The sequence below is a fragment of the Clarias gariepinus genome, chromosome 11 (genome assembly GCF_024256425.1).
Source record: "Clarias gariepinus isolate MV-2021 ecotype Netherlands chromosome 11, CGAR_prim_01v2, whole genome shotgun sequence".
Lineage (NCBI taxonomy): Eukaryota > Metazoa > Chordata > Actinopteri > Siluriformes > Clariidae > Clarias > Clarias gariepinus.
The window spans coordinates 28,821,124-28,955,481 of NC_071110.1; the positions used below are offsets into that span (position 1 = coordinate 28,821,124).

The following is a 134,358-nucleotide window of genomic DNA, read 5'->3' on the forward strand; positions in this document are numbered from 1 at the left end:
GTTTCTTTAACATATTTCTTCAATCACATCATTCACAAATGAGCAGTTCCAAACATATTCAAACATGTCAGAGTCTACTTAATTGTACTGCATCGCGTCTAGTGTGAGCCAGACCAGTATAGAGGAGTAACTTGCACTTTAAAACATGGACAATAACACTGCTACTGACACACACATCATTCTATTCCATACCTTATGTTTTACTCATACAGCTTCTGTCATACCTACACATCATATCTTTATCCTAACTCGCTGCCGCTCCTCACACTGCTCCAATGTTTCATCGGCCCTTAATTCTGCCTGTCGTATTCAGTGAGGAACGCCTGTGACGTCTTTACAATATGACATAAAAGTTGATGTTGACGCTGCCTACAGTTACATTATATGAGAAACTACCTGAACCAGCACCACAAATAGGTGTTTGTGGTGTTTGTACAGGTATTTATTTGTATACTTTTTAGTTTAATTACACTTTGCACATTCTGTGTAATTTATATTGTAACTTTTGTAAATTTGTAGATTTTTTCATTAATTGTTTTACATATTTCTTAGTGCTATTTTTCTTTTATCACAGTAAAATCTTTCTGTCTTCCTATTCTATCCTATATCATACTGTGTATGGTTGTGTATGTGACGAATAAAATTTTAATTTGATATAAATATTCCCTCACTCATTCTCATACCACTTTATCCCATATACGGGGTATATAGTCTACCAGTGCCAATCCTTCACAGGGTACACACAAACTCACACAGTCATTCACACACTACAGGCAAATAAATGCATGAATATATTATATTAAAAAATAATAATAATAATAATTATTATTATTATTATTATTATTATTATTATTATTATTATAACTATAATTATTGGTATTAACAGCAACAATAACAACAACAACAATAATAATAATTATAATAATTATTATTATTCAATAATTCATAAACATTAAACTGTTTAAAAAATGATGAACACTTTCACCACTAGGTGGCGGTAATTAACCACCCGGTTGTTTGGAAGCCGCTGTTCAGCTGAAGAGGAAGAAGACAAACGCACGAGCGAGGCCTCGGATGCGGAAGTGTTTGTTCTGAAGTCTGTTTACAAACGCACCGTCACTGGCACCCCGCCGCCTGTGTAATTTGTCATGGTTGAAATTCTGCAATAATGTCGGAGATGTTACTGAAAGAGATGGAAGAAGTGTCTCTTAGTCAGTCGAAGGAGGAGGAGGAGGAGAGCGGACGGAGTTTCCTGCTGATCGATGAGAACGAGAGCCTGCAGGTAAACACTGTCCTGTGCGCAGAAGTTAGCATTAAAGCTAGGTCGTAGTAAACAAGGTTTAATGTTTAATCCAAAATATCTTAAAGAACCAAGCACAGTCTGAAAAACTGACTGGTTCAGGGAGTGTTAGTTAGACGTGTGTGTCTGAATCTAACAAGCTGGTAAACAAAAGTTGTGTTGATTAAATTCCTTAACTAAAGAATGTTTCATGAATACAGAAACCAAAAATAAGTTACTGATGTCTGTACTGTTTCATCAAGATAGAAATAACAGCTGGAATTTCTGGCACGTGATCACAAACATGTTCTGAGCCATACATGTATTGTAGTCATGTAGCCACTCAAGGGCATGCAGCTACAGGAACATCATCAACAACAACAACAATAGAGATCACAGTTACTGATCCAAGACTGAAGCTGATTATTTTGTTAGATGAGAAGAGTTCGTAGAAATACTTAAAAGGTTAATGTTGAGCGTTAATGTAATCAGCGATATTATTATTTCAGGTTGAAGCCCACGTACATGTTTGTCTGTTTTTCTGTATGGCAGAACTCTCTGTCTAACTTATTAATACAAAATAAATCACATTCTGTAAGGTTGAGTATCTTACACTTTGTTGTACAAAGTTGTACTTCTTTCGATGTTAACCTAATACACTCCCTGTTCGGTAAATACAGATGAGAAATCCATGAACAATGAAGTTTTGTCTTAAAGCGACTCCAGAGTGTTAAAATTCACTTATTCCTGTTATTACACCGAAACTGAAAATATGAAGTAATCCCAGTAATAATATTTAGTTTACTTTTTCTGATTAATATCTGTTGGTGCAGGTGTTTGTTTTTCCACTTATTGTTAGGTTTTTTTTTTTGTAAGTAGATTAAATCCTACACATAATTGTTCATAACATCGCTTTTACTTAACAGTTTGATTTCACTTATGGTGCAAGTTAAACATCAGCCAGATATCGGAGTACCATAGAACCTCGGATTACGAGTAACATGGTTTGCGAGTGTTCCGCAAGACAAGATTTTTAATAAATTTTTACTTGAAAAATGAGCATTGCCTTGGTTTACGAGCACCGAGTATCATGGTGAATACTCAAGAAGCATGCGCTTCCTGTTTTGACATCGAGCGTCACGTGATCACAACTGAGCCAACAATTTTTCTCTCTCTTGTGCTGCGGAATTGTGGGTAATCATCTCCCCTGCTGGGTCTTAGTGCCCGTCTCTCACTGTCATAATCAACATCTGTATACTGTTTACTATAACACTGTGACCACGTGTGTGTGTAAAACATATTTTATTTTATGTTTGTATGCGTGTGTGTACAGTTGTTTCTTGAAACACACGTGTGTGCGCGCTAATAAAGCAAAAGAAAGTCTCATTAGAGGTTAAAAATCAATTTTCTTCTTCAGCTCATTGCTGTGTGTGTGCGCGTAATTTGACGCTGTGCCTGTTCACACACTCTCTCTCGCTTTAATGTTTGTGCATGTTTGTGTGTTTGTGAAGCAGAGTGTGTGAACCGGCACAGTGTCAAATTACGCGCACACACACTCTACTCTACACAAAAATCTGCTCTGTCGTGATTGTAGTGCAGGTTCATTTGTTTGTTTGTTTTACTTCACAGCAGTGATTCCGTTATTATGCGCTCACACGAGTTTCATTAGCAATGTTCCTACAACACAGTGTTGCGGGAGAGAGCGGTTGATTTATGACAGCTGTTTACGGAAGTGTAGTTCAGTGCGGGAGATGCATTGTGTGTAATGCAGTCCGGTGTGTGTGAACGCAAATGCGAGATGTAACCTAGGATATAGAGCCTGAGTTTTGTTCTTCAGTAATTTTTTTTAGTTGGATTTAAGTGCAGGATCCACCCAAAAGTTTGTACTATAGCCCGACAACACAGCAAATAAAAGAACGGGCATGCATCGGCCAGTTTGTCCATCTCATCATTACACGAGCATGAATTAATGGGCTGTTACGCTGTCGCAAGCAACATTAAAAATAAAGCGGAGAGGCTAACAACAGTCTTTCCATTAATGTGTGTGTGTGTGTTTAATTAAAACGAGAGGAGAAAGTTTTACTGTGTAGGACGAGAAGGGGGCAACTGGAGGGGCTGAAAGCTAGAGTCTCCACGTACTCTAGCCTCACACACAAACACACACACACGCACGCACAGCGCCCACGCGCACAAATGGAAACACTTATCCGTCGGGATCTATATTACTTATTTTTTTTAAAGGTATAATTCATTTTAATTTGTTTTATTTTTACTTTATATTTTGTATGAATAATTTGTTTGTATTAATTTTTTTGGGCAGTGGAACGAATAATTTAAGTTTCCATTATTTCTTATGGGAAAATTTTATTTGGTTTACGAGTGTTTTGGAATACAACCCCACTTCCTGAATGAATTATGCTCGTAATCCGAGGTTCCACTGTACTGCAAAAGTTTTCTTAAAATCTGTCCAGCTCGTTTTGTGTGATGCTGTGACAGACAGACAGAAATTTTTTTTAAATTGTGTTCTGGTCCTCCAATGTATGAAACATAAGGATATTATTAAAAAAATGAGTTCTGCCCAAATTTACAGGCAAAACCTTTCTTTTATTTATATAGATAACTTTACATCCTGAAGTATTTTATTTCTTTCATAACTCTGCAGTACCTTTTTTTTTTTTTTTTTTTTTACAGTTGTGATAAAAAATCTGTGATACTTACAGAATCGCAGTATCAATCGAATCGGCACCGAGGTATGGTGATAATATTGTACCGGGAGGTGACTGGTGATTCCCATCCCCATTGTCCAGGTTGTCCCCCTCCTTGTGCACAAAGCCTCCTGGGATAGCCTTCACCCCTACTCCGTGACCTCGTACACAGCATAAGCGGTATAAGTAGATGAGATAATAAGTAGAGTAGATTCATGATATCAAGAAAACAAACTTCCTCCCACACTGGAAAACTTACTGATTTTTACTAATTACATTCTTGTTATTGTTACTATTTCAACAATTCAATTCACAGGGATCACGACATACGACAGCCTTCTTCAAGTCTATGTTAATAATTTAATAGTTTTTTGGTACTCATAAAGTTTTATAAATACTGTAAGTATGAGGTAACAACAAAGAAAACTCAGGACAGTTTTCAGTACAAGTATATACATTATTTTTCCTAGAAAGTGATCAGACCTCCAGCGTGTGTTTGGTTTCCTGACTTGCAAAAGACTTCAGTACTTCGCACTTTGTACTTTCTTGATAAAATATCAACTTTCTTTTTTTTTTTTTTTTTTGTGAAACAAACTAAGATTGTGACTGAATGTTAACAGCTACTGGAACATGATGAGGTCTTATAGACGTTCACAGAATATTTATGTAATGACAATAGACGTTCAAATCAATCCAGGACTTTTGATTGTGCAGAATAACAGAACACAGCTATAAGAGATTAAAAACTCCCTGTATTTCTCTGTATAATCCCCTGTTACACTAATCCTCTTATCTAGTGTTTCACTAGTGCTTGGATACCAACAAGGTAGAAAGTTTTCTCAGTTCTCAGAGCTATGACCGGACTGCCTGCTTCACATCTGAAACCCTGGCCTCCTTTAATGGCCCAAACATGTGGAAATGGCTTGAAACGAGGTCAGGGCTGTAGGGGTGTGTGGCAATAACTTGTATGCAAGTGGTGTTTGTGAATGATTGTACAGACGTTCCATTCAATGAATCTTTAGGTGAACGACTGCAGTGAGCTTCGAGTCATCTCCGTCTGGATCGTCACATCATTCTTTAAAACGTTTGCACCATTCTAATGTTTTCTAGAAATCTCCTCATTGTACTGTGCTTGATTTATATATAGGGGGGGGAAAAAAAGTATATAAATTTTTTTTCCTTTTTCTTTTAATGTCAACTCATTTTAATGCCTTCACTAAATGTCATCAGAGGTCCCGGTTTAACTTGAACGACTCTTGCATGAAACTTTAAAAGCATTACAGGTCATTGATTTACAATTCCAAAACCCAGACTATGCGGTATAGACAAATCAAATAGCGCTGTTGTTGGAATAACTTCCAGCATGGCTTTACACTGTTGCATCACATATAATTTATTTTTTTTAGCATAAATATATAACATGTTTATATCTATATGATCTATACCAAAACCATTTCATCATCATTTTTAAGCATTTGCGCAATGAAACTCTATGTGTGGAATAGCTCATGTTCGTACTGAGCTCATATTGCACTTCACCGTCTGACACCGAGACGCCAGACGTCTAACGTCTCCTGCCTCAGTAAACACGATATCCAGAGCTAGTGGTATTGTAGGTCATTTTGCCTTTGGCTATCTAAGAAGTTTAATGTTTGTCAGACAAGTCTAATAATTACCTACAGCACAGGTTCTCAACCTCTCACCCTTCACATTTAGTGTTTTTTTTTCCCAGCTCTCAACACACTTGATTTTAATGATTTAGCTAATTAACATTTTTTCTCTGAATGGAAGTGAGTGTGATGGAACTGTAAGATGGTGCAGGACCACCACCTCAAGGATGATACAGAAAGTAAAGAGCCCTTAATATTAAAATTTTCAATTTCATCAGCTGGCCAGCACTGCTTGTGTTGCGATTGTGTTGGAGTTAAAGCTGAAGAGGAGATGAGGAGGTTCAATGAGCTGGATGTATTAGCTAAAGCGTCGCTGCATTAGCTCAGAATGAAGTGGCAGCTAAATCCCTATGCAAACTGCAAAAATCTTTCTTTCTAGCTGTTGTGTGCTGGTGAAAAGTCCTGCAAGGTTTGTAAATGCAGGTTGGCCCCGACTTATGAACATTTAAGTTACAGATTTTCCGCAAATACGAACGGAACGCGGTTCTATTTCCGGTTCAATCACGGAAGTAGCCCACGTGTATTGTACAAAAGATAGACACTGCAGTGCACCAGATACCAATATTTACAATTATATACAATATTCTCAGTGTGTAAGTGAATGTAAAAAAAATGTCTAAAGTCCGGTATATTGTATGTGTGTGTGGCGGCGTGCAGGAGAAATGAGTCGGCCTCACGGGTTTCAATGAATCAGTCCTGGAGCACGATGATAGAAAATGTCTGTCCTTTAAAGCTGTCCTGATGGAGAATAATCCTAATTTTGGGAAATCCTCGACAAAAGGTTTACAGTCTAATACAGTGGAAAACAGCTCTGAACCTAAATTGCGTCCAGGATTCCCCTCGCGATTAAAAGGCACAGAGACAACACTTACATTTGTGTGAAATTCATTTCCTTAGGCGTGGTTACGGTTTTTGGCCACATGATGGCAGTGTGGGAAAAGGGGGGCAGATTTAGTCAAGTAAATGGGTATGGTTTACATTGTATATTTGTGTCACAAGCATATAGGACTTACTTTGTCTGACTTAAAGGGGTCATACAGCACTACATGCACTATTTTAAGCTGTTTGGACTAAACTGTGTGTTAGGAGAGTGCGTACACAACCACTCTACGATGATAAAGAGCCGCCCAGTGGTTTTCTTTTCGTTTATTACAGTAACATCCCCCTTCTGAAATCAGGCCAATCGCAAAAGCCTGTCGATGTGACGCCAAACCGACAGAGGCCGCTCCTACACAAGTTGATTGACACTGGCGTTTTAGCAAAGACCCGCCCCGAGTGAGAAGACGCTGTCGGCCATTGTTTTTTCGCCGCTGGAGCAAAATGGCGCCTAAGCGAGTGTTGTGTACAGTTGTTGGGTGTAATAGCGAACACAGCAGTCGTCATTCACTACCTAGGGTTAGTGACCTAGGGTACCTACCTAGGGTTAGGTATCTGAGCCACTGAGGACGCAGTGGCTGAATTTAGTTTTTAAAGCTAACGTCTCCACTGATTTACCTAAATGCGTTCATGTTTGCACTAATCATTTTTCACCAGACTGCTTTATAAACGCGGGTCAATATAAAGCAGGTTTTACTAGGAAGCTGCTCCTAAATAATGGATCTGTACTAACGCTTCGTGTTCCTGCCTTATCTTCACCAGGCTCGGTGAGTGTTATTCCTTTTACTATGACTCTTTGCAGATCGCCTTTTCTAATAATCACGATGAATGCGGAGTGTTAGTTAACTTATACTCTCATAGAACATGGTTATGGCTTCTTCTCTATGTACATCCGTCTCTATATAATCCCTAATCGCCCGTTTATAATAAACAATGGATTAAGGTGATTGTCTAGTTGCAAACTGTGTACGTAGTCGGAAAACTATATTATGCTTACCTTTGTTACGTTAGATGGTTTATAACGATGTCTGTCGAAGATTAAGAAGTCATGTAAACACATCAGTAAACACATCGCGTCCGTATCTCTCGGTTAGCTTCTCCGCTTTTGTTGTTGTTGCTCGCGGCAGCGCAACAGCCCGTTAATTCATGCACATGCAGTGATGAGAAAGACAAACGGGTCGATGCATGTCCATTCTTTGAATTTCTGCGTTGTCAGGCGATATTACAAACTTCCGCGTAGGTTCCGTACTTAAATCAAACCAAAAACGACTGAAGAAAACAGGCTCGGGCTCTATAATCCATAGTTTTCCAGTTTGGACTGCGTTACCCACAAAGCACTGCGTTGTGGCAATGCTTTGTGGGTAATGCAGTCCAAAGCATTGCCCGCACTGGACTACACTTCCGTCGCTATACCCGACGTGTCACGCCCCACAGAACGGGGGGGGGGGGGGCGGGGCTCAGCAGAGGTCATGAGCATTTAAATTAGCATGTACTGAAACAGGTTGCTGAGAACAGAGCTAGTTTTTACCAGGTAAAAGTAGTGTTTTTTTTACACAATCCTTTTGAATTTTTAATTAACGTATAATACAAACTTTTCATTAGGACCCTAAAGATCATATTAAAATTTAATGAAAAATATAATGTGTAGGACCTTTAAGAACAAATCGGACTTATAAACGTGCTCCTGGAACGAAACTCAAGGACTACCTGTAGTTGTTTGCCCCACCTCAGGGATAACGTCCTCTTAGCCACAACTTTATATGCCGTCAAAATGTTGCATGAACTTAGGTTGTAGCTATAATACATTAAGAATAATGTCATCATGTTATACTAGCTGGACTTCTACTAGCTGGCTAAAATCGCAGCACTCTGACCCATCACTTTGCCTCTGTGTCATTTCTCAGGTCGAAAATGAAAGGCACTTCCTCAGGAAACTCGGCTGCAACGCGGCAAAAGGAGTTAAGGTGCTCTCGATCTTCGGCAACACCGGCGACGGCAAATCGCACACGCTTAACCACATGCTGTTCGACGGCGAAGATGTGTTCGCCACGTCCCCCTCTCCGGCTTCATGCACCATCGGCGTCTGGGCCGCGTATGAGCCTCATCTCAACCTGATCGTGCTGGATACGGAAGGCCTCCTCGGCGCATCCGCCAATCAGAACCAGAGAATGCGTCTGCTGTTAAAAGTGCTGGCCGTGTCCGACGTAGTCGTGTACCGCACACGGGCCGAGCGTCTGCACAACGACATGTTCCATTTCTTAGGAAGTGCTTCAGCTGCATATATGAAGTACTTCACTCCTCAGCTGCGTGCCCTGTCCAACCGGTGTGGCCTTGATGTACCGCTCTCGAATCTCGGGCCGTCGGTGGTGGTGTTCCAGGAGACCTCGCGCACTCAGCTGTTGGGTGACGGTAAGTCAGAGTCCCAAAGTCTGTGACTTGCACCCAAAGTCTTCTAAAGATTTATGTTTGTCTGAAGCTTTGTAACAAATTCGAGACCCACCATCCAAGCATGTGTCAAATTTTATTGATGCCTATTGTATGTGTAGTGAGAGAGAAAATGTACGTTTGTTTATACCATGAGAGTTCATACTGTGAGAGTAGTTAACATGAAAATTAAGTAATCATAAAATTAAGTTAACAGAAGCTTTAATAATGCGTCGCTTTACATTAAGAAGCCAGGTTTTTATCCTGATCAATAAACATCTGCCTGTTTTGAGCTCCCAATTGATTTAAAATCGATTCACACACCACAGACACCACAGTGCCGGCAGACATCGTTCTTCAGAAGCGCTTCCATGACCTGGACCTGAGCACCGAAGCCTTCAGCGCCGTGCAGTACGTAGGAACGCAGACCGTCATACCTCCGACAGACTTCTCCCAGTTAAGGGAGACAGTCACTAAGCAGGTGAAGAGCACAGCGTCGCGCGCCCCTCGCCAACCTGACATCGTCTTCAGCGCCCTGCAGGTATACCAGAATAAACCTTTACTGCATGATAATTCAAAATATATATTTTTATTTAAGGTTATGATCTTTCACTATAAACATCAGGTTGATTGACTGCCGTTGCTAGGTAACGAACTTACATAGGAAGTGAAGATGGAGAATAGGAGATGGATCTGTAGTCTCGAGTTCTTTTAATGAATTACACTCATTCTTGTTTTTTTTTCTCCTCAAGGCTTTAAGTGATCGGTTCTCTGGTGAAATCCCAGATGACAAAATCATTATGTACTCCTTCTTCCCTGACGAGTATTTCACCTGCCCTTCTGTCTGCCTCAGCTGCAAGTAAGTGCACCCTGTTTTAATCCCCGAGGTTGAAGAACATGCAGAATTTCAGGATGCGTGTCGCCAAAAATATCCGCGCCGTAGCTTAATTTCACGGTGCCGGTTTCCTGAGCTTACATCATGAACTATTTTTAATCAGCTCTTGGACTTTTTTTTTAATGACTCATGAGGTTTTAAGGTCTGTAAGTTAGCAGAGATAAAGTGGAAATGTAAAATTAAATGTTTTTAAATAAAAAAAAGCTTATTTTTTAAATTCTCCTCAGAACATAACAGTATGTTATACAGAATAAGTTGATTAAAATGGTGACTTTCTGTCGTTGTGTCTTTAGCATTCGTTGCAAGAATGGCATGAATCACCAGAAGGACAGAATGCCGCATATGGCAGATAAGTTGTGCCAGTACGCTCATCAGTACAACAACAAGGTTCTCATATGCAAGGTGAGGTCATACCTAACAACCAGAATTACTCCTTGATTTCTTGCTAAACTCTTTTTAAAAAAAAAAAGTTGTTTTCCAGAAATGCTATGAGGGGGGAAGGGAAGTGATAGTCATCCCCAAAACCTCAGCTTCTACTGATAACCCGTGGTTTGGTCTGGCGAAGTATGCCTGGTCCGGGTAAGTCCGAGATCGCTCTGAAATCCTAAACAGATCATTAATTAGGAGGGATTAGTTCTGTGGCACCTGTGGAGAAATTGTAAAAACCCTGCAAATTAGCATTGGTATACAGTGAAATTATTTATTGCTAATAATTGGTAGTATTTATTAAAACAAAAACAGGTGTTTTCCCGACTTACGAGCATTTAAGTTACGAATGTCCACAGATACGAACGTAACACGGTTCTACAAACATTTGTAGATGTGAATAAATCACGGAAGTAGCTCATGTGTAATGTACAAAAAGACACTGCAGTGCACCATGCACACGTTTGTACAAGTCCTGCACAATAAACCCCCCCACTCCTCTTTCTCTCTCGCTCACACTTTTTAAAGGTAAAGTGCAGGTTAATTAGTTTTATTTTTACTTCATATTTCCTATTCATCTTTTTTTATATGAATATTTTTGGTATGTGGAACGAATGATCAGAGTTTCTATTATTTCTTATGGGGAAATTTGCTCTAAGACAAAATGGCGCCCGGGATCCCCCTTGCGATTTAAAGGCGCAGAGACAACACTGTTTCGTTTCACTGTTCATTTCAAAATTTATTTCCTTAGGCGCATTAAAAATGCACGTTTCGAGAAAAGGGATCTCGCGACTTGCTGCGGCTGGGCACGGCAAGGTGTGAAAATGCCCTTCATTACCTGTAGGGGGCAGTCGAGTTTCAGTCTGCAGTATTGTGTGTCTACTGAGCCGAAAATGTGTTATCTTTCTTAGGCGCCCATTTACAGCAAACGACAGAGCTCATAAACGTGTCGAGCTCAAACTCTAAATACTGATATGTACTTATTTTTCATGTTCTTCTCTCCTTCAGTCATGATACTTATTTGACTGCACTTTCTCCATTCAGTATTATTATTATTATTAGTAGTAGTGCTCCGAATTGATTATTGTTATTATTCTTATTATTACTGTAACGCACCCGTGCGTGTGTGCAAAAAGACGAAGTACAACTAATAATGCAAAAATGTATGATATGTTAGCCTAAAACAATACTGTTTTATTGTGTTTATGCGCTTTAAATATACACTAAACAATAAACACTGCCTTTTGCAAAGTAAAAGTGAGTTACACGTGCGACTTTTTGATCAAAAAGCTGATAAAAGCGTGCACAGATATGACCAGATTTATCGATAAAACTACAGACATGTAGTGAAACAAACAAAAATATATGCTACTCGCTGAATACAACGCGACAGCACGCAGAATCCCTACACTTAAAAATGCTGGGTTTCTGTAACCCAATCGTGGGTTGTTTATGCTGGGTCAAAATTCTGTGTTATTTCGGTACTTTAATCACACTGTTGGGTTGCTTTTGCTATAAAGTGCTGCATGATTAAACTCAATGCAAAAAAACAGAAAAAGAAAAAGTACAATTGCAAGTAAATTAGAAACTGCATGCATGTAAAATATGAATAAAACAGTATTAGACACAAATATATGATATGGTAGTAAATGCATGAAAAAGCTATGTACACGAGTGCTCAAATGTAAAGCAAACGCAATTATTAATTTATTGTGTATATTTAACTTCATTCAGCTGTTTAAGTTATATGGAAAATAATGTGCCAACCAGCCCAATATTATTTTCTGTTCAAATTTAAAGATGGCTGCGCGTGTGCAAAAAGACGAAGTACGAAGAATGCAAAAGTGTATAATCTTTAATAAAGTTAGCCTAATACAATATTGTTTCCAATGCTGAAGCGAACATGATTTTGTTCTAGTCTATTCACTAAATACAACGCAACTGCGCGCTTGGAGGTGACACCAACAGAACCCCCAGTTACTGTAATTCCTCTTCTCACCTTAAATTCACGATAGGTGTGAAGTTATCAAACGGTTTTGCTGATGGGGGAATTCGCAGAATTGAGGGGTTTAAAACGATTTACCAAGACCGAGCAGACCTACATGAAAGGTGAGAAGTGGGATTACAGTAACTGAGCGCGCTGTCGCGTTGTATATATTGTACAATACGTGTTTATCAGCCTTTTGATAAAAATGCTGCCTTTTGTAAAGTGAAAGTAGTTTACAAAAGATGTAAAGCTTTATTTCAGTCATAAATTCAGAAGCACATCACATTCCAGCTATTATTTCCAGCCATGGTTAAATAAAGAATGAAATAATTATTCAATGATGGACACCATTATTTTAACAGCAAAAAACATGATTATTATAAAAAGCCCAAAGCACTTCATGTTCATAAAATAATATTTACTTAATATGATAATATATATAAATATATATATATATATATATATATATATATATATATTGTTCATTCATGTCTTCTGATGACGGCGACACATTTCTACGTTTTAAATAAGATATGTTGGCATATTCACAAATCAGGACATTCGCATAGTTAACACTATCCGAGAGCCTACTATCAGGAAACTAAATTAATTTCAAGACCATTTAAACCGAGGCATTGTCATGTCTTTCATTGTTTTGTCTCTGTTAAGACATTACAATATGAGGGGCAGTGGTGGCTCAGTCGGTTAAGGCTTTGGGTTACTGATCGGAAGGTCGGGGGTTCGAGCATCGCCAAATTGCCACTGTTGAGCCCTTGAGCAAGGCCCTTAACCCTATCTGCTCCAGGCGCGCTGTAAGATGGCTGACCCTGCGCTCTGACCCCAGTTTCTTAATTGGGATATGCGAAGAAGACATTTCACTGTGCTGTAAAGTACATGTGACAAATAATTGAATATTTACATTTGGGCATTTGGCAGACGCTCTTATCCAGAGCAACTTACATTTTTATCTCATTATACATCTGAGCAGTTGAGGATTAAGGGCCTTGCTCAAGGCCCAACTTGCTTGAGTGGCAACTTGGAACAAATTCGACTTACGAACGTGTTCGCGAAATAGACCTCGTTCATAAGTAGGGGACAACCTGTTGATAATAAGACCAGTCTACTTGACAGTTTTGCAAACCGACGTCCTGGATGCCACGCCCTTTCTCCCTATCTCTTGTCTCGTGTTATTAGAAATACTGTAGCGACTTAGACACTCTTTCTGCAGGTATGTGTTGGAGTGTCCCTACTGTGGGATCATCTACCGAAGCAGGCAGTACTGGACGGGGAACCAAGACCCAGAGAGCACCGTGGTGCGCAGTGAAGTCAAGCACGTCTGGCAGGGGGTTAGTCTTATTATATTCTATTGGTCACCTGAGACAGCTCGCAAATGTGTGATAGTCATCGGCCCTCCCTGATTGAGTAGTAGCTTTGATGTGGGAGCCCCCTAGTGATGGGTGGGAATTGGATGCGACTAAATTAGGGGAGAAAATCAGAAAAAGAAAAGCTCATGTTCTGTCTGAACTCTCTGTCTAGTCGGAAGCTTTCCAGACGGACCATCAGAACGCAGCTCAGCGAATGCTAGACGGGGTTAATTACGTTGTTCAGTCTGTATCCGAGTACAGCTCCGGTCCCACCAAAGCGGTGACGGCCTGGATCACGGATCAAGTGGCTCCGCCGTACTGGAGACCTAACGCTGAAATTACAGTAAGTGAAATAAATATTTACAACCTAATTCGAGAGGTTACCTGACCTTGTAGTGTGTGTGATTTAAATTTGACTGATGATGCGCCTGATATCCCAATTTGAGTGTATTTCTATACATCGCACCCTTACACACTTAAACCTTACTTACTTAATGTGCAATAAAAGCTGCATTTAAAGTTAACCAGCAAATGCATCCATTGACCCCAATTGCAATTTAGTCCATACCTATAAACTTTTCATCTTATCTTTTCATCTTTGTGTCACAAGTGTTCAGTTCTATGTTTGAAAAATCAGCTCTGAGAAAGTGTTTGTGGGACGACCGAGTTATAGATCTTAACATTTCCTCTCTGAAGAAATGCCACGGCTGTAACCGGGATTTCGAGGAGGCGGAGACGAAGCACCACTGCCGTGCTTGCGGCGAGGGTTTTTGTCAGGCGTGCTCCACCCGCAGCATGCCTGTGCCCGAGAGAGGCTGGGGCATGAACCCGGTGCGAGTTTGTGACGCCTGTCACCAGCAAGGAGAAGATCGGCAAACCATCCAGGGTCAGAACACGAGCTTCGTCTAGCAAAATCCAAAATACAACACTATTAATATTAGATGATACACTGCAGCAGATTTTCCTTATTTTTTACTGTACATGATTTTGCGTATATTCAACGGCCAGCTCAGCTAATTCTTGTTTTGTTTCCTGCAGTGGCGCAGATGGAACCCAAGGCACTTGTGGCACGCAGGATGACTGAGATGGCACAGACTACACTAAACATGGTCTCCACGGCAGTGGACTACCCGCTCTGTGAGTCTGATTAATGCAGCGAAAACAAGATACTCGAGATGAAACAGTTATTGTGCTGCATCCTCTTAATTTATATATTTATTCATTTTCATTGGAATTCCAGAGTATTCATTTGCTTTACGGCTGTGCACTTTAACACCTTACTTTTTTAAGTTTGGTTTTACAGTTGAATTATACTTATAAAGAGAGAGCTCTGTGGTGTTGTTTTTTCCTGCATCTCCTGTAAATCAAAATATGTGCTAAATCAAGTTGGCACCTTTATTAATTGTTGAACTTTGGAATGCATGTTGGCACGGGACAAGGGTTGTGGATTTTTTAAAACCCGATCACTTATATTGTACTCATGTTCTGGGTGACAAAGTTCATGTTGAAAAAATAAATTGAGAAAAAAAAAATCTATGGGACCCAAGATCTCGCAAAACCTGACTCTTCACTGCCACCTGCTGATTTAGTTCAGCAGGTGGCAGTAATACCAAACTGGATCCTTGACTGGAAAGGGACGTGTTACCAAGCCAGTCAAGTGAGTGTCAGTAATGAACATAAAAGTTGGCTGCCAGGCGCTAAAAAATGAAGGAAGAAGAAGCAGCAAATAATACTCGGATTAGAGTTACATGTGCGTTGTTAAACAGGCATGGAATTACTGAGTTTTACTTTCAGCTTGGCCTGAAATATAAAAACATTGAGTTTGTACTCTGAGCTTGCCCTTTCTGTATTTTTACACTGGAAGATTAAAATGAAAGTTTGAGTCATGTGTCTCAATTTTTTGCCCCTTTTACGTCCCATTTGGGGTTTTTTTTGTTTGTTTTTGTTTTTTGTTATTTTTTCCTGAATAATTTTTTTTCTTAAATTTTTTCCCCTTACCCATATGTCCCTTTAGGGGCTCCGTAGATTTTAGAAAGGTTTAAAAAATATATACAGTATACTGTAATCGTTTTAAATATTTATGATTGTCCAAAATAAACACAATTATGATTTTTTTTTTTTTTGCCATATTAACCACGCCTTAGTTGAATTCCAAGCTTTTTGTGATTTTTATTTATTTTTATTTTTTTTAAATGCCAAAAATAAGAAAACCAAGAGCTGAAATTTGGAGTATTGTGCTAGAAGATGACATGCAGATATCACGCATCACCTGTAAATGCCCTTGGTTTATATAACTGTAAACTGTTATATTGATGTTAATTTAAAACAATAACTTATTGTGTTTAGAATTCATCCAGGCCCCTATAAAGTTATATAAGAGCACTTCAGTGCGCTTGTTAGGATTATTTTACGCCAGAAAAGAGAAAGCAAAGATTAACTGTCATAAAATAAACTTCTGTCCTTTTGTTGTCTTGTCATCACTGCAGGTTTCATAAAGGGAGTGGCGAGACCTGACTACTGGGTTCCAGACCACGAGATCACTCAGTGCCACCAGTGTACCAAGGCATTTAGCTCAAGCGTGCCCAAGCACCACTGCCGCGCATGTGGTCAGGGGGTGTGTGGTGATTGCTCAGCTCAGTGCCGCACTGTGCCCGCTCGTGGCTGGGACCATCCGGTGAGGGTGTGCGATGCCTGCGTCACTCAGTTAGACTCCCAGTGACCTCCAGAAATAATGCAAAACTCAAAGCCAGTGGCTTGAAAGCAAACAGGGGCGACAGTTTGTGCTCTCAGAATTCCGGCATTTTTCAGGATAGTATTTTTACAGTTTCTCATTCAGTCCAAAGATGTACATGGATGCCACTGTGAGAGGCTGAACTAATCAGCAGCATTTAAACGACTGTGGTAAACTATACAGGACGGGACAGATTTATTTCCTGAACTTTTCAATACTTCCTCTGGTGTATCGTCCTGCAGCGTGGGCTCTGATGTTTATTTCTCTCTACACACTACAATGTTTAAGGAAAGTTTTAGCTGAATTTATTGGAGAAAAGTTACCACTGTGAACATGTAATAATGTTTATTACATTGTGGGTGTAGCGCTTTATAGAAAAGTGTCATATAGAGACTCAAATATCAGGTACTAACCTTTTTATTAAGATAATTAATCTGCTAGTTTTTACACAACGCAACAATTATTAAGCAAAAATAAATGAATCGCACAGAGTACAAACATAACAGCCTTTTTTATGCATTTCTACGTGGCTGCTCTTACTCTTACTGTCAGAGAACATCGCTACAAGTTCTTACACAAAACTAAACAAAGGACTCAAAATCGCCAAGTTGGTGATTCGTAATATGGATCCGGTGGGATGGGTAGGTGCAGTGGTGGTGTAAACGTTTGCATTATTAGAAGCCCCGCCCCCAAGGGACCCTTGCTTAAAATAAAATTTTAGGTGGACAAAAGTACACAAAAAGTAAAGATTCCCTTTAACTCAAGTAAAAGTTTTCCATTTACTTTATGTTCCTGAGTAAAAATACAAAACTACTTACCTTCATATAACGTATTGAAAGTTTTTTAGCATTGCTTTAGCTTGCAATAGTCTTTTTCATAATAAAAAACTGTTACTTTGCTAGTAGCATCTCTAAGGAAAGTCGCGCAATTACACATAATACTCAGTAGGTGGTGAAATTCCTGCTTGAAATACGATATACCACTTCAGTCAGGTAACGCAACACCCCACAGAAATGTAGTTGAGTAAAAGTACTGATAGTTGCTGTACATTTAAATAGAGTAAAAGTTATAAAAGTATCCTATAATGTAGACACATTGTTATACTTTATTCCACATCGCTGTTGGTAAGTCTACTCAAAATAATTATAAAATAATTTTTTTTACTTAAATCCTTAAGCTAGATTAGGTAATAGGATTTAATCATTTCAGCAAAGTTTATATAGTGTTTTTTAATTTCTTTTCTTGCTGTTGTGGATTACACTTTACTAAATATTACTATTCCGACGTTTTATCTGATCTAGAGTGGAGAAAGTCAGAGGCCTTTGTGTGTTCAAATCGGCGTGCTTAATTACTACAGAAAAAAAGGTCTCATTTTATTATCTGTGTTTAAATGTGTGCGATACAACAGCGCTGTCACTAGACTCACATTCAGCACAGTACTGAATTATGATTATGCAATGATTACTATAAGTACAATTAACTGGAGCTGCCTTGGCTTGTTTTCTTTTCTTTATGTAAAATATCTGAGGATTATGAGATCTGAGGTCTGTTCCATCAGTCACCTGTGTAGATTATTGTCTCTACGTTGCTGCGTCTCAGTAAACAAAAAAATCAGCTTCTGACTTCATACTGCTTAATGGATATTCAGTCAGCTTCAGAATTATTGGCACCATTGGGAAGGATTAGTTATGGAAAATGCCTTTGGTGGGTTAATTAGCTTGATGTCACCCTGGATGTACCTGTATTAAAGCAATAACCCACGAGCAAGAGTGTTGAATATGGGTTCAATAATTGTGAAATGTGCTTTTATGTACTAAAAAAGTAAATAAGGATTTAATTGTCTTTAAATAAAAAAAATTTATTAAAGGTTGCATTTCTTTCACATTCCCATGTTAGAATAGGAGGAATCATCACAAACAGTTTTTTCTCCTACACGTACATAATTTTATCCCTCTTTAACAAAGGTGCCAATAATTTTTCAGCAGATATTATTAATTAGTAGGCAGCTGCCGACATGGAAACCAGTTTAAATGGACCTAAAGCTCAGTAGAGAGAGAGAGAGAGAGAGAGAGTGTGTGTGTGTGTGTGTGTGTGTGTGTGTGTGGAGAGAGAGAGAGAGAGAGAACTATGTAAATAGAGATTCAAGCTCAGGAGCCAATCACAATGGAGGAAGGTGTTGCGACGGGAACATACCACGGAACATAGACTGGTTTTTAATAAGGCTGTGTGTGTGTGTTTTTTGTGTTTGTGTGTGCATGCGTGCGTGCTTGCGTGCGTCAAGAAATAAAATTTTCTTTAGATTTGCTGATCATTTTGGAAAAGCAGGAGCATTCTCATTCTGAGATGCCACGGCGTTATATTGCCCTGTGTAAGTGTATGGGGAATTTAGTTTAGATGTTCAAATTGAATCGTCTATAATGTCTTGATTACAGGATCAGCAGCTTGACAGGCAATCTGCGTTAACCTTTTAATGCAGAGAATTAATTAATTGTATCATCTAGAGTCTCAATCTCTATATTGCACTTTAGCTCGTTATTTAATCTTTTATGTTTAGTAGAATATACACATATATATCATAACCGTAAATGTGTTGCACACAGTATACAGCAATCCTATAAGAAATATAATAAAATAAAGTTATTCATATAGGCATTAAGTGTGGGACCAATCATTCTCCCTGTTAACTAGTTTATTAAGTGTCTGTATATAGTCTGTTTTTTTTTTTGTTTTTTTTTTAGATTCTCATAGACTTGCACAAAAAACTGCACCAAAGTGACCGTATTGTTTAAACGAAACAGTGCAAGTTCAGGAGAAGACTGATTTCATAACCTTTGTTCGACCTCGCCTTGTAAGATGCATACAGTTTGAAAGGATCTTCAGCATATGAATTATTTGTAGCACTTTACTTGTTGAAGTACTTTAAATGGAAATATAACTAATATTTTAACTTTTTTTTTTTTTTTTTTTTACTGGAACAAATCCTCCTGAGGTTTATTAAGTGACTTTAACCAAAGTATTTACATTGGTCATATATTCCTTTTTATAGTCATGTTTGAACTTTTCTAAATATTAAAGAATATTATTAAACTGAATAAGATGACGTTTAAAGTGTGTCTTTATTCATTCTTGGTATGATTTATGTATGTATCATGTTTTGGATGTAAAATGGTTTTATTCCTCTAATATTGTGCCAGTTTAACAACTTTTAATTTATTAAGAAATAATTACAATTAAAGGAGTTGAACACGCATTTTAAGAAATTAGTTCATGGCAGTTACTTACATTATAGCTTTAAGTTGACATTACATACAACTTGACAGTTTCCATAGAAACATGTTATAGGGAAGAACCTCAGTATGCTTTAAATATAGAAATGATAATGTGATTGGTGTTCAAGTCAAGCCGAGACTTTTGATTGTGCAGATTTACAAAAAAAAACAATTATCAGAATAAAAACTTGTTTTAGTGATCGGATACAATTAAGGTAGGAAGTTTTCTTAGTACACCCGAGCCATGATTGGACTGGCTGCTTCATGTCTGAAACACTGGCCTCCCAGGAACTTCTTTCATGGCCCAAGCATTTGGATAAGGCTTAGAGAAGCAATGGGAATTTTTCCTCTCATAACTGTGTTTTGCTATTCTGCACAATCCTGGTTTGACTTGAAATAGTATTAGAAACAGCACCTTAAAATAAACTTTTAATTTGAATTACATCTGGAACTCCTGTCAGAAATGCCCTTATATATAAACATCAAAAGTATAATACATGTCTATGTGTAGAACAGCCCCCATCCAAAAGTTTTGGAACAGCAAGGCAGTGAATGGATTTGGACTTGAGCTCAAAAGATGAATATCAGACAATAGAGCAGAGCTTCAGCTTTATTTCAGCCATTAAGGTTGCACAAGCCAGTGTAGTCTTGGTGTCTAATAATAAAGGCCGAATAAATGAGGAGGGTTGCGTCAGGAAGGGCATCCGGCGAAAAACACAAATCAATATGCGGATCATGAGGAGCTACCAGGCAGGAGGAATAAAAGGAAGGCCCAAGAGACGGTTTATGGATGTGGTGAGTGAGGACATGCAGGAGGTTGGAGTGACATGAGAAGATGTGTGGGGACAAATGGTCCGCTGTGGCGACACCTAATGGGAGCAACCGACAGAAGATCATCAGAATTTCAGCTTTAATTTCCTAACAGTTACAGTTATGGAAAAGGAAAAAAAACCCTTCTGCAATTCTATGATTTTATTTGGAGAGACCTAAATAACAATTGTGTAGTCCCTGACTTCTGTAAATAAGCCAATAAAGACATGTGACAACAATGTAGTGAATAAGTGATGAGTGATTTTTATGTATTTTTTTATTATGTAATATAAGGTTTTTTTTTTCTATTTGGTTTATTATGGACCTGGACTTTAACACCTTCAGTGGAGTAGTTGGCACATTAGCAGTTTTCAGACTTGGATATCATTGCATGTTGTTTGAGATTGTTATACCTATACTGCTCAAAAAAAAGAATTTAGGAACACATGGTCCTGGTTTGACTTGAACATCCCATATATATACAGTGAGGTCAATAAGTATTTGATCACCCTGTGATTTTGCATGTTCTCTTACTTAGACATCATGCAGGGGTCTACAATTTTCAGCATAGGTGCATTTACACTGTGAGAGACAGAATCTAAAAAGAAAAATCCGGAAATCACATTGTATGATTTTTTAACAATTTATTTGTGAATTACTGTGTCAAATAAGTATTTGATCACTTCCTTATCAGTCAGATTTCTGACCCTCAAAGACCTGTTATTTTGCTTTTAAATAGTCCAGCTACACTCCGCTCATGATTCTAAATTAGTAGCACCTGTTTGAGGTCGTTAGCTGTCATAAAGACACCTGTGCACCCCACAATCAGCCAAAGTCTAAGTAGATACATGGGGTATCAATGATGCTAAGAATGGTGAAGAATCAGCCCAGAACTACACAGGAGGAGCTGGTCAATGCCGTGAAGAGAGCTGGGACCATCGTTTCCAAGGCTACCATCAGTAATACACTAAGACGTCATGGTTTAAAATCTTGCATTGCACGGAAGGTTCCCCTGCTTAACTCAGCCCATGTCCAGGCCCGTCTGAAGTTTGCCAGGGACCATCTGGATGATCCAGAGAAGTCATGGGAGAAAGTCCTGTGGTCAGATGAGACCAAAGTAGACCTTTTTAGTCTCAACTCCATTCACCGTGTTTGGAGGAAGAAGAATGATGAGCATCATCCCAATAATACCTACAGTGAAGCATGGGGCTGGAAGCATGATGCTCTGGGGGTGTTTATCTGCACAGGGGACAGGACGACTGCACTGTATTAAAGAGAGGATGAACGGGGCCATGTATTGTGACATTGGGCAAAAACCTCCTTCCCTCAGTCAGAGCATTAAAGATGGGTCGTGGCTGGGTCTACCAACATGACAATGACCCAAAGCACACAGCCAGGAAAACCAAGGAGTGGCTCCGTAAAAAGCATATGGACTATTTAAAAGCAAAATAACTGGTCTTTGAGGGTCAGAAATCTGGCTGATAAGCAAGTGATCAAATACTTATTTGACACAGTAATTCACAAATAAATTGTTAAAAAATCATACAATGTAATTCCGGATTTTTCTTTTTAGATTCTGTCTCTCACAGTGGAAATGCACCTATGCTGAAAATTGTAGACCCCTCCATGATTTCTAAGTAAGAGAACTTGCAAAATCACAGGGTGATCAAATACTTATTGACCTCACTGTGTGTGTGTGTGTGTATGTGTATATATATATATATATATATATATATATGTATATGTATATGTGTGTGTGTGTGTGTGTGTGTGTGTGTATTAGGGGTGTTCAAGTCAAACCAAGACTAAGCGTTCCTTTGGGGGTTTTTTTGGTGCAGTGTATATATTTCCTATTGAAACAAAAACCCTTTAAATGTACTAATCCTCCTCTCATGTTTGGAGCTGAATTACTGAAGCTACAGTAATTCTTACTTTATGATCAAATCTCTGGCTTACGGCTGTTACAGTTACATGAATCAGACACAGATTTGGTTTAACTCTGCTTTCGTTCCTAGGCAACTTTGATGAATGGGGGCAATTACAGACACCAGCGAGCAGTAATTACTTGTAATTATATGTGTCTCTGCAAATCAAGTCACAGAAGGAGTTTTGCAGGTCACACTGGACTCTGATATGCTCTCATTCACATCTAGAAATGCAAATGTGTACCTCTTATGGTTTATGCACGAAATAAAAAAAAACATGAAATGTTATGTTTGGAAGTATTTGTTCCAGTTTAGTATTAAAGTGATAAAGATCAGTTATCAGAAATGTAATCAGTGTAATCAGAAAGTCATTACATTTATTAAGCATGAATTTATTACATTTCAATTGTATAGCACTTTTAACAATGGTTATTCTCGCAAAGCAGCTTCACAGGATCAAAAGAAAATTAGGGAAATAAGTATAAATTTTTATAATGAAAATGATCCGATTGTCCCTGAGAAAGCTCATCACAAGTCCCGGTTTGACTTGAACGCTCTTTCCTATGTCAAAAGTGCTATATCTATACGTTTTCTATTTATTTATTCTCCACACATACCTTTCACCACTGGGTCAGAACTGTGATGACACAGAATAACCACTAGAGGTCTCCAAAATACAACTCCAAAATATTGTTTTATCTAGGAAACAGACCTTGTGTGTAAAATGCAAAGGTTGTCATTTGTATTTGCTGGTTGTTCATGATATCTGTGCAAAACTAATTTGTGTGGAATAAAACATGCTCATATACGGCAAAGTTAACCAGTGGGTTTCATTATTAGTTATTATGTTCCCATGATAGCTTGGCCCCTACAGCAGGTGTTTTATTCCCTTTATACCACCAACATTACTGGTAGAGCCATGAGTTTACAAACTAATGATTAATCAGCTTTGTGTGCAACCAAATTTAAGAATTTAACAGTGTAGAGTAGAATAAATAAAAGAAATGCTTTAAATTATTATTAAAAATATATATATAATAATAATAATAATAATAATAATAATAATAATAATAATAATAGAGAGCCCAGTGTTAGTTGCTCTGGTATTACAGCTAGAAATCATCAGCAACACCAAAGTCTGAATGAAGTCAGGCAAAAAATTTATACACACTTCAAGAAAATAAAAATTGTATGATGTATATTATATTAATAACATTATCATATTATCATATAACATCTAGTATTAAAAGATTTATACAAGTTTTTCTTTTCCTGATAAGAGTATACATTTTTTGGCTCGTTTTGCGTAAGGACTTGTATTATATAATAACTGATGTATTATAACCTCCCGTGTCTCTCTTTTAGCACTTATAAGGAATATTCCAATGCATTAGAGCTGTCCGGCTACAGGAACTCGCTTCTCCACCACGAGGAGCTCCATATTTCAGCCTATACTGTACTTATTATTCATTTATTGTGGATAGGTGGTACTATGCAGAAAACTCAAAGATGGTGGTGAAGGTAATTTTATTTTGGTTACCCTAGTCTAGAGGAAAAATTGCTAAGAACTGTTTATACTCAAGTCTCCATCAATAAACAGTTGATGCCCTCAGTTTGGGCAGTTACAGGAACTTTCCAGTGACGCTCATACTCAATTTAGCACTGCTTGAATTTATGTTGTAGAAGTGGAATGATTTATAGTCACTCTCACCCTGACGAATATGGGTTCAAAGAATGAGATTAATCACAAGATTCTCCAATCATGTACTCTAGAAGCATGTATAGGCATCTTTACACCAAGTACATATTTGATCAATGGATAACAAATACTTAGCAATCACTAAGTGATCAACATGATACTGTTTAGCAAAATCTCGTCCATACCGCACACACACTCCCCATGCTTGGTGAGTTTCCTCTGAGTACTCCGGTTTCCTCCCACAGGCTAAAGACATGCAGATTAGGCTAAATGGCATGTTGACCAGATGTCCTACCATAATTGCACAATGGGAATAAATATAGTAGTGATCACTAATAGTCTCCATGGTACCTAGTTGGACTGCAGAGTTTCCTGGATGGACGGAAGGAAACACTGGTATAGAGAAATAAAGGTAGATGTGATTCTCATACTGTAACTGTGTTCTGTTTTTCTGCACAATCAAAAGTCCCGGTTTGACTTGAACACGCATTGTAGTTTCTTTATGCAGTGGAGTGCGCTGTACATCTGGTAGCAGAACGACTTTTTGTATGGCATGTTGTGGTCTTTAAGTAATGACGAAACTTGCCTGCAAACGTATCACAATCTGAAATGGCCCGTAATATACAGTACAGCACCAGCACACACACCAACTGCAAAGAGAATGTAAACAAGTCTGATTCATATAAAAAAAAAACTTCAAAGAGGAATGCTTGTAATGCTATTAAAATTACTACCAGGATCTGCCTCTGGCGGTATAATGGGATCAACATGCATATTAACAATACAGTAATCCACTGTAAGAAGCCACGACCCCCAAAACTCTCCTCATAGCAAGAAGCCCAAATGCAGTCTGAGTTGTTCCATGCCAGCAAACGTTGTTATAATGAAATCAGTGTTCCAGCATCTGAGGATCACTGTTTTTTCTCATGCTAGGTCTGAAACAGTTTTTTGAAACATGGTCAGATGCTGACTCCACTGTTAAGAAGCTAATAAACACCTCTTCTCGCCAGAAGTGTGATAATTAGCATTGCAGAACAAGCCCTTGGGCCCGCTGCCAAAGAAGCCTTGGACAGGAAGGTGGATAAAATACCTGAAAGACATAAACAAGCAGTGCTGCATCCTACAAACCGAGGAAGCTATTTTTAGTTGTCGGTGTAGGATGCAACTTTGCTCTATTCCATCTTTTAAGTGACTTGGAAAAAGTATTTGAGTTCCCCTGTTTCTTCTACTTCAAATGGAGAGAGCTAGACATTGGCACATACAGTACCCAGGCACAGACTACATCAGATCTGATGGCAATGCTGCAGGCATGCAAACTATAGTTCCAGTCTTTTAACACCCAACACAGTCATTGCAAAGTTTCTTACCTCTTGGATAAAGGTTCTAGAAGCTTAAAACTGTGGGTCCTGTCCAACCTTTTCCAGCATTGAATCACTCTCACTCACATCATCCTTAACGCTTTATCCTGTGTACAGGGTTGTGTATAGGGTACGAGGCGGGGTATACCTTGGACAGGGTGCCAATCCATCGTAGAGCACGCACACACACACGCACTCACACAATCATTCACACACTATGGGCTATTTGGGAATGGCAATTAGTCTAATCTGCATGTCTTTAGAGTGTGGGAGGAAACCGGAGCACCCGGAGGAAACCCAGTTTTTGTCTTATACAGGATTTGCGTGGTTCCTAAAGACTTGTTACAAATTGCAGAGATCTTGTTTGGTTCATATCTGTAGCCTTCCATTAGGCTTACTCTTACATTCTTCCTAGAATGCTGGTATTTCCTAAGGGGTACGGGATGTTTACTTTTCTGAAACTTTTCAAGAACGCATCAGCTTCTTGATTACGCAGTTTACCAAGATGAACTCACAGGGGTGAAAGAATGCAAGTCACCCCTTTATAGGTGGACATCAGCACACTGGCTGGTGGAACTGGATTTCAAGAATGCTTGAGCTGATCACGGCAATTGGCATCTACATCAGTAATTCCCCTCGGCTTGTCGGAACGGCAGGCGTTCTCGAAGCGCTGGCTGCAACTGAGGTGCTGTATATTAACTAGCTGGAGCTGTAGGAGGTCCATCTGGCCATGAATTCCTTCCTTCATCTTCTCTAGAAAGCCTGTTCTGTGACAGACAGTTATATCAACATTATATGATGTGACATTGGACAGAAGAGTCATGAATGTACTGTATCTCTGCTCAGATGCAGGTTTACGATAAAATCCTTGTTCTGATCGACTGTCCACAGCAAGTTCATTTAGTTTTAGACCTTGGACATACAGGTATGTAGGTAGAAATGAATGACATGGCACTGTGTGCATCACTTCATGCGCTTCCCTTCTTACCCTGACACGCCCGGTGCTATGAATGTAGGCTCAATCTGAAGCGCATGACTCCAAAATCAAAACTTAATGCTCTCTAGTAAACTTTTTTCCCTGATTAGTTTAACTAACAGGTGGTTTTCTTATAGCTACGAGGCTGTTTAGTCCCAGTCCTGTGATTTTTCGTCCCGGAGGGGCCTGTGCTTGCCCTATCTTCTGGAGATCGCAAGTTCGATTCCCGGGTGATGCTGTAACCTCTCGCAGCTGGAGGTCTAGAGAGAGCTGATTGGCTGAGCTCTCTCAGAGGAGAGGGATGAGAGGTACTCAGTGCTCCCACATTAATCCCACACGGCTCTATAGCCTTAATGTGGGAGCCCCCTAGTGATGGGGAGGAATTGGACACGACTCAATTAGGGAGAAAATCTGGGGGAAAAATATATATATAGCTGTGATTTTTACTGTCCGTTTTTTTACAATGCAACTTCAACAAGAGTTTAAATCATCTCTGATCGTGGTTATTTATGTTTTTTTTTTCCAACCACATTTCTTTTTTGAAGTTGATGGTTCAACAACATCATTCCTTATTTAGTAAAGCGTTGCACAGTTCTTAATAAATTAATTCCAGTAATTCCAGTAAAACAAATGACGAAAGAGTAATTTTTTGCCCCATGTTTCTCCATTCTGACACTTCTGACAAAGAGGTATTCCTTTAAAAACTACACGGTTTTCTTTGGATGTTTGGAAAATAAGTGAACCAGAATGCAAATCAGGCATGCAAGAACTCGTGATCTGAGTTCTAATACAGAGTCGCAGGGGTCCAGGAGACTTAGGGCACAGGGCAGGGTACACCCTGGACAGGGTGCAATTAATTATAGGGCACACAGACATACACACACTCAGTCCCACACTACAGGCAATTTGGGAATGCCAATTAGACTAAGCTGCATGTCTTTGGACTGTAGGAGAAAACTGGAGTACCTGGAGGAAACCCACCAAGCAAAGACGCAACACACAAACTCCATGCACACAGAGACGGGAATCGAACCCGAACCCTGGAGCTGCAGGGCGACAGTGACAACCACTACACCACCGTCCCATGTGTTCTGTTGTTCTGCACAATCAAAAGTCCCGGTTTGACTTGAACACCCATTATGTAACAAGTCATTAATTTAATACGATACAAATTGCAATCATTGCCAAATGGTATGCAGGGAAAAAACAACAATTGTTGATTATTTTCCTATAACAACATTCACTACTTATTATTACTTGTCAAAATTAAGTATTGCTCTGGATTTCCCACAATGCAATCTTTCATTGTTTGATACACTTTCCATCATTTATTCTTCCTTTAAAGACCTTTATTTAACGCATTATTTTATCAATCATAAAATGTATAATTATACACAGGAGGCAAACCAATAGCTCTTAATATTATATTATTTATTTGTCTTTGTACAATGTAATTACAATACAAATATGCAGGTTTAAATACAAAACTCTGTAAATAAAGATTAAAAATAAACTCCACTGTTTCTCTCTCTCTCTCTCTCTCTCTCTCTCGCTCGCTAGATTACAGTTTACAATCAAGTTTATGAGGTCATTTAGTTTTGTTTTCAAAAGAGATCTACATTTATTTTTTTTGTTTTTGTTTTTGTGGGGACGAGTGCATGGACTGGATCAATTCATCCTGGCATCTTTACGTACTGTATAAGACACAGAGCGCGGATCACAGATAAGCTTATTTAATACAAACACGTGCGCTTTAGGAAAAAATTGAGATAGAGTCCATTGTGCAGCCTCGACAGGCTCTGTGTTAACCCTGTGTATCAGCGGTGATTAACAAACTGAATGGAAATTTGTGCAAACTGTCTGGTTTTAGTGACTCAATTGAATGTACATACATTGTGCCTGTGCATTAGTATTATTGTTGTTATTATTGTTATTGTTATTATTGTTATAAACGTTTGTGTTCTGTAAAGCACAGTGTGCAGTCTGGCTTTGAATATCTAGCTCACTGAGAAACTCTAAACGCCGGAGTCAGATCGAATCCAATCGCTCAGCACGTCCTTATTGAACTCGCCGAGATCCGTGTTTGTTTAAATCACTTCCGAACAACGAAACTACTGGAAAGCATGGAGAATTATTGCAGAGTGAGAACTGCATCGGTATATAAAAAATACACAAAATGTACGGGAGCGAAGGACTGATAAGTGGCTAGGGCGGTTATCGGCGTCGGAAATGCGTATCGTTCCGAGCATGTACATTGCAGAATATGCTTTAAGCTTTTGATATATGATTATTAGTATGTTTATTCTCCAGGATGAACAAAGAGTTAAGGACAAAAAAAAAAAGTTAAAAAGCCAGGAAAGGTATACACTGGTATGCGTGTGTGATAAGATGCGATACGAAAACTTGACGCTTTTCATGACTTCAGGGGTCCAGATCTTCCTTCCTTCAAGGCTTATTTTAAACACATCTTTTGAACCTTTTTTTTTTTTCAGCTCGATCCATCACGAGTGCTACTCATTCTCACTGCACCTTCCTCAGAAATTATTCTCACTTACGCTTTTACATCAGGTTTCCTTTCTCGCTTTACATCTCACATTTTCTCTCCCTGTTCACCTTCTTCAATCGGCCAAAACACAGTACTGGTGCCGAGTTTATTTTTTTATGTCATACATATAATACAGAAAATGTGTGTGCTTCTGTGTGAAGCTACTTCTGAGTGGCCATGTTTCAGCGTTATACTGTCTCGCTTCAAATTATCATAATTTTAAATGCCAATAATTCATATTTCTTATCTCGTATGAGTATTGATACTAAAATTAGTGTACGCTTCTAGAAGCATATGACCTGTAAAAACTGTTGCTTAAATTGTTTTTTGGTAAAAGCTTAAAAACAAAAAAGTCTGTAGTGTCCGTAACCAGGTCAAATTCATGTTGCAATATCTTAACAATTTTGCATTTTAGAATAACACACTTTTTCAGGTTTATGTCTTTTCATGTGAAATCTAAATTGGCCAAGTTTTGTCTGAATGACAATTCAGATCATTGAAAGATTTTAATTCAAAAAAGTTACGGACACTACAGACATAAAAGAGCATGAAATTATTTTTAGCAAATGTGTTTCTTTTAAACTGCTAAAAATATTCATGTGTCTGCATATTTACAAAATAACAAAGAATGGACCGGGAGATGAAAATTATTTATGAGTATTATGAAAAATGGTGTTATATGATCCAATCTGAAAATTCACTTGTTTCACACTTTTAAGCACCGATACCGTGTTTTGGCCGAAAACGAGCTCCACCAAATCCAATTATAAATATAAAAGCAACATTTCATTCACCTTTAATTTTCAACTGTTTAAGCACGTACCAGCATGAACTTTTTCACATATTTTCACAAATCATACGTTCTGTTTTTTTGTCCTCCTTTTCGCATAGCTTTTACCGTTAGAACATCGCCAGGGCACTGATCAGGGGCGACTTAAAATGAGCTCTGTGGAGCCCTTTGTGCTAAGCGATTTATCAGCATAATCAGCCCCTCAGTTTGATGTCCATGTGTTGCTGGAAAGGTGCCGATATGATGCTTCAGCTGTGACTCACAGGGCTTGAATAATAATTAGCATCCACAAACAGGGTGATAAATAAGAGGTGAGGGGAAAAGGAAAAAAAAAAAACATGCTATTTACACTCTCATTTACTAGCAGGTCCATTAGTACGTCTCCGGTCATGCAGCCTTTGTTCTCGTCTGGAGAGTCATCTTCATATCTTTATATTCCCCACAATTTACTGTGTGTGTGATCTTCTGCCACAGAGGGTTAATGTCAAATAAATACAGAGAAACAACACATTCAATGAGTACGAATTCGATTTAAAATTGATTTTCACAATCAAATGAAGTAATAAATACATTTTGGCCGCATCTTAATCAGTCATTTGTTCCCTTTGCAGGTTCTGTCGAAGGTCTTGTGATCCACTCGACAGCAACCTCAAACCCAGAGGTTTTTACATATCTTTTTAATTATGTGACCACATTCGATGGGCTCTAGGATACTGTCATGTTCCCAGATCAAGAGGTTTACACCTGCGTTTGGAATGAGACGAAACGCAAATCTGATCTCGAAGAGCAGGTGCAAATGTTACACACACACACAAAAAAAAGAAGCTGAAAGCAACAGGATGTAAGATTTCGTTTCTCGTTTAAGAGTCTGTGCTCATATAGGTGTCCGATTATAGCTCAATTTCAAAGGTTTTTTGTAAATCGTTGGAGAAAGGGTTGGGCGCCTTGGCTTGTGATTTGGACTCTAGGGCCGCCCACTTCGCCTCAAAGCCCTCTGCTTCCTGGGCGTCGACTGGCAAACTGGGTTGCTGCAGACTCTCCATTGGCCAGTTGTTGGTACCCGCACTCGTCATGGTGCCATTCTGTGTAATGCTGCTGGAAGCCACATTGGTGCTAGTGGTGGGGGTGATGGCTGACGAGGGTGAGTTTTGCACAAGCCCATGAGAACCTGGATGGTTGCTGAGTGCAGCCAGGCTGGGAAAAGCCGAAGAACCGCCACCAAGCGTGCCGGTCTTGGGCCCCATACCGACCCCCATGGTGCCTCCGCTTGTGGAACCAGTGGCGCTGCAGAAGACATTTGCCACCATTTGCGAGGGTGTGATACCCACCACAGGCATGCTGGCGTTGGGGTACGTCATGCTGTTGGCCACGGCGGGCATATAGGGCGGCATGGGTACGTAGGCCGGCTGCAGTGGTGGCTGGCCGTATATGCCCACAGGCGCTGGAGTGGTATCAAAAGCCATAGGGAAAGGCTGCATGGAGGTGGGCAGAGAACCTGGAGCTATGGGTACAGTGGGGACTGGTGGGGGCTGCTGGGTAGGTGGAGGTGGCAGCGTAGGGGGAGTCTGCTGCTGGGCTTTCACAGCCTTGGAGACTTCCTCCAGCCAACGTTCAGCTTCAGAGGGTGTTCGTCTATGGCCAGTGGAAGGTGGAGACTGGACAGGTGGATCTGCCTGGACCCATGAGCTGGTAACTGCAAAATACATCATGAAGAACTCGATAAGTATTTATACACAGGTTAGTTGTGCTTTGATTCTTTAACCTCAATTCCTAATGGTGTGGCTCCTTTTGCAAGCAAATATAATATAATGGATAACAATCCATTCCCTATTTAATGTTTCTACCCAAGTCAGTCTTTACTGTTCATTTCCCATGTCAGCTACTGGTTCGGTCTCTGGCTCATTACCAGCACTGCTCATTTCCCTGGACCCAGGTACAGTCTTTGCACCAGCCCTAGTAATTGCTCCAGGCAATGTTCCAGCCCCTGATTCTGTCATAGCCAATTCCATTTTCTGCCTGTCCTAGATGCTGAATCTCAGATCCTATTAGAGTTCTAATCTATGTACTTGATCAGGTCCAGTTTCTATACCAACAACCGATCCCATCTTAGCACTTGATTTACATATTACATTTACTTTGAACCATGTGTTTTATAACACTCCAAAACCATAGTCTAATGCCTCAACCACTGAGCTACCCCTGACCCAATTTTAACCCAAGTTTATCTAACCTACTATAGATTACGTATTATTAGTCCTACTTAGATTATGATTTTTCATTTTATTTACCTTGAGGCACGGGTGGAGGAGGGATGGCAGGAGGAATGCTGCACGCTGGCATGCCATTGCTGGTGGCTTGGCCACTGAGGTCTTCCGAGGGTTTGGTGAACGAGCTGTTGATTTGGCTGCACAGCGCATTGATGCCGTCTGCTTCAGCAGCCACCGACAGGTCCATCTCAGGAACTGGGGGAGAGGATCAATGGACCGGGTCAATGACACAAAGCAAACGTCATGCAAAGGCACCACATAGAGCGCTTACATGCCAGAGCGTAACAAAATGATCTGTGTCTAATGGAGCTTGTGGAACTGGTCTGGGACGCTCAGCTGGGTGCTTAAATCGAACTTTATTTTGAATCGATACAGAACGCCCTGCCTCACACTTCTGAACATACTGTATAATGAGAGAATTATTTAAGCCTTTATAAACCATATAACATTTTTAAATGTTTATAATATCCTAGATCCCGTGTAAAGCATGGCTCCTTTATTCATCGGCATTATTATATACACAGCAATGTTACCGTCCAAATTCCAAGTAACGCACTTGGAAGTTACAGTAATAAGCCACCATTATGCATGGAAATCCTTGACCCGTCTTGACGCTACAAATAGCACACCATCCATAATTCTCTTATCGGTGACAAATCTGACCCGAGGGATTAAAGCAGAGAACAAGAAGAGCTGCCTATCTCTCTCTTTTTCTCTCTTTCTCTCTTTCTCACACACACATACACACAGATTCTCTAGAAATAGAGTTTTGGTAAAAATATATTTAACTCCGGGAAAACACAACACAAGACTCAGCAGGGTCACACCAGCAAACTCTACAACAGCTTTCTATAAATACAAAAAAAGGGCCTGGGAATACAAAAAAAAAACATATATTACATACCAAAGTAGTAACATGTAGGAGGGGATATATACAAGAAATGTTTGTTTTATTGTACAGGGGTGTGTGCCCTCTTCTTATTTATTGGTATTTTTTTGCATATTGGGCACACTTACTGTAAATAATCACCATCATCAAACTTATTTTAATATTACACAAAGCTATGCCGAGTAAATACAAAATGCTTTTTTTTAAATGATGATTTCATTTATCATGTGAAAAAAGATGTCCAAAAAAAGTAACGCCCCCAGGGCCCCATTAAATTATGAATAAACTATGATTAACCACATTTTCTGGAAAGCTGAGTTAAATTTCACTTGCCACACGCAGGCCTGATCACTGACAGACCTGTTGAATCAAGAAATCACTTAAATAGAACCTGTCTGACAAAGTGAAGCACGATAAAAGATCTCAAAAAGCACCAAATTCCTGTCTTAAGAAATGACAAGCCTCAGTCTGGAAAGGGTTACCAAGCCATTTCTAAGGCTTCGGGACTCCAGTGAACCATGATGAGAGCCATTATCCACAAACGAAAAAAACTTGGACCAGTGGGGAACCTTCCCAGAATTGGCCAGCCGACCAAAATTACTCCGTAAGCACAACACAGACTCATTTGGGAGCTCATAAAAACAAAAAAAACCCAGAATGACATATAAAGTACTTCAGGCCTCACTTGCTTCAGTTAAGATTCATCATTTAGCAATAAGAGACTAAACGTTACATCTGCCATAAAACATAACACAGCATTTTTGTAAAAAGAACATCATACCAACAGTTAAACATGGTGGTGGTAGTATGGTGGTCTGAGGCTGTTTCTGCAGCTTAAGGATCTGGACGACTTGCCATAACTGATGGAACAATGAATTCTGCGCTCTACAAGAAATTCCTGAAAGACTATTAGTTTGTGACCTCAAGCTCAAGTGCACTTGAGTTACGTAGCAGGACAATGATCCCAAACACACTACCTCTAAATGGTCTAAATAAATAAATAAATAAATAAATAATAAAGATTTTGAAGCACCCTAGTCAAAGTCAAATCAGACTAAGATGCTGTGGCATGACCCAATGTAATGAAACCCTCCGATGTACCTGAATTAACTGCAAAGAATAAATTCTGCAAAGAAGGGCGGTCCAAAATTCCTCCACGGCCATGTGAAAGACTCATTGTTAGTTATCACAAATGCTGAATTGCTGTTGTTGATGACAAGTAATTGCACAACCAGTTATTAGGCTTAGGGGTAACAATTTTTGTCCCATAGGGTCAGGTAGGTTTGGACAGCTTTGTTCAATTAAGTTCAATTAAGTGGGACAAAATATGGCATACATATATCTTTTATCTACAAAACTATCTAAGATTTAAGGTTTTGACTATTTTTTAATCAACACCATAGAACTTGTACCTCTTAATAGAAATACTCACTATTAAGCACTGCCTCTATAAGAAGAAAGAAAATATATAGCTTATATAACTACAATTATTCTATTATCAGTATAGTATTATTAGTATCTAAACATCAGTGCTTAAGTATTCATCCACTTAGTGATGAAGACACAAATGTGCAAAAGTCTTGACCAAGCCACATAGTGATCTATGTATCATTCAAGCATAAAACATATCTAACTTTAGGCCTGAACCAATGAGAAACAGGTGCAGATGATGACAGATGATCAGGCCGGTGATTAATGTACTGGTGATGCTGAATTCTGAGTGGTTGGAACAGACCAGTTGTTACATAAACAACTTGTTTTAAAATCGTATCTTTATGCACTTTACAGTAAAATATTTGTTAATGTCTGTTGGTTCAATTAAATTTACATAATCAAGTTGAAATGACCAGGCAGAAATGAGGGTGGATTGTCTAAGAAAAACGTATAAAATATAAAGACTACTGACCAGGGTTCTTGCTCTGGAAGTCAGTTTTGCGCTGCAGAGTTGACGGCAGCTCGTTCAGGCGCAAAGACAGCTGGCGTTTAAAAGGCGAGTTTTTCTGACTGAGCGCAGGGAAACCGCGGAACGAGCCCTGGCGGACGAGCTGCTCGAGGGGCGCGTGACGCCGCGGGATGACGTGTGGCCCGCCTCCCTCGGCTCGGTCTACCTGTGTGGCGGCACCTTCCGGAGGAGAGGCGTTACCCGGCGGCACCGCAGGGATGGCGCAGACTTCTGCAGAGAGGACATGAAATACAGAATTCAATAACAGTAATGTTTATCTAATTTCTAATTATATCAGATTTGACATGTACAGCTAATATATTTTCCATTTTAGCTCTCTTTCCATGTACAGGTTTTCTAGCCTGAATAAAATTGTACCTGTAATAATTTTTTCAACAGTGCCACCTGCCTCTCTGTGCATGCACTAAATAAATGCTAGTGTTGTTTGTGTGCTGCCTAGGCCGTTCTACTCATGAGAGGTTTTGAAAGACACTGGAGTCTGCAGTCGGTGTTGGTTAAATTACCTTTCTTTTTGTCCTGCAGCTGCTTCATGATGTCCTCCCTCTCGCTCTGCTGACCGGCCGAGGAGACGCGGAACGAGCCTTCGCGGACAAACGACGTACGAGTGGCATCGAACGAAGCTGTGACGCCGCACTCCTTCTCCCGCCGCTGCTTTCGCTCCAGACATGCAGCGAATGCACATCCCACTGCGTGACTCAGACGCTCACCCTGCCAGGAAGAAAACAATCATGGTTCTTGTAATGTGCATGCTTTTATTAACTGGAAACAGCACAGGCTAGACATTTAACTGTATTCCAGTAGCCTTCGGATTCTATTTTATTAAGCATTATCCAAGTCCTTCAGGAGCATCCGAATATGTCTGGCACTAGCACTAAAATCTTTCTTAAACCTTATATAAAACCTAAAAATAATTATTAGAGATAATTATTAAACATCTCCAAGTCATCACAAATTCTTCGCAGGGTTTAACGTCGTTAAGAGAACGCTTATACGTTTTTTTTAAGTCAAATTCGACTCAAACATCGTAACTCATTTCCTCTAGCGCCTTAAGTACAGCGGCATGCTGCAGGCAGCTGTTCCAGTTCAGAGCACATTCCTTATCCCATTCCCGCCTCACAGGAATTAAACGATGTGTGTGACGTGCAATTCGCACTCACCGAGTCCTTCAGAGCCATGAAGCAGTGGCACATCCAGCGGCGAGTGGTTCCATCCCGGCAGATATAAGAGAAGGCCTTGTCGTAGTTACGGTCCGGCGCACAGAACGACACTTTCTCAATGGTCTGATCTACGATGAGGTCCTACAGACGGAATAAAATGATGAAAACACTTTTAAAGCTTAGGGGAAAAAAAATAATAAGCCAAGCATTACCATTTCCCCATGGTCTTTAGTGTGTTCAGTCACTTTGTAACCCTGTTATATGACTAAATATGGAACCACAAATATGTGGAAGATTTAAAAAGGAAATATCATGCAAAATTCCCTTTGACATTTTTTAGCACTTTAATGGGCGTAAAGACATTCCATGCTGTTTTTGCATCAAACAAGCAAAACAGATTTTCCCCCTATTGTGACCTCATATACCAAGAGACCGTCCCCGGGGGGTTGAGCTCCGCCCAACCCTGCCATTCTCCTCCCATTTTAGGAGCTACTGTAAATAAGGTTACGTCATGTTAGGTTAGGTGGCACTGTAGCATAGCGGTTAGCACTGTCGACTTGCGCCTCCAGGGTCCGTGTTCCATTCCCACCTCAGAGTTTGTGTGCACGGGCTTTGCTTGGTGGGCTTCTTTCAGGCACTCTGGTTTTTGCCGGTAAGGGGTTGCTCAGTGGTTAAGGCATGGGACAATGTTTCAGAAGGTCCCAAGTTGGCCCCTTAACAGGACCGTCAACAGATGTACTGTATAACAAGATAAAAATGTAAGTTGCTCTGGATAAGGGCGTCTGCCAAATGCCATAAATGTAATGTTGATGTATAGATCCTCCCACAGTCAGTATAGGCTAATTGGCATTTCCAAATATATACTCGTAGTGTATGAACGTGGACAGTTCCTACCATGGTCACAAAAATGGGAATAAATACAATGGTCACCATTGGCCTCCATGGTCGCTAGTTGGACTACAGAGGTTCCTAGATGGATTAAAGTTAGGGTAAGTCTTCTTTAGCTCCTAGTTGTGTTTTAACGTTTCTATCAATATCTACTGATGCAAGAGAGCATGTTGAAAAACTGTCGGTCCTGAGGGCACTTCAGTTCAGCAAGCACTGAGCAACCGAGACATGCACTCTGTAGATAAGACACCATGTCCACTGCTCAGATTTTTCACTCTCAACAAACCCTCTTACTTCTGGAAATGTTGACCTTGGTCTCCTTCCCAGGATGGCCAGGACAAAAAAAAGGAGAATCACGTCAACTCCGATAAAGATACTGTTTACAGCCGATGCACAACGACTGTGTAGCAACTAAGCCAGGAAGGGCAGAAGTGTTCACTTCTCACAAAGTGTGTGTCAGGTGAGAAGCCCATTCATCTCAAGCCTCTTGAATGGTTAGAGAGGGTCAGCGCAGCTCTGAGAGGCAGCTCAATGGCCGATTGTATTCTGGGGAGAAAAAGCCGGAAGACAGGAGCGGTCAGGAAGGAGGGGCTGCTGACTCACTTCGCACTTCTGGGAAAAGAGGAGGCTGTGGCCAGACTTGTTAAATGTCAGGGCGAGACCCCCAGACATGCAAGTTCAGAGTGTTATGCAGCAGGGTGTCCTGGAGCCATATGGACAGTAGTAAAAGGGGATTAGGTCTCTGTGCTGATTCATAGCAAAGCAGAGGGATTAGCAGAAGGCCAGGGAGGAAGGGAGAGGAGTGGGAAGGAGGGAGGCGATGGACGGCTGGGTGATTTGGTGTTGGGGGTAGGGTTCACAGGGAACAAAAAAAAACAGGGTTCTTTGTGCCTTCCACTCCATTTTCACAGCCTGGAAGAGAACAGGATGACTGTACTGAGGGGAGCCTGTTTACCTTTTCAATACCATTCGTATATGTGTGTGTGTGTGTATGAATGAGTTCGTTTTTATATCCTGGTAAGGATCGAATGTCACGACAAAGACAAAACAAGGAGCAACACTGGTTTCTAAGGGTTTGATTTAGGTGTATGCATAGCATTATTATTTCATTTGAAGTTTATAATCATTGGGGAAACATTTTCTCATGGCAAACGTTTTTTTTTTTTTTTCAATGCTCAAAAATCAGTGATGACGAGCAACCCTCAAACCTACAGTATGTGTGGCTCCACTCACGGCTTCAGTAGCTGGACATAAAGTCAAGTTATTTGGGATTTAGCTTTTGGAGCCCTGCCAACAACCCCTGCTGTGCTTTTTTTTTTCCAGTTTCCCTCTTGTTCAAAGGCTAACCCATGAGCTAAGGCTAAGACATAACACTGTCGGTAACTACCATTCAAGTGATACATTTTCAAAAGCTCACTGTTTTCCTGTCGACGTTCTGTTCTTGCATCTCGCGCACATCGAATACGTGCACGGACTACGACGTGTCCTTACCTTGGTTTTGTCGTCCACCACCCTCAGACCGTCGGCCGAGACCCACAGCATGGCTTTTACCGTCTTTTTTCCGCTCTGAGAGGAAATCAACAACAGCATTAGACTTCCGAGTGGTTCTTTAGTGTGACATCAGTCTTGTGCTGTGTACGACTGGGTTTATGCATGACTTGTGCAAAAAAAAAAAAATGAATTTCAGGTAAGGACGCTGGTTCTGATTTGTACAGTCAAATGTTAGACAATGTTAAAAATTGAGATCGCAAAACCTAGTGAGGCCAGTATGGGGCAGCAGTAGCTCTGTAGAGCTAGAAAGAGAAACCGTATGTAAATCAAGAGAAGCAGAGTGCAAATGAGGTTTACAAAGAAACACAGACAGGAAAGAAGGACCTGGTGGAATTCTAGCCAGTTTTCAAATCGGTTTTCAGCATATAACCTGATCACGTTGAAATGGTTCCTAATCAAGGGGTGACTTTCCACTCACACAAACCACACTATCCATCTAAGTACGCAGCTCTAACTCCTCAGATACCTGGGAACTGATCAGATTTTCCTCCGTGCTGCTTTATTTTTTCAGAATGCATTTAGACTTTTGAAGCCTGTACCATTACCTTTTGATCAACTTCTTTACATTATTTTATTTCAGGTGGAACGCGAATGAACGTCTCAAATAGTATGCAGTTGATATGACAATGCTGATCATAATGTAAAGGAGGAAAGGAGAAAATACTCACCACTTTCAGTTTCTTTACAGCATCCTCACAAACATGCATCCCTCTGGACTCCTCGACCTCCACCAACCCCAGATACTGCAGAGGAGAGAACGAGCGTGAGAACGAGAGCAAGACGTTCAATATCATCTCAAGTGTTTAGTCTGATATATGAAATGAACGTTCAAGTAAAACCGGGACTTTTGCTTGCACAGAAAAACAGTTATGAAGGAAAAACTCCCTTTATTCCTCTATATACCCCCCTGCTACACTAATGCACTTATCCCAGGGTTTCATTAACGCTTGGATAACATCAGAGTAGAACGTTTTTCAAGTACACCAGAGCCATGATCAGACTACCTGCTTCACGCATGAAAACCTGGCATCCCAGGAACTCCTTCAATGAATCAAACATGTGGAAATGGCCTCCTCGGCCAGGATCATCATTCACAGATTTACAGCCTTCTTTAAAAATATTTGCACCATTCAAATGTTTTACTGTTAGAGATGGACGCCCCTCGTATATAAATGCTTGACAACAGGTTTTATGAGGTGGACAAATGAACCGAACGCTGGCAGTGAAGACATAGCACCATGAGTCAGAATGTTTCGATTGTTTTAACATGTAAAAATATGGTTATAGAAATTGGAAATTGTTAATATTAGTAATATTTCTTGGGGTGGCTGGAACAGATTATCTGCATTTACATTATTTCCTATGGGAAAATGCGTTTCACAATACGGAATTTTACCTTAAGGATGGATTAAATTTGTATGCTGAGGTTCTGCTGTAGATACGCTATTAGGATCTAATCAGTCATCTAATAAATTAGCTATATTTTACGGTCCTATATTATACACAGGCCAGAGAGATCCTCCAAAGTGTGTCTGTTAATGCTTGACAGATAATATATATATTTTTTATTATCATATCTCTGTTTCTCTCCTCGTCCAACATGCTGTTTCAGTGTCTATGTAAATGATCTAGAGCTGAGTCACTCCGCCCAAAATCTGATTTGCTTGTTCAAGCCTAGGTTTTTGTTTTCTTGCGTTTACCCAAGACTGTGTTAAATGTTCCAGGTTTTCAGCTCTCATCGTACCCCAAGTGCTCCTTAATTCCTTATATGGAAATACTTCCTACTGTATAGTCTGTGTTCAGGTGGACATTCATGCAACTCAACTCAATTCAATTTTAATTGAAATATAGCACTTTTAGCAGTGGTCACTATCGCGAACAGTTTTATAGAATTAGAAATTAGTGGAAATTAATTAGAAAATTTATGGAAATTAGTATTGTATGACTCTATAACTATCAGATCGTTCCCGATGAGCAAGACGAGGGCGACGGTGGCAAGGTGTCAACCCCCTGACATGACAATAAGAAGAACCCTTGAGAGAAACCAGACTCAACAGGAAACCCATCCTCTTTGTTAATGGCGCATGTCCTTTGATGTAACAGATGTACGCAATGCAAGGCGTTTGGACACAATCTTATTACCCATCTTTGCATTTAATAAAGGGAGAACATCGACCGTCATCATGCATGCTCTGTGTGTGTATGTGTGTTTGCTGTTTCTTCAAGTGTGTCAGAGCTAACCGGTAATCTTAACGAGGAGCGGCGGACACTTCAAGCAATTCAGCAACCTAGAGGCTCAATCCTGTCTCCTCATTTTTAAACTTTACATAGGTCCAATAAAAAAAAAAGGACAAAAGCAGGGATATTTTTCTCCCCTCACATTTGTTCTTTGTATATGCAGTGGAGACGAATCTAAATGTCTAAAAATGTCTGAAAGGTCAACTTTGCATAATAGGGCCCCTTTAAAGGTGTCACAGCACATCCTTCCCAGTAATCTCTCAGCTACTATTTATATGATCCCTTATGGACTGGACCAGATCTCTTCCTGCTTGGTTGCCACATCAATGCTCCGGCTTGCGTTCCCAGTTCATTAATGCGCAAGGAGGACTTTAGTGCGGCGTAAGCTGGGAGTCTAGACGTTAGAATTTAATCATTTCATTTTGTGAGAACTTTGCATATTTCTTCGTATGTCTTCTGCAGAAACGATGATCATATAACATCCCGCCTCGCTCTATAAAATGAACGGCTCTAACATCTACACGCTCGCGTATAGACAGCGAAAACGACGCGTGTAACCCGAGAGAAGATCGAAAGCATCTTTGTGGTGACACAATTAATTTCGAAAAGCTCTGTTTTATATTACGTGATGATGTGAGCACTGAGGAGAGGGTCCATTAGAGAATTACATCCTCGTCTCACTGAGACTCCAGTTGCCTCGGGCTACCAATGAAAACGAGGCTGAATTTAATTATGTTTATCTCTCTGCAACAAGACCTTCATTAATGCCACAGAAGCTCAGCGTCTATTTTTGGAACAAGTCATTTTTTAATTCTGTTTGATGCATACCACGTTCACACTAAGTGTCAGACTGCGTCCTAAATATTGGCACCTGTCTAAAATCTAAACCCGGTTGTTAACATGATTACTTGCTATTATTTCTAAGCTGGACGTGTGTAACCTTTTTTTATGGCACCCGTCCAAGCACTGCAAGCACGTTATTGACTTTTAAAGCTTTTACCGCACACACTGTATCTGACCTATTTCAGTGCAAGCCCATTTAACCGTACGGTCATTCCCAGTAAATTATCACTCTCCTGTGCTCATTCCTATTGCATTACACTCCTCCAATGAGCCAATTCGAGCAGCATAAGCTAAATAACAATAAGCCATGTCAGCACATGTTTGTATCTGTCAGCACGTAGTTTCAGTTTCCTACCCGGACGGCGAAGCTGCATTTGCCCTTGCGCACTGCTTCTTCGTCGGCCTGCCACTGGTGTGGTCGGCTGGCCTCGGGCACGTAGGTTGGCTTCTTTCTGCGCAAACTCTGACGCAGCTTATTCATCTCCAAACTCTCAGGCTCCCAGCTGCTGTGGAGGGAAACAAAAAAGAGCGTAAGGTTTATCGCTAGGTCAAAAGTTATACTTCATATACTGTATATATTGTGTACAATGGCTTGAATTGAAAATATTTTTGTTCACAGTTCATGCACAAAACAGGGTGGGATTTGTTCATAAATTCTTCAGCATACGTGTTTTTTTTTTTTTTTTTTATGTCATTATTAATCCTACTCATCGCCTTCTATAACAGAACAACTTGCTGTTAAGCAATGTAAATTTTTTTTTTTCTGTTGAAAGTAACTTCTGGTAAGTTCAAGTGCCACATAATAAAACCTGACATCATCCAATCATTGCTGATAACATATAACAGCTTCCACTCTTCTTGGAAAGCCGTCCACAAGATTTCGGAGTGTTTCTGTGGGAATTCGTGCCGGACCATTCTGTAGAGCATTTATGACGTCAGGCAATGATGTTGGACAAGGAGACCTGGCTCAGAATCTCCGTTCCAGTTCATCCCAAAGGTGTTGAGGTCAGAGATCTGTGTGCGGGCCGGTCAAGTTCTTCCACACTGAACTCATTAAACCATGCCTTTATAGTCCTGGCTTTGTGCACTGGGGCACGGTAATGTTGGAATAGAAAAGGGCCTTCCCCAAACTGTTGCCACAAAGTTGGAAGCATAGTATTGTCCAAGATGTCTTGGTATGCTGAAACATTAAGATCCCCTGGGGATAAGGGGCCTGACTAAAAATAATTAACTGGCTTGGGAAAATACTTTTGTCCATACAGTGGAGTTTGGGATTTCTGCCCGTGTCCTTCCATGCTGCCGACTAGTCACAATTTTTTTAATTGTATTGCAGCAGTGGACAAATCAGTAGCAGCAGTTTTTGTGTCCAGGCTTTTAGTTTTTAATTCGTAGATGTCTAATAGAGAAGTCATTTCAACAACAAGTAAAACGGAAATGAAATCCTGCTCCTTTTTAATGCTTGCATTTTGTTTCTACTTGCAGAGTATGGCATGTGTATATACAGTACCAAATGGTGCAATGCACCTTAAAGCAGCATGATTCTGCATCCCACTTGCTGCATTACATACATGCTGAAGCAGCTTTTACCACATAAGTTCAGAACTCAGAATTAAGACACTTTTGGCTTCTATGCATTCAAGTTACATCATAGATCAAAATACCTTTGAAGCTTAAAACTGTGAGCCGCCTTGTCGATTTAACATCACATGCTGGATAAGGGGATATTTTCTTAGTTTAATGGCATGGTTGCAAATTTTGCACATTTTTCTAAACTGATACTATTAACTATACTTAACAATCAATAATCATTTATTAAATATACGATACATTTTTACTTGGGCTTAGTTTTAGGGTGCTTTCACACAATTCCGGCACAATTAGATCACCTTATGTCTGGGGATGATTGCTCCCCCTCCCCCACTGTCAAGAGTTCACATTACTAACGTTGTTCCGTACCTGAGTACACTTGCGTATTTACACTCTCCTAAACAGCAGATGGCAGGATGAACCTAGTTGGTTTGCAAGCCACCAATAAACCCAAATGGAGAAGGTCAACCTTCACACTTCTGCACAAGCTGCACACGTACGTAGACATTGGTGGAGACAGGCAGCATTGATGACGATACGTTCTAAACAGTAGTCCAGGCTCAGACAGAGTACGGAAGTGTTCGCATTGCACAAATGTACCGGATCTGTGCCTTAGTCCCTAATTATTAAAAGCGTCTAATTTAGACAGTTCTAGTGACACAATCCCAACAAATAAGTATGCAAAACCATAAAGCTGTCAGATATACCGCTCTTGTCTCCCTGAACACATTCAAAAATAAGCCTACAAAAAATACAACATCAAATATTGCGTGTGAACTGCGAATTTGCTCTCTTGTAGTAGCCAATTAATTAGGTATGTGAGCTACGGAGAAATATTATGCAAAACAACATGGGTTGACACATTTTAAGGTTCAATTATTAAAAGCAATTAATTATTAATTATTAGTCGACGGGAAAGCTTTTTTCGGAATTAGGCACATGCAAATATTTTTAAATGTTGATGAGACTGAGCATGCAATTAGCAACCATATTTTTCGCTTGGTCCAACAAAACATGGGACAGTGCAGCAGTAAATTGGAGTTTCCCTGAAGTCTCATAGCAAGGCCATGCCATACAACCTTTTCATGTCCAGGCTGCTACTTGACAAACAAATAAAGGGTGGTACTCTGATCTCATCTGATTGAGGTCACTTCTGTAATGCGCGGCTGGCTCTCAGCGGCGGTGCCGGACACTCACAAACGGCATGCGAACCACTGCCACATGCCGCTAGATCCCAACCTGCAGGGTGCAGGATCGAACAAAATCACAAATCAGCGGAACCAACTACACACACCGAATCCCATCGAAAAATTTGGCGATTGATTGTGATTTGTATTGAGTCGCTGAGAAGAAAAATTCTCTGAAACATGTTTCTGCACTCGGCAGCGCCGCCCGAAGATGTGAGCTCAGTACCAAATGGGAACCAGCTGGAGTCTGGTAAGGATCGCAAAACAACAGATGAAGGAACGAGAGTTGGCAAACGCAGAACTTTACATCTCTCACACACAGACAGCACACGACTTTAGTGAGAGCCAACACGTTTTACACAATTCTTTGGTAAACGAATATAAAAACTTAATTATAACAGATTGTAGTAATCATAACTATCAAAGTTCATACATTCTACATTTTAAGTTTGGTTCCTTTTCTAGCTTACTTACTCCAAATTTTATGAATCTATTTAAACCTCTCTGTGAACACACTCACATCCACCGTTATAAAACGCTGAAACAGTCATGAATGAGGAAATACACACAACAAGCCGCCCCCCCCCAAAAAAAATATTTTGTTGGTGTTTTTAAACTATTTCTAAATATTAAATATAACTACATTAGACTAGACCCATATGCTGTGTCATATCCTTACAAAATCTATAAAATTCTGAGGTAAAGTTTTTGTTATTTGTGATTTTTTTTTTGTGTGAATATCGATTGAATTTGATTAAATATCACTTGTGTTTTTTCTTCGTTTTGACACAAGCAGTTTATATTCTTACTTCTAAAAAACTGCTAAAAGTATCAAATATACACTACAATACTGTGTAACTTGTGTTATTAATTTTGCTAAATGTCAAGTCTGGTACAAAGCGCTAATATTTTTATGCCACATTTTCTGCGGCACATGCCAGTCCAGTAGGTGGCAGCATTACACCCATCATCTATAAACATAAAAGTAGAAGAAGCAGCGACGCTTGTGCAAAACATGGAAAACGGAAGCTCTTTGCATTTTCTGCAGAGAACGTGGTATTTTAAAGACTTCGTCAATTTTATTTAACAACCTGTTAAATCCATTAACTGAATCAATCAACAAAAGATAGCTTAATTTGCATAATCAATAAAATTGCATAGCTCTAGTTTAATAATTGTAAACCCTGGATATAAAAAAAAAATTATACATACAGAATCGCAATACAAATTAAATCGAAACCTAGGTATCGTAATATTGTATCATGTGGTCCCCATCCCATCCCTACTGTCTAACTTGTCTTGAACAAAAGCGATTTTTTTTTGTCATGTTAATTTTTGGCTCCACACTCCGGTCCAGTAGGTGGCGGTATTGCACCGACCACCAATAAACCCAAAAGAAGAAGATGTGCTAATGCAAGTCCCTTTTATAAGTAGCAAGTAGGTGTGAGGGTATGGTTTTAAGTAATTTGTCAGATTTAGATTATTAAAATTTTCTAAGTTTACCCAAATAATTTTTTAAAGGATGCATCAATTCTGATTAGAAAAATATTCAATTAATCAAATTGACCAACAAAAGATCGATATAACTGCATAATCAATTTAATAGGTATTTAAGGCTGTGACAACATCTGGTTAGAAATAAATCAAATGATTTAGCTTTTTAGAATGCATTCTAAAGAAATAGAAACTGTCTAATAACATGGCTTTACCTTACATCCATTACAAACATTTTATAGTAAAATCCAATGGCACTTTTGCCTTCCATAATTCTGTTCATCATAATTATCATAAATGTCAAACTTAAACATCAGTTTCACGATTGATTAAAAGTAATTAATTATTTGTTCCAAGTGTTTTTTTTTCAGTAACTGCTTTTCTTTTTTCACATCTAATCCTCTCTAATCGATTTAGTTTGATGTTGTACCCTCAGGATAGTCTGCTTTACCGGCGCTGACATTTAAGTTTCTCTCTCCTTTTTTTCCCCCCATGCTGAGAAGCAACTGCATCAGATTATTTGATTTGGAGAACTATACACAGGCATTTTATTTTAATTTATGTCACTTTTCTTGCACGGTTCACATGATACAGTACCGCGAGTCTACTATACAGGTTTGTCCCTTTAAATTAAAGCTGACAACCTCGGGCGTGCTTTCATTTAAAATCCCGTGAATATATCGAGAAAATATATCATACAGCGGTTTTATTTGTTGCATTTTTTTTTCTTCAATGTCATGCGTTATTGATGTATAAACTGCTCAATACTGAGTCCTGGAGCTGTTCAGTTTGTAGATTCACTGAAATCGCTGTGTAAAGGTGCTCCTTGGGGTTTTATGTGCTGTTCGCGGAACACCATCATGATAAGCTTTATTTGTCCTCATTCTATAAGTTAGCATCTACTACTGATCGATTACAATATAATAAATGGTATTTATCTGTGTCGTAGTCCTGGTAAGAATTGTGCGTTTCCTCCGACCACTCTGGCTGAGAGAAAGCGAGTGACTTTGAGCCAAGACAACCGCACTGTGGGTGGGTTCTGTTGGACTCGATCTAAAGAAAACACTGTAGTTTCTCAAACAGTGTCTCTCTCTCTCTCTCTCTCTCTCTCTCTTTCTCACACTCGCTCGTCTCACTCTGACAAATTTCACTGCCGGAGATTTAGTGAAGCATCGAGCTGCAATACAGGAGGCTGACAAATGACCGTAGCTCGTTTCAACAATACAAACACTTGCACGGCTTGTAAAATGTTCGACGCTAGTTTGACGCCTGTAGGGCGAACAGTTTCTTGCATCAGCAAGTGTATTCAGAAAAAAAAAGTACACTCAGCATTGTACAATCATGTCATTAGTCATGATGACCTCGTTCAGAGAAAGTCCCTCGACGGAAAAGTGCGGCATGAAGCTGACGATGGAAGACTGCTGATTAAAAAACCTTGAGTGAAAATTAAAAGAATAGAACAACGTTATACTATACAGCTTAGAACATGTGAACAGCATTACAACACTATACAGTGTGAAAACAGAACAGTGTTACACTACACAGCCGAGAACAGAACAGCGTTACACTACACAGCTGAGAACAGAACAGCGTTACACTACACAGCGTAAAAACAGAACAGCGTTACACTAAGCAGGGCAAAAGCAGAACAGCGTTACACTACACAGCCAAGAAAAGAACAGTGTTACACCACACAGCGTAAAAACAGAACAGTGTTACACTACACAGCCGAGAACAGTGTTACACTACACAGCCGAGAACAGAACAGTGTTACACTACACAGCCGAGAACAGTGTTACACTACACAGCCGAGAACAGTGTTACACTACACAGCCGAGAACAGAACAGTGTTACACTACACAGCCGAGAACAGTGTTACACTACACAGCCGAGAACAGTGTTACACTACACAGCCAAGAAAAGAACAGTGTTACACTACACAGCCAAGAAAAGAACAGTGTTACACTACACAGCCGAGAACAGAACAGTGTTACACTACACAGCCGAGAACAGAACAGCGTTACACTACACAGCTGAGAACAGAACAGTGTTACACTACACAGCTGAGAACAGAACAGTGTTACACTACACAGCTGAGAACAGAACAGTGTTACACTACACAGCCGAGAACAGTGTTACACTACACAGCCGAGAACAGAACAGTGTTACACTACACAGCCGAGAACAGTGTTACACTACACAGCCGAGAACAGAACAGTGTTACACTACACAGCCGAGAACAGTGTTACACTACACAGCCGGGAAAAGAACAGTGTTACACCACACAGCGTAAAAACAGAACAGTGTTACACTACACAGCCGAGAACAGTGTTACACTACACAGCCGAGAACAATGTTACACTACACAGCCGAGAACAGTGTTACACTACACAGCCGAGAACAGAACAGTGTTACACTAACCAGCCGAGAACAGTGTTACACTACACAGCCGAGAACAGAACAGTGTTACACTACACAGCCGAGAACAGTGTTACACTACACAGCCGGGAAAAGAACAGTGTTACACCACACAGCGTAAAAACAGAACAGTGTTACACTACACAGCCGAGAACAGTGTTACACCACACAGCCGAGAACAGTGTTACACTACACAGCCGAGAACAGTGTTACACTACACAGCCGAGAACAGTGTTACACTACACAGCCGAGAACAGTGTTACACTACACAGCCGAGAACAGAACAGTGTTACACTACACAGCCGAGAACAGTGTTACACTACACAGCCGAGAACAGAACAGTGTTACACTACACAGCCGAGAACAGTGTTACACTACACAGCCGAGAACAGAACAGCGTTACACCGCACACTACATTTATACACTATACACTACACAACAGCGTCACACTACGCTACACACTTCATTTATGTTGAAAAAAGACTACACATTGTAGGCCTAACAATGCTTAGCACTTGCGGTGTAATGCAGCACTTTTCTGCTTACAGTATACGTGCTGTATATTTAGAGTCGAGTGCAAAAAATGTCGATCCTGCATATACAGTAGTTTGGATAAATTTTGTCCTGGTTCAACAAATGAATGAGGGATGATTACATTCATAAAAATATATAATACATATACATAAAGTAGAATATTGTCATTACTGTCATTGTGAGAGTGGGAAGATTTATGGAAAGAAAAGAGAGAGCAGGACAGAGGAAGAGCACTAGATTATGTAAGCATGAGACAGAGAGAGAGATAGAGAGAGTGTGTGTGTGTGTGTGTGTGTGTGTGTGTAGGGGTGGGGAGGGGGGTGTTATGGGGTAGAGAGGATGAAGCTCAGCATAGAATCTGATTCTAAATAAGGATCCTGACTCAGATAGCTTGATACAAACCCCCGGAATAACTCTTCGTCCATATCCATTTCTATCCACGGTTTATATTAAAACCGATGCTGGTAGAGCTGTGAGTTCTACCGACAAATCAGCAGGTGTTGCTCACCGGCACCGTACGGTTACTGGTAATCAGCACTCCAGTGCTTATGCAGTCAAAGTGCACGTTCGCGTTAACACCAGCGCTGTGGGTGAAGGAGGTAATTGGTGGCTTTCAGCGGCATGACAGGAAGAGAGTTACCATCTAGCCGAGCTTTAACCTCCTCCGCTGGGCTGCAAATTGCTAATAAGAAGAAAAGAGATCGGAAGTCTCGGAAGTTCGAAGTCAGCATGCTGTGCGCACCACGTTTATACAAAGTAGATTTGTAAATCCTGTGTGTAACCCAGTTTCCAGAGATCCCTAAGTACCCCATGCTGCAGAACAAGACGTCCATGCATGTGAATGATTCAGCCCTGATCTTCAGCACTTCCTATCCAGGCTGAGCCAAAAGTCCAGTGCGTAGGAACAACTCCATGTGTGTTCAAGCCTGGATGGGTGTTCATGTTGCTTCGTGCACTACAGTGTTATTTAGGAAGCAGATCCAGATCCAGATCCGTCTCCACCTCCCGGACTGGACGTAACCCCAAACACACATGTTTGATCATCCTTATGAAATCAGATCCTACAGCTAAATCTTACCCTATAACCTTAAATCTCATAAAAGCTTTTGCATCTCTTTTTTTTAATATAATATTTTAAACGGTTCTCCTTGTAACCATGAGCCGCCCCCCTCCTTCATACACACACACACACACTCACACTCATGCACAGAAAAACAAGCCTACCTTTTTTTCACACTTCTGCTCGGAACATAACATTCCGAATGGAGTCGCTATAAAAAATCTGCCATGCCATGACGAGCCTGTGCTAATAGTATTAGCTGTGAAAGGGACACGATCGTTGAATTTCCTTCTTCAGAAGCGTGTGTGACCGAAATGTAGTTTGGGAGGAAGGGATAAGGGGATGTTTTTAAACAGCACACAGCAGATTATGATATACTATATATATATATAATTTTAACATTTTAAAATCGTGATTAATATATGTCAATCTATTAAAACGTTTTTTTTTTCTTTCACGGCGGGACTCGAACACGGATCCTCAAATAAAAAAAATCCATCAGCCTAGCTTATACATAAGGCATTTTTGTAAAAATGGTTCCCCTTGATGGTAGCTGGTGTACAGAACTTTGGTTTTATCCAAACTCCCATTTAGAAGCTTTTTCTAATGAAAGCTGCCGTGATGTTCCCTCAGTCGTGTTATTATCCGCACTGTAACCATGCTGCAATTATGGGAAGCCGTTAGGGCCAAACTTGGTCATATGATTAATTTCCGCAAAAGAATGTGTTATGTGTTAAAATTTCTAGATTAATTACATGCGTCTATGTGATCATATTGACAGCTGTATGATACACCATATTGCCAAAAGTATTCGCTCGCCTGCCTTCACATGCATAAGAACTTGAGTAATATACAATTCTTAATCCAACTTTTTTATATGATGTTGGCCCACCTTTTGCAGCTATTACAGCTCCAACTCTTCTGGGAAGGCTTTCCACAAGATTTAGGAGTGTGTTTAGAAGAATTTTTGAGCATTCTTCCAGAAGTGCATTTGTGAGGTCAGACACTGATGTTGGACGAGAAGGCCTGGCTCGCAGTCTCTAATTCATCCCAAAGGTGTTGAGGCCAGTTAAGTTCTTCCACACCTAACTCGCTCATCCATATCATTATGGACCTTGCTTTGTATATATATATATATATATACCTTTATAGATAGCAGATTACTTAAATAACTTTCAGTGCCAAGATAAATTGCTTGAAGTACCACCTTTACTTTTACGACCCTCTGCCATCCACCCAATACCTATAAATCACATGGTGGTGAATCTTATTTGGCATGCCATACCCCTCCTCCCAAGCTCGAAATTAATTCCAATGCCAAGAGGGTAGGATTACAGTATGTAGGTCACTCCCAGTAAACATGACTGCATCTTTTTTTTTTTTGAACTGCATTCCCATTACAAGATGTGTTAGTAATGTTTGTATGAGCATTTGTAAGTGTGTGTGTGTGTGTACGTTTTAGGAAAGGTCATGACTGGAAGCAGTGATACAGCGAGACAGCTGAGTCAGAGGATGGGAAACACACGAGGGTTCTAATGCTCAAAACAGACACTCGGGAAGGGACAGCGATCGTGTCCTGTAGTCTTACTCAGTTCTGTATCAGCGCTGAATAATCAAATCTCTCCATGCACTATTAATGCTCTCTCCAGTGCCATAACAGCTCAGAAAAAAAACACAAGCGTACTACACTGTAATTTTCTTAGTCGCTCAAGCGTACACTCTTTATGCTTCTGTGTGTATGCAGTGCTTTACACTGAAAAGTGATGACTGTGCCGGTTGTGTACCTATAGACATTTACTTCAAATAGATATTAAGATACATAAATAATAAAAAAAAAAATACAAAATACAAAACTAAAACTGGAAAATATGTTTGTTTGACCATTGCTTAAGATACATTCATTTTTCTTTATGTATATATATTGTTTACTTATACTTGAAAAGTAGAGCTAGGCAATATAACTATATAACTATATAACATTGAACTTGTTTTTTTTTCTCTTAGATATCATTGATTATGGGTTATCTTTTCATGTTTAATTAAGAAATTTTATTATAATCATTCAAAACAGCTGATTCAACGTTAATTAGTATGTTAAATCTGTACTTGGTGTGTATAATATTTATGGTATTAATTATATATACTTACAACATAATTATAGTATGTTAAAATTTATCAGCAGTTTTACTCCAATGTTCCCCGACAATATATATTTTAATGTAACTTAATCAATTACTAATTAATTCATTTTACTTCATTTCAAAGTTGTGAGATCCCTTAAAAACAAGTAAAAAAGATCAAAAGCTTTTTCTTTAAATTATGTATCATTTATAGTATATATTGATATAGTATTATACATAATTATATCTGTTTATTATTACTATACACAATATTATAGTCAGAGGATATAGAATATATACTGTATATATTGGGGCCTTGAAGTCAAACTTGACTGCCTGCAAACAAATCTAAAACACTGGCCTCCCAGGAACTCCTTTAAGTTTAAAATACTGATGTTTAAAAATATTTTTTTGTACTGGTACGATAATTAAATAATTTTAAAAATCTATAACAAAGTTATTACAAAAAAACCCAAGGTGTCTAAAACTTTTGCACAGTACTGTGGATTTTTTTTTTTTTTAGAACATAATATTTTATTTAATTTAATTAAAAATAAATGTAACTGCTATAAGATGTTCCTCATACACTTAGGAGTAAATTAAATTATTATGCTTATAGTAGAATATAACATAAGTATTATTATTATTATTATTCTAATTGCTATTATTATTTAAGGGCATTTGAGGTCACCAAAAGCGCAGAATAAAACTATTTCCTTGAAACAGATATTCTCTCATGCACTGTAAGTTGAAGCAAAATCAATGTTAATCAGTTAAACTGACAAATCGAGGATACCGACTCCAGCCTCATGTTACTTGATAAAGAACAGAACTGAAAGCGTTTCCATTCGCTCCACAGATTTGCCTAGAAACACCTTGAACAAACTTGGTTACTTATTTTCATCTTTGCTATATAGCGAATAATCACCGCAAAAGAAGCACCAGCAGAAACAACAACAAATCGCTCCCTCTGTTCGGCTCCTTCCTAAATTGATCACTCACCTCCCCTCCCCTGCCTCATCCATGTCACTGCTGAAACTCATCCCAGAAAGACAAGCGGACGAACTGGCATGAAAAAAAACAAAAAAAAAACAAGTGGACGAGGTGCAGGAGGTGAAAACGATGGCTGCAAGTCCAGTATTTGTTCGGAAGGGATGGACGTAGCCACACCTCTTCTGGACGGATTAACTTTGAGGAGGCGACAAAGACCCACGTGTTGTTCCTCCCCATCAGCACATGCGTCCTCGCCCACACGCCTCAGGGGATCGGATCAACTATTCATTTCTTCATAGCGCGCGTATGTGTTAGGAGCCAGTTCATGTGTGGAGAGGAAAGCGTGAGTAAGAGAGAGAGAGAGCGAGAGTGAGAGAAGAGACAGAATGAGAGAGGAGTGTGAAGGTGACCAGGCTGGGGACAGAAATGACACACTTCTCGACACACTGTGGCGCAGGCTGTCTGCGTTTGTTATCTCTTGCTTTCACTCCCTTCATCTGACAGAAGGAGAGCAGAGTGGGCAGTACCCGGCTCTCGATCTGTTAGCTGCGTTTACTGGAAAAGCACTAAGCCGCACAGTCTTACATTCCCTTTATTTCCCTTAGCACAGCTGCAGTAGCGCACACGTAAATGTTACACACATCATGATGGATGAGGTAAACAATTCCGAATGAGGTTTTAATGGATTGAGGCTGTTTGGGACTCCGGTACAATGCAATGAAAAGCAAACAAACAAACAAAAAAACAACCCACACCTCGTCTCAGAGCAGCCTGATGAGATGTATTGCTAATGCATCCGCTCATAAGCCTATTAATCCTTATGCAGTTTCAGCAACGGATTCATCCTGGGTCATTCAGGGTTGTGATGGTTCAACAGTCGATCCCAGTAACACTATATATGTGATCATATCCCCTAAAGAATGCCATAGGACCAATTCTGGAAACCTTAAGAGAGAGCAGGATCCATACACTTTGGATGGATTGCCTGTCCCCTACAGAGGACCTATTCCTGGAACACCTGAAACGGGAAACGGAACAATGCAAGTAACACAGAATCACACTGTGGATGAGATGCCAACCTAACTGCACGGGACCAATTCTGAGAACACCAGAAGCGAGCAGGAATACAGATGACAGTTCACTGCAAGTGAGACAGAACTACGCCCTGGATTGGACACCATCCCACTGAGGTACCTATCTTGGGAACACTGAAAGTGAGGTGGGAATACAACCCTGATTACAGATGATCCCACTGCAGATGATCCATTCCAGGAAGACTCAGAGTGACGCAGGAATACACCCATGATTCAATGCCAAAACACTGTAGAGAACCTATCCTGGAAACATTGGAAATAATGTGGGAAAACACCCTGAATTGGACTCCATCGCATTGTAAATGATCTATCCTGGCATTATGGATGAATCAGTGACAGGTGTTCACCTAAATCTTTTTTTGTCCCTATAGGTTCGCTTGGCATAAAGTCTCCCCTTCAGCATGAGTGTGGGAGGCAGGGCCGCTAAATCGAGGACCTGTGGCCCTCCGGACCTGCCCGTGCACACCCGTCCTCGGTTCTTTACTTCCCTTATTTCCTTCCTTTCTTTCTCCATTTTCTCCAATAAATCTACCCTTTTCCCCTAAGGCCTGGTCTCATGTCTGTGTGTCCGTGGTGCGCTCTGAGTCAAAGATCTTACACCTGGGAACACTGGAAGTGAGGTGGGAATACATTTTGGATGGGACGCCAGTCGCCAGTCCACTGCAGGGACCTGAAGATGCGACTCCACCGAACATTGGATGGGATGACAGTCCACTGCAAAGGACCTTTAAAAGTAAGGCAGGAAAAATTGAGACCTCGGAATCATCCCAGGACCCCATTTTAGGAAACTTAGCCTGGAAACACTGGATGTGAGATACAAATACACTCTACAGTGCAAGGCCAACCCATTGTAGATGACCTTACCTGAGAGCAGGGGAAATACACATTGGATAGGAGAAAACTTTTAACAATTTAACAAAGCCAGTGCACCTAAGATTATGGGATGTGGGAAGAAACCAAAGGTTGATCTATCCAAAAACTTTAAAGCAGTGCTCAGTCTAATTCATTTAGACTTCAATTTAAGCATCTGGGAAACAGCTGTCCGTAAGAAGTCCGTATCAATTATGAGGAAGCATGCTAGAAGAAGGATAATCTTTTGACGCTAATTGAAATACGTCCAGAAGGGCTGGTGTAAGCAGCGGATTGACCGCGTTCCGTCCCAGTTTCTCCTGACCCGAATGCGAGCCCACCAGCAGAGACGGTTCATTGTGTTCATATGGACACTTAACCAGACTCGCTGTGTCCTCAATGCCTCATCGCCCAAAGTCAGTGAACAGATGGGACTTACACAGACACACACAACATAGAGTACAGCCACCCGTCGACAGGTTTTTTTAGTTTTCTAAAAAATCACCAGGAGTTATTTCTTTTTTTGGTGAGAGTTTTTAGGAAGAATGAAATAACACACAATTACTGCAATGCAAGCACACACAAGGGTTGACTTTATTCCAAAATAAAAGCAGCTGGTCTAGATTAAACTGTGAAAAAAAAAGGTTGACATCATTGTTGACATGGTTGATGTCATTTCCACACTTAAATTATATATCTCAGGAAAACTCAGATATATTATTTCAACTAAACCCAACACAAAAGGGCTGCCATCCAGGCCGTGCGCAGTTTACAAGGGAAATTTGCTTAAACACATTCAGATATTTAAAACACAATTGGAGCAGCATTTGTGCCTTCTGGAAATAAGGAGGGGGATAACTTACATTTAAGACCTTTAACAGTAAAATAAAACAAGTTAACCACGTAGCACTTCATTTTAGTCATGGTTATAGGGCGGTGTTAGGGCCAACCGATGTCTCCAGGAGGATTAACGAAAGAGAATCCACCTAGTTTATGGCATGTGTTTATAGTTATGTACGAAAAACTGAAACATTGATCTTCAATGGACAGAGTTTGGAAAAATAGGGTGAGAATTTTAAGATTTTACTCCCTGTTTTAACCTTCAATGATTGCAAAACTGATTTACTCTGTGCATTAATGAGTTACCCAACCAACCAATCACGCGGCAGTCGTAGTAAAAACACAAAAATTCTTGGAGATGCAGGTCAAGGGCTTCATCTTAATGTTCACTTCGAATATAACATCAAAACGGGACAAACATTGTAGAAGACTTTATCTGTGGCATGCTTGTTAGTACCAGACAGGCTGGTTTGAGTACTTCCAAATTTTCACACACAGTAGTGTCTACCTGGAATTTACATCAAATTTCCTTAGAATGGACGAGAAAGCAAAAAAAAACATTCAGTCAGCACCAGTTAAGTTAGAAATCCTGGGGTAAAAGTAAAAAAGTATAAATGAAAATGAAAGTATATATTTTTTGTTTTTTGTTTTTTCAAATTTTCTCCCTAGTTTAGTCGTGGCCGATTCCTCCCCGTCACTAGGGGGCTCCCACATTAAGGCTACTACTACTATTCAGCCGGGAGGGCGAAGACTATCACGTGTTTCCTCCAAACCGCGTGACATCAGCCGACCGCATCTTTTCGAACTGCTCGCTCAGGGATTTGGGTTTAGAGGGGTAGAGAGGGATTTGGGTTCAGGGGTAGAGAGGGATTTGGGTTTAGAGGGGTAGAGAGGGATTTGGGTTTAGAGGGGTAGAGAGGGATTTGGGTTCAGGGGTAGAGAGGGATTTGGGTTCAGGGGTAGAGAGGGATTTGGGTTTAGAGGGGTAGAGAGGGATTTGGGTTCAGGGGGTAGAGAGGGATTTGGGTTCAGGGGTAGAGAGGGATTTGGGTTCAGGGGTAGAGAGGGATTTGGGTTCAGGGGTAGAGAGGGATTTGGGTTTAGAGGGGTAGAGAGGGATTTGGGTTTAGACGGGTAGAGAGGGATTTGGGTTCAGGGGGTAGAGAGGGATTTGGGTTTTCAGGCTTGTGTAAGAAGCTAGTTAACTTTATAGCCAATGACAACTGTGAACAAAGCGTCCAGGTGAGTCATGACGCTCACTTTAACTAGAAGTGATGAAAGATTGAAACAAAACATTGACGGTTCAGAGCTGATTCGGAACAACGTAGAGAAGACAAAGTGGTGTTTAAGATGGTGTAATGTTATCAGATGTGTTTTCTTTGCTGAAAGTGCTTTTGTGACTTGTGGGGTTTTGGCAGGCAGCTGTTTTCCGCTCTTTCCAGTACTGCGGACCCCTGGTGATCCTTTTACTGGTGCACAGTTCCAGGCCGTAAAATGGTGGAAACACATTGTTGATGAAAGAGGTCAGAGACGATAACTAAAGTGGTCCAAACTAATAAGAAGACTATAATGAAAAGAATAACTCACCAGCCAAATTATCTCAGTTATTTGTAAAAAAAAAAAAAAAAAAAAAAAGCAGAATATTTAAGAATACATTTATGAAATAAGACTATGGGCACTGGTGGCTCAGTGGCAGGTTTCTCGCCCCCATGCAAAAGGCCTGGATTTAATTCCCACCCGATGCCAAAACACCAGCCACGATATGCAGTGCCGGTCCAAAGCCCGGATAAAATAGGGAGGGTTGTGTCAGGAAGGGCATCCGGTATAGAACCTGTGCCAAGTTGTGTGTGGGTCGGATGGTCCGCTGTGGCGACCCCTCAACGGGAGCAGACGAAAGACTAAAAAACATTTATAAAATGAGACAAAAAAATTGTAAATCAGGCAAAGGCAGTTCGGAGAAAGTTCAGGCCAAAAAAAAAAAGACAGATTTTTGCCAACAAATCCAAAAACGCAAGGTAAAAATAACATAATCCTATTAAATATTGTGGAAGGTCTGTGATTTCATGGTGCTGTTTGCAATCCAAAGACCTTGAGGACCTTTTGAGGATAGATGACAACAAAGAAAGAAATATTTTAATGAAAAAAATTTATAAAAGAATGAGGCTACGTCTGCCAGGAGGCTAGATCTATAGTAGATTGTGGTTGAAATGTTGCTTCTGACGCGAGTGGTGTAATAGTTTGGCATTCTTCGAGCTCGATTTTTCTCTAGAATCCTGCTGTAAATGATGTGGAGCGTCTGCCATACAGTATACGCCCTTATGTATGAGCCGTTACTATAGAAACACTTGAGAAGGGGTGCATTAATATAAACACATCAGCTGGAACTACTCACAGAATTGTTGTTGGGAAAAAAGACTTCTGATTCAGGAATTCAGCGGCGCTGTGGTGTAAACAATAAATTTTTAGCACCGACTATTTATGTCATAAGAGCGCTTTCTGATTTGAATTCCAGAACAGATCTTCCTTTCATTCGAGGGTGTTCTTTTCTTTTTTTTTTTTATTCCAGGCAGCACTGCTGAGCGAAGCGAGCGCTCTGATTGCCAAGTGAACCCTGGCTCATATCTGGTTCCCTCTCGGGCCTGCATACAGCTCCATCACCATGGAGGGGAGCTCCCAGCCCATGCTGATACAAACATGACGTCCATGATGGCGAACTCATCCAGCTGAGCTAACTGTCTCAAACGCACGCTTTCAGTTCAACTCTTTACAAAGCTTATTTGTTTTCCCAACTGTATAATCCACTGACATCCACTGAACTGTGCTGATTACGTATGTGCATGTGCATGATCTTGAGCTATTGTAAGTATTGTTGCGAAAACTGGAAGAGCAGAAATGTGATATTATGTGCGATATTTTTTTTTTCTCCTTCTCCTCTATTCAGCTCTTTCTTTCTGACTGTACTCGCCATGAGTCCCATGAGCAGGTCAGGAGAGCACTCGGAGATCCGTCACGCTGTCTTCGGTGTCAACAACAACCACCCCCAAAGACCACACACACATATACACTCACACACACACACGCACATATACACATCCTCCCCTCCACAGCTTGGCAACCAGCTCCCATAGCAACCGCTGCTATCAGGGGTTTCATGGCTGAGTGTCTCAGTTGAAGGAGACGTTGACAGACGAGCGGCGTCATCGCTTCCTGCCTCTGGAGTGCAGACTTTACAAAGTTGATGTATTCATTCCTTATTTTTGTGGTTTTTGTTCATGATCTTATAGTTGGATCTTATAAATACAACGTTCTTATGTGTTTTTAGAACAGTTATTACAGACAAGGTACCTCACTGTGGTTGTAATCAGGACTGTTGGACCGGGAATGCTATGTCATTGATATTCTGTTGCCTCGGTAGATGCAGAACCAAATTCCTCATAGTCCAGCAAAGTAAATATGATTCTATGCATAATAATGATAACAACTTTGCTAACTCTTTACATTCAGCTGTACTCAATTTATTTCTATGCATATTATTCAGTTTGTTCATAGTACAACATACAACTATATTTAGTACCTATAACATATTATAATAATACATTCACATAATTATATACTCAGGCACTACAGAGTCAAAATCTTGATTTATTATTTAATTTTACAATTTATTTATGATTGTCAAATAATCTTTTTGGACTTTTTTATTTTTTTCGACTTTCTTACATAACTACATAATGCAACGCAGTTGTTGTGCGGATCGGTTGTTCCGCTGTGGCGACCCCTCAGCAAGAGCAGCCAAATGTCCAACAACAACATAATGCAATTGAAAAATCATGCAATGTCTTGTTTATGTCAGTTTAAATCATGTAATCTAATTTAAGTGTTTTTATTCATTGGAATGCGTTTTTGTAGGATCACCTACAGCAAATAGTGCAAATATGGGTTTGCTTTAGATTAATCATGTTAAATGTTAAATATCTATCCACTTAAAAACCTCTGTAGTCCAACTAGGGAAGCCAATGATGATTATTGTATTTATTCCCATTTTGTACGATCGTGGTAGGACCTCCGGTCAACATTCACACACTACGGGCAGTTTGGGAACGCCAATTACCCAGAACCCAGAGGAACCCACCAAGCACGGGGAGAACATGCACACAGACCCGACCCCGGAATCGAACCCTGTTCCTGGAGGTGCAAGGCGACAGTGCGAACCACTAAGCCACTGTACCGCCAAATGTTCAATATAAAACACTTTATATAAACACGGGAACAAATGTTTTACTGCGACAGGCTGAAAAGTGCCTCAGGATACAATTTAAAAATCTGTTGTTTATGTAACAACCTCAGTAAATTTTAATGTAAATTTCCTCTCTCATCTGTTCCACTCACCAGTATATTAATCACCGGCCTGATCATCTGTCAGGATGAACCTGCTCTCATCTACGAACAGCACAGGGCGCCAGTGGCGGACCTGCCAATTCTGGTGTTCTCTGCCAAATGCCAATTGAGCACCACAGTGCCAGGCAATGAGCGCAGGGATCTTTAGAGGATGTCGGGCCCTCAGGCCAACCTCATAAGGTCTGTTTCTGATTGCTTAGTCAGAGATATATGTAGGGCTCCGTCAGTGCTCATCCTGTTCCTCCTTGCACAAAGGAGCAGATACCGGTCCTGCTGATGGGTTAAGGACATTCTACCGCCCTATTCAGCTCGACTAGAGTAGCTGCCTGTCTCCCAGAATCTCCTCTAAGCTCTTGTGACTGTGCTGGCAAACAGAGCAAACCTTCCGGCAGTGGCACGTGTTGATGTGCCATCCTGCAGGAGTTGGACTTCCTGTACAAGCTCTGTGGGGGCCAGGTATCACCTCATGCTACCGGTAGTGACACTGACCCTAGCCAAATGCAAAACAAGTGACCGACAGTCAGAAAAGATGAGGAGGGAAAAAAATCCCAGTGGTCTTCACCTGTAAAAGCATTCCTCTTTTGAAGGTCATCTAATTGTTGCTTTTGTTGTTAATTTCATTAACACCAAAGCAGCTGAAACTGATTACCAATCCCCTTAGCTACTTAACTAACCAGATCAATATCTAATAATAATAATAATAATATAGAAAATATACTATATACTATAGTTTCAATATTATGCTGTAATTACCTTTGTGTTTGTTGTTTAGTGCGGCTGAGACCAAACCAGAGACAATTACTATTATTGCACTATTGGTCTGATTGGTCTGATTCAGTTCTGTTTCCTAAGGCCTGTAACTACACTCCAGGACAGCATTACTACTTGGGAGAGAAAATGAGTGCAGATGGCCCACAGAACTGCAAGGACATGCCACATGGCTCCTTCTTGATGGCTTGTGGCGTCCAGCATGAGCAGCGAGGCCGGTCGGCTTTGTCATGCTAATGTAGGGGGACAGCTGCTTTGGGCCATGTGGTGACACGGTAAACGTCGCCACGCAAGACAGAGATGCACCAAATGCTGGTGAACCCATTACCACATCTGAGCTTTGGCAGTATTCATACTTAAGGTACATCATTACGTTTGGCCTGATGCAGTAGATCCAAATTCCTGGCCTGACTATTTCTACAGAAGTTATACAAAGTTTTGCGTTTCGATTGGCGTAAAGTATTTAAGACAATTAACTCAGTGCTTGGGATTAGCCTCTGAGTTGAATCATGTCCATAATATTACGAGAGGGAAAAAAAAAGGTGAAACTAACTACTTAACTTTTATACTAGGGTCAGAACATTATAAAAGTTTTCAGCAATAATAAGTAATTATAAACTTGCTTTGCATTATAAGCTCATACCGGTACAATTGGCTATCTGATGTGAGAGACAAGAAAGGTTCAAGAAAATCAATAGAGCTTTTAAGATACATCCAAAGTGCCAGCAGTCACTAGAAAGTATCTACCGGAACTGCGCAGTCAGAGAGCAACTATATCCCAGCGATCCATTAGGAGCTCATGCAGCCCAAAATCTTTTACAGTTCACATCACCTCAAAATAACCAACAAAATCCAATCCACAGCAAACACCCAGAACGCTTTAACACACCCGAACAAGACAGGACGAAGTGTGGTTATTTGCGGCCGATTGACCAGGATGTGAAGGCAGCTTATATCTGCACGGCGTAATGGATCCTTTTCACGGAGTAGATGTAAGATATTGATCTACGCTAAGAGAAAGCACTAGAGAAAGGGGCAAAGCTGTGATGAATGTCTGCTGTTTGGAGGCCAGCTGTCTATAAAGTTTAAACAGGCAAGATGACCAGCATATGCACCGGGTAGAATTTCAGCACGAGTCGCAGAGTTGCAATAAAACAAAGACAGTGCACTCCACTTTGACCAAAAAAAAAAAAAAAAGAAGCGAAATCCGGATCATTGACTAGGCCGGAAAGGCTTCCTGAGGTCACCAAACTTGTCACGCAAACAAAACTTAAAAAGGAATAGCAAAAGAAGAGTGGAGTACGGTAAGCAGGGGCTGTGGCGGTACCCCACTGGGAGCACTTTCAAGAACATTTCGAGGGCCAAGCAAAACAATGGCACTGATCCAGAAAGTGTGTCGAGACAAAAGCAGAGATTGAAGAAGGAGGAAGGTTGTTGGAGTGGTGGGGGGTATGAAGGGATTAAAGCATTAATCACAGATGGCGACCGCATCTCATCTTTTCACCGAACCCCCCACCCAGCCCCCAGCAAATAAATGACAAAGGTATCGTGGGCTCGCTTTTGTCAGCACGCGTGTCTGTCAAGCAGGAGCGTGTGTTGGCCACAAAGGCAAGAAGCACAAAGGCATGTCTAGCCCCTCCACCCTGCCACCCTGCCACCCACCCCACCACCCCTCGTCCCAGGCACCAAGAATTGCGAGGCACGTGCTGCTTCTGACTGGTGGAAGAATAGAAAAGAAAGGAATCAGCATGATATAAAGCTACAATGCTTGCGATTCCAGAATTGCCTTAGCTCATGATGATATGTTGGATCCTGTGGCCTTCAAAGGAAAAAAAAAAACACCCAGAAGAAGTTTAGATTGAAGTATACAGTTCTGATTTGTTATTCTTTGGTTGATTCTGTCATGCTGACTTCAGAGGATGACATTGCTAGTATAATTACACTGGATTTTTTTTTTATCACTTACAATTTTCCAAGAATGCATTAATATCAAATCCAGCATAGACCCAATTAGTAGGACCAAATTGCTCCAAATGCAGTGGAGATGGACATGACAGTTGATGGCAGATAGGCTAGTTAGCAACCTAGATGAGTGTTTTTACATTAGGGACTTTCCAAGAACACTTGTCCCCAATGTCCAGTACATTTTGATCAGTGAGAACACAATCGTACCACACTTGGGAACCGGACCGAATCAGATGTGAAAGCCTGAGAAAGGTACTATATCACTCTTTAGCAGCGACGATATTAGTGCCGTCAGTCTTCTCATGCCATCCCAGTGCATGTCCCAATCTCATGGATCTCAGTCTCAATCTCAGGAACGCAAAAGTGTCGCTCTTGACATTTTCTCCTGAAATATCGATAATATTAAGCACAACAAGAATGTTAATGTTTTCGATTAGTGCTTGATTCCCTGATAAGACAAGCTCATAGGCACTGATGGCGATATCAGCCTCACTGATTCATCTTTGTCTTTAGGTGATAATGGACTATGAGTTTGGAACTGAACAGCTTTTTTCTTCACCCAGACTAGGTAAGCTTACACTCTTGTATAAAAGGGTGTGGCCCATACACATGTGCTTGTGTGTGTGCATATTGTTAGTATCCTGAATGCATACCAGGTGAGGTTAATTCAGCATAAAGGAGGTCACTCTCAGGGGGAAGAAAGATAAGTAAAAAACCTAAACAGCTGGGGCACATTTATAGCGATACAATGGAGAGGGGGAGACTGAGGGGAAATGAGAAGAAGAAAAAGAAGAAGAAGAAGAAGAAACAAACCCACTCTGGCCAGCCATCATTTAAGAAGGCTCACTGGGCTCCTTTGTTATGGCAGCTGGTTTGGGGAAGGTCAGACCAGCTGTGCTTCCACTGACCCTCCTTCCCCTTGCTTCTCCTGTTAAACACAGCCAGCTGTAGATAAAAGAGGTGACACTGAAGAGGCCAGGATCACTTTACATCGCGTCTGTGGATTAGGACCTCTAAACAGTGCTTCAACAGCAACGGCAATACAGTTGAATTTACCTTAGGGTGACTAGATGTATTCAATCCTTTAAAAAATGTTGCAATCCTTAGGAGATCTGATTTAAGTGTTTGATTTGATGCGCACCACATGTACCTTTGAGACATCATCTCACAGCATGAATGCCCTAATACTACAAGCTGTCAACATTTTGAATGGACCAACTGCTGAGGCCATCAACTCCATCAGTCAAATGAATGTTACACTGATACACTAATCTCCCAGCATATTACAAATACTTGGGCTCTTGGTTACAAAGTGAGTGCATGCTAATGTCTGGAAGATAGCACTGTACGGTATAAAAGGTACCGGGATGACTAATAATATACTAATTCTGTATGAAAAAAATAATAATACAATTTGTGTTTGCCTTGTTGCATTACCAGTTGTGGAATTGACAATAATGCATGTTTATTTTCAACTTAAATGCTGCTGAAAGCAAAAGGGGTAAGACGCTTAGTCCATGGGGGTTTTGCTCCATGTATGGGCCAAGACACCAAGGTTTATCACCTAATAATGTCCATATTTAATAATGTATCCATACATGGTTATGCTGTTGGTTGCCAATAATATTTTTCATCCACCAAAGCAGCTTCCACAGGGAGCTTCCTGTACAAGATAAATTAAATATTCCTTCGAATAGATATTGCATCACATTCCCTACATCTCTGTGTTCAAACGCTGCATAATTACCACAATGTTGATTTCACATTTTAACTATTAGTGTGGAATTTCGCCTGTTCTCCTCGTGTCCTCTGTATGGTGCCCTGAGATAGACTGGCACCCCATCTGTTGTGTATTCCTGCCTAATTTTCCAGGCTAATTTGACCCAAATATTACCCTGACCAGGATAAAACAGTCATTGTTGATGAACAAATGAATAACTGTTGCGACATCACATTTATTACACCGTTCATTAGTTACCATTAGAATGTAAATATTAATGTTATTGATTTTTACAGGACATTTTTATTACACCATCAGGGAGACCCGAGCATGTCCATTTGGCATGTGATAAATAAATAATCCTATAATAAAATAATCATAAATTAACAGCTCAGCATTGAACTGCAGCACACTTTGTGCTTTAGTGATGGCATAAAGGCCAAAAATAATTTTTACTGTAGTACACGATGAAGGTGGGATTGTCCGCTCAAGCAAAAGTGATGCTTGCTAAAAACTGTTTTTGGAAAGTGCGTATCTTTTGGGTATCCACACGGGACGATACACAACAGCAGAAGGTGAGTCACAAGTGCGCAAAGCTCCAGGCAGATGTATAAATACACAAGATGAGCCATGAGGATTGCCATTTAGCTCAACATTCCCTTTAATCAGGGAATAAAAAAAAAAGGAATGACTTGCACTCGTTTGTTAGATCCAAAGCATCTGTGTACAAACTCAACTGCGCAGAAAGAATGTAGCCTCCAGATGCAATGCTTCACCAATGGCAGCCATAACACCCATTTTTTTGCCTTCCTTTTCTTCTCAGACTCAGTAGATTTTTGAATGTCTAGCCCACAAATATCTCAGCTAACACAAAGCCGCTTTATCGTGGTGTGTAATATAAACTGACTGTATTGTGGTATGTCAGGAACCTAAGTGTTTGATCCGTTTGGAATGTAAATGAAGCATAATACCAGCAACGGTCTGTTTAATCCACAGTTTATGACCATATCCCGTACAAAGACTTGGATATCTTTCATCTCAGTTTATAATAAACTTTCTAGGAACATTTCAATATCCAGCGTTCTTATGTTCCGGTTCTATATCTTGGAAGATAATTCCTCCATTTCCTGGGATTTTTGCAAGTCGAACAAAGGTGCAGAAAGAGAAATAAATTGGATACGGTAAATCTCAGAGAGAAGCTGCAGAAGAAAGTATTGATTGTGGGGTAAACAGAGAGAGAGAGAGAGAGAGAGAGAGAGAGACAAGACGCAGATGAGGAAAAGGAAGAATGTTGGATTCTCCTGGGAGCTCTGCAGTTGCTTTTATCCTAACTCTCTCCTCGCGCTTAAATTGTCTTCATATTATGCCTGCAGCCTACTCCAGGCCACTAACGCCTTCACTGGAGATTTTACTTCTCACGCAAGAGACCGTATTAAAACCTCTTCAAAACCACAAAATTCCATGCGAGCATGGCCAAGTAGGGTTGTGGCATTGTCCAGATGTAATGAGACAGAGATATGACATTCGAAAAAAATCCTAAAGATTCCCAGAACTGTGTCCTGAACTGATCGCTGCCTGTCTGGTGCTATAAAGAGGAAAAACCCACGAGAACCAAAAACTTTCCAGTAAAATCTAATGTGAATGTCGATATTCCTTATTTTTCCATTATGAGTCACTTATAATTTGTCCTGAAAGAACAAAAAAATATCTTGTGTGTATAAGTTTCTTCAAATGATATAATAACTTAGCTGTGGCCATGTACCAAGAACAACCACAAAGTATATTGCCCTGAAGGACAGATGATGAATAAAGTCACTAAACAGCCCCCTGACTAGTTTACTAGCTTGCCCACTTCGCTATATTACTACTGTGTAGTCCTAAAAAACTTCAATCAGGAAGCTTGAAATGTGCATCGCATGAAGTCTAGATTAATAAGAAGAGCAGCGAGATTAAACCGATTTACCTGTTTAATCAAACTTTGGTTGCTTGGTTCAATTCATTAAATAGATGGATTGGTTTTTCATTTTGAATTGATTTACACTTTAAAAAACTATTTAGGTAAACTTTTAAAAGTTAAATGGTCCAAAATTAAAATATATTTTTTCAATATACCACAGCTTTCATCTTCCACTAATACTTGTGTTTTTTTTTCTTCTTTTGAATTTGAGGGTCGTTTGAAGCACTACCGCCACCTAATGGACTGGAGTATGGAGCTAAATATTGGGAGGAAAAAAAAAATTAACCGCTTTGTACGTAACATTTATTTCAACACGATTTATGCATAATTTCAATGTTTATTTTTAAGTGTGCGATTTAATTGATTATGCTATTTAATCTCTCTTTTGTTGATTGCTTCAAATAATTAATCAAATTGATGGGTCAGTTTTCGATTTAAAACTGTTTCTTTTAGAACTAGGACTTTTAGAACTTTTAGACATAAAATTCTTTACAATTGTATATAATTATATATAGGGATGCACCCAAATTTCGGCCGCGATAGCATTATCGGTTTCGGCCGAAAATTTTCGGCGGCCGAAATTTCGATGCATCCCTACAATAAATGTTTCTTTTGCACAGTACTGTATATACATATACTGTATATATATCAAAGCAAATTTCCCCAATAGAAATAATGTAAACTCAGAGGATTCATTCCACAGCCCTTTATCTGTGGAATATTTTCTTCTTTTAAAAATATTCATATAAAATTAATAAACGTAAGAAAGCGCCGAAAATAAAAGCCGAAATTGTCGACACGCCTCTCCCATCCTCCCGTCTCGTTCGCGCTGTCATTACGCATCAAACACGGAGTATGTCGGTGGTTTTGAAGCACTTCAAAGTTTCAGATGAGGACAGCAAAGTTGCAATATGCAACATTTGCTCTGCAAAAGTTTCAAGAGGGGGTTCAACAGCAAAGACATTTTCGACCACAGGTTTAATACACCACCTTAAGTCAAGACACGCAATTTAATTTGAGGAATACCGTCCAACAACGTTGGTTACCATTTTCGGTTTCGGTATCGGTTTTCGTCCAAGTGCATCCAAAAATTTCGGTTTCGTTTTCGGCCCAGAATTTTCATTTCGGTGCATCCCTAATTATATATAATTATACATATAGTACAGTATATATATATATATATATATATATATATATATATGTATATATATATATATATTATACCATAAAAATATACCCCAGTTTTTGCAGACAATGGAAGCCGTTTCCATCTTTCACACTTGGAAAGATTATTAATTTGTCTTCTAATTTTGTTTTTACGGCTGGTTGGTGCAAAACCACCAACAACTGGACTGGAGTGATTGTCAAAAATTATAAAAGATTATATCACTTTGCATAATACATGACATGCAAAAAAATGTTTAGTAGTTTTTAATACTTTAAGGCCTGTAACGAGCATACAGTACATTTTGAAACAGATCACATAAGAAACATTAAGTGCTATAAATCGAATTTGAAAGCCGCAATAGCCAAAAATTTTATCTCATCGAATCAACAGTCTATGTAAAGGCTAAATCACAGCCCTATTGATACGCTAGGTTGAAATGTTCATTCGTTCCAATCATTGCCCACTTATTTACATAATTCATGTCAAATTCAACACAAACTGAATCCAGCACCTGGTAGTGCAGAACTATACTCAGCATTACGACGAAAAGCCTAAATGACTTCAGTGTGACAAAGGATCCATCAGGTGAAAGTTTTTTGCAAATATTCAACAATGATGTCTATTTATACATGCGGTATACAAATTCAAACACATAATATCAAGCAGTTTTCCCTCACAAGCTGTACTACAGCATCACCATGAACTGTATCATGGATTGGCATGGTTCATGGTAAGAAAGAATATTCATGACATTCGACGTTAGATATAGCGAAATTTCAAATAAAACATTAAACACCATCTTTTAAATGCCGGACAGTCTGTATAGTAGCTTTACATGACGTAAAAAATCACTTCTTGTTGTACTATAAGATGTCACTCCAAGCCAGAGTCACGGCTTCATCACCCTCGACACACTAGCTTATCACACACACACACACACACACACACACACACACACACACACAAACACAATGAATCTGTTTGTTTGCAAGTGATCACACATAAGAAAAGGGCAGAATGCGATGCAGGAACAAGCGTGCATCACGTCAGGCCATAGAGATATCAGTGCTCTCTCATCCTAGTGTCCACCATTCACCAAATTTACCCCCACAAGTTTCTGGATACTCTTATCACATCTGGGTAGCAGCTGAAAATCCAGCATGGGAGAGGAATGTCAATGCATGAGATTGCGAAACGCTGCCTTGAATTTTGGATCTACACAAAAAACAATTTTTTTTAAAAGGATCGGATATGACAGTGATGGGAACCCGTCTCAGACGAACGGACCGGATTCCCTTCAAACACTTCAGGCTTTGACTACGCGCTTTAATCTCCACATCATCTTCCCTAAGATCCTAATTAAACTCTAAGTGTAAGATGCTGCACTGTGTTATATGGAGAGGATGAAGTGTACGTCTGTACCGTGCCTATGCGTCAGCTGAAAGTGGGCGGTGCAGTGACACAACAGATGGATGGAAACACAAAAGCTACAGCTCCAAATGCGTGTGTGCAATCAGAGGCTGTCTGGGTCCTGTGGGGAATCTTGTGTTTTTAAATGGCCTTCCCTGAACTAAACTGGTGCTGCACACACCCAACGACTCAGGCACAAAACATATGTCTTAACAAATATCTCCAACACACACACACGCACATTCAGGCATCACTGCAGCTACGGATATCCTTACTTGAACTCTGTTATTGTGTCAGATACAACAGCAGGACTCATGGCATCATTCTGTTATTTGTTCATCTTCAATTTTTCATCAGGGTCATGCTGCATCCCGGACTTCCGAGGAATACTGGGTGGAAAGACGTGAACCACTGGATAGGATAGGCTACTACAGTACACACCATGAGCGTACTCATTCACGCGTAGAGCAATTATGAGTAGCCAGTCCACCTAGGGAATCACTTTTCTTGTTTCTTTTGGGATGAGGAAGTGGTATTTGAAACAGATAGGGTTGCCAGGTGCAACGAAAATTCCAGACCCATCTAAACATAAAACAGATTTGTCCACTCAAGGAAAAGCGTTTGTTATTTTTTTTATTAGATTTTTATTATTACTTTTCCTTTGTAATGTATTTTTTTATTTTATATGTTTTATGGAAGGCACTGGACTATGTCACCTATCAGCCTCTTCCAAATTCTAAAACCTTTAGTCTTTTATGTGCTGTTAACCATGTTAATAATCTGTATGCACATGTTTTAAAATACATTTAATTACTTAAAATGGTTACTTGTGATAATTAAGCATTATCACATGAGATTGAGAGAGAGTGCTATACTGCTGGATATGCTGCAACCAACAATTAGTGTACACCAATACGTATTCCAATAAGAACTAACAGATGTATAATATACAAATATAATACTGAAGAAATTTGCTACAAATTTAGAATTAGCAAGAAAAAAGGTTTGTGTCTCAGCTGTTAAGCTGAGAACTGTTTGTTAGCATATTAGCTGAGAGCTAGCGAGTGTTATTAAACATTAGCATAATATCTCTTGAGGTAAATGTTTTGCGTTAGCGTATTATCTCTTCACCTAAGTGTTGTCTGTTTGCATGTCAGCTGTTGAGTTAAGTGTGAGTCTGTGTCAGCATATTATCTCTTGAGGTTAGAGTTTTCTGTGTTAGAATATCAGCTTTTTAAGTGACTGTTATCCGTGTTAGCATATTATCTAGCATGTTTTCTAGCATACTAGCATGACTTTATGAATCATTCAAACCGTTGATCTGCTAATTGATAGAGATGGGGGTGGAAATCAATCGATAAATTGCGATTCTTTTGTGTGGTGATTCACTCCTGACTCCAATATATATATATATATATATATATACATATTTTATTTTTTTACTATTATTAACTGGTCAATCGAACAGTGGCCAGAATTGGCTGTTTTTTCAGTTTGAGTCGCCGTGACCAGTGTTTAGCTGATCAGCCTCAGATAAACGATTCTGTACCGGCCGCAACAGTGGTGCAACAAAAACGCATTTTATGGCGTTACATTATAAAAAACCACACGTGTGAAAAGCCTCCGATCTGCCTATTTCTCTAAACTCTGAGCAAATTAGTCTCAAAATCATCCATTATACTGTACACTATAACGTCTCAAAACACCATGAGCGCTAATTAGTCGAAAACTGTGTGTGTGTCCCACATGCCTGTGTTAGATGCCCGTGCCCAGTATTAAGTTGAGATTTAAGACTCTTTTGCGGTAGTTTGCTACCATTTCTTTATAATCCTACAGGTGGCACACTCTAAACTATTTACACATTTTCAGCCCATGCAGTACGAATTAATTATATGCTTTTGGTTAGAAACAAATGTTTATTTAGAAATAATAATTTTGGTAGATACATGCTGCTCAGTAAATGTAGCTTTTACAATGCTTACGTTTAATGTTAAGCCCGGGTATTTCAAGTAAGTTTGTATTGTTTAAATGCTGCGGTTGGTTTTTAAGTGAGAAAACTAATGTTATTAGGAATGGACTACATTTAATTACTCATCAAACTTTTTTTAAAGGGTAAAACTTGTAAAAAAGAATGAATTGGGGAAAAGGTGTCATGATAATATCGTATCGGGAGGTGACTGGTGATTCCCATCCTAAGAAGTCTATTCTTTTGGCAGGCATTCATTTTATTTATTTTTTTATTCCCTTTCACCCATGTAACAACTACGATATAAGGCTGTAATATCAGTTGGAACAAAAATAGACGCGGATAATAGGCACAAAAATAGACAATTATTAAAGGGGAACGTCTTGACGGCTTATTAAATGAAAGCGCAGATTTAAAACTATTGAACGTTCAACTATAATAAAAGTGTAGCTTTCGAAGCAGAGCATACAAAGCGTAAAGAGTATTATTCGGCACTGTGTGTATCAGAGTGAGAAAGAGATCTCATGCTCAGTGTTTCGGGGGAAAATGGTTACAGACGATATTTAAAATAAAAATCGTATGCACATGCATCTTAGTGTGTGATCCTGTACGGAACAAAGTTTATTCATGTTAAAGGAAAAAATTCACACTGAATGACTTGATTAATCTTTTAGACCATCTACTTACATGCAGGATTTCTTATTTCTTTTGATTTTGTTCCCTTGTATTAGAGATTGCAATATAATAATAATAATAAAAATAATAATAATAATAATACCTCTCTGTGAGATCAAGAGTGACACAATACAACATCTGACATGAATAACCAAAACCAAAACACAGCACGCACATACAAATCAGCACCAGGATCACTAACCACAATCAGGAATATTTGGATCTAAACATATTTCATGTGTTTCAGGGTGGAGTTTTCCTTTAACACGGTGTAACACACATCTTCAAGCAGGATACAATATGGTCCACCCAACTGCTCATTCTCGAAGGTCACACCCTGATTCCTACAAAGGGAGCGACGTCTTCCTCCAGTGCGTGCGACTGCCTGCTTGACCTTTGACCCTGCGCTTTTGTGGCTCCAGCTGCCACGCTCTCCGTGGATTAACAAAGAGAACGGACTTAAAAACACAGCGAAAGGGGCTACGGATTTAAGCTCGGTGAAAGTTTCAGGTGCCTGCATTTATCAGGATCCTTAAACTTTACATGTTTCTAAAAACATTAGTGCTTCAATATTTTCTTCGTCTCATCTTTCGCACTTTAGGATTCTTCTTCATACCGGATAAATCAAATACGTACATACATACATCAATGTAAACATGTGCATGTACAAATCTTATGTTTTATGATCTCTTTTATATATTCGTCTTTAATTTTGTACACTTTAATTCAATTTTTTCTCCATTTTGCTTTCTAACACTGATCCTGAACTTAGGGTTACAGCCTGGAGTTCCACAGTTCTGTATATCCTCCCTGTATCTGTTTGGATTTCCTTCCTTGTTTTCCGGTTTCCTCTGTCCTTCCTTTCTCAAAGCGGACTCCAGACTTCCTTGAGATGTGTAACGGTGCCCTATAACAGTCTGGTCTCCTATCCAGGGAGTATTCACGAGTCAATCCCAGTGTTCCGGATCTAACACAACCCTGAAGATGAATGAATGAATATATTGCTACAATGTTTTTCTAAACAGATGCATGACAGATGTGTTGTTATCGGTAAAAGAAAAAAAAGGAAATTATGTCTCCGTCTGCAGGCACAGTAAGCATCACTGCACTGAACGTACAAATCTTACGTCTTATGATTAGTAGATTTCTTTTAAATATTCATCTTTCATTTTGTACTTGGTTTTTACTTTGCTTTCTTCTTTTTTTTCCTCTCTCGCTCTCTAACACTGATCCTAAACTTTGGTTACAGCCTAGCGTTGTACAGTTCCTCATGTCCTTCCTGTGTCTATTTGAATTTCCCTCCTCGTTCTTCAGTTTCTTCCTTCCTCCCTTTTTAATAGTGGACTGGCAACCCTAAACTGCGTCCCATGCAGGGGGTGTTCCCATCTCATTCCCAGTTTTACAGATCCACCACAACCCTGTAGATGAATGAATGAATGAATGAATGAATATATTGCTACAATGTATTTGTTAAAGCATAACAGATGGTGATTGATGTCTCTACAATGATGTTTGGAAAGTTCACAGATTTGCCTGAGTGATGTAGAAAGAAAGAAGACTATGAACAGTGTATCCGATGATAATAGTGATGATGATGATGATGATGATGATGAAGGCTTAGTAATGGTCTAGACTTTCTACACTGCATTCCCAGCAGGCTGAAGTGCACTTGGTGCTGCAGTGATGCTGATGCTCTCTGAAGGAAACCTAATGATGCACAAGCTCCTGAACAGGATGCAGTGTTTAGTCCAGCATCACATCACACACACACACACACACACACACATGCTCTTCACTGATACCTTCTATCTAATGTCACACACACACACACAGCATAAATCACATGCACAAGGATGTACGAGTGTGTAGTGCTGTACAGAAGACTTACCCGAACTGAAGGGTACTCCACACACACACACACACACACACACTGCCTTTTGTGTAATCCAAAGGAGAGATGATTTCTAGATCAGATTTGCATGAAAATAAACCGAGCCAATACGACCTGTTAACTTAAACACATCTAACCAAAACATTAAATAAATAAAATAAATAAAGCGGATGTTTTGGGGGTTTTTTTTCAAACCGATTTCTAATCTGCGGCTTTTGTTATTCCTCTGAAGCGGACACTGGCGCAGAATCCAGGCTCCGCTTGAGGCCCCGCCTACAACCAAACCCCGCCCTCCTCGCAATCCCATTGGTTTAGAAACCGTCCCATGCAAATCAACGTCTTTCCTTTGATACGGTGTGCTAGTTCGCTGGAAAACTCCGAACACTGCCATCTAGTGGACATCCTCATAATTGCACATGCGTGTGGATAACTTCACTCACCTCAGCTCACAGTTCATGCAAATACATATTAAGACTCAATTTTTTCCCGCATATCTCAGTTAAGGAGGCTGGGGTCAGAGCACAGGGTCAGATAGGGTTAATAGCCTTGATTAAGGGCTCAACAGTGGAAGGCTGGCAATGCTGAGGCTCGAACCCGTAACCTTCCGATCAGCAGCCCTGAACCTTAACCATCGAGAGATTTGGGTAATAATCTAAAGTGATAGAACTGACCGGTTGAACATTAGAAACAAAAATAATCTAGGCTTTTCCAGTCTTTTTGAATAAAAAAAAGGCCAGTTTGGGTGAGTCTGTGTCCATGATAGCTTCAGAGTCCTGTTGTGTTTTGTAGCCCCTCCACTTCCAAGCTGAATGTTTTAAAAGGGAAGAGGTACATACTGTATCTTTCCCTCATTCTGTATCTTTCCTTCAATATACAATTACATTTTTCATTATATATATTTCAATTTTAATTATATTTTGTAAATCTGTAAATTTGTAGGTTTGTACATTAAATCCCAATTTATTAAATTTAAAATTTTTATTTTTAGATTTTTTTTTAAGTATTCCTGGAAATTTTACCTTTAGTTTAATTATATAGAAGCACAGTGGCTTAGTGGTTATCACTGCCACCTTGCACCTTAAGGGTCATGGGTTCGATTCCCACCTGGGGATCTGTGTGCATGGAGTTGGCAAGTTCTCCTCATGCTTGGTGGGTTTCCTCTCACATTCCAAAGACATGCAGATCAAACTAATTATAATGCCCAAATTGCCAGTAGTGTGTGTGTGAATGTGTGTGTGCACTGCAATGAATTAGCACCCACTCCAGGGTGTACCCCGCCTCATGTGCTAAGTCTCCTGGGATAGTCTTCAGGCCCCTGCGACCTTGTATACAGGAAACAGCGATATAGACGATGAGTGAATGAGAGAGAGGGATTATAGGCACAGACTTGCGCAAACTGATCAGCTGAAGATTAAAAACCAAAACTATCTAGTCTTTTTCCAGTTTTATTCTATAAAAAAGTCCAGTGTGGGCCAGTCTGTGCTCATGAGTGTTATTGTGTTTTGCAGCCCCTCCACTTTTAAACTTTGATGTTACAAAAGAGTAAAGGTACATATTTTTATCCCTTCCATAGTTTAATATTCTATACAGTATATATATATATATACACACTGTGTAAATTTATATATATATAATTTCACAGTATACAATTACACTTTTTGCATTTTGTGTAATTTGTATATTTTATATATTTCTATTTTAATTATATTTTATGATAACTTTTGTAAATTTGTACATTGAGATCCAAAACATTAAATGTTTGATTTATATGATATATATTTTTTTTTGTAATTGGAATGTCTATTTTTAGTTCAATTTAATAACTAGTTTAGTATTAGTTTAATAAGCATTTCACTGCATATCATACTATGTATGGGACAAAAATTTAAATTTGATGCGTTTGGTGCATATTGAGATGCTTTTCTGCTCACTACAGCTGTAACGGATGTGTATAGAGTGACCACAGTATATCCTTCCAGAGAGCTTAAACCAGTCTAGTCACCTTCATCTGTACTCTCTTATCAATGAGGCAGAACTGTCGCACTTAATGTTTTTTTGCACCATAACACCTGAAGTGTAAACTCTAGATACTGTTGTGTGCGAACTTCTGAGATGACCAGCATGTTCTGAAATAACATGCAGCACCAATGCCACGATTGGGTCACAGCCAAAGAGTCACACACTCTTTATTTATTTATTTTTTTTAATCAGTTATTTAATGTGATCTTCGCTATTATAAAACAGCACTTAATGATGATCCACAGGAAGGCAAAAAAGATTTCATGTCTCATCGAGGCTAATGTTTGAGTTGAAAGTGAGATTTATTACATGTTAACATTTTAAGTCCACGGTCTTAAAATCCAGTGGTGGCCTGGGTCATGCATTGATAATCAGTGAAAACGAGAGTGTGATCAGGTTTCCATGTACGACAAAGTCAATGTGTGTTTGTCAAGGAAATGAATAATGTATAGGATTGTAATACCATCACATCACACAGACGTGACCAACGCATATCGGGTCTGAACCGTAATCCAGAGGTCAGACTTTTTTATTTCAATTTTTTTTTTTTTTTTTTTTTTTTTTTTACATATGGCTAACAATACTGACTGAATAACTGCTCGGGTAAAATATCTTGTCATGTTAAAAGCGTTGCAATCTCAAAAGCAAACAATTATGCAGGAATACATATTAAAAATAAACACACAACTAAATTTTCTTACATTGTCATCATCTTAAAACTCTGGGTTTCTTCTGAGCTTCTCCAGGTTTCTCCCACAACCCAAAATCTAAAAACTATCAGGTGGTATAGATGGCTGTCCATCCCATCCGACGTAAATATATATTCCCACCTCGTTCATAGTGTTCCCAGGATAGGCTCCAGATCCAGTGTGACCCTGAGCAGCTTAAAGCTCTTACTGAAGAGAAACGGAAGAATAAGTACCAGAAGAATGTGGCGTCCAATTTTGGTTGTTCGTTTGAAAGAAACTTTTATATCAGTTCAGAAGCACGAGCACTAGCTCGGCTTCCTTTAACTCGCATCTTGACTAGAGTCCCGTTTTTTTTACAGGAATAGTGAGCACAGTGGTTTTGATGAGTTAGTTGGGGGGAGAGAAAAGTATATGTGGAGAGAGAAGTTAACTTAAAAAAAAGAAAGAGAATCTAAGAAATGATACACCTAAAGAAGAGAAGAATGAAGCATGAAGAATGAAGCAACAAAAATCTAAAAGAAAAGCTGGAAAAGGAAGAAATTATAAAGGGGGGGGGGAGGGGCAGTCTTTGGAGTCTTTATGTGGTTTGCCAAAAATGTAAATTAAAAAGGCTATATAGATAAGAATGAGAATACAAGAATATAAGGAATAATACAAAACTAACAATGTCCCTGACTAAATCCGATCCAATAAACACAACATGACATGTTCTGCTCGGAGCTGAATCAATTCATCCTGGGGGTAAAAAAAAAAAAAAAAGTTATACTACACCTGAATGTGTTTTGTCTTTATTCATAATCAATCTCCTTAGTCAGAACACTCCGTTAAAAACGAAAAGCAAACACTGTTCTCAAACGCAGTTCGTCCCAAACCCTGTACCTAGACATCCAAGTTTATTCTTGACCTGCCGACTTGTGACGTTGCTGTTGGTAAGCGTTATAGACCTCGAGGAACATTTCTCGGCAGGGAATCTGCGCCTTTAGCTTGGAACAAATAAGAAAGGAGCCGGCCATCTTGCGGTGCAGCGAGTAGGTCTCGTCTGGAGGAGGAGTGAGTCGGTGGCGGAGCATCACCGGGATCAGGTTGTGGATACGACGTGTCGTGCTCTGAGTGCTGAAGTCGAAGGCGTCTGGAGAGGCGAACGCTTCTCCCAGGATCATCACCGCCTCCACGTGAGCATCCATAAACGCCTGGGAGAGAGACGCCCAAACGAAAAAGGTAAGTAGAGGGTTAGAAGTTTAACAATAAAATACAAACTCAAAGATAATTAACTCAAAAACTCGAAGATCTTCTGACTGCCTGCCTGCCTGTCTAGACTGCGAGGCAGGCTGTGAGACAGACAGACAGACAGACCCTATAAGACGGAAAGACAGGCAGGCAACCTATGAGCTGGAGAGACAGTCAGGCAGGCAAGCAGACTCAACCTGACACAGACAGATGGACCTGTCTCCGTCTCATAGTCTGTCCGCCTGCCAGTTAGTCAGTGTATTGTATTTTGCATGCGAGAATGCATCTCTTAGACAAGAAAAAGTAGTTAATTTCTTACAGTTTTATCATTTGCAATGCACTAGCAAACTCTGTAACCCTTAGTGTTTGAGCTAATAAAAGCTTAAATAGCTTTTAGTTTGGACAAGTAAAGAGTACAAAGTGAGGGGTGAAGGATTCAAACCTTGGTTTCAAAGCCGGTGAGAAACTTCAAGTCTTTGGACTTCTGCAGGACTCTGTCCCGATCTCCAACGGAGGCTGCGTGTACCACCTTGTAGTTTTATGCAAACAAACAAATTTAAGTCAAAAAAGAGAAAAAGAAATGGACACAGATTTCCCACTTAAAGTTTAGGAATGTAAAAATCAATAAGAAAGCATCCACAGCACCTCGATGTAGTCATCAGTGAAGGACTCTGGGTATTCTCTGCAAGCTCCAAAGTCTAACAGGTAAACCTGTAGAACACAAAGCAAGCAGGAGTTTGTGGTATTTCATATTCATTTGGCAAGACATTAAAGATGTTATTGTTTAAAAATAAATAAATAGGCTGTACCCACCATGAATCAGTTTATTACAATCACTACGGTTACTCAAGAACAATTACACTAATGGAGCTTCTCTCATAATATCGCATCATAACCAGGAATTGATTTGCATTTTTAATAAAGCATGAGACGAAAAGGTTTGCAAAGTTGCAAGTGACAATAAGAAGCAAAAAAATAAAAAAATGACGACGAACTGCTCACCTTGTCCTCCTCAGCATTATAAAAGAAGTTAGACCAGTTAGGATCCGTCTGCATAAAGCGAAACTCAAAAAGTTCCCGGAGACACAAGTGCAAGATGCTGAAGCATATCTGTGGAGAAGCGGATTCAAAAGAACTTAAATCATAAGTGTATATGGTGCTCTTTACAGTAATTCATAATACTTGAGTCATGATTTTTTTTTTTTTTGCTTTTAGTTCTCAATCAAGATATCGTTAACCTTTAAGACTGGGCATTACTACTCACCTTATTCCTGATCTCCTGATCCAGATCCACACAGCCGTCCAGTGCGACTCCGTTAATAAGCTCCATGGTGAGCACGCGACCGGTGGTGAGCTCATCGATGACCTCGGGTACTTTAAAGAACGGGTCTCCTTCCATTAGAGCCCTGAAGGAATCAAATAAAAGGTTTAAATCTCCTGAAGCCTGGATCATAATAGAAGCTAGAGTTAGTGGAAAGCTCTTAAGGTGATGTATAAACCTGGGTCATATTTCTGGGTCATAAAGGGCGTACTGTATTTACAGTAAGGAGTTACAGCCTTAAAAACATACATAGGCTCTTATTTACAGCTAAATCTGACCTTTAACTTAAGTCTATTTTCATTTTTATATACAGTATGTTATATTTGGGCCTCGTTTCTGAGCAAAACTGTCCTCCTTACGCTCACAGTGTACTAGTCAGGGTTTTCAGATCAGACGGTCAAAATCCCACCTAGACCAAGCTAAAAACCTGATGAAAATAAATAAATCTGCCCAAAAAACATCCCTGCTAGAACTACTACACAAAGTGCTGTACTTATTGTACTGTATATGCATATACTTTATTTCTCTAAAATTAGCTTAACTGTCTATTACCTGCTTAAGACACAATTCTTAGGGTAAGATGAAATTATTATTAGATTCTATTATTTGCAATAGTTTATTTTTTTTTTGTTCATTCACATAATAGTGAATAAATACAACAAATAATTTATTTAAAAAAGGATTTTTTTTTTAAATAATCACTTATTTTAAATTTTTAATTATTTGAGTTAAGAGCTTGGTTAGGTTTCTTGCTGTAAACATTTAAGTTCTAAATTTGTATTTAGAGAAAAACTCAATTATGCCTGCCGAAAAACATTGTCCGATCCGGGACTTATATCCTTGATACTAAATCCGATCTAGGAATTCTGTAAACCGTTGAACCCCTATTAAGCACACTTAAAATAAAAAAGGTAATGGCTAATAAATTAGCCATTTATGCATTTAATAAGAGTTTAAAAAAGACTGACTTTACTGTTATGTGAAAAAATATAACATAAGACATAATCGATGGCTATTTTAGCCATCAAGCAGCAGAATAATGAGAATGGACCCAAACAAAACAAAAAGTCCAGTTCAACCACTTGTCAGTGTACACTGCGTCAGTAGACTCCTATAAAGTGTTTATTTCAATACTCTTAGAGTCTGTTTTTTTTTTCATTACTAGCCGTTTCTGCATCACTGGTCTTACTTGAAGCGCCGGGCACACTTTGCCTCTCGTTTGTAGTCGCACTCCCAGGAAAGCTCCCTGTGAAGAACCTCGAGGCTGCTGTCCGCAAATAAACCTGGTGGAAAAAACAACAAATCATTGTACAACCTACAATCCTAATTCACTGAAAAAACACACCGTTGTGTGTGTGTATGTGTGTGACGGGAAAAGCTTTTTCTGCCTCACACCTTCAGGAAGCGGCACGCTCATCTTTAAAACGGACATCAAGTTGTTCACGTCACTTTTGATGCTCTCGGCTACTCCTGGATACTGGAGGGGGGACAAGCGGAGCACGTACCTCAGGTTATTTACTGGGATTATTCCTTGTGTTCTGATCTTTTCAATTTAATATTAAACTTTCAACAGTGAAACATACTTTAAATCATAATCAAGTCTTTCTTTTCCCCAAACCCCACTGTAGTTCCTTAATGTCTGACGGTATTTATTTCAACATTTAAAAGGAAACGAAAGTTTCTTGAAATCATTAAAAAAAAGATTCTCACCTGGTTGACAAACTGAACTTGAGGGTCATATACTGGACTGAACACTTTTATTGTTAGTATTTTAAAAAGGTTTGTTGCTTCACACTAGTCTGAATTTCACTCCTGCTCTGTACCTGGATTTTCATGGCCACTTCTCTTCCATCAGGCAGGACTCCGAGGTGTACTTGCCCGATAGAGGCAGCTGCAAAGGGTTTGTCCTGAAATGATGAGAGCATGTCCCTCCAGCCAGGACCCAACTCCTCCTCCAGAACTTTCTACAAACACGACACAAACACAGTCACTGAAACACCAAAAAAAAAAACAAAAAAAAAAACTGTTTAACAACTCTACTCTAGTGCCTTAAACCTTACATTTTCTCAGCCGTATTTAGTGGAGAGAGATGAAAGCAGGGCCAGAATTAAAATCCCTTTTCTTGGTCTTGCAAATAATACTTTTAATATAGTATAAAACTAAAAAGGTCTACAATTACCAGTTAAGTTTACTGCTTGACAGGACATAATTCTTATGGTACACGTAGTCCCCAACTTACGAACAAATTCCGTTTCGGGAGCACATTCGTAAGTCTGATTTGTTCTCAAGTCCGACAAAGTGAGTCTTATACACCTTTGACACGGATATACAGTGTAAAGCATAACAATCCACTTAAATAAATCTCTGTACCCTTTTCCCACACTGCCAAAAACTGTAATTGTGCCTAAGGAAATAAACTTCTTGTCTCAGCTCCGTTAAATCACAAGGGGAATCCCGGACACTATTACGTCTCAAGAGCTGTTATAGACTGTATTGGAGGAAATACATTGAGGATATTTTCCAATATTAGGATTATTCTCCACGATTTTCTATAATCGTGCTCCCAGATTGATTCACTGAAATAATTTCTCCCACAAACCCCTCCTCCCATTGCGCTGCAGTGTCTAGTTTCTTTGTACAATACACGTGAGCTACTTCTGTGATTGAATTGCAGTCCATTCGTATCTGCGAAAATTCGTAACTCCATTGTATGTAGGGTATAGATTACCTTGTTCCACACACCATGTAATGACTTTGTTCAGGGGTTAATGATTATTAGTCCACCTGTGATCCTGAGTGATAGATTTAGTTAAACATCCCAGTGCTGTTATGCTCTATATCAGCACTCTAAAATTTGAGTGCCCCAAATTGCTTGGTTGGAACGGTTTAACACTTGTGTATAAAACTTCTACCTAGAGGCTGTATAATAATATGCTTGATTTGCTCAAATTCAAAATATTTACAATGATTATTTTTGTTCAATAACATGCGAAGAAACACGATGGTTACATTAAACCTAGTTTCACACTATTCAATTCAGGTCTCAGTTCTCGTTGAAAACTATTATACGCATACTAAATCGAACATTGTATTGCCAGCTTAGTGTACAGAACTTACAATTGTTTGCCAAGCTGGCATAAAGTCTGCACTTTGCCGGACCCTCTCGAATATCTTCTGCAGTTGTGGATTAATGAAGCTGTTATCTAAAAATGACATGAAAATAACAATTAGTTGATTATTAACCAAACATTAATAAGTGATCAATTTTACAAAGTCACTTTAGACCAGAGGGATAAATATTTTTGCCACCGTACCCTGAATGCTCAGCATCTGTCCAATCTTGAGCGCCGCCCCTCGCACCTTACACAACGTGTTAACAATCCTCTCGCCATTGGCCTCGGACAGGAGGGGAGAATCTAACACGGCTCCAGAACCTGACGAACAAATCCGACCCAAAAATCATAACACGCAGATAGCAGATTTTAATGCTTTTATTTGGTTTTAGGTTTCGGACTTACTTGATTTCTTGCCTCCAAAAGACTGCTTTGCAACCTCAGCAATGGCACCAAGGCCAAGTCCAACAGCTAAACCTATAAGATACAGCATGAGAGAGGACAGTGGATATCTGATGTCTAGGTCAAGAAGTTAAATTACCCTCCTTACGGACTTCCACAAAGTGAACGTTTTCATTGACGAAGGGGTCCAAGCAAAATCAGGACTTGTGATGAAATTTCTTAGGAACGAAAGCGGGAAAAAACGATTGACATTCAAGACTTTAAGCGGATCACGATGATGAGACTCTTAGCTGCAGTAAAACAAATGGTGCAATCATTTTAAAGGCCGTAAATGGCGATCCCTGCCGAGGTGGCTCGGAGCCCACAGCAGTCGACCACGTGAACATTCACCAACACCACTCGCACATTACAGGAACTCGGCTAGGGTGAGATATTGTCACATCCCGCATATAGTTCTGACCTCGCTCCAAGCCATGTCCGCATGAACTGGTCTTTAAAGGAGTTCTTGGGAGGCCAGCGTTTCTGACAGGCAGTCTGATCAAATCAGTCTGAAAAAATTCTTGATCTTGATTTAATCTACACACTAGTGAAACCCTGGGATACGTGCAGACTTTTGATTCTGCACAATCAAAAGTCCCGGTTTGACTTGAACACCTTTTGTAATAGCCCTCGCTGCTTGAATTACAGCATGCACTTTCTAAATCGCAAAGCCACTACAGTTTTTAGGAGATGGATTAGTCCGTGTGCGCAGATGATTAGAAATACATTTTAAATACACAGGATGTAAATAAAATTCCCGGGCAAAGCACTTCACATGCTCTCACCTTGCGGTTAGGGATACAAAGCGAAAATAAAGACACTAGTAATAATCAAGTAATAGCTTGATATCTTGAATATCCTTTTTTTTGTCTAATGCTGCTCTACATTAGCTGCTAAATTTTAGTCATTTACCTTCTCAGCAATGGAAACACAGGACGTGCCCAGTGAGCTAACTTATATAAATGTATGATTTGCTCACACCCTGCAATCAATTTTAAATACAATATTATTAGCTTTGAACACTTTTTGCCCCTCGCCTCAAGTCCCTTATCTGTCAAATTCGAATCAGCTGAACTCACTTACCCCCAAAATTCGCAAGTCGACTAATCCGTGTGACAGGAACCTTCCTTTCTTTGGCTCGCTCATTTAGCTGAAAGGGAATCATAATATATTACATGTAATAATTACATCCTAACAAACTGCGTTATTACAAGGAGTGTTCACATCAAACCGGGACTTTTGATTATGCAAAATAAAAGAACACACTTATGTAAAAGTAAAAAACAAAAATTATTATTTCCTGCAACACTAATGCACTTATCCCAGCGAGTCACATGTGCTTGGATTCATCCAGGAAAAATATATACACATACATACATACATACATATATATATATTTTTTTTACAAGTCCCGGTTTGTCTTGAACGCCACCTCATATATTAACATACATTCATATCCAAAAATAAATCCAGAGTTATAGGAGCTATAATGATCTAAGAGCTGAATAAAATAAGGTAGACACAGTCTTTTTTTTTGGATCAATTAGAAATCACTGCCTTTTCCAAAAACATGTTAAGAAAAAAAAATAATGAAAAATAATGATGTCTTATTTTTACGGTTTTTACATTTGCTTGTTTGGACCATTCCCAGAGGTTTACTACTAATCTTCATTTTCATCAGCAAGATATTATTAGCGTTATTAAAGAAGGACAAAATTACGACTCAATTATGTTTATGGACTCGCATCTCTTTCCTCACCTTCTGGCGAACGGGCCGGGCGGTACTCTGTTTAAGCTCCCGAGCCTTTTTGATATCCTCTGGACTCAGCCTGGCCATGACAGAGTCATGAACAAACCTTGCATGATTACGAGGTGCTGCAACATGCAAGAACCGAGCACTTTGCCCAGGCCAGCCTGTTCCTCCGGGTGTCCCACTTGGTGTTCCCATTGGATCGAAATTCTCATCCTTGCCTGAGATATCTGACGCGAGCTCTGAGCCGACGGCCCATTTGGCTGCCTCGTGGTCTCCCATTTGTTCCCATCCTTCAATGTCTGGAAACTCGTCAGATTTGGGGGTCTGATAGAATGAAAATAAATGACAAGCAAAATGAATGACAGGAGAGATGTATAAAGCTATTTGAATAATGTATAATAATAGAATAATCTCTCATTAGAAAAAGCATACTGTCAAATCACCTGGTCTTGTTTCACTGTAAATCCCGTCCAGGTCCCAACTGCATCCTGAGCTGCTTTGATGCCGGCTCCCAGGGTCGAGTTGCAGGCTACTAACCGTAGCTGCTCTCCTTGCGTGGTGGCGAAGGCGGTGCCGACTTTGCTGGCACCCCGCACTACCTGGAGAACCTCTGACAGCATCACTGTTGAGGAAAAAATAAACTTTAAGTAAGGTCTGAAAGTGTTAGGCAGCAAGTCTGGAATGACGACAGAGAAAGAACAACGATGAAGCCAGACCGTTGAAAAAAAAAACAGGAAGTAGTAAACGAAACAGGATCGGGTGGTCCAAGAAATTCCTCGTATATCTGTAAAACAATCCAAATGAATAAACAGTACGTCTGTAAAAGACAAGTAATACTTAAAATGTGTGTGAACATCTCAACATGTGGAAACTGGATGGAGTTACAAATGACAAATTATAACAAGGTGTGTATATGTGCGTCAATGTGGCCAAATGTTTACGGATACCACACGATCACGCCCATACATCTTGTTTAAAAACCCTATTCCTAATTAGGCCTTCCACACTTCCGGTAGGACTTTACACTAAATTTTGGAGAACGGGTGTTGGGATTTGTGTTCACACAGTCACAAGAGGGTTAGGGAGGTCACTTACTCAATTTGAGTTTGAGGTTAGAGGTTAGTGCTCTGTGGAGGACAATCGAGTTACACACCACTCCAACCTGGACAAGCATGGCTTCATGGAGCTCGTTTTTTGTGCACAAGAACATTTTAATCATGGAACATGTTTGGGACTTTTCGTTCCAGTTAAGGGGGGAAAAAACATACAAATATACATAACTGTTGTAGCTGAAGCATGCAAAGCCATTTATTTTAGAGATTATGTTCTTCTAACATTGGGGCAACAATCTGAAAAAGAAGTCTGGAATGACGAGATACGGTCGTGATGATTATGTGTCCTGCACAAACCTTTGGGTATTTACTGAACCTTTATGCACTATTACGATGTGGTATCAAAAAGTTTCAAGGTTAGCGTCACATATTCGGTCACATTAGCCCTATGTCCTCCCTCAGACGCCTTAAAAATTAAGCCCCTGAGGACGAATTCCCCATGCACAATCCGGGTGAAATGTCCAAAAAAAAACAAAAAAAAACGACACCGAGCATGCCTTGACTTGGTTAAGCTGTGGATCTGCCTCGCCTTTTTTGCCCATAGAAATGATGAGCTCGTCCACTTTGCTTCGTCTCAGTTTTTTGTTTTGTCAGTAATGATCCTCGACATAAAGGACGGATCATCCACGGCATGCAGACAGTTCTGCAGACTTTGACACGACGTTTCTTCTGCTCCTGGGTCGACAGCCTGTGGATGGACTTGGCAGGCAACACGGCGCATGTTCAAATCACACGTGAGGATCGTCTTGGCAGTTACGTATGACACACCGATAATGGCAGCAACGTTATGGATTGTTCTCAGATTGTATCATCACACACACTGTGCCAAATGGTTTGAATATGCACCAATGGCACAGCTGCTGGTGTACACAGGATGATGTCTTTTGGCACACTGACTTATGAAGGTCGGTGCTTCATAAGTGTGACTGTGTGTGCTGCCATCTGTTGACCTTTTAAAAAAACTAGTCTCGAAACTCTTTTTTTATCCTCATAGAACCTCGTAGACCACGGGTTTCAAACTTTGCTCCTGAGGCACCACCTGTCCTGCAGGTTTTAGTGCTTTTCCAGCTACCTAGACTGAACTAACCTGCCACTTAGCAACAACCTGTCCTGTATGTGCTTCCCTGCGCGTGCGTGTGTGTGCGTGCGTGCATGCATGCAGGCATGCGCCTGAGTGCGCGCGTGTTTATGTGTACGTGCATTTTAGGGTAAAATAAACTATCACTAAACACTAAAAACAGCGTGTACTAGCACATACTAAAATAAGCACATAATAAAAAATACGATTCGCCGCCTTCTTTTTTTCCCCCTTCTTCTTCTTTAGTTTACGTCGGTTGCTAAAACTTTGTGTGCATTACGCCATTCACTGGTCCAACAAAATTTCTTACAAATGACTCTCGCCTTCAATACGTACACCAACATAATTGATATCTATAACAGAAATTAACTTACCGCTGTTTACAAATACACAGTGATGCCCTTCTAAAGCTCCAGACTCGCCACGGTGGGATAACCGCTACCGGACCCGGAAATGGTTTAGGAAATGGTCGGGGGGCTCAGCCAATCAAGTTCACGCTTACCCACGTGACAACGATGAATAATAAAGACTGGCCAATGATAAGATCAAATACAGGACCTGAGCGGCCAATCAAATGTGCAGCTGCAAGTCGAGGCGGGATCAAAGTGAACAAAACAACCTTAATCTTGATGGACGTTCAAAAAAGAAGAAGAAGAAGACGAGTCGATTCATTCGGATCATAAACAAAAAAAGTTTGTTAATAGTTAATGCTTTTTTATAATTATAAGTCACTAAGCTTACTATTTCGAATGACCAAAAAAACCCTAAAACATTGTATTTCTGCATTAGTGCTATCCCCACTGCACTAACCACCCTCAGCTGGTGATAAACTGGAACACTGATTAAATTTCATCTAAACAATTTAATAAAACCTATAAAAATCGTGCAAATATGTGCACATTTATGAAAGAACATTTGGGAGTATGTGCCAGTTGTTGTTTTTGGGTGTGTTAAAATATGTGTGAAAGGTCATGAGGGTGTGTCCTATTTTCAAAAGCAAGATAGTGATTTACTCACCCATTCATCCTTTACGCTGCTTTATCTTGTGTACAGTGTCGCTGGGGGGGCTGGAATCTATTCCAGGAGACTAAGGGCACAAGGCTGGGTCCAACCTAAACGGTGTGCCAATCCAGCGCACACACAAATACACACACTTAAACGTTCACCAGTTGGCCTTATCTGCATGTCTTTGAATGGGAGGAAACTCGAGAACCCGGATGAAACCCACCAAGCACGGAAAGAACATGCAAACTCCATGTACACGAAAAACTAAAAAACTTCATATTACTGTGTGGGCTATATGAATACCTGGCGGCTTAGTGGTTAGCGCGGTGGCCTCACACCTCCAGGGTCTGGGTTCGATTCCTGTCTTCGGTCTGTGTGCATGGAGTTTGCTTGCTCTCCCCTTGCTTGGTGGGTTTTCTCTGAGTTCTCCAGTTTTTTGTATTTTTGCATATTATACAGATTATATTAATTAGTAGTGTGTGAATGTTGACCAGATGTCCAAAACCCAAACAAATGGGAATAAATACAATGGTAATCACATTGGCCTGCATGGTCCCTAGTTGGTTTACAGGGATTACTAGATGGATGGATGTGTGAATGGATAGGTTAATATTACAGAAAGATGTAATTGATATTATGTAATTGATGAAGGATCCAATTATAAAAGTTGTGTATAAGAGAAATTTGGAAAATAAGTTCCAGGCGAACAATGTGAGAGATGCGTAGTCTGGTATGAAGAATATTACAAGTTATAAGGACAATGATGTCCTTATGTCAGACTGAGGAAGACCTGAGCATGCCCAATGAGCAGAATGTTTTCTTAGTGCTGCATTCCCAGATGCCACCTCTGCTCCTTCATCTAGCCCTCACACTGATGTCACACTCTCCCTCCCCCACTCAGGTCAGAGTCTTCACAACTGCTTCTTCCCTCTCGCACCCCACCATTGATTAACAATAGCAGGTCACACTGTTCATAGCTCCACACCCGAACCCCCATAATGGGTTTCACCACCCCATTCTCTTATCTAGGTGGAAGAGATGAATGAAAACATGGAAATAAAAAATGGATGTGCCCTTTACTCCCCTCACCCCCATCTCTTTGTTTCAAGAAGTCAGGTAAGAAAGGCAGCTAAAAAGACTGAATCAAAACTGGTCCTGATAGTATCAGCCCGAAGGCCTGTGCTAATCAGCTGTTTGGGATAAGGTCAAGCTGAATTCATCAGACCGCATGACCTTTTATCATTGCTCCAAAGTCCAAACTTTATGCTCCCTAGCAAACCGAAGCCTTTTTTCCTCAAGTAATCTCACAAGTGGCTGTCTTATAGCCACACAGCAGTTTACTTCCAATCCTGTGAGTCCTGGTCACATTGTGTGTATGGAAATGCTTTCACTATTAAATTCAAATTATAGTTAAATTTTGTTTGTCTCACACATACACAACCATAAACAATGTGAAGTGAAATGCTTCTTATGAAAAGTTACACCGAAATGTACTGTTAAATAACTATAAAAACAGCACAAAAACATAATTTATGCCAAAAGTAAAACCACCAACTAAACATAGCTATGATTTCTACTTATGATTTCCTATGCAGTTTTTCCAAGCATTTTATATATTTTTTTTCTGACCATACAGTATGTCTTCCACGAATTTGATGGCTTAGCACTGTCCTTTTGATGGTTAAATAATGTGTTGCACATTTTTTAAATTAATTTCCTTAGTAGTTTTCTTTTGCCTAATGCAGGCCAATAATTTGACCCTTTAGAAAAACAATAAAATCCCCTTCATGACCACAGCATACATCTTCTGACATGGCTGTTTAGAAAATGAGAAGCATCTTTTAGGGTTAAATTAATTACTGCATTGATCATTTAAACAAAGGTTTTCATTTATTTGCTTATTTAAATCCAAAGGGAAAATTTTTATTTTGTCCTGGTTGCAATGGTCAGGCCTTACGTTTGGCTACATAGTGTATTGTAAATCTTATTTACAATTTATAGTGAAAAAAGAAAAAATATTAATTTGCGTTGTAAGTCTGACTCTTGTGTCTGTAAGATAGCTTGCTAGAGTAGTGGTTAGCACCTCCACGGTCAAAGGTTTAATTCCAGCCTTGAGTCTGTGTGCATAGAGTTTGCAAGTTCTTCCAGTGCTTAGTGGGTTTCCTCTGGGTTATCCAGTTTCCTCCCACACTCCAAAGACATGTAAATTAGGTTTAGTGGCAGTTTCAAATTGCCCAGTGTGTGTGTTCGTGTGTGCTCTGTGATGTTCCCTAAGTATCAAAGGATAGGATTCAGGCGACCCTGTACACAGGATAATGTGGTTTAGAAGACTAATAAATGAATATTGTTTCTGCAATTGCTTACACACACAAATTACTACTTGTTTTATGCAAATTACCGACCAGGAGGTAAAGGATAATGAGTTCTAATTATAAGAGCTACAGGAGAAATCAAATAGAGTTTTTGTTATTATTTAAAAAAAATACAAATTTTTTACTGAGATACAATAATTGAAAACCCTTCAATTAATAATGGGAGTTTAAATTTAATAAACTATTCCTAAGAATTTATGGACAACTTAGCTAATCACTAAACCTGCATCTTATTTTAAAAAATTTATTGGTTGCTTATTAGTCTACATTTTATAAGCTACCTTTACAAGGAACATTTCACTATTTCATCCACTCTGTTTTGCATAAAACTATAGTTGTTATTTGAGCATGAAGCTTCTTTTCACACTGACAACTGTAAGTTATTTGTCACACATACAGCGTTGCACTGTGAAATTCTTTTCTTCACTTGTCCCAACTTAAGGAGTCGGGGTCAGAGTGCATGGTCAGCCATGATAAGGATTAAGAGCCCAACAGTGGCAATTTGGTGGTGCCACTTGGAGGTGTAATGTAGGCGTAAGATAACACTATTCGTCCTGGAGACTCTTCCAGAAATAAACAAAGACTGTTTATATAACGAGTAAGACATCAAAACAGGTCCACTATCTTCCTCTTAAAAAATCAAGCAAAGAAGAAGGAAGACATGAACCAAGAACTGGAATTTGAAGAAGATTGCAGTGTAGAAGGAAAAGAAGGATGGTAGTAGTTAAAGTTAAGGACAAACTGCCATTTTTAAGCCCTTGCATCCCTTGTATACTGCCCATAGTGTGTATGAGCAAGTGAGTGTGTACTCTGTCCAAGGTGTACCCCGTCTCATGGGATAGGGTCCATGCTCCCTGCAATGCTGTATACAGGATAAAGCGGTATAAACAATAAGTGGGTGACACAGTGGCATAGTGTTAAGCATTATTGCCTTGCAGGGTCCAGGTTCGATTCCTGCCTCGTTCTTGACAGGGTTCCTTCGGGTACTCCGGTTTCCTTCCACAGTCCAAAGACATGCAGATTAGGCCAACTGGCGCATCCTAGCTGGATAAAGGAGTGAGTGAGTAAATGTTGGCACCCAGATTGATTTGACTTGCTCGACTTGAAGAGTAGGAATTTCAATCTACTCTAAAGGGGGCGTTTTTCAGAAATTACAAGTTACAACCTGCCGCATACGGGCCCTTAAAGCGTCCCAATGTGACGTCAGAGCAGCAACAACTGCTGAATCATGAAAACGCATGATGAAACCCACCAAGATATCATCACCAGAACCACTTAACTAAACAAACACACACCACAAACTACACTATATAAACACATCGAACGCGTTTAAAATCTGGATTTTTGCGTTAATCTCTCGGCGCGGTTTTACGCTAAGGTTGCGTTGGAGCTTCCATATATGGGCATGCCATCAGCTCGCGCTTCCTATTGGCTGCTCGAGACGTGCGGTTGCCTGTCAACAAGATGGCCTTCCTCAATCGCTTTTTCGCAGACAACGCAAGTGCATTTGTTTTAGCACGACAACAGTGTTTTTTAATTATTCAGTTTACACCACTGTACTGAGTTGAGGCTCCACCAGGACCCTGTGGAAGAGAGAGATAGAGAGAGGCGTTATACTGCTTCACCCGCTCTCCAGCTACGCGTTAGCTCACAGGCTATTGCTGGTGTTGATGATGTTGAGGTAGCAGACCTGTGACACTCCGGCCTTGTTTTTTTTTTTTTTTTAAGGTTATTTTAAGATATAATTTTTATTCGACGTTAGTGGATTGTTTTTTTTTTTTTCTTTCTGGGAGAGCTGCTGGTCGGAACCCAAATACGTTGTTTAAAAGGTAAGAAGATGCTGGAAGCTTGAGAGTGTGCGCAGTGTGTATGTTTATGTAACATTAGCTCGAAGCTAATCTGTGAAGCTAACGAGACAGCAGCCATGATGCTAACAGGCTAAAGTCTCTGACAGGAAGACTAACGTTATAAGGAAATTATGAAAGTTTTTTATATATTATATGAATATATATAGAATTATTGTTTTTACATAAAAAAAATAGTTTGGTTTAATTTGGTTTATTCATAATTGTCTAAATATATCGATTAGCTAGCTCGATACTAGGCCCAATCCTTATTTGTAACACGATTATTACCGCTGTTTATGCCTAAACACATGAAACCAAACCGTTGTCTAATATTTTTAATCATAATTTCCATCCAAAAAGAAACAGAGAAATCCTATGCATCAGTATTGCGAAATGTCCCAACTCCTGGTTAGTCAGGTTGGTTTGCTAAAAGATAATTAGCTAACAAGCAGTCACTATTTTGTCATTAGTTTGACAAATTTGTGTTTACGACCAGAACGACTAGTATATTTCACTTTCTTTGTATTTTTTTATGCATTGCCTATAAATGTCAACCTTTTAATAAGCTCACACGCCTGACTGAACCACTTGAAGCACACAGGTTTAGCTGCAGTGTATTGGCATTTCTTAATCTAATCTACAGTCCATGTTAATCAGCAATGCTCTACATGACTAGTACAAAGCTTATTTAGCTTGTTATTAGCTGACCAAATAATTCAGTGGTGAGAAACTGTAAAACATTGTGTTTCTTTGTCACATCAGTGTAATAACGTGGAATTGTTGGCCTTTTAGTGGTGCATCCAGTGTTTAAAGGGGGCAGACGGACCAACTGGGCATTGCTAAATCACTTGTTTTCTAAAAAGCTATTTTTTGTTGTTATTGGTGTTACCTAGTTTAGCTGTCAGTCATGTCGGAGAGGTGCACAAATATTTTCTGCATTATTATCAAAATCCATTATAACAGGTTTTGTTTCTGAAAATAAAAGAATATTAATAAAATACCATTTTTCAAGTAAAAATGCATCCATTATATCAGAGATGTGAAGGTTTTATAAAATCGGCAAACAAAAATGTTGAAATCATAAAAGTGCGCCCGTATTGATTTTTCCTATGTTTTCCCTATTCGGATCGGATTAGTTTATCAGCCTGATGAGTACCCTTTTTTTTTTTAAAAAAAAAACATGTCTTCTCAGCGACAGGTCCATAAAAAGGTACCTGATTAGAGAAAAGAGACTACATTGTATTTAAATTAGTTTCATGTTAAAAGAGAACAGTCACGTAGTATATATAAGAAGCATCTGTTTTTCATTTCACAAACCAGGAAGTGTTTAAGATGTGGAGGAGGGTCAGTGATGTGCTCGAAAACAAGACTTAAAACCACAACTAGAAACCACACGTCCTCCCCAAACCCTGTGGTGATATCTGAACAAATATATATCCAGACTAAAGCTGCAGTAGGTAGTTCAGTCTGTGATATTTAGTTTTGTTTTGTTTTTTCTGAGGAGGACTGAGAACAACACTGATCTGGGTGGAAATAAAATCACAGCAGGGCATTGGTCAAATAGGAAATAACCCCAGCACCCCTTTTACATGTCATCCTGTCCCAGTGGGGTTTATATTATGAGACAGTATTTCACTTTTACAAACACTTGAGTCAGCCAGCTCTTAAATGAAAATTCAATGAATCAAAATAAAAAGCAATAATACAGCCCTATTGTGATTGATTTATTGTATGAGGTAGTGGTGGTAATGTTATAAGGGATGGGAATCACCCATCACTACCTGATTTCGCAATACTTTGGTGCAGATTCTATTAATATTGTAATTCTGTATCACAATTTTATTTATTAAAAAAAAAACAGTTTCAGTATTAATTTTTTTCCTTAACCCTTAGTCATAATTTGGACATTTTATACCTTAGCTGTGTTCCACATCTTAAGTAGATGTAGCCCATTTCTTGTAAGATTAGTTTTCTCACTTAAAAAACAAGGGCAGCATTTAAAGTACAAAGTTAAATTTAAATACACAAGTTTAACATGTAACTTAAAATAAACAAAAAGCAGCATTATACTGATCAATACATCCCTTTTTCATCAGCCATAATTATTATTTCTGAACAAAACTGGCAAATAATTCTCTACTACTACATGAGATGCTGAAGTGGGAATAGTTTTATTTGTAAGATTATAAAGAAATTATGTCTTACCGCCTCAGATACCTTTAGTGTCTTGATCTCGTGTTGATCAGTTGTAAGCACACCGCTTCGAACGAGCATATTTTAAGGCTAGTTAGCATTCATAGGGTTTGAGACTGGTGTAAATGTCTGTAATAACTGGCTTTGAGACTAATTCGTTTGCAGATTGAGGAGAAAACGCAGATCTGAGTTTTTTTATTTTATTTTTATTTTTTTTTATCAAATAACATTTAACAATGTGTTTCTGTTGCATCACTCAGAAGCCCATGCACTCAATACAGAATCAGTCATGCCTGATTAAGCTGAAAAACAGTCAATTCCGGTCACTGGCTGATTAACCAGTGCATCTCTATTATAAATGTAATAAATACTTTTTAAAAGGTTTTGAGTCATTGTGGCAATACATGAATCTGAATCGTGGTTTATAACTGAATAAATCCCCCCCAATCCCTAGTAGTTATATTAAAATGTAAGACAATAATTAATGTCTATTTTTTTTTCCCTTTATTCCTTAGATTGAAACCATTTATGGAGACTTCAGGCCATGAATTATAAGAATGAGTGGTGAAGAACAAAATAACTGCCCTGTATAGAGGCAGATATGCTCTCTAAGGGCTCATGATGAACCGCGACACCTTTTCCCACATCCGACTGTGGTGCCCACGTCCCTTCGGCACCTACTCGCAGAACAAGCCGTACAGCAATGGGACGATTGGCAGCGGGACACCATCTGCCCTGCGTAAAACCGACACTGCTGGCTGTCCCTCCATAGACGATAGTGGACTTGCTGAAGAGCATAATGAGGATGTGGGGACTGAGAACACCCCTCCTGCGCCATCATCCAACCTCCTGCCACCCCCACCAGCTGCACCATCGTCCCCTGCTTCACAGATGGAAGATGGCAGGGTTTTGCTCGACACGTGGTATGTTATTAAACCGGGCAACACCAAGGAGAAAATTGCCTTTTTTGTGGCTCACCAGTGTACAGGAGCGGGCATCCCGAGACCAAGTGCCATGAAGGTGAAGGGAAATTGGGGGACCGACTGCACCAAGGCTAAGCGCCGTCGCCGCTGCTCCTCGTATGACCCTTCAACAAGAGCCCAGAATGTGACCTCAGAGCTGCCGTCAGAGCCCAGCTGCCTGGATGACGGTGTCGGAGTGAGTGAGACTGATCTGCTGTCCGTAGCAGAGATGGTGGCCCTTGTTGAGCAGCGCACAGCCATGGCCTTGCAAGGCATGGCAGCTCAAGGACAAATAACCTCAAGCAACCAGCAGCATACACTCCTCCACAATCCTGTCTCAGATTCTCCACCTGTTGTATTCCTTTCAGAATCCTCTTCTCCCTGTCCAACCTCAAAAAGTGACTTTGAAAGGCATCAGCAGCAAGAATCCAGGCGTGTTGCTCAGGCAGTAGCACGCTTCGAGTCTCAGCAGCAAAGTCTCGAGAGTACAATTCTGCGGCCTCAGATACATAACTCTGGTAAAGACCGGGACTGTGCAGGTGAGACCGGGGCGAACGGCCAGAGCCACGGTCGAGGCGAAGTTAGAATCGCGTTTCGGGTGTCTAGTCTGGATCCTTGGTCGAAGTCTGAGCCCGAAGGTCGTCCCAGATGCATGTTTATGAGCTGTGGGACCGGATCAGGACAGGCAGCAACCAGGGCCAAAGAAAAGATTACATGTGACCTTTACCAACTGGTCAGTCCTTCTTCTCGAGACTCTAGCACAGTGCTGGCTGGCTCATCAAAATCGGATTCTATAGGTGAAGACATCACTGAGAGGCCTCCCTCCACACCTACAGACCATACCCAGGACCACTGCTCGGGAGAAAAAAAGGCAGTGGCCCATGAACGGGTGACTGGCTTTCATGTCGAAGTTGTAGTCACGGGAGCCGTTGACCAGTGCGTCTTCTATGGCAAGGACAGCACAGAGAACGTACAAGAAGAGACTGTTTGCATAGCCATGCCTAGTGGGACTAACCGATCTGACGTTTTAGAAGAACCTCCACCTGGACAGCTTTTCTTTCTCCAAAGCCAATCAGCTGAAGATGAAAGTGGCTCTGGGATCTCCAGTGGAATGTGCTCTTTGGATCGTACAAATAACAGCTGCTCGGTGGCGGGTGCCGTAGAGAGGCCGGCCAGCCCGATCACCAACGCGGAAGACTGCACCGATAAATCTCTGTGCCGCCTCTACCGTCACGTCTCCCACGACTTCCTGGAGATCCGTTTTCAGATCCAGCGGCTTCTCGAGCCTCGGCAGTATATGCTCATGCTTCCTGACCACATCATGGTGAACATTTTCAGCTACTTACCCACCCGTGCTCTAGCAGCCTTGAAGTGCACCTGCCACGACTTCAAGGCCCTAATCGAGACCTATGGCGTGCGTGCCACAGACTCTCGCTGGAACCAGGACCCGCTGTATCGCGACGACCCCTGCAAGCAGTGCAAGCGGCAGTACGAGCGGGGAGACGTCTCGCTTTGTCGTTGGCACCCCAAACCTTATCACCACGACCTGCCTTACGGACGCTCGTACTGGATGTGTTGTCGGCGCACAGACAAGGACACACCCGGCTGTAGAGTCGGACTGCACGACAACAACTGGGTACAGCCATGCGACATGGTTCAGGCCCGCGCCAAAAGAGAAGACGGGAGGTAAAGACAGGCGTTAGGGAGATTCTGGGTTCCTTTCTTATCCTCACTTTGCCTAAACCTCATGATGGTGTAATATTTATGGTCAAGCCTGCCTCCCCTATCTGAGCTTGCTAACCTTGCTACTATTATGTCAGTATCAGTCCTTAGCAGCGCAGCATACTTGAATCTTACGGCCATAATACGCGGAGTGACGCTCAACATGTGAATACTGGCGCTGATTAAATGAGGTTAATGTCTGCTGCATGGGACTAAATCTTTACACGTATTTGTAAAACCGATAAAAAAAAAAAAAAAACTTTCGGCTTGGCAGTGTCTTCTCAAAACCAGCACTGAAGCTGATCCCAACCTGCAGGCTAGGCATTGATTTGACTTGTCTTGCTTAAGTCATTAAATGTATTGAGGTTGGATGTCATGTTTTCTTTATTGACCCCGGGGCAAAAATGATGTCACTTTACAAATACCTGATGTCACTTTGTAATGAACAGATCTACTGCTTATGTTTTGCTCTTTTGTGAGTGTGAGTGAATTTTTTTCCTTTTTTGTTTGGGGGGTTTAATGTCGGCAAAAAATAAGATCAATATCAAAACAGATGTTTCTTTTTTGACCCTGTTCCTCAGCCATGCCCGTTGCACCAGCCAGGTTGCTGCTACCTGTCTTTACTTTCTGTTGGTGAAAGCAAAAAAAAAAAAGAATCAGGTTTCAGCCTTAATCCCATTCTGTCTGCTTACTTCATCTACAATCTTTCAAACAGAATCAATTGTCGATGCTGATGCCCTTTTTTTTTTGGTTTTGGGAGACCGTTGTAGGTTTCACAGTCAGCTGATGCTATAGGGAACTTTTGCCTCTAAAGTAAATAAAAGTTATTTAAAACTGGTTTCTGTATTAAATTTTTATTTAATGTGCAAATCACACTTGAGTGCCAGAGAATCCACTTGTCATAGTTTTATTAATTACAAGACGGTAAGATATTGTACACTGGGATTATTGTGTTGATGTCAGCATTTTTTTTTTTTTTTCTGTCATAATAAATATGACCGAACTTCAGTCTGCTCTTAGCCTTGGTACAGATTTTATAAATTACAAGGAAAGAATAATGTACTGTATCCCCGAACTACTTAATAAAATCTGTGATATTGTTTCATGCTGATTGTTTTCACATAATATAAAGCCAAATGTGGAACAAAAGTTCTTCTCATGCATAGAAAGCCCAACAATAGACAGCCACTGCCATCATGATCAGCGCATTAGCATTGACAAAGTGTTTAGACACCGGGTCTTCGCTTATATCTGGCAGTTGTTTTGATGCTTCTTGAACTTCTTCTTCGGTAGGTTCAGGATCCTGAGAGCCACTTAAGCCACAGAACCATCCAATTAAACAGCCAAGTCTAGACGTTCCAACATTTTTAGCTACAGAGGAAAAAGAAAAACAGATTTACAAGCTTGGTTGTTAGTCTTTTGGTGTCTGTATTTCAAATACTGTTCAACTGTTATGTCACGAACATGTTAATTTTTTAATTCTGATTGCTTAGAACATGTTGAAGTGTGTAGCATAGCACATTCTGGCTGCATATACAGTAATATTCTATAATAATAGAGATGATAATTTTCCTTATAGTATATCATACAGGCACATAAGAATGGCCATGAATGTTTCAGTTTTATTATAAACATAAAAAAAAAACAACAACAGTGGATAAAGTGCTGTGACATAAGAGGAAGAAAACACTCAAGGACTTGCTAAAAAGAACCAGCCTGCCCTATTGTGTAACTTTTGTTTATCTTGGACATCTTACTTTTCTCCTCCTCACACGCGGCTTTATTTTTTGCCTCCGCTTCTCTGCGAGCGTTCCTTCCTCGTTCCTCTTCCTCCCAGTCCAGGTCTACCCTCTGTTCCTTTGAGTATCGCAGGCCGAAGACCAGTCGATGAAGCTTGGCACAGAGGATTGTGTAAATTAAAAGTGAGTATACATGCAGGTATAAACATCTGAGGATGGTGAAGAGGAGCGACTTACGTGCTTGTCGTCTATAGCTGGGGTACAGTAGCTCACCAGGAGCACTAGAATACCAGTACAGAAGAAGAGAAGCACCGCAAAGTACAGGTAATGAACCCCACAGATGAGAGTAGGGCATTTGGAAGGAGCGAGACAGCTGCCTGATCCGAAGTAAAATTCAGGACCCATGCGGCACAAACCCATGAGCAGGCCGCCCATCAGGCCCCAGAAAGCCCCCTATCAGAGGAAATGAAGCACATCAAGATCATAATGATATTCATTTTGTGTTCTGTGACTATTTCATACATTTAATTACAGCTACAATCATACATTTTCCTTGTTCATATGAATATTAAGCAACACGACTACAACATTGACAACAAATGGAAAAGGGAAAGCAATTGTACAATAATTTTTTTTCTTTTACGACCCAAGTATTTCCTGGTACCCTCCTTCCGCTTTCTTCAGATGACTTTTCATAAGTGCATAATGAAAGTAGTATTGGTATTTTGTTAATACAGGTAGTCCCTGACTTATGAATGAGTTCCTCTCCAAGAGCACGTTCGTAAGTCAGATTTGTTCTTAAGTTCGACAGAACGAGTCTTGTACACCTTTACCATAAATATACAATGTAAAGCAGACCAATCCACTTGGCTAAATCTGTCCCCTTTCCCCACACTGCCATCATGTGGCCAAAAACCATAATCACACCTACGGAAATTAATCTCACATCAATATGAGTATTGTCCCTGCACCTTTTAATCGCACGAGGATTCCCGGGCACCATTTTAAGTTCATTCTGCTGACAGCATAACAACAGATGCCAATTTCACTCATTTGTAAATATGAATCTGGATGAATAAAAAGGTATTAATGTCACAGTTTCTATTGAAGAAATAAATGACAATTTACCGACTCATTAACTCTCTTCACAAAAATAGCCAGAAAGAAGACGGCTGCAATCGGTGGGGCCAGGTAACTAGTCACTGACTGGATATAATCGAATAGCTGACCACTCTGGGCGGCCTGGACCACGGGGATCCAGCAAATGCTGATTGCAACAATGCACAGCACCCATATCCTGTTAGACAAAAGAAAAATTGATTACAAATATATACTTTACATACACAATGTATGTTTCTGAGAGCTGAACCTCAATTCCTCATCCAAGGCATCAAAGATAACACCAGATAAGTGAAATGAAAGAAAGTGTGTGCTATAAACAGTACATGAGTGCATGGCTGTTATATATCCTACAAATTTTACATTTCTATATAAATTGTACAGTGCATCTCAATAAAGCAGTCAAAATGTTCAAATATTTCCTAAGACCCATCAAAAGAAGCATTAACAGAACAGAAATTTTGAAAAGTATGTTTGTTTATGCACTTAGTACTTGGTCGGGACTCCTTTAGAATGATATACTGCATTAATGTTGCATGGCATGGATGCGATCTGTCTGTGGCATTGCACTGCTGAGGAGTTATTGTATCTGTTATCTACCTGGAGTAGACCAGGTTGCTTTGATAGCAGCCTACAGCTCATCTGTCTTGCTGTGTCATGTGTTCCTCTTGACAATAGACTCTCTGTAGGGTTCAGGTCAGGCGAGTTGGTTGGACCACACTGAACCAACAACCTCAGATGATCATCATCACTGACTGAAAATCACAATGGATTTAAAGCAATTTGGATTCTGTGCCTTCACACTCTTCCTCCAGACAGGAATTTGATTTCCAAATGAAATGCAAAGCTTACTTTCATTTGAAAAGAGAACTTTGGACCACATAAGATGTTTCTGATGTTGTCTCTGGTTCAGGAGTTACTTGATACCAGGAATGCAACACTTGTAGCTAATTTCCTGAAGATTTCTGTGCATGGTGGATCTTGATGCACTGACTCCAGCCTCACTCCACTACTCGTGAAGCTCTCCCAAGTTCCTGAATCGGCTTTGCTTGACAATTTAATCAAGCCAGTGGACATCATCCCTGTAGCTTGTGCACATTTGCCTACCACGTTTTCCATTCCAGTCAACTTTCCATGAATATGCTTCGATATTGCAGCTTAAGTTTCTTGTGAAACATGCCGACGATCATTTTCTAGACAACTCTTCCCCATGCATGTACCGAACTAAACCGAGAAATACTTTATTTACTTAAAGTAATTTACTCAAACTTAAAACTAAATGTTGTAATATTTTGAGATACTGGATTTTTAATTCTTATAAGCTGTGTGGATAATCATTGAAATTTAAACAAAACAGGCTTAAACAGTAAAAATTTTTAATTATATAAAAACATTCTCTACGATATATACATTTCTTGAGATGCACTTATTTAACATGGTTTGTTGATCAATGTAAAAAATATTCTGAAGACGGATGAGACAGTTTGGTTCAAACCTGCCAACTATCATGAGCTCTCTGTCTCTGGCTTGAGGTCTGATGCGCGTCCATATGTCCATGGTGAACAAGGTGCTGCTGCTGTTGAAGATGGAGGCTAATGAACTCATTAAGGCGGCAAGCATGACAGCAAGCATTAATCCCCTCAATCCTGAAGAGAAGTGTTGTATCAGAAACAAACAAAAGAACAGATAAGATATGACAGTGTACAGCACAGAAGGAGCTCATTTAGAATAGCAAAAATATGCAACTGCAACTAGGCATTATGTTTTCAAGGTTGTCTGTGCATCCTGAATAGAGTTTGGAATTGACAAGGTCACAGCAAGGTCAATCCTTTTAAATATGTTTCACAGGTATTTGTCCTATTTATTTTAAGGGCATTTGAGGCAAACGAATGATTAACAAGAATATCAATTTGAAAAACTTGGTAATAATGATGGTAACTTTGGTAATCTGTTATAGTGATTTCCACCTAAACAATCACATATCATGCCTTTAGAGCCACTGGTCTACGGTTTGTAATGTTCACGCCTTATTTTTGCAGTGTTACTGTAAATAAGGCAACCGCATTTCTTTCCCACTTGAATATGATGCAACATGGGTGCAACTGCACAATCTGCAACAGACAGGACAGTGATGCTGTTGTCATGGCAGCATTAAATGAGCAAAAGAAAGAAAAATCCCGAGCTCTCACCATTGGGCATGACCGAGACCACCAGTTTTGGGTATGCAATGTTTGAGCAGCCAACTTCTGTCCCACATACTCTCTTACATTCGTTTGGCACCACACACCCGACATCATCTAATAAGACATAGTTACCTTTTCTGTGTAGAGTCACATACTGCATTTTACACTTTTTGAATTGAACAAAATTGTATGTGTATGTGTTGAATAATAAAATGGTCAGTTAAATTAGTATATCATGTACCAGGGTAAAGGACTCTGCTGATCATCCCTGGGAACACCATAAGAAACATAGGCAGCAGTTTCAGGTAGCCACACAAGATACATCCAGCCTTGACATGGGTCAGACTGCGGGCAGCCAAACAGCGCTGAACAATGACCTAAAAAGTGATCAAAATACAGAAAACTATGCATGTTGCTGCTCATTTATTAAGCTGGATTCAAACTGTTTGAAACTTATTAAAGTAAATTTGTCATTAGGAATTGATGTATTCATGAACATTTTAGAAAACTAAAGTTGAGCTGATCTTTAACATATATAATTGTAAAGACACTCTAAAAAATGTTAGGAAAAGAAACCCATGATAGCTACAGTATTTCTAGTTTTTGGTTTAATCTTAGAACCATCGTCAACAAACGATCAGGCTTAAATTCCATGTTTGCAAGCTAATTATTCAGATAAATTATTTAAATCAGAGATCTAACATGAAAAATGTTACTCATAGATAGTTCACATAACCTTTTTGGATGCTTTTAAACTGCGGTATAAAAACCTTTTTAAACGAACAAACAAAAAAATTATTTTACAAGAATAATTTTTTTGCATTGCAGTATATATTTTCCAAAAATAATTATTGTCTGCATTAGCATCAGGATGGCGACATGATGTACCCATTTTGTGTCCTCTGCAATTTTATGACAGATTATGTCATGTATACATCAATATTTCTATATTTACTTCATTTGCACACAAATGTAATTAAAAGGTTGGGGACAATTTTGTTTTCAACTATCTGGAACAATATCAATAACCAGTTCAGGAAAAGTTCAAACGACCAACCAAGGGTGTAAATGTTAAAAGATGTAACATTCTTCAGAAATCTTACCCATTAGTCACCTTGTGGAGGAGTCCATGGAATGCAATGCACTGCCTAAAATATCCAAAGGCGGCCTTTAACAAGGATGAAAATGCAAACTGACAAAAATGGGAAGGAACTGATGGTAGCAGAATCAAGAAGGCCTCAGTAGGGAAGTAGTAAATGGATAAGCTGGTTTGGGCCAATTCCCGAAATCCAAAGATCACCAGGCCCAGGGATAAGAGACGAGTTCCCTGACACAGGAAAGGGTATGAGCAGGTATGGAGGATTATAGGATGGTTGGACTGGGACAACAGGCAAGATGGACAAATTGGAAGAAACATCAGCTCACAGTGCCCAAGGAAGAGCACTGTAGGAGGAGGAAGCTAATTAAAGTAAATGCAACAAGTACCAGGAGCTGGTGGAGCAGTGGTAAACACAGGAATGGACATCTTATTGCATGCCAGCTGAAGTGGGTTATGAAGGCTTTGTAGGATATTCATGTATACAACATGTTTGCTATTACAAGGACAGACAAGAAACTTGCCACTTAAGTTGAATGTTAAAGGTTGTTATTGCCTTAATACTATTAATACTATTAATGTGAAAACATTACATTTGTTCTGGTGCCATCTGGTGCCCTTAGAAGTCACATTACTAGTAGATGCATGTTTGCAAATAAAATGTCATATGATTTCAATGTAATTACAACTTTTCCTGTAAGGACCCAGGATAGATAGAGAACATACATAAGCATTTGGCATCAAGAAGACTGAGCAGCTATCGAAACAAATATGGGTCAAAGTCTTGGAAAAGTATCCAGGGTTTGGTGTTAAAATAACCCAAAATGACTCTGCCTAGAGATGGCTGTTCGCCAAGTGAGTATCTGGGCAAGGCGAGCATTAGTCAGAGAAGCAAACAAAAGGGCCAGTGGTAACTCTGAAAGAGCTGGAGAAATCCACAGCTCTATTGCCAGAAGCTGTAACCATGACAATCATACCCCAGTCTTACCACAAAGGAAGAGTGGTGAGAGGGCATGAAAAAAGAGAGCTGTATGACATCCTGTATGAAAAGTTCATATAAGAGCAGAAAGGTTCTGTGATCTGACCAATAATGTTTTGCCTCGGCATAAAGTTGGTAAACCCAATACTTCTCATCACCCTGATAACATGTAGAATAGCAAAAATATGCAACTGCAATGTTTTGAATGTTATCTGTGCATCCTGAATAGATCTTGGAATTGACCTACACATGTTCAAGGCCACAGCACTTGGTTCACTTGGTGGTGGAAGTATCATGTGCTTGCTTGACATCAGCAGGACCTGGGAGAGCTGCTCAGGGTTGATGATAATATGGATAAGGTCTAATACAGCGCATTTCTAAAAGAAAGCCATTCCCAGGCTACATGAGACGTTAGGCTAAAGTAGAGGTTCATCCTCCAGCAGGATAACAAAGCTACACATGGAATGGTTAACACTAAAGATAGAATGGCCTAGTTAAGGTCCAAGTTTAGGCAAGTTTGGTACAGTATGTTCCTATCTTATGAAATAAAATATCATTTTATTTATGAAATAGACTGTAATTTTGGTACATCTCACCTGGTCTGTGCACCAGTACCATCCTCCCACAATTGCAATGCCAAATAACACCCCAGGCCATGGCAGGTCACCAGTCACAGGATCCCTCAGGAGGTGGAATGCGTCCTCACGCGGTGTGTAACAGTGTTTGGAGATATTAAGGTGCTGCAGGTCTGGGGACAAGCTTATTAATGGTAAAGCTTTACTATATCTCTCTAATAAAGCGTTGTAGCCTCCAACCTCTTTAAAGGCTGTTGAAAAACAGAATAGGAAAGAAACCAAAAGTTTGAGGTTTTGATGTTTAGGATCAGCTTGATATTTGAGCTTGTGTGTAAAATATATAATCTTTAAGTCCATGCATACCCAAAGCATGACCTTGAACTTACAGAATCCCATAAGGACAAAAGCTCCTGCAATGATTACAAAGGTCTGGACTGTGTCAGTATACATCAGAGCTGCCAAACCACCTACAGAGGAGACCTATGTTTAGTATTATAATCAGAGAAGGCACTTTATTTACCACACATTTAATAGCCATATAACTTAAAGATATTGCTCAGGATAATTAGTAAGAGGCAGTTTTTGCTAGTTGGCTAAATATTTTATTAAACATATGATAAAAATTATTAACTTAGCAAGCTGCTAAAAATCAGACATTTCTAACTAACTCTCTGTATGTATGCAGTTTGATCCTTTGAGTTTTCATCCACATGAATGCCAGGAACCAAAGTTTTCCAGCAGAACATTGCCCAGAGCATCGTCCTACCTCCTCTGGCTTGCCATTTATCCTGGTACCGTCTCTTAAACACGTGAGCGACACACACAACTGCCCGCCTACATGATGTAAAAGTAAACAGGAATCACCAGACCAAGTCACCTTCTTCCAGACCAAGTCACCTTCGCTAACGTCCAATTGTGATGCTCGTTTGCTGATTGTAGATGTTATCAGCAGTGGACAGGGATCAGCACAGGGACTTTGACCAGTGAAGTAGAAGGAAAGAAGCAGTGTGATGCTCCGGCATTTATGTGGAAGTTACTTTGGCACGTTACACTTATCTAAACATGGTTGTAGACCAAGTACTCCCTTTTAATTGTGATGGTTTACCCTAACGGCAGTTGCCTCTTAAGCAGGCAAAAAGCTGGCATGGCCTCCAAAGTATGCAGATATCCCTAAATCTGACAGATCATGTGTAGAATGTGTTGGAGAAACAAGTACCTCATATGGCAACTTACAAACGCTAAAAGATCTGCTGCTGCCATACCTCAGAGACACATTTGACAATGACGGTGGTGTTTCTTTCACCATAGCTCACTTGATTAGTTTTCATCATTCAAAAGGCATTTGTTGAAAATGTTTTGAATAATAAATTATAATCTTGCACAATGTGGTGCATATGCGGTTGTTTTCCTGCAGTTATGAAACTGCATATTTTACTTTCAGTCTTTATCCATGTAGTGAGTCCAGTTCGGTTTTCAACGCTTGTGCGAGTGTGAATGATGCATGAGTTTCACCTGTCACAGTGTAGAGCGCGGTTATGGAAAGCAAAGCAATGACTGCGATGTAGATATTCCATCCGAGGGCTTGCTGTATGAACACAGCTCCAGAGAACATATCCACCTAAAGAAACACCAGAGTGCTGAAGGCAGCAATATGTAAAGGGTTACGTTTGTGATTTTTTAAAAGTTGTTCTGGTGTTTTTGAACCATATACACAGAGAGTCAGGCTAGTGCTCTGATACTAAAGGTTTGTTCCACTTACCCATACCTTGAACACCTTCAGATTCCTCTCTTAGATACAAAGGTCCTTGGTGGTTGATTATAAACTAAAATTTTAAATGGGTTTTATTTGGACTTGACCCTAAATTTTCAAGGTTTTTTTTTATTGTGTTGGTGCATTTCTGTTATTTCTGTAAGAGGTTTGGGTAGTGTTTGACATCTGACATACAGTGAGCCACTTTTATGACTAGCAAAATTACAGTGAGAACTTATTTCCAGTCACAGTGTTTGAAGTCAATAGACTGTTGGGCAAAGTTCTAGAATGTAGTGCAAGTAAAAACAGCTTGCTAAAGTTGAACAATGCGTAGAGGATATAAGAGACTGGATGCTAATTAACTTCCTTTTGCTTAATCCTGATAAGACAGATTTTCTAGTCATAGGACCGCATGCAGCTAGAAGCAAGATTTTAGATCACACTGTAACTTTAAATGGCCTTTCTGTTCCATTAAGTGCAACAGTAAGAGACCTCAGTGTGATTATAGATTCCAGTCTTTCATTTAAACCTTATGTAGATAATATCACCAGGATAGCATTCTTTCACCTCCAAAATATTGCCAAGTTAAAGAATATATTGTCGCTAAACGATGCAGAAAAACTAGTTCATGCTTTTATCACCTCTAGGTTGGACTATTGTGACGCCTTACTGTCTGGTTGTTCAGCTAGATGCATAAACAAGCTTCAGCTAGTCCAGAATGCAGCAGCGAGAGTCCTCACTAGAACCAGAAGATACGAGCACATCACCCCCATCTTATCTTCACTTCATTGGCTACCTGCGAAATTTCGCATCGATTTTAAAATACTACTCTTGACATATAAAGCATTAAATGGTCTCGCGCCGCAGTACCTGAGCGAACTGCAAGTGTCTTACGATCTGCCATGCCTACTTCGATCAAAGGATGCAGGCTGCTTATCAGTACAGCGTATTATTAAAACTACAGCTGGGGGCAGAGCCTTTTCTTACAAAGCACCAAAGTTACGAAATAGTCTTCCAAATAGTGTTCGGGACTCAGACATAGTCTCAGTGTTTAAGTCCAGGCTAAAAACCTTTATATTTAATCAAGCATTTTTATAAATAGATTTGCCTTAGATAAAGGAGAAGATCTGGGGGACTCATGGATGTAGAATATTATGGTGAACTGGTATGTTTAGATGCTGTCTTCCTCACTCTCATTGATCACTCAGGTTTGTTGATGGTGAGGTGATTGGTTGCTTTACATCTCAGGGAGCCCTCATGTCTGTGTTTCCTTCTGGCTCTCCCTTTTAGTTATGCTGTTATAGTTAATCCTGCCGGAGTCTCTGCTTGCACTCTACACTAAATATACATTCACATTATACATTGTGTGACTGTGACCATACCTAACTGTCACCTCTCCTCTTCTGCTCTCCTCTCTCCAGCTCTCATCCCTCTCTCTCTCTCGAGCTACACATGTCGTTCCTGAGCTGCCAGTGATCCAGACTCCCTTTGCCCTCCGGACCTGTCTGACCCATCGTGGTGCCCTGGTTCTGGTTGGAGATCTTGTCGCATGGATGCTCCATGTGTCTCCTGGGATGCGTCGGGTGTCTAGGGACGGTTTCACTCTACCATGAAGACGGTTCTGGCCTCAACTGATGTTGACAGCTGTTTCTCTGAGGACTTGACTTGGCTGCAGTTGCTCGATAGTTTCCTACAAGTCTACCTGAGCCTCCAATAACTACCTGGACTCCATATTAACATCAATTACCTCAATTGTTATAGCTGAACTGCCTGCCACCTAACACACAGTATGACTGCAGATCAATTCCTGCTCTCTGTTTCACCCAGATGAGGATGGGTTCCCTGTTGAGTCTGGTTCCTCTCAAGGTTTCTTCCTATTGCCATCTCAGGGAGTTTTTCCTCGCCACTGTCGCCCTCGGCTTGCTAATCAGGCACTATCTGACCGTTTTGGTTCATGCATATTCACATTCCATACAAACTTAAATAATTATTTAGATTGTGTAAAGCTGCTTTGTGACAATGACAGTTGTTAAAAGCGCTATACAAATAAATTTTATTAAATTGAACTTTTGCTAAGTTACAACAGAAAGTCGGCTGACGGGATGACAGATAGAGGTCCACACGACTGTTAAAGATCAATTAATCAAGAGCTGATGATTAACAGCACCTGGCCGCAACTTACCCTCTTAAATCCTGTGAAAGGAGTAAGGGGGTACTTAGTATCGCTTGCATGTTTTTTTTCTTTTTTGCTGCATTTTTCTTAAATAAATAATGTCATGGTAAAAAAATAAAATTAAAAAAAAAAAAAATATATATATATATATATATATATATATATATATATATATATATATATATATAATATATTTTTTTTATTTAATTTAATTTTTTTTTATTTTATATTTAAATTTTTATATATATATTGTTTAAGTTTGTATTTTCCCCAATACTGAAACTCACTCTCAGATGACTTTTGTATGTTTTTACACAAGTACACATTCAAAGTTTTGAACATGACTAACATTGTAAAGCATTTGAATTTACATTTGTACTTACGGAGATCTTTGTGAAGATGTACAGGAAAAGTGAGATGACCGAGAGGTACAGACTGATTCTTGTCCCACCAAATCTTTTCTTTAGGTATTGTGGCATTGTGATCACCTTTTGAAAACCATATGCAGAATAACTTCCTCCAAACATACAACTACAGCGTATGGTTATACAGATCCATGACACATTTTTTACTTTTTAAGAGTTAATTTGGTGTATAAATGGAACTTACTCCAGCTGTCAAATACACTGGAACAAACAGCCAGCCCAACAGCAGAACAATGAATAAAGCCTGAAAGAAGAGTGAATTATCAGAGCAGGGACAATAAACACAGTGGGTCACGTTGCGTTTTTTTGTTATGGTTCATCATTAGATTTCATTTGATTCTCAGAATATTATGTGCAAAGTACATATGAGGGGAAATTATGACAATTATGACTTTTTAAATTTTCTTTTAAACAAAGAAAAGCATTTTTCCTCAGTATATAAATAAAGCCTAACAATTTCTGTTTAATGATGTAAACATATATTACAGGTTCATTATATCTGATAAATAAATAATTTTAGTAATTGTTTAACTCAGGGGAAATGATCAAGTGAAACTTAAAAAGCTCTGTAGCAGCACTTTGACCAGATTTAAAGCAGGCTTCTGCAACCTTAGTGGATAAGTGAGATCATATGACCAGTATGCTGTGGAATTCTGAATTTTTATACAGTGGAACCTTGAATTACGAGCATAATTCATTCCAAAAGTGGGCTAACATTCCAAAACACTTGTAAATCAAAGCAGATTTTCCCATAGGAAATAATAAAAACTCAAATTATTCGTTCCACAGTCCAAAAAAATAATACATAAAAATAAGAGAGAGAGAGAGAGTGTGTGTGAACCGGCACGGTGTCAAATTACGTGCGCGAACACATAACGCACATACATTCCGACAGAGAGAGAGAAAATGGATTTTTAAACTCTAATTAGACTCGCGTTTATAAGAAACTGTACACGTGCGCTTTCAAACACAAAATAAACTATGTTTTACACACACACACACACATGGTCACAGTGTTATAGGATGTTGATTATACCAGTAAGAGACGCGCACTAAGACCCATGTTGTCTGAGTTTGAACATTCAAACTCACAATTCTGCAGCGCAAGAGAGAGAAAAAACATTGGCTCAGTTCTAATCACGTAATGTTCAGCATCAAAACAAGAATGCGTGCGTGGTACATGATACTCGGTACTCGTAAACCAAGACTTGGTCATTTTTTAAGTAAAAATTTATTAAAACAATTCCTTGGGTCAGGATGGTGTTGTCCTTGCTCATGTTGTTCTCGTTTTTCATCTTAGCCTTGAGTATTATCTATGAAATGTACAGAGTGTCCTTTGAACGTACACGTCAGTGTAAAAGCCGACTCTGCCCGACTTTTGTGTAGACTATAGGACATCCAAATTGTCTGTACACCCACACGTCAGTAACCTGACTTTTATTACACCCTGACTCTTGTTCTCTTGATTCTTCAGTCAGCTGATTAAACTGCAGTATTTTATGTTCATCTAGAAAGATTTACAGCAGTGATCTCTATCTATATATTATATACAGTAACAGTGTCGCTGCATGTTTTAATAAAATGCTGATTCCCATATTGTGAATCAAACATTTCAGTGATGTGCATCGAGACATTTTTGCATGCTTGTCAAGATGAATAGCATGATCTGATTTCACATGATACAGGAAATATCTGTTTTCAGGTAAATTCCTGAAACTAAAGTGATAAGAAAAAGACTTCATATTTATTAGTGGAGGAGGACACTGACAGGAAGAATGGAACAATGAGTGTAACGTAGGGTTCAATATCCGTCAAGTCTAATTAGTTCTGTGTTTAAATGATATTTGCATAGGAAAACAACCCACAACTTGAAATTTTAACTCAAATACCAGTTCCTTCGTTACACAGTGACATTAGATCAATAATGCTCACTAAAAAATCCCACTTCTCTTTCCGACTTGAACGTTTATATCAGTCTTATATTTAGATCAATAATACTATATCGGCTATTTAAGTAGGTAATCACAGTTACTAATGTTAGCCGGCTAGGTTGTTCCCCAGCCACTAGACATTTTCCGCTGTTGTTAAAATTTTAAATGGTGTTGAAATCAAGCTGGCAAATTGATGAAATTTTTGTAGCTGTAAACGTGCAATTAATAGGGTCAAACACAAGAAAGATCTTGTCAATATTGTCTGTGTTATTAACTGTATATTCAGGGCCCAAGCACTATAGGACCTTCTTGCTTTTGTAAGGATTTTTTTCCCACCCTTTTGGACTTTTTGGGTGTCTTAACATGCTCAAAAACTCTTAAAATTCTAAAAAAAAAAAAAAACGGGCATAGCTCATGGCCCTCAGAGGCCCTCACGAGAGATTTTGTTGCATAGCTTATACACACTTTCACATAGTGTGGAAAAATTTTATTGGTCTATAATTGTAGTCAAGTGTAAGGTACCAAATACCCAGAAGGCCTCTGTTCAAGAGGCCTTGATCTGCTCGCTACAATAAAAGAGAAGGCGCCTGCACGGCAAATTGGGGAAGTGAAAAATATACAGGTAGAAGGCAGGGATAGGAAACAAAGCAAAAAGTAAAAATAATAATACTAGGAAAAATAATAATACTAATAATATTTACTCCTTTTTATTTTGTTTTATAGCTGTTTACTCATAACTAACAATAATTAAGCAGAAAAGTATGCAAAGTGTGACCCAAGAACAAACCGTATACACAGAGAGCAAGAAATAAGGAACGTAAAAGCAGGCAGAACGTAATGGAAAAGTCCAAAAAGTTCTTTGCTAAAATAAGATCAACAGAGATGCTTAGGAAAAGTTAAAAGAAATAATTTTCAGTTCCGTTTTTTTCTGGACACAGAGCACAGATGGCCAGACTTCCTGTTTTTAAGCTAAAAAACAAAGGGATCAATAGTTAATAATCAAATCTATTACTATCCCTTACTACACTCTATATTATACTACATGACCAAAATTTATCAATGAAGGTTGTAACTTTTTTAATATTAATTAATTAATTAATTAATTAATATAACTATAATTACTAATCCATAATGTACTTTACACGTATATTATCAAATGTCAATGTTCAAAATCATATAGCCCGACCATGACATTAATAATTATGAGATGAGAGGGGGAAATTAGGGGAGGTGCCACATCAATCTGACCTGAGCAAAATTAGCCTGCTTCTCATGAATATTAAGTAGTTTCTTAACTTAAGGAGGAGCAAACAATGATGTAATTGCTAAGTAAGGGAATATAAATCATGTAAAATTGGGGAAGTGAGGGGAGCTTGCTGAATTTTCGTGGGGTGTCTGTTGTCTTCTGGCTGGCCAGTCCAGTGCTGTCCATTTACTTTTGGTTGCAATAAATTTTTTTGCTCTTTCAATACTTAAATAGTTTGTGTTTAGAAAATTGCCACAGTGCACACGAAACTCGGTACACATTTGAACCTGTAATCTTCCCTGCAAAAAACAGTTAAATTAAACATGCATACACCTTCAGCTGAATTTACATTTACATGACACACACACATTTTTGGAAAGGGGAATTTAGTTTGAAAAAAAGTATGGGAGTTTTTGCTGTTTGTAGTTTATTAGTTTTTAATTCATTAGTTTTTATTTACCTTGAGGTCAGAAATTGTGTCACAGCAACGCACCAGCCTCATCAACAAAACAACTAACTACGTTCCTACGTTCTGGCTACATGTGAGACGTGTATACCAGGGGAGGCTCGAGACATTGATACAGTTATAATAACCTCAGAACAGACTATACTGAATCAAAATGAAAAATGATTTCAAACTACTGCTAGAATTGCGCAAAAAAACTATGTGCATGGAGTAAGTTTTTGCCTCGACTTACATTCCATTCGAAACCTCCTACAGCAATCCCACTGGCTGCACCTGTTCCTGCCAGACCAACAAAATGGCCACTGCCTATATTGCTAGCGAACAGAGATGCTCCCACCTGTAATATTGGAATGAGAGCAGAACAGTGATTACTTACAACATTTATTTCTATTTTGTATAGTAGTTAAGATGATTTGTAATCCAGTACAAGATTCTCAAATGGATCCATTGGTTTTCCCAAATTTTGAACCAATAGATGAACATATGAGAAATGCAAATTATGATCCTGTGGAATTCATCCCGTAATGAAGCAATTTCCCAAAACTAAACCTCAAGAGTTGAGTAGAGTTGAATAAATTCACAAAACAGGACTGAAACCACTTACTGGCCACCACACCATGGTTCTCCCTGCGAGGAAGTAGCCACCTACTGTGCCGCGGTTGGTCCTTAACATGGACTGAGGATCAAAATGAAATGTGTTGTTTAATGAGTTTAGATTATTTCAATGACTGAATCTAAAAACCATATAGTCAAAGCACAAACCCAAATTCCAACTCCAATGACGATCACGAAATAGCTGATAATTACGATGATGTCTGCTGGGTTGTTGATGGTCACATGACGTCCTGAATCCTCAGTAGATGAGTTCATTTTTTAAATCTTAAATCTATTAGATTCTAATGCGAACTAATTTTCGAATCACAGTTTAGCAGCAGTTAATCCAGCAGTGGTACTCTCCGAGTCCGAGTCTGAAAACGTAAGACCTTTGTTCTGGGGTAAAGAAGGATATTAGTAAAAATAATAATTAACATATTGCCATAAGGATGGGTAAAAGTCTAGTGAAGCGTGTAACTGTTATGGAATAATCTAAAGTACAACTTACTTTTAGCTCATAGTTAATTAGTTAGAAAACAAAGTGACATGACCTAATAGTCATGCTTTATCCATGAGGTACTGGAGATGAGCCTTAAAGTGTGTTTATTAAGCTTAAATTCTTATCAAATAGAAGTCATGCATTTTTATTGTGATGATGTAAAATAATGCTGACATTTGGTTTGCAAATCCTTTTACCCATAAAACATTCTCACGAAATAAGACAAAAAGCTATGGATCACAGACAGTAGATCTCAGCACTCGTGTTTCTTAACATTTCAATACACAAAATGTTGAGCCAGATTACAACCGGGTTTTATAATGCAAGCTTCTGTTTTATGTAGTAATTATCAATGGGGATTTTAATAACGGAACCATGTTAATGCTGAACAGAATCCTTTCAAAAATTCTGGAGCCTTTTTTTGATTGATCATGTTAATTCATGATCTTCCAAAGTCTAATCATCCATTTCCAAATGGAAAAACAAGAAGAGATGACATATTATTCCATAGTTTTAATCACTCAAAAGGTGGGGATGGTCCAGCCCCTTTTGCTGACTTCAGGTGAAGAGGAAAGGTCATGTGACGCACGCATGAGTTAACTGCACTGATCACTGGAACACTAAGTTAATCATCTCAGCTCTTCGAGAAGTCAGAGCTTAGTCAGTTTTTGAAGGCGCAGAGATAATTAACCACTGATCAAATCACGACTATCAGGTTTCACATGCATGCATTCATCTGAGCTTGATCAAAATCAGACGCTATCAAAGGAGCACTGGGAAGTCTATCACAGCAGTATACACACAATACACACGCTCAATCGTTCAGTCCATGTCCTATAGATGCATGTTTTTGGAAAGTCAAGGAAATTTTGAAGAACCTTAAAGATACAAGGAGTAAATCCGAACCCACACACGAACAGTGACCTACACTACCATTCAAAAGTTTGGGGTCACAAATTTCTTTGTTATCAGCCTGAAAAATGACCAATTAACAGCACCTCAGATTAGAGGCGGCATGAAGTCTTTACAGAGCAGAAGTAGCAGAAACATCTCACCATTAACTGTTTAAATAGGAGATTAATGCATTTTTGGATGCCTTCAGGATTCCAAAAAATCGGAAACGATCATGGAGTTAGAAAGTGACCCCAAACTTTTAAACAGTAACCTAAGCACAGCTCAAACTCGGCACTCTATGCTATGGTGGGCGAAATGGGCCACAATGCCATCTCCAAGCTCCAGACCCAGAATAAACATCCTTTGCCAGAGACAGAAGTTCCCAACAGTTCAATTATTCTGTCAATTAAAGCTAAATAGATGGACTAAATGGAAACTAAAGTCACTAATTAGTGAACATTAAGGACAGACTACTTACTCGCTCATCGTCTATACCGCTTAATGCTGTATATAAGCTTGCGGATTGTCTATCCCAGGGGACTTAGGGCGGGACACAGACACGCGCTCATTCACACACTGAGGGCAAGCATTGGGAGAACATGCAAACTCCATGCACACAGACCTGAGGGGGGAATCGAACCCGGACCCTGGAGGTGCAAGGACAAGTGCTAAACACTAAGCTGCATTTCCATTCTGCGTTTTTTACCAATACAGTGTGAGTTTTTCCCAACTTTCCAATAAACCTGCACAGATCATTACTTCAAGGGCTGGATCAGATGTTTAAGTAGATGTTTGAGCAGGAGAAAAACATCAACCTCTACTGGTCACTGAGGACTGGGGTTCATGTACAGTAGAGATTTTGCTGAAGCTTTGCTAAAACAACAACACGACTACCGTTGTCTACTGTAAAGGGATGTCTTTCAACAGGGTAAAAGAGAGTGATTTTTTGGTGATGTCGCTTCACCTCTCCCTGTAAAAGAATGAGAAAAATCCAGCTGATGTGTTGATCAGAGTGTTTTGAAAGCTTCAAGCTGTTATCCAAGTCTTCCTGATTAACTAGGGAACAAATATGAGGTGACACAAAGGCTAACTTCCCTTAGTCCTCCCTTAGCCTTTTATCAACATGGGAAAGAAAAGAGAACACACAAACCAAAGAAGGGAGAAATGTGTTGACCTTCATGAGACAGGGAATGTTTATAAATGTAGCTACTCAACCTGAAAGGGCCTTGACAGAGCAATAATAAAAATGTGGACATCAAGTGGAACTGTTACTGTTTATTTTACCCCAAGGACACTGAGGGGGATGTTGGGAGTTTCGAAAACCTTAAAAAATGATCACTATCTGAGAAGTGGTGAAGAACTTCTGTGCAGTAATGCGTATATGACACATTTCACTGAGCTGAAGATGAACGTGCACAAGATTATAAAATGTTATTGACTTGCAGATGGTAGAATACCGTTAACCTACATGGGGCTATTATGTGGTGTTGTTTATAATTACGTTCAAGGTGTGTTTTGGAGCCCATAATATAATGTTGTTAGTCTTTCGACTGCTCCTGTGGAGGCGTCACACAACTGATCCGAACAACGACTTGGCACAGGTTTTACGCCAGATGCCCTTCCTGACGCAACCCTCCATTTTATTTGGGCTTGGGACCGGCACTGCATCCAGTGGCAGGGGTTTGGGCATTGGTTGGGATTCGACCTTCCACATGGTAGGCAAGAAACCTACCACTTTGCCACCAATGCTGTGGAGCCCATAATACAGGGTGTCCCAAAAAATTTACATAATTTTGTAGTCTAACAACATAGCCAAGTCTCGCTCAAATTATCGTTTTAACATAATGTGTAAAAACTATCGACGTTTAATGTTTTACAGTAATTTTGGATCGGGCATTGTGCTGTTGACATGGTCACCACGTTCACCTGACTTGACACCATTTGATTTTTTTTATGGGGCTATGTGAACTGAGGAAGACTGGTCTTTATTTAAATTCAGGCATTTGGCAGATGCCCTTATCCAGAGCGACTTATATCTCGACATGCATCTGACCAACTTAGGGTTAAGGCCCTTGTTCAAAGGCCCAACAGGGAAACTTGGCGGTCTTGGGATTTGAACCTGGGACCTTCCGAACCGTAGTCCAGTGCCCTAACCAGTTATTCCCTACGTTATCCCCTATTTTTTTTTACAAGCCTAGAGGAACTCAAGTAGAGGATCATTAAGGTGCTGGAGAATGTTATGCAAGACACACTACAGCATGTTTGCCAGGAGCTGGACTACCGACTTGACATGTTGTGTCACAGACGGTGCGCATATTGAACATTTGTGAAGCTTCGTGAAATCGTTTGTTTGCCTAGAACATGTAGTTACTCAGATATTTATATTTCAAATGATTTCAAATTTTTGGGACACCATGTATAATAATAATAGTAATAGTAAAAGTAACACAAAAACAATAAGAAGAATTGAAAGATAACCTGATGATTACCTGCTGCTTTGTCACATATATGTTAAACAGTAACCTGGCAATTGATAGCTTAAATGCTGCTCTTCATTTTCATGTGCAGTATGTTATGGTGAAATTTGCAAAAGAAAAATAAGTGCATGAAAAAGTATAAAGTTAATTATATTCATTTGCAGAAGTTCGATTTGTCATTATACCGTAATTACCTCAGATAGTGTACAAAGATCTCATTCCTTCTGGATTTGGTGGCGTTTGCTAGCGTTAGCTCATTGAGTGCTTCTGTTGCAGATAAGATGATGCTATGGAATTCACTTCGTAAAACAAAAACATGCTTGGTAATAAAGACATTTCAAGCTTTCTAATTACTAGCTAACTAACTGTTCTGAGGTTGAATCCCAAATAGCGTAATAACATGAAAAGCTGGTGCGCTGTATAGGGGGTACAATCCTTGTTCGACGCACCAATTAGTGCCTTGATCAGGGGTTTGAAATAAATTTGAGATTCAGCCTTGTGTTAGTATTGTACCTCAACTTGACTTTGAACAGAATGTTACGAACGGTTCAGAAGTGCTTTAAAACAATTTAGGAGCAATTACTAAGGGAGACTGTACCAAGCGGAGTCCAGGGGGGGTTAATAAATCAGAGATGTGTTTCTGTTAAATAAATAATATTTTGTTGATGTGGGATTTGTTTTCATGTATAAACACATTTACTTACATTAAAGAATGGATTTTTCTCTAGTGCAAGATTAAAATTACTTTACCAAAAGGTGACATTTGTCCAAATGTTTTTTACTCATCTTAACAAGGGGTGACAATACTGTCATAGATTGCAGCCTTTTGCAATTAAATAAAGGCACAAATCTATATTGCGGTTCTGAATTTTTTTTTTTTTTATGCAATAAATTGTGCCGAACTAATTTCGGCTCTGGATACGAGCAAACAATGATACCACAACAGCTTGCAGTAAAAATTATAATTTATTGTGATGCAAAGTAGCATATAATCAATTCAAAAAAGCTCATTGTATGACAAACCAGATACAGTTCATTTTATTTTTTTTAAAAAACTGGTTTTTGATGAAAATGGGTTGACCGAGAGTTTTCATTCTTTTGGCTCTGGTAAAAGTTGCGCTGCTATGTTCATATACACAAGAAGGAAAGACATAAACTCAGCCATTTGGGTCACACTTAGGATGTCATGATTTCATACAGTCTTCTCTTCCAAAATTATTGGAACAGTATTTGGTTATTCATTGAAACCGACTGGATTAGAGATCAAAAGTAACCCAGAGCCTTAACCACTTGAGCCAACACTGCATTGACTGGCGTTTCCTTTTGTTTCTTAGATTGATTGGTCCTCTTGCTCTGAGGCCTGGGTTTCACCTGCAAAGATTGCATTTGTTGTAAAAAATGGATAAACCAACATTAAGACCAGAGAGCTGTCTGTAGAAGAAATTTGAGACGAATTAAGTCTTGAGATAAGAAAAGGGGGACAATTCAGCAAAGCCATGTGGACAATTCCTTTGGAGTAATCTGGAACGTCCTAAGTGTTCTAAGAACAAGACACAGACCAGGTCGGCTAAAGGTAGGCCAGGATGAGCAAAGAGTTGTGAAGAGAAAAAGAAAAAAACAAAAGTCAGTGACATCTACTGGGCAGGGATGAAGGTCTCTCAATCCACTGTGAGAGCAGAAATATAGAAGTGAAACCTTAAGATGCAAACCCCTTATCAGCAGAATCAGGAGGTCTGATTGGAATTTGCAAAGACTTTGCTATATCCCGTCTATACCACTTTATCCTATATACAGGAGAGGATATCTCAGGAGGCTTGGGGCACAAGGCGGAGGGGTCCACTTCATCGCAGAGCACACACACATACTCTCACACTCCTCCACACACTACAGGGGCAATTGGGGAACGCCAATTAGCCTAATCTGCATGTCTTTGGAGACCCACCAAGCACCGCCAGACCCTGAAGGTGCAGGGCAACAGTGCTATCCACTAAGCCATCATCATCTCGCCAGACCTACATATACGAACTAAAGTTAACCTCTACCAAAGTATGAAGAAAGGGAAAAAGATCTGCTCACAATCCATTAGATACAAGTATGTTAGTCGATCATAGTTTAGACGCTGGGTTTGAATGGCTGCTTCTGGAATGGGCTCACTGATCTTTGTTGGTGATGTAACTCATGATGGTTGCAGAAGAACACATTTCACAATCCACAGAAATGTTCTGTCAAAATGCAATCAATAAATCTAATCAGGAAAGACTTCATCATGCAGGGTGACAACTACCCAAAACACACTGCCAACACAACAAAGAGGAAAAGTAGAAGGTTTCAGACTGACCAAATCAGGCCGACCTGCTCCAATACTTTTGCTTACCCAAAATCAAAAAGTAATATGCCACAAAAAAGTGCCATGTTCTGGTTTTTCAACACATTATAGATGGAAATATTAAACACAAGCTGAAATTCTTGACCTTCTGTCTCATATTCATTTCCTGATTTTGATTTTCAGTTTAAAACAAAAACAATAGAACGGGTCTTGCTGTTCCAATACTTTTAAAAAGGGAGACTGCATTTGGGTATGAGATGTAACTTATTTGGTGCTGTTGCTGCATTTTATTTAATAAAAGCAAGTAAAGAGAACATTCAAAAGCAAGTTTTTTTTTTTTTACCCCTTTAGGACATTTGATGGTTACAGTAAATACTTTGTCTCCTGCAGTTTGTACCATACACAAGGTATTACTGTTTAGAACTATGTAACTTTGTCTTGATTTATTTAAAGTTTTAGATTGGAAGAACCCATCATTGGTTTTGCTCCTGATATGCATTAGAGAAAAGGCCAAATGTTTTAGGGCAGAACGGTATTGTAAACAGACTGCAATACAAGGTTAAGGCTCAGATAAACCTTTACGCTAGTGACAGATTATAATACAGACTTCCTTCAGCATCTGCAGAAATCCCACACATGCCCGTGTTTATACTCGATACACTTCCTCTGGGTTTAATTTAAATCGGCACCTAGTACAAGGGGCATTCAATTACAACCAGGACTTGTGATGGCGTTTCATGTGAATGAAGGAGTAAAACTGATCGACCTTGACTGAGAGTGATCCTTGATAATCGACAGATTGTCACCAACTCGTGGAAGATGTGAATCCGCTTTACTAAGAAGATTGTTCTGGACTTGGCTGATGCAGACTTGTGACTGCAGTTGATCAATAGTTCAGGACTAGAATTTCAGTTTTGACCAGAAATAGTTTTGTAGCTAAGCCTCCTGTAACAGAATGGGACTCTTTAACTTAAATACATCTCCTGTTACATCGAACATCCAGCCACCTAACGCACAAAACAATTCTTGCTATCCGTTATCACCCAAATGTAAATAAGGTTCCTCTCAAGGTTTCTTCCTACTGATATCCCAGGGAGTTTTTCCTTACCATCGCCGCCCTCTGCCTACTCTTCTGAGACAATTTGATATGTCCTCACATATTTCATACTCATTTCTCTAATCTTCGTTTAATTCTTTAAAGCTGCTTTGCGACAATGACCATTGTTAAAAGCACTATATAAATAAAATGTTACTGAATTGAAATCTGTCTGTGGGAAGTATACACACAATCATTCACCAACACCACTTGCACTTTACAGGAAGTCGGCTGGGGACTTATTGTCACACCCCTTGTACAGTCGCCCGTAAAGGAGCTCCTGGGAGGCCAACGTTTCAGACATAAAGCAGGACGCCAGATCATGGCTCTGGCATACTGAGAAATTGTTCTTTATTAATGGTGTTCAAGCACTAGTAAAAGCCTAGGTTAAGTGCATTAGTGTTCCAGAGGATTATATAGAAAAATAAAGGTAAATTTGAAACCGGTGCCAGTTTGACGCCACTAAATGCAAATATTGTTTATGGAATAATGACTAAAATAATCTAGGACTTTAGTGCTTTATGTTCTGTCTGAAGCTTTAAAGGGATTGCTCTGACCAGATAATTGGTGCTTAGCAGCCATTTGTGTTCACAGAAATCAAAAATGCACACGACGCAGGAGAGACTGTGGATCTGTCAAACGGTGAGACAACCGAGGTTGGTTGAACCCCGCGGAGATACAGAGGGCCGACTGTACTATGTTGCAGGTGGTATGAGAGTACGCTCCATAGTGTAGTCTTGAAGATGAAATGTTTCCTCGTTACACGACGTTAAAATAGATTTTTACTAAAAATCTTATTTACTCTGCCATTTAGAGCTTTTTATTTTTATTTTATATGGCTATTGACGACTATGTGCTCGCAACAAATAAAAAAGTCAATTTTAAAAAACACTGCAGTAAAATTAGAAAACAATTCAAAAATATACATTTAAATTAAATTCGATTACTTTAATAGATGCTGCGCTCAAGCCTTGTTTTGCATTCAGTATAATTTTAAAGTAACGTTTGGATTCAGACAGCATGTTTTTTTTTTTACATTGGGCCATTTTATTATTATTTTTTTTAAACCCAAGCGTCTTCATGATGTCATGTGTTTTACTTTCTTCATCTCCGAAAATAAAAAACCAACAAAAGGTTCAAATAAATTAAGATCTGGTCATTTGTGTGGATGGACCGCTCTGGTTTTTACCAGCATTGCATTATTATTATAATTTTTCTTAAATATTATCAGTCTTTGTTCGGGATCGTAATTTATCTCCTTGCTGTAATCTCACATTATTTCAATACAAACTAGGAAGCCATTAAATGGCTTAAAAAAATAAACAAACAAAAAAAAAAGGTAAAGCTTATATTACATTTGCAAATGTCATAATTGTATTACTGTATGTAGCAGAAGCATAAAGGCTCGTCAGAAGAGAAATAGTGCTAAAACCTTGCTTCTCCTATGCTCATGGAAACTTATACGGTTTAAATAGGGCTATTAGACCTAATTTATTGCTTTTCACAGAGTGCAGTCAGTCTGCAGTAGATCGTGAGTTTGATTTTAGCCAGCTTGTTATTTTGCTATTTTATGTACATTTAGGTGAACTTTTTAAGACTGAACATGCTTTATGTGGAGATTTCACAGCACTCAACCTTCAATTTGCATTCGACTACTGTGTATTGCAGCGAGATAAAAGGAGCCTTCAAAACAACAGAAGCGTCAGCTGCCGATGTGACGTTTGTTTTTTTCGGGAAAACAAAACATAAAGGGCATCATGTTTAAATCGAACGTGATCGACTCAAAGGGACACATTCATTAAATTAAAAATCACACTCCCTGATTTGCCCTTCTAGTTTGCCGGTCCCTGTCCACATCCTCCCTCTTTCGTTTCCGTCTCTTTTCCTTCCCCTGCTTCTCCAGGGCTGTTCGAATGCGTGCTAGGATGTGTTTTTTGGGGAATTTTAGAGTGGTGCACCCAAACTGGCTTACTCCTCCTGTATCTCCTGGTAGTTTCTCGCGTCTCTGGACCCAGCTCCTCCAGCCAGGCTTCCAACAGTACACGCTGTCATAAAACCGTGAGCCGTTCTCGCCGCCCAACACGTAAATCCTGCGCTTCCACCTTGCGACGCCTGCGGCCGCTATGCGCCGTGGCAGGCCTGGAAAAACAACTGGACTAGGAGCACGGTCGCTACCGCCGCCTCCAATTCTCTCGACTCCGGCCATGACGTCCCGGTCGGTCCCTACAGCCCTTCCTTCGCGGAAAAACAAGACGCGGCCAGTCGCATCTAGCGGTTCCAAGTGGGTGTAATTGCCGTCCAGAAATTTTGCAGCGTCGCGCATGTAACCGCCCACGGCGCACACCCCTCCACGTACCGCCACCCCTCCAGCGAGACAGGTGGCCCCGGAATCGAGGCCGATGCGATTCCAGGTCCTTGTAGTCGTGTGGTAGATAAGCACACCGGCGTGAATGATGGCCCTGTTCTGCTCCAACGTGGCGCCTCCAAGCAAGTACAGTCGGCCTCGAAGAGTGGCGCAGGCAAAAGAGCGCAGCGGCAATGGCAAACGTGGACCAGGTGCCCATGTTAACGTGGTAAGGTCGAATGTTTCACAAGAATCAAGAAGTGCTGATCGATTGCAGCCACCCAGGGCATAAAGAAAGTTTCCTGAGCCAAGGAGACCAAACATGGCACGTGGTTGCTCCATGGATGGCCGCGATATCCACCGATCCAGAACTACGTCATACTCGTGCATAGACGACGAAACCTGGCCCGTTCTTAAAATTCCACCGGCCACAAACAGCCGACCGCCGACTGCCGTGCAGCCTGGGCACAGCAAAGAACCCAGGGCTGAAAGTTTCTCCCACTTTCCAGTGCGTGGGTCAAAACAATCCACTGTATAGTCACTCTCTCGTAGAGCTTCGTCTTCCCTAGGCTTAAGGTCCACGCAAACAATCTTCTTCTCCAGCATGCCCTCTCGGGGTCTCAGAGGACCCCCCATACTCTCAGTTCCTGCCCTCGGGCCAAACTCTTTGCAGAGCCGTCTGCTCTCCTCAGGAGCCAGCAAGCCTGGGCGCAAGTGGCGGAGCAGGGTCGGCATGTGGGAATAGCGTTCAGCGGGCCGGTGCTCGGCCCAGCGCCGCGCCGCGTCGTAGACCTCCGTCTCAGACTCCACTCCGAGCCGGTCCGACTCCAGGAGGCTTCCTAGGGTGCCCGGGTCCAACAGGAGGAAGTCCCGCTGGCGTGACACTCGAGGAAAATGCTGAGCCACCAGTCTTAATGAGGCTCTGAGCAGGAGCTGGTCGTGATGCGAGCGTGCCAAAGAGTACATACCCAAACAATTTTCCACAGAAAGGTGCTCGAAAAGGAACCTAAAGAAACAGAAATGTAATTTTCTTCACTAATTTTGCACACACTATGATACAGTGGGGGAAATAAGTATTTCATCCACTTACAAAGAAATGAAGCGTCTATAATTTTTATCATAGGTTTATGGTAAACGATTGGGACAGAATATCAATCGAAAATCCAGAAAAAAAAGCACATGATACAAATGTTATGAGTTAAGTTGCATTTCAATGAGGGAAATAAGTGTTTGATCCCCTACCAACCAACAATAATTCTGCCTCTCACAGACTTGTTATGTGCTCCTGTGGTACACATATTCATTTAAGAAGGTGCTCCTAACAACACTGTAGTATGTGTATAAAAGCCACCTGTACACAAAATCTCTATCTTCCATTCAAACCTCACCACCATCGGCAAGACCAAAGAGATGTCAAAGCACGTCAGGAACAAGATTTTAGACCTGCACAAGGCTAGAATGGGCTACAAGACCATCAGCTAGAAGCTTGGTGAGAAGAAGGCAACTGCTGGAGCAATTATTTACAAATGGAAGAAATACAAAGTAACCATTAATGGCCCTATATGCAAGATTTCGCCTTATGGAGTAAGAATAATCATGAGAAAAATGAGGGACCAGCCCAGGACTACACGGAAGGAGCTTGTGAATGATCTCAAACCAAACAAACCATTGGTAACACAATATGCCTGCATGGATTGAAATCCTTTAGCGCAGCAAGGCTTCCCCTCCTTTAAGAAGACACATGTACAGAGCCGTCTGAGGTTTGCAAATAAACAGAGAAAGATTGGAATAAACCGCTGAAGTCAGCTGAGACCAAAATTGAGCTCTTTGTCATCAACTTGACTTGCTGTTTTCGGGGGAAGAAAAATGCTGACTATGACACTAAGAACAACACAGTCCCTACAGTCAAGCACGGAGGTGGAAACATTATGCTATGGGGCTGCATCTCTGCTAAAGGTACAGATTCACTTTGCTGCACTGAGGAGCCAATGGATGAGGCCATGTGTTGTAAAATTTTGGATTAGAACCTCCTGAAGATGGGTTGTGGATGGGTCTTCCAGCATAAAAATGACCAGGAGTGGATCAAGAATAAGCACATTAAGGTCATGGAGTGGTCTAGCCAGTCTGTAGACCTTAATCCAATAGAAAATTCACGGGAAGAGCTGTAACTTCGAGTTGCCAAGCAAAAGGCAAGAAACCTTTAGAGAAAATCTGTAAAGAATAGTGGATCAAAATGCATCCCAAGATGTGTGCAAATCTGGGAAACAACTACAAGAAACCTCTTCCCACTCTCTACAAAGTACTAAGTCATGTTTTGCTTGGGGATCAAATACTTATTTCCCTCATTGAAATGCAACTTCATTTATAAAATGTGCTTTTTCTGGATTTTTTGGTGGATATTCTGTCTCAATCCTTTACCATAAACCTATGATAAAAATTATAGACCCTTTATTTCTTTGTAAATGGGCAAACTTAGAAAATCTGTAGGGGATCAAATACTTATTTCCCCCACTGTATAAAAAAACATTAAATATATCTTTTCAGGAAAAACCTTGAACATAGGTGTAACTTCATATCTCACTGACTAGAGTCCATCTGCTTACATTTTATCAGCTTCCCCCTAATCAGAACAGAACAAAATGAAACTGTTACCTGGAACAGAGATTTTGCAAGGGCATAACTTGAAGGCGGTTGGCTGCCACAAACAAGTCCTCTGCCGTCTCGAGGCTGAGCCCTGCTTCTCCCGTGTAGACGAACTGGATAACCGTCTCCATGACTAAAGGAGTCACTTCCTCCAGACGGATCTCTGTGAGCCGGGACTCTACCAAGGGGCTGGTAAACATGGCACGGAAGTATGGACTGACAGCAGCCAGAAGAACCCTGCAACAAACAATTAAAAAAAACTTTCTATACATAATCAATATACTGTGTAGTAAAGACAGGGAATTTTTTTTTTATTTGACTCCAACATAGATTAAAAAAAAAAGACAGGATTACATCAAGGCACAGATCTGGGAAGGGGTCCAGAAAAATATCAGCAGCACTGAAGGTCCAGATGAGCACACTGGCCTCCATAATCCATAAAAGGAAGTCGTTTGGAACCACCAAGACTCTTACTAGAGCGGACCGCTTGGCCAAACTGGACAATCAGGGGAGATGGGACTTGGTCAGGGAGGTGACCAAGAACCCGATGGTCACTCTGAAACAATCAGGCCTGTAGGGTAGAGAGGCCAGACGGAAGCCACTCCTCAGTAAAAGGCACATGACAGCCCCCTGGAGTTTGCCAAAAGGCACCTGGAGGACTCTCAGAACATGAGAGTCGACATTTATTTGCTGAAGCCGCTTTGGAACCAATTACAGCATCATATCTTTTGAGTATGATGCTACAAGATAGTTGTTCTTCTGGAGGGTTTTTCTCTTTCCACAAAGAAATGCTGGACCTCTTTCAAAGTGACCATCGGGTTCTTGGTCACCTCCCTAACCAAGGCCCTTCTTCCCAGATCGCTCAGTTTGGGTGAGCGGCCCGCTCTAGTACATGTCCTAGGGGTTTAAAACTTCTTCCATTTATGGATTATGGAGGTTACTGTACTTCTCTGGACCTTCAATGCTGCAGAATCTTTTCTGTACCAAATTGTGGAAAAAGTGAAGCACTGCGAATAGTTTCCGAATGCCCTTTTTACGTGGCAGCTGATTTCACAAAAAATTTACCCGGAAACATTTGTTTCTCCGGCGCTGCACACTTGCGTAACTGCACTGCACAAAAAACCTGCGTTATTTTTGATAAGGTGTAGCAGTCTGTTCGCCACAGTTTTGTTCGGATGATACTTCTCACCAAAGACTTGGACATTACTCCACTTTGGAGGCCTTTGTAAAACTGATGCGGACCGACGCACTCGTGTCTTCTGCTCAGTCGATAGCGGCAGCTTGGGATGACGATTTTTGGGTCATCTCCCGAGGAGGAATTTGTAAATAGAGACAAATTTTAACGTGTTAATTTTGAGTGTTGATTAGCATTATGAAGAAGACTATCTTGTGTTTTCAAAAGGTAACAATACAATGGTTTGAGCCATAGGTATAAAGTTTTTTTTTTTTAGTTGACAGGCTTAATCTAGTTTACCAGCCCAGTCGCATGCTTATTTAATTATTTCTGCTATCGGCGGGAAAAAAAACAACAACATTATCTCCTGATACTTTGACCTTAAAAGTCCATACTTGGATTAAATAGAGAATTGTTGGAAAGCAAGTAGCAAAGCTGTTAAAATCAATAAACTAATTACGCACTGCTTTTCTTAGCATTTTCAACATATACACTGCCCAGGGGAAAAAAAAAAAAAAAAAGTAATCGCCTGGATTTACCTGAGCAAATAATCAAGAGCCATCCATTGGATAATTACTGCAGTGATTAATATGGTTTAGCTGGAACGAGTTATTTAAACCCAAACTGATGCAGTGAGGAGCTCCACATTCATTAATCAACCTTGTCAGAAGACAAATCCTGTTGGTCGTGGCAAAGATGTTACTCTGAGACTCAGAAGGGTCAAATTATTGTCCTGCATCAAGCAAAGAAAAGGGCTAAGGAGATTGAAGAAACTCCAAAATGAGGTTTAGAATTGACCACAGAGGTGCCAGCACCGGAAACAGTCAAGAACACGCCTTCCTTGAAATTACAAGGGACTGAATAAGAACCCGAGTAGCCTGTGTGGAGAGAAACGGTTGAATTCTTCTGATTTTGTAAAGAAGAAATCAACAAGAGTGAGTAAGGTTAGCGATGTGAGGGGAAAATTATATTTAATGCATTTTTAGTTGCTGAGTTCTCCTTGTATGAGGTCAAAGTAGGGGACCTGTCTCATTTGCTCGAAACAAATACAACAACAAAAACGCAGTGACAAAGGGAAATTTTTTTTTTTTTCATAAAAGCTCCCCTCTAAGAGACAGTGTTTTAATCCTGGTCTAAAGTCTTACTCAGTGACCGTGTTTACAGGATCCAGGAAACCCACCTGTGACACATGAACTTCTTTCCCTCCACAAGAAGAGTAACATCACACAACTGCTGAGCGTCAAGAAGCTGCTTTAAACCTGAAAAAAAAGGTGACAGTTCATGGATGTGAAAATAATAATAATAATAATAATAATAATTGTTACAAACAACTATGAGCGGGCCCAAGCACTCTGCGCAATCGCCATCGGGGCAGGCACAATTTAGAGGGGTTATCCCATTACTATTATGACATAATTTTAAAAAAGGGATAATTTTATGTTTAGACCTAGAAAAAGCCAGAGATGCCGAAAAAATTCACACCATGATGTCACTCAATGTGATATGAAGTTGAAGTATGAAGTAATGAAGTTATTAACCACTTTTCAGCAACACAGCATTGGTCAAAAACACTGCTTATACGAAAGGCCTAAACTTATCATGACTTTTAAAAAATGTAAACTGTACTGCTAACGGAATATGACAATGATGTCCGAACGCGTGGACAAGAATGCCTGGCTCGCAATCTCCCATCCAGGTCATCCCAAAGGTCCTTGATGGGGTTGAGCTCGATCAGGGCTCTGTGTGCGGGCCAGTCGTGTTCTTCCACACCAAACTCGTCAAACCAAGTCTTTATAGTCCTTGCTTTGTGCACTGTGGCTCAGTCATGTTGGAATAGTAAAGGGCCTTCCCCAAACTGTTGCCACAAAGTTGAACGCATAGCATTGTAAAAGGTTTCTTAATGTGGCGAAGCATTAATATTGACCTTCACTGGGGATTGATTCAAACACCTGGGTTCAACAATTAACAGGTTTGGCTCCAAATACTTGTGTCCACATATTAAAACACAAAAATGCAAAAAATGTAAAGAAATGCAAAAAATGTAAAGAAATCCTCTTGTCTTCAAGGGCTTAAATGAAATGTGAAATTATAAAAATAGAAATATCAAATAAATCTAAATATTGTGTTAAAGGTAATACGCATGTGTTGTTTGTTGTATGTAGTTGAGCACTTTGGTTGTTGGTATGGTTGTTGTTGTCACTGTTAAGTTTGTTAGTCTTTCGGGCTGCTCCCATTGAGGGGTCGGCACTGCATCCCAGTGGCAGGGGTGGGAATTCAAACCCGATCCTTTCGCAAGAAACTTTTTATTTAGTGATTAGGGCTGTGCTTAAGAATGCCACTCTCCAGTTCAAGACCAGAACTGGTCTCTGCATGATTAGGGGCAATGCAGAAAAAAAAAAAAAAAGAAGTTAGACAGAAATCCATCATGGATGTCTTTTCTTCATTGCCACTGTCTCTAAGCCGTAAGGCATCGCTGGTCTCAACACTGTCTTGAACACCTTTCCTTTCATTCTCGCTGGCCTGACTCTTTTATCGCACAACACACCTGACACTTTTCTCTACCCATTCCAACCTGCCTGCCTGTTCCGCCTCTCCACCTCCTTTCCACACTCTCCGTTGCTCTGAACCATGATCCTAAGTACTTAAAACCCTGCACCGTCTTTACCTCTGCACCCTGTAGCCTCACCGTTTCACTTAGGTTCCTCTCATTCACACACATGTATTCCGTCTTGTTGCAGCTAACCTTCATTCCTCTGCTTTCCAAAGCCTACCTCCATCTCTCTAGATTTTCCTCCACCTGTTCCCTGCTCTCGCTACAAAGCACAATGTCATCTGCCAACATCATTGTCCATGGAGACTCCTGTCTAACCTCATCTGTCATCCTGTCCATCACCATAGCAAACATGAGGGGGCTTAGAGCCGATCCTTGATGCAGACCCACCTCCAACTTGAACTCTTCTGTCACACCTATAACACATCTCACCACTGTCTTACAGCTCTTATACATGTCCCGCACCAATTTTACATACTTCTCTGCCACTCCAGACGCCCTCATACAACACCACAGCTCCTCTCTCGGCACCCTGTCTTACGCCTTCTCTAAATCTACAAAAGACACAAATCTAACTCCCTGTTACCTTCTCTGTACTTCTCCATCTGCATCCTCTAAGCAAATACTGCGTCTGAGGTACTCTTCTACACGTTGACGCTTCCTAAAACCTAACAAATGAATACTTTTTATAATGGCAAGTTAGAGTTAGTGTTTGGTCATCACGTATACATCATTACTGCACTATGAAATTCTTGAATCTTCGCACATCCCTGCTTCTTGTTAGTACGCTGGCAAGAGCCGGGGCTCGAACCGTCGACCTTCGGAACGGTATCTCAGAGAAATAACGCACCAAGCCACCACCGACACAAAAAAGGGAATCACACACACGTGGTCAGGTGTCCGGTCTCACCGTGAGTGATGTACTCTCCCAGCGGCGTCGTCGTGTCATCCGGGAAATCCTCTTCCTCCGAGTCGCTGTCCGAGAGGGGCTCGCTCCCGGCGCTGTCGGCGTCCTGCCACGGTCGTGGCTTCCACGTCACCGTCCCGCCTTTAACTCTGTTCATCTGTAAAGAGGAGGGACACACTGTGAGAACAAGCCTGAGAAACTCACACCATCAGAATAGGGCTTCTCTAGATATCTAGGACTGACACCCTAGGTGAGATAGGTCTAATTAAATAATAATAATAATAATAATAATAATAATAATATGTACTATGTAATGTTTAGTTTTGATTACCCTGATGTGTGTGTGTGTGTGTGAGCTGGTTATTGTCTCAGTGTGAAGGTAAACACGCGGATTGTGTTCCTGAAGGATCCGCAGTAAAGGCGAGGACGTCACGATCGGCGCTCAGCTGCGCTGCCAACCGCCATCCCGCGTGCCTGCGCCGGCTCTGAACGAGCGTTAATCCGCCGCTGATGTCGGACTCGACATGTCTCGGTGTGTCTCTAACCTGGCAGAGAGAGAGAGAGAGAGACCATCAACTCGTATCAACACACACACAGACACAGACACTAACGCGAGTACGCACTCTGTCTCACACACACACGTTCTATAGACACGATGTAGAACAGATACTCACTCGCAGCCGGACACATTACACTCCCTCTCTCTCTCTTCTCTCTCTCTCTCACATACACACACATTGCTAGTTAGTCTAGCGATTTTCTTGGACCGCCATGCCGGAATTATTTTCCTACCCGTATTTTGACACATTCGGGTTCTCCGTCCTACGTTTTCTGACGTCCAGCCAATGAACAGCACTCAGATGAACCCGAAGCCAATGAAATCGCGGTGCCGTTTGACCGAACTAACCAATCACAGGACGGAAAGGCGGGGTTATATCTCAATACAGGTGAAAAAAAACAAAGAAACCCCGGAGCTACAAAAAACGACTTCCGGTTTCGCAGCGCAAGTGGAAACATCGAGCGTTTCGCGAGAGGGTTATTGGTATTTATATTTTTATTGCAGTATAGGATGAGGGAAACGTCATGGTTATTAAATAAAAATGGTTAAAAAAATTTAGTAAATAAATAATAAATTAATAAATAAATGCACAATTGAACAATGCGACTAATCAACGCCAGGGGGCGGGCAAGGGAAAAAATATGTCATGGTAAAGGTTTTTTCCTTTTAATTTTTTTTCTTTTGCCTCGAATAAAACAAAATATACAATATAAAACAACATAGCCGGTAAGGATAAATAGGAGCAGTAAATAACAAATAACAGAAAATAAATAAATAATTACTTTTTTATTTTGGCCCAAAACACAATTTTAATTTAATTTTTTTTTTTTTTTTTTTTTTTTACAAAATTTTAGTTTTATTTTTTCATTTGCTTTATTTTTGCATCTATCTATCTATCTATCTCTCTCTCTCTCTCTCTCTCTATATATATATATATATATATATATATATATAAACGTTGTTTTTGCCCAAAATTCAGTCCAAAACAACATAGCCAGTCAGGATAAAAAGGAGCAGTAAATAAATAACAAAAATAAAAAATTAAATAAGAATACATATAAAATACATTTATAAATTAATACATACATTAATAACACTAATACACACTTTAAAGGATCACCAGAAGTAAAAACTAAAATGTATCGTATATAACTCACATAAGTGTAAGATTCTGAAAGTTTTGGAGTTTTTTTTCTTTAAACTTTATATTTTCTAAATATCTTATAATGTAATTTTTAAGACAGGAAAGAGTGATATACTGTTATTGGATTTACATTTATGAATAAAAAAAATGTGGTCATTATACAGTAAATATAAATTTTCCTCCTCCTCTCCCATCTTGAAAAAGAAAACAAAAAAGAAAGAAGAAAGAAAAACAAAAGCCAGGAAGCAGACCTGGAATAAAAACAAGAATGTCTTATCAAAAATGTTCAAAACAAATGCACACTGGTTTCAGGAGGAGACGTACAGGAAGCACAGCTAGTGATGATATCCCTCCTTAAATCTTAAAGTAAGAAAATATTTGACAGAATAATATTTATACAGTAATTTAAATTTGATTTCTCTTTTCTTGTTAGCTATAAAATATTTAGAAGGTAAAGTCCAGACTTTTCCACAAGAAATATTATTGAGAAAACAGTCCTAGTATGACATCACATGAGTTAAAGCGACAGTGTTGAAGTCCTCACACACAGCTTGGTGAAGTCAGTTGGAAGCTGTAGGAGTAAATGCATCAAGGTTCGTCTTATCTTCAGTCGCAGTCCTGAAAGTCTTTGGGTTTTGGACGGCCTTGAAACATTAGATAACAGTCTTCTGTTTCAAACAGAAACGAGCTATCACTATGCAGTCTAAGATTGTAAGGATTTCTTAAATTTTGGTAGACCCCCTTTGGTCTACTCAGTGCTCAGTCTGTATTCTGCTTGTCCTGGCCAGGGAACCCCTCAGTGAAAAACACAAGTCAGTGCTCAGTGAGACGTTCAAAGTTTATTGTGGAAGACAGGAGTATATATATGCGCGCGCACACACACACACACACACAAAGGACCGAAAAGGAGGGCACAGGAGCGGTTACATCTGGTCTGGAAAGTTTATAAAAGATAACGTGAAGAAGAACAGGAGCTTGGGAACAGTTCAGCAATTATGAGCTTTCAGCAGTTTTACGACCCTGAACATAGATTATATTAAGGAATGTGTTTGCAGATAGCAAAGTGTGTCGAGGTCAAAGAAAGAAAACACTTCGTTCTCATTCACACATAATATCATGTAACAACATGTTTACAAGTCTGAGCATCTCATTGATTAAATGTAAAAAAAACAACAACAAATAGCTGGCACACGCAAAAAACTGAAGTACGTTTCAGATTTATTGTGGCTTTCCTTTGATTAAAACTAGACAGTGCAAATTCAACCTTTTCAGCCATATTGTCTTACTAATTTTCCCCAACTGGATGGCATCAAGATATGAAACAGAATTATCTGTGAATGCTTATACACGAAAACGAACAAGTCTTGGTTTACGAGTATGCATGCGCTTCTTGTTTTGACGCCGAGCGTCACATGATCACAACTGAGCCAATGGTTTTTCTCGCTTTTGTGCTGCGGAATTGTGGGTAAACGTCTCCCTTGCTGGGCCTTAGTGCGCGTCTCTCACTGGTATAACTAACGTCCGTGCACCCGTGTACTGTTTACTATAACACTGACCACGCGTGTGCAAAGCATTTTTTGTGTGTATGCGTGTGTGTACAGCGCGCATGTACTGTTTATTACAACACGTGTGCGCGCGTGTAAAGCAAAAGAAAGTCTCGTTAAATAGATAATCTCTCGTTAAATAGAGATTATCTATTTTTTCTCTCCCTCTCCGTGTCAGCCCGCACTTTGTGCGCGCGCGTCATTGGACACCGTGCTCCTTCACACACACACTTTAACTAAGACAGTGCTCTGTCGCGATTCTCTTCAAAGGTAAAGTGCAGGTTAATTTGTTTTATTTTTACTTTACAGCCATGCTTCCATTAGTGTGTCACTCACTCGAGTGTCAGAGATGTTTTTTGTTAATTTTCCCAATTATGTGGTGCTTCCGTTAGTGTGTGTGAGAAAGTTGTCCTGCACAAATAAAAGAGAAGAATGGGTTACTGTATTTATTTTATTTTTTTAAAGGTAAAATGCAGGTTAATTTGTTTTATTTTTACTTAATATTTTGTATGAATTATTTTTCATTCCATGGGCTGTGGAATGAATAATCTGAGTTTCCGTTATTTCTTATGAAGAATTTTGCTTTGATTTATACATGTTTTTATTTATGAACACACTTTCGGAACGAATTATGCTCGTACTCCAAGGTTCCACTGTATTATATTTGTATAGCGGCCCCTGCCGTCCAGCATTCCACTCATGTTCCAACGTAAACGGACACACCGTTTTAAACAGCTTTCAGACTCCAACTGACAAGCAAAATGGGAATGTGAATCAGAAGTAACTTTATTAATCGTAACTGGATTCTACACGAGGTGTGTAAAGCTACACACAGTTATCCCTGGAAGGGCTGGCTGTTCAACAGTTTCAATTTTCAATTTTATTTATCTAGTGCTTTTAACAATGGTCGTTGTCTCAAAGCAGCTTCACAAAAAAAAAAAAAAATCATTAAAAATGAATAAAAAAATAAAAAATAATAAATTGTGTGTGTGAGAAAAATGTGTCTAGATAATGAGATGAATGAATGAAATGTCTCTGATGAGCAAGCCAAGGGTAACGGCGACGGCGGCAAGGAAAAACTCCCTCAGATGGAAATAGGAAGAAACCTTGAGAGGAACCAGACTCAACAGGGAACCCATCCTCATCTGGGTTATAACAGATAGAGATGATATAACATCATGTGTGTTATGCAGCTGAAAGTACAACAGTGCGCTATATCGAAGCATGTTCATGGAAAGTTGACTGGAAGTAAAGAGTGTTTTAACAAACAGTGAACACTGTAGCTTTAAAAAGATCATGCAAAGCCGATTTACGAACTTCCCAAGGCGTGGAGTGAGGCTGGAGTCGGTGCATCAAGAGCCATGCGGTGCCGCGTCATCTCTTGGTGTTCGGTCCACTTGCGTTTTATCAAGTACGAAGTTAAAATGCAGTGGCGGTTTAAGTGCACTGCA

At 39.8% G+C, this 134,358-nt stretch overlaps 6 protein-coding genes across 7 annotated transcripts; 2 read left to right on the forward strand and 4 right to left on the reverse strand.

Moving 5' to 3' along the window:
* Positions 1–1,065: 1,065 nt before the first annotated feature.
* Positions 1,066–19,380, forward strand: si:ch211-11n16.2 (zinc finger FYVE domain-containing protein 1). The gene is made up of 11 exons (XM_053507690.1): positions 1,066–1,282; positions 8,435–8,939; positions 9,284–9,495; positions 9,707–9,813; positions 10,143–10,251; positions 10,331–10,428; positions 13,491–13,608; positions 13,799–13,969; positions 14,323–14,512; positions 14,665–14,763; positions 16,113–19,380. The coding sequence occupies exons 1-11, from the start codon at positions 1,169–1,171 to the stop codon at positions 16,343–16,345; spliced, it is 1,956 nt and encodes a 651-aa protein (XP_053363665.1). The 5' UTR covers positions 1,066–1,168; the 3' UTR covers positions 16,346–19,380.
* An 8,532-nt stretch (positions 19,381–27,912) lies between these two features.
* On the reverse strand, positions 27,913–73,830 carry numbl (NUMB like endocytic adaptor protein). 2 transcript variants are annotated; one of them, XM_053507918.1, is made up of 9 exons: positions 73,617–73,830; positions 41,881–42,031; positions 39,113–39,187; positions 38,385–38,459; positions 36,006–36,146; positions 35,352–35,556; positions 34,792–35,058; positions 32,018–32,191; positions 27,913–31,422 (listed from the first exon to the last, which is right to left on the reverse strand). In XM_053507918.1, exons 2-9 carry the CDS (start codon positions 42,004–42,006, stop codon positions 30,620–30,622), a joined length of 1,866 nt encoding a protein of 621 aa, XP_053363893.1. In that variant the 5' UTR covers positions 42,007–42,031; positions 73,617–73,830; the 3' UTR covers positions 27,913–30,619. The 2 variants fall into 2 exon arrangements, with proteins under 2 accessions (XP_053363893.1, XP_053363892.1); XM_053507917.1 differs by lacking the exon at positions 73,617–73,830 and adding an exon at positions 52,928–53,004.
* Positions 73,831–77,099: 3,269 nt separating this feature from the next.
* coq8b (coenzyme Q8B) lies at positions 77,100–86,837 on the reverse strand. Its single transcript, XM_053507979.1, has 15 exons — positions 86,747–86,837; positions 84,626–84,804; positions 84,189–84,506; positions 83,513–83,579; positions 82,394–82,465; positions 82,190–82,309; positions 81,993–82,078; positions 80,699–80,839; positions 80,271–80,352; positions 80,065–80,158; positions 78,819–78,960; positions 78,557–78,664; positions 78,200–78,265; positions 77,997–78,083; positions 77,100–77,517 (listed from the first exon to the last, which is right to left on the reverse strand). The coding sequence occupies exons 2-15, from the start codon at positions 84,800–84,802 to the stop codon at positions 77,221–77,223; spliced, it is 1,857 nt and encodes a 618-aa protein (XP_053363954.1). The 5' UTR covers positions 84,803–84,804; positions 86,747–86,837; the 3' UTR covers positions 77,100–77,220.
* Positions 86,838–90,996: 4,159 nt separating this feature from the next.
* Positions 90,997–97,311, forward strand: fbxo46 (F-box protein 46). The gene is made up of 2 exons (XM_053506699.1): positions 90,997–91,578; positions 94,305–97,311. The coding sequence occupies exon 2, from the start codon at positions 94,408–94,410 to the stop codon at positions 96,439–96,441; it is 2,034 nt and encodes a 677-aa protein (XP_053362674.1). The 5' UTR covers positions 90,997–91,578; positions 94,305–94,407; the 3' UTR covers positions 96,442–97,311.
* Positions 97,312–97,504: 193 nt separating this feature from the next.
* slc5a2 (solute carrier family 5 member 2) lies at positions 97,505–113,098 on the reverse strand. Its single transcript, XM_053506701.1, has 15 exons — positions 112,918–113,098; positions 112,760–112,831; positions 112,388–112,492; positions 108,697–108,756; positions 108,471–108,575; positions 105,677–105,782; positions 104,551–104,631; positions 104,186–104,415; positions 101,756–101,891; positions 101,521–101,628; positions 100,827–100,977; positions 99,341–99,509; positions 98,450–98,665; positions 98,231–98,366; positions 97,505–97,844 (listed from the first exon to the last, which is right to left on the reverse strand). The coding sequence occupies exons 1-15, from the start codon at positions 113,023–113,025 to the stop codon at positions 97,630–97,632; spliced, it is 1,998 nt and encodes a 665-aa protein (XP_053362676.1). The 5' UTR covers positions 113,026–113,098; the 3' UTR covers positions 97,505–97,629.
* Positions 113,099–120,665: 7,567 nt separating this feature from the next.
* Positions 120,666–130,473, reverse strand: si:dkey-260j18.2 (uncharacterized protein LOC325231 homolog). The gene is made up of 6 exons (XM_053506700.1): positions 130,335–130,473; positions 129,992–130,205; positions 129,664–129,817; positions 127,383–127,461; positions 125,038–125,265; positions 120,666–123,391 (listed from the first exon to the last, which is right to left on the reverse strand). Exons 3-6 carry the CDS (start codon positions 129,815–129,817, stop codon positions 121,852–121,854), a joined length of 2,001 nt encoding a protein of 666 aa, XP_053362675.1. The 5' UTR covers positions 129,992–130,205; positions 130,335–130,473; the 3' UTR covers positions 120,666–121,851.
* Positions 130,474–134,358: the final 3,885 nt, after the last annotated feature.

Excerpts from the sequence above, each read along its gene's own strand:
- si:ch211-11n16.2 (XM_053507690.1), top strand. The coding sequence starts at position 1,169 with ATGTCGGAGATGTTACTGAAAGAGATGGAAGAAGTGTCTCTTAGTCAG. Across the intron at positions 1,283-8,434 it reads ATGAGAACGAGAGCCTGCAG|GTCGAAAATGAAAGGCACTT; the intron begins GTAAACACTGTC and ends GTCATTTCTCAG. Across the intron at positions 9,814-10,142 it reads TCTGTCTGCCTCAGCTGCAA|CATTCGTTGCAAGAATGGCA; the intron begins GTAAGTGCACCC and ends TTGTGTCTTTAG.
- numbl (XM_053507917.1), bottom strand. The coding sequence starts at position 52,968 with ATGAGTTTCAGCAGTGACATGGATGAGGCAGGGGAGGGGAG. Across the intron at positions 38,460-39,112 it reads CTGTAAAGAAACTGAAAGTG|AGCGGAAAAAAGACGGTAAA; the intron begins GTGAGTATTTTC and ends ATTTCCTCTCAG. Across the intron at positions 36,147-38,384 it reads TGGTGGACGACAAAACCAAG|GACCTCATCGTAGATCAGAC; the intron begins GTAAGGACACGT and ends TTCCGTCTGTAG.
- coq8b (XM_053507979.1), bottom strand. The coding sequence starts at position 84,802 with ATGCTGTCAGAGGTTCTCCAGGTAGTGCGGGGTGCCAGCAAAGTCGGC. Across the intron at positions 82,466-83,512 it reads TCGACTTGCGAATTTTGGGG|GTTTAGCTGTTGGACTTGGC; the intron begins GTAAGTGAGTTC and ends TGTATCTTATAG. Across the intron at positions 77,518-77,996 it reads TCACCGGCTTTGAAACCAAG|GCGTTTATGGATGCTCACGT; the intron begins GTTTGAATCCTT and ends TCTCTCTCCCAG.
- fbxo46 (XM_053506699.1), top strand. The coding sequence starts at position 94,408 with ATGATGAACCGCGACACCTTTTCCCACATCCGACTGTGGTGCCCACGT.
- slc5a2 (XM_053506701.1), bottom strand. The coding sequence starts at position 113,025 with ATGAACTCATCTACTGAGGATTCAGGACGTCATGTGACCATCAACAAC. Across the intron at positions 100,978-101,520 it reads GGTCTCGGTCATGCCCAATG|GATTGAGGGGATTAATGCTT; the intron begins GTGAGAGCTCGG and ends ACTTCTCTTCAG. Across the intron at positions 97,845-98,230 it reads CGCGTGTGAGGAGGAGAAAA|CTAAAAATGTTGGAACGTCT; the intron begins GTAAGATGTCCA and ends TTTCCTCTGTAG.
- si:dkey-260j18.2 (XM_053506700.1), bottom strand. The coding sequence starts at position 129,817 with ATGAACAGAGTTAAAGGCGGGACGGTGACGTGGAAGCCACGACCGTGG. Across the intron at positions 125,266-127,382 it reads AAGAAGTTCATGTGTCACAG|GGTTCTTCTGGCTGCTGTCA; the intron begins GTGGGTTTCCTG and ends TGTTTGTTGCAG. Across the intron at positions 123,392-125,037 it reads TTGCAAAATCTCTGTTCCAG|GTTCCTTTTCGAGCACCTTT; the intron begins GTAACAGTTTCA and ends CTGTTTCTTTAG.